The sequence below is a fragment of the Peromyscus californicus genome, unplaced genomic scaffold (assembly GCF_007827085.1).
Source record: "Peromyscus californicus insignis strain IS unplaced genomic scaffold, ASM782708v3 Scaffold_6__1_contigs__length_162567912, whole genome shotgun sequence".
NCBI classification, from domain to species: domain Eukaryota; kingdom Metazoa; phylum Chordata; class Mammalia; order Rodentia; family Cricetidae; genus Peromyscus; species Peromyscus californicus.
Window position 1 is genome coordinate 55,089,471 of NW_026294584.1, and position 102,718 is coordinate 55,192,188.

At 47.7% G+C, this 102,718-nt stretch overlaps 4 protein-coding genes, 1 long non-coding RNA gene, 1 other non-coding gene and 1 pseudogene across 16 annotated transcripts; 3 read left to right on the plus strand and 4 right to left on the minus strand.

Annotated features, from left to right (window-relative positions):
* Positions 1-4,549: 4,549 nt before the first annotated feature.
* Clcn1 (chloride voltage-gated channel 1) lies at positions 4,550-34,818 on the plus strand. Its single transcript, XM_052722100.1, has 23 exons — positions 4,550-4,750; positions 7,900-8,020; positions 8,469-8,600; positions 9,209-9,337; positions 9,524-9,657; positions 10,886-10,963; positions 12,013-12,091; positions 17,444-17,569; positions 17,884-17,968; positions 18,169-18,270; positions 18,741-18,825; positions 19,059-19,208; positions 23,931-24,000; positions 24,178-24,288; positions 26,276-26,489; positions 26,720-26,853; positions 29,403-29,635; positions 30,006-30,138; positions 30,393-30,472; positions 30,669-30,707; positions 32,575-32,679; positions 32,756-32,842; positions 33,346-34,818. The coding sequence occupies exons 1-23, from the start codon at positions 4,565-4,567 to the stop codon at positions 33,715-33,717; spliced, it is 2,985 nt and encodes a 994-aa protein (XP_052578060.1). The 5' UTR covers positions 4,550-4,564; the 3' UTR covers positions 33,718-34,818.
* A 110-nt stretch (positions 34,819-34,928) lies between these two features.
* On the minus strand, positions 34,929-44,395 carry Fam131b (family with sequence similarity 131 member B). 4 transcript variants are annotated; one of them, XM_052722097.1, is made up of 7 exons: positions 44,291-44,395; positions 41,694-41,803; positions 41,362-41,397; positions 40,973-41,066; positions 40,509-40,706; positions 38,481-38,624; positions 34,929-38,256 (listed from the first exon to the last, which is right to left on the minus strand). In XM_052722097.1, exons 2-7 carry the CDS (start codon positions 41,745-41,747, stop codon positions 37,784-37,786), a joined length of 999 nt encoding a protein of 332 aa, XP_052578057.1. In that variant the 5' UTR covers positions 41,748-41,803; positions 44,291-44,395; the 3' UTR covers positions 34,929-37,783. The 4 variants fall into 4 exon arrangements, with proteins under 4 accessions (XP_052578057.1, XP_052578055.1, XP_052578058.1 ...); XM_052722095.1 differs by having other exon boundaries at positions 44,231-44,379; XM_052722098.1 differs by lacking the exon at positions 44,291-44,395 and adding an exon at positions 42,601-42,957.
* A 2,383-nt stretch (positions 44,396-46,778) lies between these two features.
* LOC128100058 (uncharacterized) lies at positions 46,779-72,089 on the minus strand. 2 transcript variants are annotated; one of them, XR_008214650.1, is made up of 3 exons: positions 71,776-72,089; positions 55,903-55,994; positions 46,779-50,082 (listed from the first exon to the last, which is right to left on the minus strand). It is a non-coding gene; the product is annotated as an uncharacterized LOC128100058 (long non-coding RNA). The 2 variants fall into 2 exon arrangements; XR_008214649.1 differs by lacking the exon at positions 71,776-72,089 and adding an exon at positions 70,719-70,833.
* Positions 57,935-69,669, minus strand: LOC128100056 (60S ribosomal protein L15-like; annotated as a pseudogene).
* On the plus strand, positions 70,742-80,072 carry Zyx (zyxin). Of its 7 annotated transcripts, none has more exons than XM_052722093.1 (10): positions 70,742-70,859; positions 71,413-71,635; positions 72,099-72,289; positions 72,433-72,525; positions 72,639-73,142; positions 77,252-77,372; positions 77,497-77,666; positions 77,773-77,951; positions 78,741-78,861; positions 79,475-80,072. In XM_052722093.1, exons 2-10 carry the CDS (start codon positions 71,428-71,430, stop codon positions 79,577-79,579), a joined length of 1,692 nt encoding a protein of 563 aa, XP_052578053.1. In that variant the 5' UTR covers positions 70,742-70,859; positions 71,413-71,427; the 3' UTR covers positions 79,580-80,072. The 7 variants fall into 7 exon arrangements, with proteins under 7 accessions (XP_052578053.1, XP_052578048.1, XP_052578049.1 ...); XM_052722088.1 differs by having other exon boundaries at positions 70,751-70,859; positions 71,416-71,635; XM_052722089.1 differs by lacking the exon at positions 70,742-70,859 and adding an exon at positions 70,976-71,280.
* Positions 80,073-80,269: 197 nt separating this feature from the next.
* On the minus strand, positions 80,270-95,208 carry Epha1 (EPH receptor A1). Its single transcript, XM_052720579.1, has 18 exons — positions 95,088-95,208; positions 94,056-94,123; positions 89,418-89,699; positions 87,857-88,259; positions 87,487-87,642; positions 86,855-87,199; positions 86,605-86,732; positions 86,223-86,373; positions 85,693-85,789; positions 85,417-85,478; positions 84,552-84,677; positions 83,591-83,776; positions 83,395-83,456; positions 83,085-83,291; positions 82,810-82,959; positions 82,359-82,552; positions 80,635-80,790; positions 80,270-80,544 (listed from the first exon to the last, which is right to left on the minus strand). The coding sequence occupies exons 1-18, from the start codon at positions 95,185-95,187 to the stop codon at positions 80,466-80,468; spliced, it is 2,952 nt and encodes a 983-aa protein (XP_052576539.1). The 5' UTR covers positions 95,188-95,208; the 3' UTR covers positions 80,270-80,465.
* LOC128100179 (U6 spliceosomal RNA) lies at positions 92,130-92,236 on the plus strand. Its single transcript, XR_008214698.1, has one exon. It is a non-coding gene; the product is annotated as a U6 spliceosomal RNA (small nuclear RNA).
* Positions 95,209-102,718: the final 7,510 nt, after the last annotated feature.

Consider the following 102,718-nt stretch of genomic DNA (forward strand, 5'->3'; position numbering starts at 1 on the left):
AGTACCATAGAACAGCAACAAGTAGTTCAAGTGAGGGAGGATACAAAATTCTAGAAGTTAAGTAGACATAGGTACCCATTTTCAAGATAGCAAAGACAGGAGGTATGGTTTGTTGGAGAATTACAGAGCGGTGCCCGCCTGAGCTGGAGTCCATGTCCTTCCCACCCGCCCTTGAATAAGGGTGTCAGGTTGAATTTCACAGCTCTCCTCCCTTCCCCCACTTACCTCTGCCAGGGGATTCTCTTCTAAAATTATCCCCCTCCCTGAGGTGGGGGCCGCCCTCTGCTGCCCTTCCCCATCCTGTTTTCTCAAACAGGAAAGGAAAACAGGAAGAAATGAAACTGTTCACCAGAGCAAAGCTGTAAGAAGGGGAGGGGAGTGTCTAAAGAGGAAGACACAGGGCTAGAGCTGGTGGAGTGTTGCAGCCACCTACCTGGGAGCCTGCTTCCCTGGAGTCGCATAAGGGAGTCACTTCCCCTGTTTTTCCCCAGGAGAGACTTTGAGCTATCAAAAAAAGAAAGGTAGGTAGGTTTGAGGACATGTCCTCTAAAATCACATACCTCTGATTTTATGATAGTACTGCCTTTAATGATGCTGAGACACTGGCTTAGGTAGCTAACAGTCTCTGTTTGCCCTTACCCAAAAAGAAGGAAAAGGTTTATGTCTTAAATCACTGTAAGGGTTAAAAATGAGGATGCCAAGAAAATACTGTGTTCAACAAGACAGGAACAGATGAAAAAATGGATATACTACACCAGAAGGCCTAATCTGCAGAGCATGGGAAAAGATCAAGGATTCTTTTTTTTTTTTTAATTCATTTTACATACCAACCACAGATCCGCCCTCCCTTCCCTTCTTCCGCCCCCCACCCCCAGCCTTGTTCCCCAACCCACCCCCCATTCCCTCCAACAAGGTAAGGCTTCCTTGTTGGGGAAGTCAACAAAGCCTGTTACACCAAGGATTCTTAAAAGGATAGAGAGTATTATGGAGTGAGGCCTGCTGCAAGCCAAGTGCCTTGGAGAAAGTGCTTGCTGAAATGACAGGAAGTAGGTGGATATGGATTCCATGCTGCCTGGATACACACAGGAAAAGAGATGGATAAAAACATCCTTAAAGAGTGATGCTTCAGGGTATGACCCCTTTGCATGACACCCTTCGTCAAACCCCTTGTCTAATCTGCCCTCGGGCATGCTTCACTTGGCTGTAATGAACCTGCCTGTTTCACACATAGACACAGTGATGTTTGGGTGAGAGTACCGCTCAGTGATAGGATGCTTGACTAGCCTGGCCTCACTTTAGTCCCCAGTACTGCAAAGTTTCAGTCATATTTATTGCCCTGGGCAGTGGGGAGGTCAAACTAGCAGATCACGAGCATAACTTGGGAAGAAAATCAATCAGTTCTTAAAATTTGAGGGTAGAGATGCTAAAAGACAAATCTCATACACAGCTACTTACATCCCCATCTTCTTGTATAATTTAAATCTTAGTATCATGGACCATAGGAGATGGTTTAAAACTTTAGGAGAGTACACATACATGCTTACTTATGAATTTGTTTCCAAATTTAGGACCTTTGCAGGACTACCCACAGCCCACTGGGACCTTCTAAGTCAGAGCCTAAGCACCAAGCCCAACAAGAATTTGGAGTAGTGGGTGGGCATAGTTTACATTTAGTTCTCCTGTAAAATGTTAGCTCATGGGATTTAAACTACTCTTCATTTTGAACACAAGCTATTTAACTCTTAAATCTTTGCAGTCCAACACTAGTAGCCTATATATGTTGATGCTCCTGCCTTGAGAGTCCGGGTCTTATAATTGCAGTTGGTACTTTTCCTGTGGACTGAATGCCTCCCCACTCAGCTTGGCAAGGTGTGGGCTCCTTGCAGTCCCTGCTCATCTGTGATTTCGGATCTCAGTCCATGACCACACAGCTCTGCTTTAGTTTCCTGCAGAAAGTGGTCACCTCCGAGAGCCAGGCTCCACACATGTGTAAAGACGTCTGAAGGCCTCCAAGAATACACAGTCTCCGTTCTTTATTAGGAATCCCTGTTGTCTTCATCTGACCTGTTACTCCCTCTCCCATCCCATGTTTGTAACTTAGTGGGTGGATCGTAAGCCTTGCAATCTCAGGACTGATTCTAGAAATGATGTTTTTATTATTTTCAGCTTGACTATTAGAAATGGTATTCATAGTGAAGGCACACAACGTGATAAACTAGCATATATGCATTGTGAAATGATCATCCCTAGGATCCAGGTTCTTAACCGTCACCTCACATTGCCTATATGTATATGTATGCACCCTTAGCAGATTTCAGGTACACAGTACAGTATTGCTAACTGTAGCCACCATGTTTATTAGTTCTCTAAAACTCAGAGCTGAATAACTCAAGTGTGCCCATGACCGGCATCTTCCCAAGATTCCCAAAGCCCACTCCATCTCAGCCCATGGCCTTCAACTCTGTATGTGTTACGATTCTGCATATAAATGGCCAGCACAGTATTTGAATATGTCTGACATCTTAGCCTTGTCTAAAAGAAAGTGTCTTTTTTGCCGCTGAGTCATGTGTGTACGTGTCCTTTATGCATTCACCTGTTGACAAACTTGGAGGTAGTTTTTGTATCTTGGCTGTTGTGAATATGCCACAGTGAACAAAAGAACAGATATCTGATAGATGGTGGTTTGTTTTCCTCTCTCTATAAACATAAGTAGGATCTGAGTCATACAGTAGCTCTGCTTCTAACTTACTGTTTACCGTAAGGACCATGACAGTTTCTCCCACTATTCGTACCCAGTAGTTCCCTTTTCCCTGCATCCTCACCAGTGCTAGCCACACTTGTCCTTGGTGTCAGCTGCCCTAACAGGTGTGATGTGATGTCTCACTGGTTTTCATGTATATCTCTCTTTGATAAATGTTATTCAACATCTAGAAAAGGTATTGTTGAGCCAGCAAGACTACTCTTGTAAGGGCACTTGCAGGCTGATGACCTGAGTTCAAGCCCAGGAATCCACATGGAAGGAGAGAATCAATTCCCAAAAGTTGTCCTCTGAGACACACACACACACACACACACACACACACACACACACACACACACACACACACTGATTTTTTTTTTTTTAAGGCCAGAGAGATGGCTCAATGGTTAAAAGACTTACTGTCTTTGTAGAGGATCCACCAGCATCATGTTGGGCCCCTCACAGTTGCTATAACTCCAACTGCAGGGGAATCTGACACCTGGGCTCACGGGTACCTGTATTCATGAGTACATTCACACAGACACATAATAAAAATAATGACAGTAAAAATTAATTTTTTTAATTGCAAAAGAAACGGTACTTTTAACGGTGTCTAGCTTCCCACTTTGAGCAATTCCATTTGGCTTAGGTCAGAATCATACTGCAGACCAGAGATTCAGTGTCCATACCCTTCAGTTCCTGACCACTCTTGATGGTGGATCCTGAAGTTCAGTTTGCCTTAGTTTCTTCTATAATGAGTTCATCGGGAAAGAATGTCTTAGAAAAATTGATGGGAAAAACGCAATGCCTTATGAAGTACTTTGTCCTTCGTCAAATTTAATTTATTGACTAGGAAAGAGCAGGTTACCACTCCATCTTCTTTGGTTTACTGGGTTCCCACTCTCACCTTCCCTATGACTCTAGCCTACTTCCTCTTCTTACCTGTTATCTTACCTACTGCGGTAGAGCTGTCATGGACATCACATTCCAGATGGAAGCTCAGTCCCTCCCTCTTGATCTGAGCTGCTGATGGGGCTAACACGTGTGTCTGGGAACTGAGAGATGCTGCAGAACCCAAGGCTACTACCCCTGCTTCCCACACCATTCCACACCCAGTGGCTGATAAGGGTGGGGTCAAGGGGGAGGCACTCCAGTGTTTTTAGCCGCCTCTGCCAGACTCAAGGGCAGCAAGCTGGGAATGGGATGTATGTGGAGAGCTGGCCACAGAAAAATTCAGGGTCCAGATGAGGACTGAACCCTTAAGAGATACCGAGCTGAAGACAGCCCGACAGGGAGAGGTGGCAGAGAGGCGTCAGCTACTCTTGCAGGTGAGTTGCCTGTCTAATGTTACCAGAATTCTGAGTGGCTTCATTCGACTCTCTCTCTCTCCCCTCACCTCCCATGAGGTATTCAAGGAAGTTCTACACTCAGTTCTACACACAGCCTAGAAATTGCACTAGGAAATTTTTCATTGCAGTCCTAATGATATTTATAGAGGGACTAGTGACCTGGAGCTGTGAGCCTCCTAGGGAAGGGACAATACTGCTGGCTCTAGGAGGGAATTCCCTGTTGGACAGTCCCACAGGTTTTCATCCGAACCCCACCCCCCACACTGCACTCACACCTGCTTCGACCCCAGGAGGATCAGATGTGGCACTGTGAGGGGGGGCATGTCATGTGATGGAGTGATAGCTATAAATAGCTGGAGGTGGGCATGGTGCCCCAGACGCCTTGGGGACAGGCAAAAGCAGAGGCTTAAGGAGCTACTGGGGGGAAAGTGGGAGCAAGCAGGCCAAGGCCTGGCTGGGGGTTGGGGGAGGACACATGGAGAGGTCCCAGTCCTACTCCCAGCAGCATGGGGGTGAACAAAGCTGGTGGGGCAGTGCCCCCCAGTACCAGTACATGCCCTTTGAACATTGTACCAGCTATGGACTGCCCTCAGAGAATGGGGGCCTTCAGCACCGGCCCCGAAAGGACATGGGTCCCAGGCACAATGCCCACCCAACACAGGTAAAGTCTGGGTGGGAGGGAAACAGCAGGCAGGTGTCAGCAGGGCCAAGGATTGGTGGGACCTGGGAGTTAGGTGAGAAGGGGGAACGGTGTTCATTTTGAAAATTAAATGGTAAATACGTTCAAAATATGAAAGCCTTTTAAAGATCTGAGCTTAGTGTATTTACTTAAGAATTGCGTGCACTTTCAAATAGCCTTTACTAGCAGAATATTTGAACCGTGTGGGAACCCAGCAGAGCCACGCTAACATGAAGAATGCATGCTTACATGCTTACGTAACCAGAGTGGTTCTTGTAGGAACTGTAAATGCTATGAGGATCTCCTCTACCCTCACCTACATGCAGACAGACTGGGGTTTCTTAACTCAGTGAATGCCCTGTAGAATGCATGCATGCACACACACACACACACACACACACACACACACACTTGCACAAAAGTCAGAAGAAAGGCATTGGGACAAGCGGGGGAAACAAATGATTTATCAATGATCAATGACCAGTATTAAAATGGGCACAGAAATGGTGTCCAATTTTTAAGGGCTTAGAGGTAGAATTCTGGTGGAACATTTACCTAGCTTGTGTGAGTTTCTGGGGTCTTGTTTTTTGGAGTATTGTTATAATTGTGAAAAGGCCAGCAAAATGATTCAGTAAGTAAAAGGTGCTTGCCTCCGAGCCTGACAAACTGAGTTCAATTCCTGGGACCCACATGGTGGAAAGAAAAAACCCACTGCTACAGGTTGTGTTCTCTCTCTCTCTCTCTCTCTCTCTCTCTCTCTCTCTCTCTCTCTCTCTCTCTCTCTCTCTCTCGTGTGCACGCGTGCGCACAAACACACACACACACACATTAATTATAAAACAATTTAAGATTCCTATGAAATGTAAGATACTTAGGAAAGTGCAGAGCTGTGTCCAGAGGCAATTGCCATCCAGGGCTTGGGGATCAGTGGTATATGGACAACTAAGAGAAGAGAAATGGGGATGGGCACAAGACAGGAAAGGTGAAATTGCTTTGGAAGATTTACAAGTCACTATTAATGTAAATAAGTGTGCCTCTTACCTACAAGCATACAGAATGGGACAGAATGGAAAGAGTCTTGAGGGAAAGAGAGCAGACTGCAGAAGGGTGTTGCTGACAGAGTCAGGCTGGGAACCTGGAGGTGGCCTGTGTGGATGGTGTCAGCACAGGGTCGTGAGGATCCGTTCTCTGAGCAGTTGCTAAGGGTAGGTCCCAGAGGTGTGTTGAAGATCAGGACATAAATGTCAAAGCCAGCTCATTCTCACCCTAGTGCCACATTTCTGGAGAAGGCAGGCTGACCACTTGAGCAAAGGTGCAGTTAGGGCATTTTTTTTTTTTTATAAGATTGGGGTTTTTCTGTGTAGCCCTGGCTGTCCTGGAACTCACTCTGTAGACCAGGCTGGCCTTGAACTCACAGAGATCCACCTGCCTCTGCCAACCAAGTGCTGGGATTAAAGGTGTGCACCACCACCATCTGGCTAGTTAGAGCCCTTTCTGGTGACAAGACACTTGGTTAAAAGAACTGATGCTTCGTGTAGGAAAAAAAGGCAAGTTAGTTTGGGAGCAGGGTTTATCCGGATTCCAACCTACTTTGAAAGCAAGCAGGAATGTAATGTTTTCTTTGTCTAATGCTTGTGAGGGAAAAATACAGACTTATACAAAGACTAGGATGGCGTAATGAGCTCCCAGGATTCAACAATCATCAGCATTTTGTCAAGATGGTTCTGTCCCCCATTGCCACCCTCAGCCCTGCACACACTAGAGGACTCTCTACACTTTGCAGACATTCCATCACTTGTACATTTGGGTTTTGATTTCTCGCTCCCCTCTAAACCTGCCATAGTGTGGTGGTTACTGCTGGACCAGCAGAATACATCTGGCTCTTACAGTGTTTCCCCAGCCTGAGTGTTGGAAGAGAGCACGCTGTTTCCTCATTTCTCCCAGTCCACAATTCAGAGTGCTTAGGCAGCCCCAGTAGTTGATCTTCAATGGAAATATTTTCTGGTTTGTTGTGTGTGTTTGTTTTTGAGATGAGATCATACTATGTATCCCTGATTGGCCTGGAACTTTCTATGTAGATCAGACTGGCTTCAAACTCACAAAGTCTCTGCCTCCTGAGTGCTGGGACTGAAAGTGTGCACCACCATGCCCAGCTGGAAGTATTTTTTATCTCTGGGTCATGGGCAGAGTTTGAAGAGAAATGCTGCTTTCCTTGGTCACTAGACTCATGAGCAGGATAATTAGTATGTGCTTGCTCAGGACCAAAACATCAAACTGCTGCTCATATTGTGAAATAAGATCTCTTCTACCCAGGCTCTTCCAGAATGAGCCACATGGCCTGGCCTGACCCTGGCCCCAGAGGATGAGTTGGTATAGGGTGTGTGGGACCAGCATGAAATGATTAGCACTCTTACATCCTTCACAGCACAAATGCTAACAGGGGGGTGGGTCTGCTCCCTTTCACTTGTTGGTAGAACCCAGTTAGGGTACTTTGGGAAGTAGATTAAGTTGCCTCTCTGAGCCCAGTTCCTGTTTGTGTCTACAAGCTCTGGAATGTGAGCAGGATGGACTTTGTACAACTTCAGTAAGGAAGCTGAGTGTCTCCAGGCAGACAAGCATACCAAGGCAAAATGCAAGCGGCCACCATCTGGCCCCGTAAAAACAGAGTCCATTGCTAACTAGGTTAGTACAGCCTCTCTGTGTCTAATTTGGGATCCTGAGGTGGGAAGTCAAATGCAGAGGTACCAGGAAAATATAGAGACATGAGGAACACAGGGTGACACATGAAATGCCTATGTGATATGGATGTATGATTTCTGCACAATCCTTAGTACCTTCACTTCTAAGAATAAGTTAACTTCCTTGATAAAGCTACTGTGGATCAAGATGTGCCTGGTTTGGGGGAAAATGGTGGAACAGAAGCAGGGTTGAACAAAAAATGGAAAACAGACATGTGTGAACAGACAGTAAAGATGTGAGATGGGATGACCTTAAAGTACCCTACAGCAGCCTTCAGTGTCCAGATTCAAAACCTGTTCCCTCTTCTCTGCAAATCTAAGTCTACATGATGTCTTCTGTATTCTTTCTGACTCTTCAACGAGATAGACACTGACCATTCTTCACCCATACAGATATATGGCCATCACAAAGAGAAATATTCATGTAAGGAACAAGACAGGGGAATGCCCAAGAAGACGGGCTCCAGTTCTACCGTGGACACCTTGGATGAGGACCACTATTCTAAATGTCAAGGTGATGGGGACTGAGAATTAAAGGAATCTGGAGTAGGAGGTACAGGGTTGAGAGAGTAACTTGGATGTCTCATCACACATCTCCCAACACACACACACACACACACACACACACACACACACACACACACACACACACACACAACAAACCTGTCACACACCAAAGCCCTCTTCTGAGTAAGCAAAAGACATCTCCCCTCCACCTCCTTAGTACTTTGCCTTGTTTCTTCTTTCCCAATGGAAAGAAGTGAGTTTTGCATAGAAATTCATGTATTCGCAGAGAGTATGGTTGTAGTACTTCCCGGCAGGATGGGCACACCAACTGGCAGAGGTGTGAAGAGATGCCCAGTGACTCATACACAGGCGCTCCCATCTCCACTCCTCAGCCTGCCCCTCAAGAAATGACTAGAGAGCTGTTTTCCCCCTTGTTGACCCTTCCCTCTTCCTAGATTGTGTCCACCGCCTGGGACGCGTGGTCAGAAGGAAGCTGGGGGAAGACTGGATCTTTCTTGTGCTCCTGGGCCTACTGATGGCTCTAGTCAGCTGGTGCATGGACTATGTTAGTGCCAAGAGCCTTCAGGGTAGGTTCTCCCTGGACTGCTGCCCTCTACCTTCTCCACACTGAAACTGTTTCTGAGCTCTTGTCTCGGGTAGCCCAGGTGTGTTTGGGCTGAGCATGTTGCATGGGTGGTCAGGTATGACTCTGACTCCAGATAAAACTAAACTAATTGGAAACCAGATCACCACCTAGGCCTTTCCTGCCAGCTGCCACCCAAACTATAAGTGCCCCTTAGACAGGCTGACTGACTTGGGCAGCTTTCCCAGGGTCCCTCCTAGTTTCATCACTGAAATTTCCAAGTCCCAGGAGTCCCTTTCAGTTGTCAGTGGTCACCCTCTGGCCTATAGCCAGGTGCTACAGCCTCTTACTCAACAGTGGCATGCACCACAGCCACCACATAGATACCTCTGCCAGAGGGAACTTTGGACAGATAGCCACCTCCCTCAACTCAGAGTTCCTACTGTACAGTGAAAGGAATGCCCTGGGGCCAGGCATATAAGATGCCCAGGGCATGAGAGCAAGCTGGCATGCTATCTGGTGGTGTGAGTGTGAGGGTGGTGGTGAGATGGTCCCGCTGTCAACCTTTCCTAGACCCTGACTGTCCCAGGCTTTGTGCTCATGTCCCTGCAGCCTACAAGTGGACCTATGCCCAGATGCAGCCCAGCCTTCCTCTGCAGTACCTGGCCTGGGTCACCTTCCCACTTATCCTCATCCTCTTCAGTGCCCTCTTTTGCCAACTCATCTCTCCCCAGGCTGTGGGTGAGTGCTTTCTATAAGATGATGCAGTCTGGTTTCTTACAGACTTCCCACTCTGAACTCCCTCCACCCTCCAGACTCCTTTGAGGCCTCACCACAGTTATCTCCTTCTCCAGTTCTGCTTTCCTCTCCCATTTAAACTCTAGCTCAAACCTGTACATTATCCTTTTTTTTTTTAAACACTTTTAGGTTCTGGAATCCCTGAGATGAAGACAATTCTTCGTGGTGTTGTCTTGAAGGAGTACCTCACACTCAAGGCCTTTGTAGCCAAGGTGGTGGCCTTGACAGCTGGGCTGGGCAGTGGCATCCCTGTGGGGAAGGAGGTAGGTCTGCATAGCTGAGCGAAGGGCTGACAGAGCTGACTGGACTCAGCCAGGGCCAAAAGGCAGTAACAAAGGGGAAGCCTTGGACGTTCCTCACCCTCATTCCTTACCCTGTCGTTGGTGACAGACTGTTAAAGTTGGGGAGACCTTACAGCAGCCCCTCAGTCTGGACATAAGTATGGGTTGGGACTGGAAAACTCTGCTGGGAAAAGGGATGTTGCTCTGTGCCTTGTGGGATGCTAGCATTATCCCTGGCTTCTAACTATAGATGCTGGTAGCAGGTCCCAATTATGACAACCAGAACGTCTCTACAAAATGTCTGTCCTCTACATAATCTGAACCAATCTCCTTGTCCAATTTATTTTTCATTTATTTATTGCCTATTTTTGTTTGGTGTTTAGTTGTTTGCTTGTTTGAAATAGTCTCATCCTGTAGCTCAGGCTCACTGGAAACTTAAATGTATTCCAGGCTAGCCTCATCAGCACAGTCTTTGGTTTCCCCTTATTTTGACATGAGAAAACTGAGACCTAGAATGAGACTTCTTTCTTCAAGGTGACAGCTAGGCTTCTTAAACTCCAGCCTTGTGTGCACACTTGCCCTCTAGCATCAAATTCCGCACAGCAGCCAAAGCATCTTTCAAAACGGAACAGAACTGGACACCTCTGCCCTCTACTCAATATTGTCTCATGAGCCTTCCATATCACTTAATATAAGTTCTGCACTCCTCCCAACAGCTGACTAGCCCCAGGCTGATCCACCTCTTCCTGTCTGTCTGGGTCTTCAGCCTCACCACCTGCCTGCTTCCCTGTGCTTGGATGACAAGGCTTTTCCCATATGTCCACCATGTCACGCTTGTCCCAGTCAGGACCCCTGCGTTTGCTGTTCCCTTTGCCAAGAACACTCGCCCTCTGACGCCCATGAGACTCCCTCATGTAATTATCACTCAAGGCGCTAACCCAGGTGGTGACTGGCCAGGGGAGGACACCTTCTTCTCCCCACCCTACCTCTTTTGCCTTACTCCTCTTGGTTGGCTTCCTAGCCCTAGCATTATCTGAAAACACACTGATTCATCATCTCTTCCTCTCTGGGATGAGGCTCCTTGAGGGCAGAGCTCTTATCTGGCTTCTCTCTTTCACCTAGCCCAGGGCCTGGAGCAGGAAATTCAACGGAGGGAGTCTCCGTGCTTCTCCTCCATCCCTGATCCCTGGTTCCCCCCGTTCTCTTCCAGGGTCCCTTTGTTCACATTGCCAGCATCTGCGCTGCTGTCCTGAGCAAGTTTATGTCCGTGTTCTGTGGTGTCTACGAGGTGAGGGTGAGGCGGGGTACCGCACAGCAGGGCCTGGTTGGTAGAAGGAGGCCCTCAAATGTGTGCGGAGAGCAGGGGAGGGTTGCCTGCTCTGGGCTGGCCTTGGCGGCATCTCACTAACCCACGCTCCAGTTCTCCATGTCCGTGCCTGCTGATCCTAGCCATAGCATCCCCTCCGTCCAGCTTCTGTCTGTCTTCCTAGTGTCTAGCCCTTCCTGACCTGTGCCCTCTATGGCGACCTGAGCCAGGCCCGCCCCGTGTCACCCTCGTCCCCACATGGACTGGGTCAGTCCCTCTCCACGTTCCCTCCTGTGCCGCCCCGCCCGTCTATAGTTCCTGACACGCGCCCACGCTGGTTTACATACTGCCCGTCTGTCCCACCTGCCTTGCCCGTCGTGCTTCTCTGTTGCAGACCGTGCCTGGGCAGCTTGATCTCCTGGTGCCAGCCTGTGCAGTGGGCGTGGGATGCTGCTTTGCAGCCCCTGTTGGAGGCAAGTTTCACTTCCTCCCTCCCTGGGTTGCCTGAGCCAGACTCGGAGGGGCGGGTGGGTGTCGGCTGTAGCTTTTGGGTAGAGGGGCCAGTGAAGGGACTGATGGGTGGGCATCCAGGGAGTGACTGGATCGTTGCCTGTGGTCTTTAGGGACCCACGCCTTTCTGCTACAGAGCCGAGTGTTCTTTTGACACCGCTGCTCTCTCCTGCAGGCGTTTCTACTACCTTTCTATCGGAGTGAAGTCCTGGCCTGCCTCTTGCTGCTTATCCGCGGCCCCTCTTTGTTCGGCCATTATCTGTTCCTTTGCCTGCCTGATGTCTATTTACTTAACATTTTCCTTAGTTTGTTTTCAGTTGTTGGCCTTGAGTGTAGGAGGTCACTTCTTGGTTGCCAAACTCATTGAGTTTCTCCTGGCCTGGGAACCACAGGGATGATGGGACCATGTTCATTCCTGTGATGTAGGCCTCTCATTCTTCTTTGTTTCCCATCTCTCTGCCCTGCCCTTCCCCCTCCTACCTGTCTGTCTGTCTGTCCATCTGTCTGTCTCTCCCTAGTAGCAGCCATACTATTACACTGACATCCTGACAGTGGGCTGTGCCGTGGGGGTCGGCTGCTGTTTTGGAACACCACTTGGAGGCAAGTCTGTCCCATCCCCAGTGCATGGGCCCATTTGCCTTGTCTTGCTCAACAGCTAGTTCTCGTCAGCTTCACCAAGAGCTTGGACTAACTGTTTCCACTATAAAAAGAACAGCTACTCTTAGGTAGCATGTGCCTCGAGCCTCTAATTATTTTACATAGATTCCCACCTAACACTGTGAGTGCGGGTTGATAGAACTGCATTACAGAAAGACCAGTGACTGGAGGAGACATGTTGGTAGCACCTACAGAGCCAGAGATTAGACCCCCAGCAGCTCCCCTGGCCCCACTTACGCTAAAGCCTTTTTGTGTTGCCAGTACCTTTGCCTGACACAGGCTGTTCTGTAGCAGGAGATTTTCTGTACTTCCTTCTCCAGGGGAAAACTTACCTCTTGTTGTGTTTTATTAACGACACTAGGGTTTTGGTAGACTGTGATAGATTAATGGTGAACTTCAGAATGAGAAGTACTTACGGGAGCTTTAAAGAAAGTTGTTTCTTGATATGCCAGCAATTTACAAGTGGGTGTAGCTCTTTCTATCCATTTAAGGAGAATAGTGATGTTATCATGGGTTGTGTGTGTGTGTGTGTGTGTGTGTGTGTGTGTGTGTGTGTAAGTTAATTCTTTATCCTGCCGCATGGCTCAATTTTTTTTATTATTATTAAGACATTTTCTATTCATTTTACATACCAATCACAGATCCTCCTCTCCTCGCTCCTCCCACCCCCAGTCTTCCCCCCCTACCCCCCCTGCAACCTACCCTGAGTTCCCACTTCCTTTTATCATGGGTTATTAATGACAGGACTTAGTCACAAAAGGAAAACCTGTTATTTCCTTGTCAGAAATAGCTGTGGCTATGTTAACAGGGCAGGGATTATATGGCTCTTTCACTGAAATCACTGATGATGAAATTCCATGTTGATAACTGAAGAAATACGGTTATAGGAAGGGTGTATGCTTTTTAAACAACCAGCTGCTAGAAGGCTCTTTTCAATGATGAAATGGCAATTAGTCTTTTTTTCATAGATGAGTTTTCCAGGTATCTGAAATGGCTTGCCTCAGAAATGGTGTATGGGTGAGAGTTCAGAAATGGTGCTTTACTGAAAGCACATCCCATATCCCTGTTCTCACACGGTGGAAGCATGCAGCATAAGGAGATCCAGGACGAGTGTGCATCCCTGGCATCCCATTTGCACTTCCATTGTCAGCTCTGGTCATTAAAGTCATTAGCCTCTGCCAGTGAATGGTAGTGTGTTTGCGTTTCTGCACATCAGACGTTCGCGCCTGTGTTTACACACACACTGCCTTTATTTACCCTCTAGCCTTCCAAATCAAAGAAGAATTTGTGGTTGTTTTGGTTTTGTTAGAAACATTTTAAAGTGAAGAGAACCTGCCTTCTCTTCCGGAGACTACAGCTTATATGAGGAGTCAAAAGGTTCTTTCTGGCCTTGTGACAAGGATGGGAATCTCACCTTAGGAAAGGTACAGTAATGCATTGTTCTTGACGCAAGAAATTGTTAAGCACTTGCAAGTAAAGGGGCTATCCTTGGGCTGTTTGCATTATGCTGCAAATGACAAACCTGTCTGCAGGTGGCAGTGCTTGATTCTTTTTTATGAATATAGAATAACTGAAAGAAAAAAAATGTAGTTTTGAGATCTTTTACTCACAACACAGGCAACTCCTAATTCCTTATACTGATAGAAGGAATATAATTTGGCATCCTGTCGAAACAACCAAAGCCCTTTTGCTTCCATTGTGTGCCAGGTAGTGGGATTGGTGCTGCACTCTCAAGGGGCTCAGGGAGGCAGACCCTGAGATCATCACAGGCAATTAATGACCCTGTGGCATTCCTAGGCAAAGTGCAATGAACCGTCAAGGCAGCCTGGGGAGACTGTGAAGCTTTATGAAAGAGACAGTGTTTGTCATGGGCGTAATTAGTAAGTAGGAGCCTGCAAGGAGGAAAGGAAATTCCAAACAGAATGGACAGGATCCAAAGTCAATATCTGCCCTTACAGTAATGAGTAGTACTAGGGAGAATGGGAAAGTATAATAGGAAGTGACTCAGAACAGATAAGTGGGGCTGAATCATGAAGGTCTGCAGAAGTCATGCAGAATAATACAGGTTTTACCCTCTAGGGTAGTATTTGCCCAAATATGTTTTACAGAGCACAATTCTTCTTGGTGAAAAACCATTGCAAGTTCCAATTGGTTAGAAAATGTATGATTAAAGGGGAATAAATAAGTAGTTAAAAACTATTGAACTGGAAAGGTGATGAAAACATCTGAGATATTGGGATGCATTGGGAACACCCACGGTAGCTGCAAACAGCCCTTCCCACCAAGCCCCCTTCGCAGAGAACATGTCATGGGACTTGTGTCATCTCATGGAACTGACTTTGTGTGGTATTGTCGTGGGTGAAGTGAAACCATGGAAGGATTTAAAACAAGGAAGTGACATGGTTAGCTCGGCCTGCCCATCCAATCCCCTTGGCACATGTGTGCAGGATAGAACTGGTTGTGGATTAACAGGATTGATCTAAGATTAACAAGAAGACTATTGTCATCGTCCTGATGCTGGATGATGACAGACAGAACTGGGCAGCAAAGGAGGTAGAGGAGGGGCCGAGAAACTCAAGTGATATCAAGTCAAATTGATGCTGCTTGGTGGCTTATTTTATGTGAAGATAGGAGACAGAGTTCGGTGCCAACACCCGTGCTCACAACACTGAAAATGCAGCAGATAGTGGCATTAGTGACTATGGAAGAGGGCACAGGAAGCAAACTCGGTCTGGAGGGGAGTGAACCAATTTTACTTAGAGGATATTGAGTTTAAAGTTCCTATGGCATGGCCAAATAGTATAAAGCAGGCAGCTAGGTTGATGAGTCTACAATCCAGGAACTGAGCTGAATCTAATCAGTAGCCTGTGTCCATGGTTGATGCTACAGGCATAAGTGAAATTGAGAAGGAAATTATGTCAGGAAGTAGCAGGAGAGGGAGACCAAGAGCAATGCCTTCACTGGACAGAGGCATGGGAACCAGAAGAGAAATTAGAGAAGGAACGCAGAATGGAAGAAGAGAACAACATGCCAGACCTAAGACACCAGAGTTTCTAGCAGCTGTTCATGTTTTTAAAGCTCTCTTTTCTTTTAGCAGCACATCTTATGCTTGTCTCAGGTAATATGAAAGTTGGTTCTCACTCCTGATCACACTGTGACAAACTGTTAGAGAAAAGCCTCCCAGGTCTGTATTATGGGGAGGAAATGCTTGTAACATATAAGTTGGATAATTGCTCCCAGGCAAAGTAAAGCTGGTTTTACTTTTATTATGGCAAGGCAAAGAAGAGAGACCCACCTGATTCCCACTACGGACTTCTCCCCCTTAGGATTTGAAGAGCAAGGCAGAAAGAGTGGCTGGCATAGCTCTGCATCACTTGGCTCCGTTCTTTCTGTTTGTTTGTTTATTTATTTATTTAGGTTTTTTGAGACAGGGTTTCTCTGTGTGATGCTGGATGTGCTAGAACCTGCTTTATAGACCAGACTGGCCTTGAACTCACAAAGATCCTCCTGCTTCTGCCTCCCAAGTGCTGGAATTAAAGGTGTGTGCCACCACTGTCTGGCATGATTTACTCATTTTTTTTATGTGACTTGGTGCTTTTCCTGCATGTATATCTGTGTGAGGGTGTCAGATCCCCTGGAACTAGAGTTATAGACAGTTGTGAGCTGCCATGGGTCCTGGGAATTGAACCTGGGTCCTCTGAAAGAAGAGCCAGTGCTCTTAACTGCTGAGCAATCTCTCCAGCACCCTTGGCTCCATTCTTCGAAATTCTCTTGCTGTGTTCTTTCTTTCTCCATATCCTCTCCTCTCCTGCCCATCCCAGTATAGGCATTGAGCCCCAAGTGGGTGCTCACCACTGTGCCAGGGCTTAGTTTCCAAGGAACCTCCAATCCCAGGAAAACTCAGCAATGTGGACAAACAGCTAGATCTAAAAGTGGAAAATAGAATAACCCAAAATACCAAGATGAGACATACCAGGATGAGAAATGGATGGTTTCTACTTGACAAGGAAGTTTGGGGATGGCTTTTCAAGGAGACATTGGGAAAATCTTCTGCCAAAACACAGCTTTGGCTCCAGGAGACAGTAGCACCCAGCAACCATCTCCTTGGTACATAGACTCAATGTGACTTAATCATGTTCCCCTGCAAAAAGGATAGTGGAGGTCATGAGGGATTTGAGAGATGTGGCTTTTGAATACAGGATGGGAAGAAGAGAATTCCTATTATGTGAACTGCTGTCTGAAGAGGGAGGGAATGGCCAGCCTTGAACAGACCAACAATTTACACCGTGGAAAAAAGAAAAAGACAAAGTTTGCCTCGTTCATTTTTTTTTTTTTTACCTCTTAGGCTGGTCCTCATCCCCCTCTATCTCAGTTCTCTGTCCTCCTGTTTGCTATGGATGAGGCTTAGTCAAGCTTTAGTCATGTTATTGATGACCTAATCAAAGATCAACTCCCTTGCCCTAAAGCTTACAGATTCTCTTCTTTGTTGTTTCCAATGGTGCGTTCTTGGCTTCATAGGCATTGCTTCCTTTGGCTCAGTACTCCTCATGTGTATGCTCCATTCCCTCCTCCTCCCTCTCCTCTGAGCATCTCCTCTCAGAACAAGAACTAGTGACCGATAGCCAGCTCTCATTTTATCTCCCTCACCTTTCTAAGCATTGTAGTTTACCTTCTTCTCACCTTGGCTGTCCTCCTGGCTTAGATCCTTGGGGGTCACATTTCGTAAGTATCATCATCATTATCAGGGTGGCTCTGCTTTCTCTTCCTGGAGTATTGAATCCTGTAGGCTTTCATAAGGCCCTATCCTATTTTTCTTATTTCTCATAAACTAGGCCTAAAATATAGGAAGCCGTGGGGAGATAAGGGGGTGTTGAGGAATATGCAAATCCTGAGCTCCCTTTGGCAATGGCACTGACCACCGCCTGCTCTGGAACCTTCTTCCGTTTTTAATATTTCTACAGAACTGTCCATAAATCTCCATGGATATTTGATAGTTGCGAAGCCCATTTAGTCCTTTACTTTAAGTGCACAAATACTTGAGCCTGAAGTTCAGGGAGTTAAGAGCCTATCCGTTTCCTATCGGCTCTGTATCTCATTGGTCCACATTCCTGGTCTGGGCTGGGGGTGGGGATGGGGGGCTTCCATAGGTATGTATGTGGTTTATTACAAAGAACAAGAAGAAAGCATCACTTCCCACCGGCCCTTCCCAGACTCGCAGTTAAGGTGAAGCGCCTGGGATCCCAGCAGTGGGAGGTGTGGGAGTGTCTGCACCTGACCTGCTTCCCTGCCCCACAGGAGTGCTGTTCAGCATCGAGGTCACCTCCACCTACTTTGCTGTTCGGAATTACTGGCGAGGATTCTTTGCAGCCACATTCAGTGCCTTTGTGTTCCGTGTCTTGGCGGTGTGGAACAAGGATGCTGGTAACCGGAGGTCCCGGGGGAGGTGGTGTGGAATAGGGATGGTGGTGAAGTGGCAGGAGGTATGACTGGAGCGCATCAGAAAAGGAATGGGTGGTGTCCTTTGGGAAGCCAGACCAAGGCTCGGGGTATAGGGGAGGATTAGATCATGGCGTAGAAAGTGTAACCACGGAGAGATGCTAGTAGGGAAAAGGAAATTAAATGAAAGAGAAGAGGCTGGGATTGAAGGAAGGGAAGACACTTGAACATGACTTCTCTCGCCCTACCTGTGGCTTTCTGTGAGTTCCCACCATAACGCTTGCCTTTTCATTCTCCAGTCACCATTACCGCTCTGTTCAGAACTAATTTTCGAATGGATTTCCCTTTTGACCTGAAGGAACTTCCAGCATTTGCTGTCATTGGGTCAGTGGGACCACTCTTTCTGGGTGTGGGGAGCAGGGACTGGGGTGCGGTTGGAAGGACCGGAGCCGGAGCCGGGATAAGCTGTGGAGGGCATGAGTAAAGGCAGGAACTGCGAGGCCGCTGGTAGAAAGGGGAGGGGCTTGTCTGCTCCTCTGCAGTGTCTGGGTCAGAGCGTCAAGCCCTGTATCTTGCACCGGCAGGATCTGCTGCGGGTTCTTGGGAGCTGTTTTCGTTTATCTGCATCGCCAAGTCATGCTCGGTGTCCGAAAGCACAAGGCTCTCAGCCAGTTTCTTGCCAAGCAGTGAGTCACTGTCCTTCCCCTTGTCCTGCCCACTTACCTCTGATTTCCTCCAGCAGTCCCTTCTTTAGGTGGAACTTTAGGTCCTTTCCGTCAACGGTTCTCAACCTCTGGGTCAAGTCCTGCCTATCAGATATTTGCATTACAATTCATAACTATAGCAAAATTACAGTTATGAAGTAGCAACTAAATGATTTTATGGTTGGGAGGGTCACCACAACATGAGGAACTGTATTAAAGGGTTGATAACCACTGCTTTCAGTGGAGCTGCTGTGCACAGCTATGGGAAGCTCTGATACTGTCGGTAGAGGCTAGCCATGCTGGCTCTTCCCAAGAGATCGCTTTCTTGGCAAAGAGAATACGTTCGCTTTACTGAAAGAATAGACTATGGGAAACAACAGCTTGGAAGCTGTGTGTGAATGCATTGTGGGCTGGCTGAGTGGGGGGTATGGTTAACTCTCTTTTTTTTTCAGCCGCCTGCTGTATCCTGGAATTGTTACCCTTGTCATCGCCTCACTCACCTTTCCACCAGGAATGGGTCAATTCATGGCTGGAGAGGTCAGCTCTAGGGGTGTCTGAGAGCAGAGGGTTAGGTCGCATCTGTGACTGGGTCTCTAAGCCAAGGGTGGGGCTGCCGCTCAGACTTGGAGCTTATGGAGTTTTGCCCAAGGATAGACTTTCTCCAGGAGAAAAGAACGAAAAGTCCTGGACTAGTGAGGCTGGGGGTGAGTTCTGTAACACAGGAGGTACAGTACATTGCTGGAAAACCTCCTCTGCTTCTTCCTTCACAGCTGATGCCCCGTGAAGCCATCAGTACCTTGTTTGACAATAATACCTGGGTAAAGCACATAGGTGACCCCCAAAGCCTGGGCCAGTCAGCTGTGTGGATTCACCCCCAGGTCAACGTGGTCATCATCATCCTTCTCTTCTTCATCATGAAGGTACTCTGCCCCATGAGAGCCCCTCCATGTTTCTGTTTTCAGTAGAGGAACCCAGGCCTTGCACAGGAAGGGTAGAACTTCATCTGGTCTGTGTCCGACCTAGACAGAAACCGGGAGGAAACCTCAGCATAAACAGCCTGTCTATCAAAATGAACCAGGATGTAGCTTAATTGCTCTGCTCATGTCAACTTCGCGATGTTTGCCGTAACTCTAATAACCCTTCTAATAGTTCCACTTGTTATCTTTCTAAGGCATCAAAGCAGTCAAGTAAATTCAAACAAGACAGAGTTTAGCAATATAGATAACTGTAAAAACCCCAGACCAATTAACCAAATTCCTCTCACATGTTAGATAATTAGATCCTTAATCTCCGTGGATCTCTTATTCACTTTTAGGTGATTTGCACTCAACTCTCTCATTTCTTTCTAGATATTTGAAGGTAAAGGAATACCAAATCAACATTATTAATGACTATAAATAATTTTTACAAATGTAATTATTCTCCACTTAGGCAGTGAGAGTACAAGGATTTTTCTAGACGAGAACAGTTTTTTCTAACATTTCCTAATTAGGAAATAAGTGTAAATTCCTTTTACTTCCTTTCTTTTTCAGATCTGCCCATCACAAATTATAAATATAGAAGCTTCATATTACTACCTTGTATAAAGATTTTTTAAAAATTTCCGAACCTGATTGTGACACCTATTTTAGCCGAGGATTGTCTGTTTTTTTTCCTTTTTGATGATTTCTCATTTACTAACAGCATGCCTTATGTATAGGTATCCCTGTCCAGCCCAAACTCTCATGCTTTTCAATATCTTGCTCTTATTTATGATACATTTGTGATTCTATATTGTACAAGAATATGCATCACTGTTATATTGATATTGTTCTTATAATACAGTGAATTCATTTATCCAATAAATGTTATGAAACAGCATGTGCCAAATACATAGCTCTTGGTCATTGGCCTTTGGCTAATTTTACATTTCCTTGTTTTCTGCTGCTGCTTGTTAATGTATTTTTCAATGATATTATTATAAAAATGCCAACTGCTTTACACACCAGGTCTCAGATCTCAGGCTTAGGCTCTCAGGGGTTGTTGTGGATTTCTACTTCCCTACCTCACCAAAGGTGGACTAACTGAATCTATAGCATCCATATTTTGGACACTCTGTTTGTTTTACCCTTTGTGTTTCTTCCTTTAATATACGTGATAATTTTTCATAAAGATATTCTAAGAATCTTGGTAGGGATTTGATGTCTAGATTTTTATTTATAAGTCTCATCTTCTTTAATTTGTAAGTTCTGGCTTTCTATACTGGTTAAGCTTCGGGGAAACATGGGGAGTAAAGAAATCCAGGCTAGTCTTGAACTTATCCTCTCCTGAAAGCTGAGATTTACAGCATGAGCCCAGCACATGGACTGCAACTTGCCTGTCAAGTCTCTAATCCCATCTGCAGTAACCCAGTCCATGTTTTCACGGCATTTCAGGATCTATGATCCAGTAATGATACAGCTTGGTCTAAGCTATATGTTACCTTTGCGGTCTTGTAGACTGTTAAAATGTCAAGATTTTTTAAAGTTTTCTAAAAATAAAATAGATGTTTTTCAACACTTACTCTTTACCTTATCCACATCCCCAGATTTTCTGTTAAGTATCTTCATGAAGTCAAGCTTATTTTCAGAACCCTACTCGGATGATATAGAAGGACTCATCTGTATGTCACTATAATTAACTTCTCACTGAATTATAGCCTAGAGAACATTCATATTGTAAGTGTATAAGAAAAAGAAACACATTCTGGGCTATATTTCAAGCCCAACAGTTTACAGAAGGTCTCCAATATTCTTTAATATTTCTAATTACAAAAGTATTCCTTGCTGCAAATTCAGTTTTACCAGCCACTGCTCCCCAGCATTTTCTTTGCCTAATCATTGGACTCATAACAGTACTCTTATTTTTTAAAATGTGCAAATAGAACATGTAGCCAAATTAAAATATAAAAGTACTTATATCCATCTATTTTTGTTGTAATTAAATATCTGAGACAGGCTCTACCTTATAAGAAAAAGGGTATTTTTGGCTCACAGTTATGAACATCCAAGATCACAGTGATGACATCACACCAGTGATGGCACTCTTGCTAGCAGAGTCCTAAGCTGTGCAGAACATCACACAGTAAGCAGCAAGGAGCTCCCATGTCTGTGTGCATCTCCTCTGTTCTTGTCCTCAGAAAGCTGCCAGGAAGCCAGCACTGATGTTTCACCCTAGTGTCTTGCCTAATCCTATAGGATTTTGAAAGCCTCCACTTCACAGCACCACAGCTGGATTAGGTCCTAACCCTCTTGGTATCTCACAACAGAGATGACATTTCCAAATGGAATCCTGTGAGACATCCAAATTGTGTTCAGTCCAAAGCAGGGACTAGAACTACTTTTCTGCAACTGGGTCTGAAATCTAGTCCATGTAGCCTTCCAACAGTGTCAGTGGGGTAGGTTCTAGGCTTGGTTCAGCTGTTTCTTAATATTGGGAAAGGAACATCCTATTTCCCCAGTTTTCCCAATTTCAGGGTGTACAGGGTATCATCATGTTGTAAATCAAGAGATTTCCCATGAACATGAATATAATCCCAACATCTTGCTCCCTTTTAATAAGGCTAGCAGCATTGCCTAGTGTTGTTGAGTTTCAGCATAGCCTGAAGCTCTGTGGAAGCCTTTTTGCCTGCTTTTCACATTATTCCTTCTTGTGATGGGTCTAAATATAATGAAGTCAGTGGTAACAGGTTTCTAGTTTCTCAGTTCTTCAGAAGGAGCTTTAAAATCTTAGAAGTTACTTGTGTGCCACATCACTCTTGTTTTTTTTTCCTTCATGTGCCAATAGCTAAAAAAGTTTGCTAATCTCAATCACCCCACTTTGTACCATGGGAGTTGTGACTTCAGTACCCCCTGGTCTTGATCTAGGTGTTCCACTTATCTGTGAAGATAATCTACTTTACCCTCTGAAATTAGACCTATCCATCACCCATCATCTGTATCATTGGAGCTTTCATATAACCCAACCCTACAGAATCCCTTATGATTCCCATGTGCTTATTCTAAAGAGATGGTACGTGAGAGCATAAGGCTTCTTGGTGTGTTAAATGTCATCACTTAACAAGCTAAAGCAACAGGTGCATGGATCCTGCCTCTAGATTGTCTGGTAGAATAGTCTTCAGAGGCCTCTGCTCATCTGCATTTTCAACAAGGTCTCTGCATGAACGTTATTATTTTGGAGTGTTCATTTGAGGATCTTTTACTGTTTTGCATGACTATTGTTCCGTTGACATATTGTCTTTCTTTACTTCCTTCCTACCTACATTTATGGAGCATTGGTCCTCTGAAGAGAAGGCAGAAATAACAAGGTTAACCCTCTCTCCCCAAGAAATCATCATTCTGTGTTCTTTTCATTTTACACATTTAACTTGCAGTTCCCAAATATCTCAATGATCATGTTCTGACATGAAGTAGATGTTCTGTTTTGTCTCACACTTCTAGAGTAAAATTTTCTTGGGGTCTTCATCACAGCCTCTTGGGTTCAGCTTAGGCTTAAAAGAATGCTTTCTAAAGTTCATAAAATTAAGAAATTTATTTCTCATTAGTGTATCATACACATGATTCAAGGACTTGCAAATACTTTAATCGTAACAGCCTGTTAGACATCTAGCTGTTTTCATCTTGTACCTAATTAGTTTGGAATCCTTTTCTAAGATTGATTAACTTACATTGGACTTACTTTCAAAACTATATCTCACACTTTCATTTTTTCTTTAGATATTTAATGTTCAGCCACTATTCCTGTTCTGCTCTATTTCTCAATTCCTCTGCATTCTTTGCCTCAGAGTGTACTTACTGCTTTTACTATAATTGTCCCAATTTCTGTTGGAATAATGCCTTGCAAAGTTGACCTTGGATATCTTTTCTGTTATATTGAAAGACTAATCAGGTTCTCAGTTTGCCCCTGTGGTACAGCCAAGACAGATTTTTTTTCTCAGTACTGGGGATTTAACACAGGGCTTCACAGATTCTAAGAATACACTCTATCACTATGTCCCCAGGATCCAGATAAAATTTTGATCCTTGTTTAAGGTGGTTTGATATCAAAGACAAAGGCTCAAGCAGAGCAGTCTTCTCTTCAGGTTTCTGTGAGGCTTACCTCTTCCATGACTTTGTAAATGATCAAATCAAAGTTAAATTAACCCTACAAAATTTCAGTAGACTTTAAAGTGTCTGCCACATTGATCTGGGCTCTGTTATAGAAACATCAGCTGAGCAGGAAAAAGCATCCTCCAGCTTAGTGTCTCGGACTACTGCACAAAGGTGGAGTGGGCTGACTCAGTTCACTGGGTGAGGGTCTTTTGGGAACAGTGAAAGAGGAATCCTCTGGGACTTCCTTGTTCTAGATTGCCAAGAGGAAAATATAGTCACTCAAAGTTGGAAGGATTTGTGTTAGCCATCTGGAGGAACTTTCTTATCCTGATGTCTTTGTTGATCTCTCAGCCTGAAAGTGCCAAGTTTTTCAGGTTCTGGAGGATGGTGATAGACGAGATTTCCAAAAGGGTTATATATCCCAGGACATTTCTGTTATGACCTTTGAAGCAGGTAGGAGGAGGGCAGTGAGGAGAGAGGGGCATGGAGATACTTTTGGGAAGGGTATTCTAATGTTTCTTTTTTTAATCCTAGTTTTGGATGTCCATTGTGGCCACCACTATGCCCATACCCTGCGGAGGCTTTATGCCTGTTTTTGTGCTAGGTAAGGGTTGATGGCATCGTGTTGATAGCTATAATCTGGGTGGATGGTGAGAAAACAAGGAAGAACCTAGATAGCATCCTGGGAGTTTGTGGTCTTAGTGCCTAAACACAGATTATGCTGGAAACATAGAGACAAAGAAAATTTGTCTTAATACTTGCCTTTTTTATCTTCCTCTAGGAGCTGCATTTGGAAGGCTGGTAGGAGAGATCATGGCCATGTTGTTCCCTGAGGGTATCTTATTTGATGACTTCCTCTACAAGATCTTACCTGGGGGCTATGCAGTAATTGGTGAGACATATTTCTAACCTCTATAACCAGACATTGAGTACCCCAAATCCCTACAATCAAAGTCTTCTAATACATCTTCTTTCAAGATACAGGATTTAGTTTAAATACAACACTATTTAATTCAAGTTTTGTTCAAACAACCAGCTCTTGGCTCTGCCTTTTTTTTAAATAAGCCTTAGTTTCTGCCTGTGGGAAATGGATCATAGGAATCAAATAAGAAAATAAGGATGGTTCAGTGTCAGCCAGGTCTACAAAGTGAGTTCCAGGATAGCCAAGACTACGCAGAGAAACTCTGTCTCAAAAAAACAAAACAAAACAAAACAAAACAAACAAACAAACAAAAACAAAAAAAGAAAAGAGAAGAAGGATAGGGTACCTTGCATTATCTTTGCATGTTTAGTAGGCTCTTTCTTTCCTAAGAATCAAGGAACCAATACTGTAGGTGATGGGCCCGGTCCATCCAAACTGGACTGTGTTCATGTAATAGGGACTAATAACACAGGAGTAAGAGCTGAGAAACATGAGCCCTGGACTTCTAAAATGACTTCTGAGGTAGACTTATGTATGGCACTCTACTGCCTGATCCTAGTTCATTTATAAAAGCATCATTTATCAATAGGAATCTTCTGTTCTCTTCATGCCTTGTCAAGTATCTCTCATCTTCCATAATGCACATTTCCCAGTATACACATACTATGTGGTTTATGTTCTGAATAATGCTCTGTGCATTACCAACTAAGGTCATATCTCCCAATACTAGACTTCTGTGACCTTTTATTGTTATATTTTCATATAAGCCTTCTCCTGTATTCTCCCAATGGATATTTCCATCATTTTATTTTACTAGTTTTAGCTTTGGGGATTTTTTAAAGACAAGATGTCTTAGTTAGGGTTTCTATTACTGTGAAGAGACACCATGACCATGGCAACTCTTATAAAGGAAAACATTTAATTGGGGTGGCTTACAGTTTCAGAGGCTTAGTCCATGTTCATCATGGGAGGACATGGCAGCATGCAAGCAGACATGGTGCTGGAGAAGGAGCTGAGAGTTCTACTTCTTGATCCACAGGCAACAGGAAGTGAACTGAGTGCCACACTGTGTGTAGCTTGAGCATAGGAGACCCTCAAAGCCCACCTCCACAGTGACACACTTCCTCCAACAAGGCCACACCTACTCCAACAAAGCCATACTTCCTAATAGTGCCACTCCCTATGGGGGCCATTTTCTTTCAAACCATCATACATGGTCTCTTTACATAGCCCTGGCTGTCCTAGGGGTCATTGTGTAGACCAAGCTGGCCTTTCCTTCATATTTGAATAAGAAGTACAATTAAAATATGAGTAACTATTGAGTTGATAAGAATACAACTTAAAAATACATTAGATTGCTTATACTTTTGGTGAGCTTATAGAATCATAATGATTTAAATTCATAAGAATTTTAGAAGTTATTTAGTGACATTTTCACTCTGTGAATGAGAACATGATATCTCATGGAAGTAAACATCGTTCATATGGTAGAAACAGAGTCAGGATCTATGGATCCTGATCAATGGAGGCCTCATTGCTGTATGTCCACAACAAGGTTCTTGAATTTTCATGCTATTCATTCATGAACTGTTGGCATCAGCACCTGAGGCTCAAAATAAGATTCCATTATTGGATTTTTAAATGTTCAGTTGAGAGTGAGCCAAACTTTGAAAAGCAAAGAATGGATAAGATATCACTCTCTTCACATTATAAATGAAAAGTTCTGCGTGTACATAGACTTTTTGACTTACTGAAGGTTATATATAAATTAGATCATATGGATAATTTTCAAAAAGACCAGCATTCTCAGCCCTACTCTTAAAAAGTAGTAATCCTGGGATTGTTGGCACTAACCGAGGTCCTGTCTCCTATTCTGTGTCATTCTTGTCGTACCCTCATGTATTCTTCATGTCAGAAAAGACACTTCTAACCCATCAATGCATTCCTCTCATTCCAGGAGCAGCAGCTCTGACAGGGGCTGTCTCTCACACAGTCTCCACAGCTGTGATTTGCTTCGAATTAACTGGTCAGATTGCTCACATCCTGCCCATGATGGTGGCTGTTATCTTGGCCAACATGGTGGCTCAGAGTCTGCAGCCCTCTCTCTATGACAGCATCATCCAGGTCAAGAAGCTTCCCTATTTGCCAGACCTTGGTTGGAACCAGCTCAGGTCAGGGCCACTAGCCAGAATTAGTTTAGATATGATGGGATGTGGGAGGTCCTGAAGTAAGGACAAGGCTAGCATCGGGAAGCATGCTTTTTTTTTAAATTACTGTTTTCATGTTTCCACATACTTAATAAACACTGTGAGTGAAAGAATGCATGGCAGACCTTGTGGGAAAAAGGAAGGGCAGCATAGGCCGATAGTGGGCTAACCCAGGATGCTTTCTCCCTCCTTAGCAAATTTACAATCTTTGTTGAGGACATCATGGTACGTGATGTGAAGTTTGTTTCAGCTTCTTGCACATATGGGGAACTGAGAAACCTACTCCAGACCACCACAGTCAAGACTTTACCATTGGTTGATTCCAAAGGTAAGTAGGAAGGAAGGAAGCTGACTGACTACCCAGCTGGTGACCGAAGCAGAGTTGTCCAGAAGCAGAGATCACCAGTGTCACCTTAGCTACTTTCTAACACTGATATTAAAACACTTAATATAGGGCTGGAGATACCGCTCAGCAGTTAAGGGCACTGGCTGCTCTTCCAAAAGTCCTGAGTTTCATTTCTAGCAACCACATGGTGGCTCACAGCCATCTGTAATGAGATTTGGCACCCTCTTCTGGCCAGCAGGCAAACATGCAGACAGAACACTGTATGCATAATGAATAAATAAATCTAAAAAAGAAAAACAAACAAAAAACACCTAATATAAACAGATTAAGGGAGAAATGCTTATCTCAGCTCATGGTTTCAGAGGTCAGTCCACTGTGGTAGAGAGAGAATCGTGGGACAGAGCAGCACACATCGTGGCAGGCCAAGATGCCTAGGAGAAGAAGCTGGTGCTCAGTTGGCTTCATTCTTTTTTTTTTTTTCCTTCTATTTTTCTGGGAGGCAAAGCCATGAGATTGTGCTACCTATATTCAGAGTGGATCTTCCTGCTCCCATTTGATCTCTAGAAATGCCCTTGTAGACACACCCAGAGGTGTGCCTCACCAGTCTCCTGGGTGATTCAGAATCTAGGTAAGCTGACAGTAGGATTCACCATCACAGGGATGGACTTGAACTTAGAGCTTTCTAGCTACTAAGGGAAGCTCAGCTTATACTAATGAGGAGCATGCTCTTCCTTTAGGATGTGATAAACACAGCCATGACACAGGCACACAAAGGCAGTTAAAATCCAATTAAGAAAATACAGGCAATTCTGACTCTTCATGGCAGCCATGAATTTTAAAGTCTCTATGAGCCTGGAATTAGTGAACAGTTTGCAGAAAAATACTCCAAGAGGAAATACAGAGCTAAGTCCCTTGATTCTGGTCATGGAATTTTTCCCAAGCAATCAATACATAACCATGTTTTCTGTTTTAAGATAACTTATTTAATAGACATTTCTTCATTTATTAACCCTGAACTCATGGCCAACAGCACTACAATCCTACCTAAGTGGAACTCACCTAACGTATTTTCTCAACAAGGCAAAGCACAGCCTCCCCTTCCCCTGCTTAGGATCAGTAGACAGCACTTCAGCAGTACATCTGGGGGACACTTTCACAGCAGAGTCACCACACAAAGTGCAAAGAGTCCAAAAACAATGTGGCATTAGATAGACTGCTAACCGAGCACTGTTTACTCGGGCCGAAATGAGAAGGCTGGGTGAGTGTTTGTTCAGCCTCAGCTGGGAGCATAAGATTCAGGCAGCTCACTTTGTTGTTGTTCTGTGCACGTCTGTGATTTACGGCGGAAGCATCTCTAGCATCAGAATGAGAGGTATGTTCATGGCCGGTAAGCGATTTCAGAAGCAGAGACTTCATAATCAATGTGGGTCAACTGAAAATCTTGGGCCCTCTCCTACTTGACTAGATCCTGTCATTTCTTTAATGGCCAACCAAAGGAAGAGTGCAAACTGTTCCTCATGGAGAAGTAAATGGCTTTCATAAATGTTGATTTCCCTTTCCCTTTCGTCCACCATTCTTCCTGCCCGCCATTGACGTTTCGCTCTGCTGTGTGTCGCTTCTCACTGTAGTCTGTCTTTCTCATTAGATTGGGTAGTCCTTGAATGTAGAGACTGTAATCTCTGCATCTTAGAGTTCTAAGTGTTTCCTGGACATTCAGTACTTGCTTCTCTAGTCTGTGAATTAATGCATTAGAAAATAGACATGAGGAGCTATTTGGAGCCAGGAGTAATGTTAGTTTTGACTTCAGACATTCTGAGCATCCAAATTTCTCGAACTACATTAGTTCAGACATTGCCTCTAAGCTCAGAGTCCTTCTAAGTAGCTTCTGAAGCCACGGCTCTTCCTTAGAGCAAGGGTGCAGTCATTGGGGTGCCAAGTTTTCGTGATGATGACGAAGATGTAACCGTGAGGCCTGTCTTAGTGCCCTTGATGCAGTGATATGGCAGTTAACTTAAAGAAAATGTTCAGCATTGTAGCGAAATTTCTACAAACACATACAAGGCCTCCTGGAAAGGGAGCATTTTGTTCACGTCCTATCAGGGCCTAGGTGCTTTAGGGGATGAAACTTCTTCCAGGATGGAGGACCCGATGTTAGTGTTGCTTGTAGACTTCTTTCAGAGTGTGTTTGAGTTTCAGACTGTTACAACTGCCTCTCAAGTTTCTTTACTTTTGGATAGGGTTGATCAGCATATTTTAATAGCGAGCTTACATATCTGCAAATACTATATTAGGGCATCATACAGATAAGTACAGATTAGCACCAATTAGTGTGCTGCCAGTTGGGTCCGTACGTGCTAAATGTGTGAAATTAAAGGGATCAAGGGAGGCCACCCTGGAGGACTTTTAAGATGAAGTTTTTGGTAAGATAAGGTAAGAACTGGAACAAGAAAAGGCCCTGAGCTCCTGCCGCATGACTTGATAGACATGCAGGTGTGGAGCAGGCCCTCAGGGAAGCATTTGTCGACCCCCAGATTCAATGATCTTGCTGGGCTCCGTGGAACGCTCAGAACTGCAGTCCCTCCTACAGCGCCACCTGTGTGCAGAGCGAAGGTTGAGGGCTGCCCAGGATATGGCTCGCAAGTTATCGGAGCTGCCCTTTGATGGCAAAGCACGGCTGGCTGGAGAGTGGTACCCTGGCGGTCGACCCGAGTCCTTCGCCTTTGTGGATGAGGATGAAGACGAGGACCTCTCCAGGAAGACGGAGGTAACCAAGACAGAAGGGAAAGGGAGGCTGACAGAAGGGAAAACGCCAGTAGGGGTCGCTAGTGATATCTCTCCTGCGATAGCTGGGCTTGGATGGACTGTGCTGGGCGGGGCTGGACTGGGCTTTGCTGTGACAGGTGCTAGAAAAAGGAAAGAGGAAGGGAAACACTGACAAGTGAGAAAGTGACCAAACTGGATCCAGTGCAAAAGAGACCAGTGCCTGAGTGGTGTTTTGAGAGGGAAAAGGGAATTCGGGGGGCCGGGGTGGGGGCAGTATAGAGTTAGATCTCCCAGGGCCCCTGCTAGTAAAGGCAGCAAGGTATCATGTGGCCTCTTTTCTGAGACTGAGAATGTTTTTATTTTATTTTCAGCTTCCACTGTCTCCTCCTCCTCCTCCTCCTCCTCCTCCACCTCCTCTCTTTCCTACTGTTCCATCATACCCTGAAGAACCTAATGGGCCACTGCCCAACCACAAACAGCCACCTGAAGCCCCAGACCCTGCAGGTAAAGACCTCAGCATGTCTTGAGAGTTATGTTTGGACTCACCTTTACTAAGAGCTACTCTTGTAAGATGTGAGGCTAGGTGATTTCAAGAGATGACTCTAATGGATAAATCCCATGATGCTGTCCTAGGGAGTTGGAAGAGGAATCCACTGAGGCACAGCACAGAGGAAGCACAGCTCTTGGGTGGTGCAGTGCCAGGGGCCATTGGAAGCACCTGGTCACCCCACCCCCAATCTTCTCACTCTTCCTTTCAGGTCAAAGATCATCCATCTTCCGGTGCCTGCTGCGCTGCTTGCTGGGCAGAGCTCACTCTACAAAGAAGAAAATAGCCCAGGTAAGAGAAGATGTGTCGAGAGGAAGAAGGAAGCTCAGGTCCTCAGAAGGGCAGAGGTCCTACCAAGGGTGATGGTTTGAAAAGGTGACTTCTTGGACTCACCTGCCCAGGGAGACATGGTTTCTGCTCCATTGAAAACTATAACTAGCCTGAGAAGGAAACGTAATGAACTTGGCCCTGTGTCTTTCTCCCCTAGGATTCAACGGATTTAGTGGATAACATGTCACCTGAAGAGGTAAGAAAATCCACAGCCTGGAATGGATTGTTTCATCCAGTGAAGGTATTGCTTTTTTTTGTTGTGTTTTTGAAACAGGGTCTTACTGTGCAGTTCCTGGCTGGCCTGGAACTCACTGTGATGGCTTCAAACTCACAGAGATCTGTCTGCCTCTACCTCCCAAGTGCTGGGATTAAAGGTGTACGCCGCCATTTCTTATTGTACCAAGAAGACTGGAAACCAGCCAGTTGATGAATATGTCCCTTTAATGCCTGTTAGAAATGACGTGCATCTAGGTACAAAAAGAAGACTGATTATATATTTCTAGTGTATACCTTCCAAAACCAGATATTGAAGAGACATTTCTGAGGAACAAAGTCCAGTAAAAGTAAAAATTTCATATATTTTGAGAGATGACAACCTTGACAATATCAGGATATAGATTTTGACAAAAATCATATTGAGTCAATATAGAAGTTAGAGAAAGAATTCAAAGTGAAAAGAATTCATCCGCTGTCCCTGTTGTGATTTAAGCCTCACATAGTGAGAGCTTTGGTTTTTAACTGGTGTTGAACTTTTCATAAGATCCAGCAGCAACATCCTCCTCCCTTTGGACAAAAACTGGAGATGTATCTGGTATGTGGTCAGCACACAAATGCCAGAGTCCTCCAATCACTGCCTATGGAGCCCCTGGTACTGTGTGTCCCCACTCCTTCGTCTGCAGTGGAGTTGTTAGGAGGATTCGATGAGTAAGACATGGACAGCAATTAGAATTTTGCCCAATACAGATGAAGTGCTTGACAAATATTCTCTGAAAATGTTGCTGCTGTTGTTACTGGGAAAAAGAGGGGTGGGGGTAGCTGAGAAGGCCTGGTGTGATCTCAGAAGGACCAAGAAAACGAGTCCTATCTAAGTCCTCTAACCCCATCCTCTTTGCAACATTTCAGACAAACATACTCTTATACTAAGAGCCAGTTAGGCTCCATGTAAAACTTTAGTCAGGACCATGGGAGTTTAGAGGACCCATAGCTGTGTCCAGAAATGTCAACAGAACATGACACATGGAGGGAGCCTCCATGTGGACTCACAGCTCAATCCTAGGACAAGGAGCAAGCTAGCCTTTGCTGGTAATCTCTGAAGGTTAGAGTGCAGATTTGGACAAATAAGAGAGTTGAAGTGTGACATCATCTGGGGTAGGACCAAAGAACATCTTAGATTAATTTATGAGTCCTGGAGAGAGTGGCTTATCTGGCATCTTGGGTTGTAGGTATGTAATTCAAGATAATAGCTAGCTTTGAGCCTTAATGATTTGGTTAATAGACAAAAAAAAAAAAAAAGACAAGCAAAACATAGACAGTCCAAGTCAACTAAATACCAAGTGGTACAGGGAGTCTACTCAGATTCAGCAACTATTCACTGTGCTCTACTCATAAGGGGTAGCTTCCTCGTTCTCCAACTGTTGATATCACTTAGCCCTACCAATGAGTGTACATCTAGTCAGCAGAGGAAAGGCAAGTGCCATCAGAAGGCTGAGTATAAACAATGCCATTTCTGAAAAGCAAAGGCTCCCAAAATGTCAAGGTATGATAGGAATTACTAGATAGCAAAACATACATCTGAATGGGAGTGTCAGTATGGCACACAATGAAGGTTGGAGTTTAATAAGTGTTTGGAGACCAGGAGGACACAGAAGACTACAAGAAGGACCCATATTCTGGTTACCTGAGGGTGAAAGGTGGCCTTTGAGGCCAGATAATGGAGGAGAAGGATGCTGTGACCCTCTGAGAAGAAAAGGTGTACCTGTTGATCAAGAATGTCTGTGGTGGTTCCTGTGGGCCAAAGCTGAGCTCCTGAAGTTCAAGGGGTCTCTGTGATACTCTGTCAACAGATTGAGGCCTGGGAGCAGGAGCAGCTGCGCCAGCCTGTATGCTTTGATTGCTGCTGTATCGACCAGTCTCCCTTCCAGCTGGTGGAGCAGACCACGCTGCACAAGGCAAGCCCTTGCTGACTGCCCAGGGCTTTAGGGAGGGCAGAAGTGGGGACGTGCTGACCTGTGCTTTCCCCATCAGACTCATACACTCTTCTCACTTCTTGGCCTCCATCTTGCCTATGTGACCAGCATGGGGAAGCTCAGAGGTGTCTTGGCACTAGAAGAGGTAAGGATGACTAGGCCCCACTTGACCAGAGAGAGAGGGAGGAATGGACCCAGGACAAGGGGACATGGGTGGGGAACGTGTAGAGCAGATGTCCCTCCAGAAGGGAGAGCCTGTAAGGCATGTTGTAGTCACAGTCCTCTAGGTGACATAGTTCTCCAGCCCAGAAGGGACCCCATGTGGTTTCTCCCAGTGGCCTGGTTTGGGGAGTGGGGTTTAGGTGAGCTATGGGGAAGGGTGTGGGAATATGTGGGAGGTGTGAAGCGGTCACTAGGAGGGAAGTGTCTCCTGGGCGGTGCTTTCTCAGGGAGGATGGCGAGTAGGTGATGTGAAGGAATAGTTCCGTCTTTCCCTCTGACCGTTCGCTGTCTGTCTCTGCTTCTCTCCTTACCACTCTTTCCACTTCGGTTTCCCCGTTTTGTCCATTCCTGCGGTCTCTCCCATTGTCCCCCATTTTCTTTCTCCTTCTCATCGTCTATCTCTTTACCTCTCCTCTTCCTCCCCAGCTACAGAAAGCTATCGAGGGCCACACCAAATCTGGCGTGCAGCTCCGCCCTCCTCTTGCCAGCTTCCGGAATACAACTTCAACTCGGAAGAGTCCGGGGGGGCCGCCCCCTCCTGCAGAGGGCTGGAGTCTGCCTGAGGGTGGAAATGGGGCTCCTGGAGCAGAAGGCATGGTTCCTCCCATGCCAGAGACTCCTGTACCACCACCATCTCCTGAGGTCCCTCACTGTGTGGCCCCAGCCAGAGCAGAGGGTGAGCTGGAGGAGCTAGAGATGGTGGGAAGCCCAGGACCTGAGGAGGACCTGGCTGACATTTTGCATGGCCCCAGCCTTCGGTCCACTGATGAGGAAGATGAAGATGAGCTGATCCTGTGAATAACCCCCTCCAAGCTTTCTTCATAAAAACCATGGGGCCCATGCCAGGAAGTGGGCTTGTGTGTCATAGGGGTGCCTTGAAGTTGAGGAGGCTCCCACTTCATGTTGTTTCTACCCCTACTGTGAAGGTGATGGTGATGGTCTTGAGGAGAACTTGGCCTTGAGCAGGGAAGAATTTGGGTCCATCAGACCCCTTCCCCCATTTCCAGGCAGGGTTCAAGGCCCCAAGCTTGGAAGATCTCTGTGTTTTCCTGCTGTGCAGGTTCAGTCCCCATCAGTCTTTAACCTCCCACAGTTCCCAGTGTTGTTCAGCTGCCATCCTGGCCTGCCTGTCTAGATTTCGGTTTCCACATGGAATAGGTAAGCGGAGGCTCAGATTGATTGACTCTGCAAGTGCCACATTGGAAGGGATGTGGGACCACAATATTGCCCTGCAGACTGACCACCTGACAATGTGCACCTCAACCTGCCAGCCCTACCATCTTCTTATTTGCTCCCCGCAATCTGTTTCCAGACCTAGTCATTGCTGCCACTGCCTGTCCCCGGCCAGGCTGATTTTCAGGGCTGAAAAAGCCAACCCTTGCTTCCAGGAAACCAAGTGCAGTTCCTTGGAAGAGGTTGGCAGGGGCTCTGTGTGGAGAGGCAGGTGTCATGGCCCAGTGCATGTGTCTGACCCTGCAGCAAAAAGCCTTCCTATATCACAGTCTCCCTGCCTAGTTCCATGTTACCCCTGGAACATGCATATTCCCTCTCGTCCGCCGCAATGGCTGGCTTAGCTGCCAAGAGTCATCTCTGCCTGGGAGTCACTCTTCCTGGGGCTCCTCCCCAAGCACCAGAAAGGCTCTCATCCAGCAGGGTCATGCAGATTCCAGTCCTTTATAATAGCTCCTCGGGATCTTCTGGCATAGACTTGGGGGTGCCCTGAGGGTAGCAAGCTTTAGTTTGCTCCATCCTTAGAGGACTCCCATCTTTTTCCTTCCAAACCAGCCAGGAGGTTGACAGTTGTCCTGCACAGCATTAGCTTGCTTCACCTAGAAAGAGAGGCCACATATTCTGAGCAGCCAGATGCCCAGCTCCATTCATGGGCTCTTTTCCTTCCCTCTCTGTGTGCCTTTAGTTCGGCAGTTGAGCCTTCAGATATTCTCCTCCTGCCCCTCCCCCTTGCCCAGGTCTGTTCTGTCCCCCCAAATAAGACACTCATAGTCAGAGGATGCCACCACATTCTGTTTAGTGTCATTGAACACAGCCTCTGGCCTTCTCCAACATGGGTTCCCTCCACCTTCCCAGGCCAAGAAAGACACTGAGGCCTAGGTAGGAGAATTAGCAAGGGGCATCCAAGCCCATGCCCATGTGTATATAATCTATAATACTTATATATATTTATATAGAATTCTCTCTGTAATATATGTCATAGAATCCTTCCTGGGCTTGGGGTGAGTTTCACATTAAGAAAACATGCTAAGACTGACCATAAAAATGGATATGTCTCAGACCTGGAAGACAGAGTATGGGATATAAAGGGTTAAGAACTCATCCTTCAAGATTCCCTCCTTAACACAAGGAAAAGAAGGGAGGTGTGTGAACTGGGGGAGGGCAATGGAAGGGAAGGAATGGAAGGTTTGGATTTTCATTTAATAAAGTCAATTGAAAATTAAAGTGTACCCCCCCTAAAAAAATCATTCCGCAAGAGCAGTTCCATTCACAAGAATATAAAAAACAGCCCTGCTCCCCAGCTGCTGTAAAACGTGCTGCACAGCTTTTAACCCCAAAGGAAAAGCAACCCTTCCCACCCACCCCTAACAGCCTCTTCCTGCACATGCCCCACCCCTCCCCTTAAAGTAGGCCAGAAGCAAACCCCCATGCACCCTGCCCCCAGCACCAGAGAGGTGGTCCCTCCCTCCAAAAAAGTTCAAAATGGTCCTGGGCCAGCTCCTTGAGTCTTCTCTCTTCAGAGTGGGGTGGGGCTCACCTGCCTTTGTGGCAGTCTGCCAGCAGCCTGGGGAAACCAAGCCCTGCTCAGGTACAAACCCTACTAAGTTCCTTCAGGTCCTTTGTAGTCTTTCATAGGGGACCATTTGGCTTCCTTGAGGAATGGGAGGAGGAAGGAAAGCTGTTTTAGTTTAGTCTTCCTAACTCTCCAGGGCCCTGAGCAAAAGGGGATCCACGTGAATAAACCTGCTCACTGGACTCAATGTCCACCGTCACCTCGGGGAAGACTGCGGGGGCACTGAGATGAGACAAACATGTTGATAGAGCAGGCTAGACAAGGCAGAGAGACCCTGGGAGTAGTTTAGCTTGAACATGCAAATTCCCAGGGAGCTAGGACAGAAGACCAGGGGTTAGGGGCAGTTGCCAGGGTTGGCAGGCTAGCCCTTCCTAGTCCTAGAAATGAGGTCCTGATAGGCTAAACCACAACACACTGGCACACAGGAGGTATCCTCTCCCATTCAGGCAGCGTTAGATGAGCTACGTGACTGTTCACCTCTCTTGGCTCTCCAGGTCTACTCCTATGTTTCCTACATGAACAGACCCCAGGATCCTATGCTTCCCCCTCCCCTGGAGGATGTGAGACACCGACTCTGGTTACACGTCAGTGTATGAATGTGGTGCAGGACAGAGTCACGGATGAACAGAATCACTCCAGCTCTGAGCCTCATCGTTCCTGTGGGTGAGGGAGTAGTTTAGGACCCCTGACAGTTAGAGTGGGACACAAAGCCTTGGAACTGGAGCCAGGGACAGACAGGAGGAAGAAGAAAAACGGAGTGACAAGCTTGGGCATCTCCTATTGAAACTGTTTAAGCCAAGGGCCGGATTGAGGCTACGGCTGCTCCAGCACCCTCATAGCAATACTGCACTGACTTGCTGCTGTTCCCTGTCCTCATGGTCCGCTCCAAATGGCAGGGGAGGTGTGGGAGGGCAAGCTTATGTCTCACCACAACCAGTCCTGTAAGGAACAATGGGCGGAGGAGCACTGGGAACAGCTGACAGGAACGCAGAAGCAGCCAGTGTCCACCCTGGCCCTCAGCCATCAGCCCAGCCCAGCCAAGGCAGTGACAGCACCAGACTCCCCACTCCACTCTGCTCAACCCTGAGTCCCCAAGAAGTTATAAAAATGTAGAAAAGGCAAAGAGAAAAGTGTAAACAGCTCCAGAGAATTAGGGGAAGGTAGAGGGAGGCCCAGCCCTCACGGTACCCTCACTGACGGGGACAATGCATCCTAGGTCAACAATCTGAGACTGGTGCCCGCTCACCCTCCTTGGGTCTGGGCTCTAAGTGGAAGAAGGTATAAAGGGAAGCCAGAATTGGAGTAACCAACCCTACTGAGCCTTCTTCCGTATCCTAAAGGTCCTCCTTCCAGCCACAGGACATTCAAGTGGCTGTGTTTATTCTTTGTCTCATTGGTGACCCTCCTGTTTCTGAGTGGACTTTGGGATAAAGAATCATACTGTGTGACCTCTGTCAATCCCAGCTGCTATGTCCATCTCGTCCTTGGCTCCTGATCCCAGAAGCCAAAGATTGCCTGAATTGGGCACAGTGTCTATGCTAAACACAGAAGGGCCGTTCAGGCCACTCTCCTGTCACCGCCAAGCCATGTCCAACAGCCCCTGAGGCCTGCTTTCCCACAGTGGGGATGCACTGATGCCATAGCCAGAGAAAACAGAATCAGAAAAGCAGGAGTGAAATGGAGAAAGGAGGCATTCAGACAGCACAGCCAAGGCTCCTGGAAGACGGAATCAGGGGTGTAAGAACTGAGATTCAGTGTTCAACACAGCGCACCTGGGCATGGACCCCAGAACCATAGCGATGGCTCATCTCCCACCACCATGCCAGGTTCACAGCCACCTAATTGCCTGGGTCTCAGTTCCTGGAATGATGGTTTCTGGAGTACAAGCCTAGATAAAACCCCCTGCTGGTCCTTCCCTTTCCAGGGCTGCTAGCGGGCTGGTGAAGGCTGAAAGCTCCCAGTTCCTCGCTGTCTTCTGCCTGGGTTTCATCTGTGCTGCTGGAGCTTGGGAGGGTATGGGTTGCAGCCATGCCCCTCAGGTCAGAGTGGGGCGGGAAGAAGCTAGTTGTTGGCATCCCCCTCCTCCTCATCAAAGGACTGCACACCTGAGGACGTGACATCAGACACCTTCCGGCTAAGAGCAGTGGACATCTCCGGGTCTTCTCGTGGAGAAAGTGACTCCAGGTCCCGGCATCCTGCATCCTCTTCCTCCTCGGGGGCCAGTGGTCTCTTCTCTTCCTCTACAGATCCCCTGGCCAGGTCCACCCCACCAACCTCTGGTGCCCAGTCAGTGTCCACCCCCAAGAAAGGTGGAGGCTCCTGAGCAGAATATCCTGAAGCAGGTTGGGAAGGTCCCATGTCATGCAGGCTAGGCTGTGAGTCATCAAATGCAGGGCCAAGATAGGATCCTGTAGCTGGAGATGCAATGAGGGACTGATCACTCGCTTCCCAGGCATCTGATGACCCCAGACAGTACATTCCCTGTGACACATAGGAGTGAGGCCATCCATCCATGGGGGCTTGAGCTAGTGCATCTGTAAAGAGAATGAGCAAGGTTGGAGAAGCCACAGAACATCGCAGACAGCGAGTGAGAAGAGCGCACAGAACTCCTATCATGTGGTTACAGTGTAGGTATGGGGGTAGTGGAGAAGCTGAGGCAAACAGGAAAGTCCTAAAAGAACAGAAGAGGGCAGAGGGAGCCCAAATTGCTGAGAAGCCTCTTAGGCATTAGGGGTTGGATTCTAGAACCGCCTCTCACCTTGACTCTCAATCAGCTCCTGGTAGTTGTCACTGTAGTTGCAGTCCAGTGGCTCCTGGGTCGAATTCACACTCATGTCCTCACCATCCATGGAAGACCAGGCCATAAGTGTAGCCTCAGAAATAGCAAACTGTTCCATGACTCCTATGAGAAGAAATGAAATTAAAATTATCTTAAGAGTCCTCATGTAACCCTTAGACCCATGAAAGGGGTGTGGAGAAACCTGGTGCAGCATGGTTCAGTGAAGTAAAATATAAACCATGTATCATTTCATTTAAGAAAACAAAACAGCCAGGCAGTGGTGGCGCACGCCTTTAATCCCAGCACTCGGGAGGCAGAGCCAGGCGGATCTCTGTGAGTTCGAGGCCAGCCTGGGCTACCAAGTGAGTTCCAGGAAAGGCGCAAAGCTACACAGAGAAACCCTGTCTCAAAAAACCAAAAAAAAAAAAAAAAAAAAAAAAAAAAAAAGAAAGAAAACAAAACAGAAACAAGTGAAATTATTTTTTATAATAAATCTTATTTAAGTCTCTATATATGATTCTCTTTCAATATACAATCAACATAAACATTATTAATGAGCTATTTTACACTCTTCATATGAAGTCTTTGAAATTCACTTGGTACTTTACTTATAGCACATCTCTATTAAGACAGGTCACATTTCAAATTCTCAATACCCACATGTAGCCAATGACTACTCTATTACTCTGAAACAAGGCTAGACCACGGGGGATAGTCCAGAAGGTCACACTTAGAATTCCTAGGGGGACAAGATAGGCCCTTCTGGTGAGATAGCCAGGGAGAGTAAAGTTAGATGCTCCAGAAGTTTGTCTTTGGAGGTTTTAGAATTTGAACCTGGAGCTAGAGAGATGGCTTAGTGGTAAGACAGCCTATTGTTCTGGCAGAGGACCTGAGTTTGGTTTTGAGCCCAAGCCAGGCAACTCACAGCAGCCTGTAACTCAAGCTTCATGGTTTCCAACACTCTTGGCCTCCAAGAGTCTCTTGCATACATGTGGAGCACATAAACATATGCAGGCAAAAACACACGAACATAAATAAAGTAATAAATATTTTTTAAAGAAATAAACTGAACCTAGTTTTAGATGGTCTAGGACAAAGGAATGTAGGTAGTAGGTTTCAAGATCAATGAAGAATTCCCAAGGGAGCATCAGGTGAACATGGGTCCCCAGTCATATAAGGGGCTATATCAAGAGACTAGAAAAGGCAGGGCAGAATAGTGAGGATGAGAGCATTGCGGGTCCCTAGTCTAGTCACAGCCGTGAATAAGCCGAAGCTCCCATTGCTATTACCTTGTCCTCCCTCTCTGCCCTCCACGTCTATCACCCAGCCCCACCCAGACTTCCTCTACCACCCACCACTCATAGCAACAGCACATAGTCTTCTCTTCAGACCTACCGCTCTTCTTGGGTATCTTCCTGACCCCTGCCAGCAGGATAGTTCACCTCTGTATGTACATCCCATGTCACCAGACCTATGCCACTGTCATCAGAATTAAACCACCGTCTACAGGGTCATCCCCCTGCATCATCCACTAGCTGTCACAGTCATGAGTCCAGTAAGCCAATTCACGGAATCAAATGTGGACGAGCATGGCTAGAAGAAATTCCCGAGGCCTCTTTCATTTTTAGAAACAAATAGAAGCAGAGTCATTTGAAGTCCAAGGCCACTGAGTTTTCCAAGGCCTATACTAAGAGAGGCAAGGGGAAAGGCAGTACCATACTAGAGGAAAGAAAACATCTGGGACACATGGCCTCACAAAATCTCATCTGAATCCCATTTTCTAAGGCTATAATAAAAATATATGTTGGGCACTTATCAGAATTAACCAGTCCAAAAAAAAAAAGAAAAGGAAAACACTTGAAATCAAGGCTGTTAGAAAATATGAGCCTGTGGTCAACATGCAGGGAGACCATTTTGCCATAAGGGAGCAGATTGGAGGGTCAGCCTCTGACCATCCAAAAAAAAAAAAAAAAACCCATATCATTTGAGAGTTTAGGATACAAGTACCTGCTAGGAAACGCGCCTCCTTCTCGCCATCGCTGAGGTCGGAGTAAGCATCTGTATCCCTGCGCACAGCCTCATGGCTGTGCTGTGGTTGAATTGTCGGTGCTTTCCCCCAGCCCTGCCACTCAATCATGTGGGCCACCCGGCCTTGCCCCATGGCCGTAGGCTTTGTCACGTGGTCCTTCATGCTTCTAGAGATCCCTGTGGAATCAACACGCACATCCATCAGGATATCGTACAACACTCATAGCAGATCCTCCCATCATTCCCCACCCAGGTTCCGTGGGATTCCATCCACTGAGGAAAGTATCCCCTTGGCATCTTGAGGGGCAGCCTCAGGACAAGAGATGCTTGGACAGGAAGGCAGATGTTTCAAAGTTGTGGGGATGAACTTTGAAACCTCTTGAGGAGCAGGGGCACAAGGAAGATCCTGTCAATATTCCCATCTCCCAAGTTTGGAGTCTCACCTGAGAAGGATGACTTGGCCAGGGCTCCAATGCCATAGGCATTCGAGTTTCGCTTAAGCTTCGGAAGGATGGAAGTGGTGTCCTCCATGGAGAGCTAGGACAGGGAAGGTAAGAAAGTGGGCAGAGGAATAAGAAGGTATGGGGTGACTTACATGTAGAATAGAGTTTTTGGCTCCCAGGAAGGTAGATACCCAAGGAAGCAAGTAATAAAGAAAACCAAGGAAGTATAAACCTGGCACACCCCTGAGAACTGGGAGGTCAGCAGAACGGGGGGGGGGGGGGGGGGGGGGAGGGGGGCGCTCGTGCAGCCTCTCTATAGAGGGTCCCAATGAACATAAGAAAAGAAGGGTCAGGGTAGATTGAGGAGGGCTAGAGGTGGCTACACTCACATTGATGCCGTCCCAGGAGAAATCTGTTCGTGTTTGCTGTAGGAGAGAGGAGAGGGGATGGTATCCGGCACCTCTAGAAGTGCAATCCTGACTTCCACTGAGGGACTTCCAGATATGCACAGAGAGGTAGCCCTTCCTGAGGCTGAGAAAGATCTCAGGGTGGAGCATTTGGTGTGTGTTTCGGGGAAGCAGGAAGATGTGGTCTGTTCAGTCTACAGGAGTGTATGGGATGTTGCTGTAGAATTTATGATGAGAATTCCCCCTTGGGACTTTATGGGATGATGAGGGTGAGGTTGTTGTAGTTGGTGGGTCTCTGAAGCACCCAGCCTTACCTCTGTAGAAGGCCGGTGGAGGCTGCTGCCATGCAGTGAGCTGGTGCTGTCCATGTTGATCTGATCGACATCCTTGAGGCCTTTCCAATCCACTGCAATCACCTCGTTCCCTGAAGCAGCCAAAGGTTAGTTGCTCACCCTCATTCCCATGGATCTCTGCTTGCTCTCTTCCCATAAAAGGCAGAGGCCACACCCTAAGGTCCAGCCCTTCCACCCCTGACCCCCATGGTCATGACTTCTGACTACCCATTTCCTTCTATGTCTTTACCATCCCCAAATTTCTGGTGAGAGAAATAATATGTGAAGCAAAACACTCATTTTCAGCTCAATGGGGAATAGCACACTTAGAAAAAATGCTTCCTGGCCCTGTCTGATGCTGTTTACACAGAGAGGGAGGGGTCAGAGATTGGGTTGTATCAGAAAAACCATTTTCCATTCTGTGCCGAGGAATCTTTGAGATTGTCTTTATTGGATCCAGACTTCTCACCAGTTAACTGCCCTACAAACAAGGACACAGCTTTCTAGGGGAAGCTCTGCAGCTGGCTTTGATATTTGAGGGATGAGAGGAATGTGGCTTCCCCCTCCGGCCTTCCTACTAGTCAGGGAACTTGGTTGATAGGAAAAGATATGGTGGGGATAGAGGCAGGTGGTAGGTGAGGACTTGAGACTATTTCCCCTGGAGCCAGAGAACTCGAAGATGAGATGGAGACTTTGAGCCCAATTCTCTCAGGGGACAGGAAATGGATTCAAGAGGAGAGACAGAGATGGGAATAGGTAACAAGAGGACTTCCTAATTTCAGAGCTAAAAGAACAGAAATTCAAGGTGAGATGAAAGAAGATGATGGGGGAGGTGGACAGGACACTTTGAGAACTCGTGAAAAAGTGAGGAACCAAGGAGACTCCTGACCTGAGTTCAGAGTATCCTCTGGAAGCCTTGGGGAAGAATTTCTTGAGTATTTACAGAGAGATTCAAGAATCAAGGGGCAGCCTGAGCCATCTGCCCTAAAGCCATTGCATACATGAACTTCTGCCTTTGGGGTTTAGGATTATAGATCCTTTCTCTGAAGCAGTGTACTGGCTGGGTCTTGGGCATGAAGAAGCATCCAGCATACAGCAACAGAACTGGTGAAAAACAAAGAGGATGGAGGTCTCAGGAACTGAAAGGTGGGGCTCTCCATACACCCCAAGTTGTCTTGCTCTCTCTTGGAATCTTGTGAGATGATGAGATTCTTGAGACTCTAAGACCTGTGGCTAGGTCAGAGAGGAAAGACAGCTGGACCTAACAGTGATGGGGCAGGCAGAGAAAGCTCTAAAAGGAGAGTGGGAGCAAGGGGAGGGAGGGGAGGTGGCCTTTGAGGAAGAGGGGGAGCTGAGTCAGAGCCTGGGGGGGGGGGGGCAGAGAGATGGAGGGAAGGAGAATCAGGAAAGAGGTGAAAGCAGAGGAGGGTCTCCATGGAAATAAACTGGATCTCAGAAATCAGGCTTCTGGAGTGTGAGTTTGTTTGTAATAATAATACGAATTATTCTCTCAGCCTGAGGTCACTAGGGTGTGTAGGCGGGAGAAATTGGGAGTTAGGAAGGGGAAAATTGGGGGGTTTCGGAGAGGACTGTATTAATGTGTTCAGCCCTAAAGTGGAGTGGATGCGTGGGGTGGGGGTAAGGGGGCGGTAGTAAGGCAGGCAGAGGCTGGAGGAAGAGCGCCTTTCTTCCCTCCCCCTGTCAAAGGTAAATAAAGAGCGGGCCCTGCCCCGCCTGCCCCCGCTGACAGGTGCAGGCGGGTCCCAGGGTTCCTAGGCGGACCCCACCCTTCTGGGAAGCGGGCTCCCGACCCCTCTCGGGGCGGTAAACCTCCACCTCCTCCCCGAGTCCACAGCTCTTCCCAAGCACCCTGGCCCAAGCCCATTCCCTCCGGGCGTGGAACCCGTTCCCTCCCGGTGGCACACGCTCTTCCCGCCCCCGCCCCAGAGGGAAAATGCACGTGAACAAAGCAAATCGGGGGAGGCAGGAGCGACGGAAAAAGGCTACCAAGAGGGAAATGGTTGGGGGCAAAACACACAAGCCATACGGAGGGGAGGGTGGAGGGTGAGGATGGGAGGGGGCGTGCGGAAGAAAGTCAGGGCTCAGGCTGGAGAGGAGGTTCTGAGAAGAGGGGCTGCTCCAGAAAGAGGGGCGCCGGGAGGCTCTGGCCACGGCGGAGTAGACGCGGATGGCCTGGGGATGGAGGGATGCGGCCACCGGGAGTGGGGAACAGCGACGGAGCGAAGAAGGAAGCTGGTGGAGAGGTGATCGGGGAAGGACCGCGCCTGCGGGAGGGCGATGGAGAGAAGGCAACCAGCCGAGAGGGATGGAAGCCCTGGAGGCGCGAGGGCAGAGGGATGGAGGGACCACAGCGGATGGAGGGAAAGTGAAGGCGCGAGGCAGGGCCAGGCGAGACCTGAGGGAGGTCCCCAGGGGCGAGGATGGGGATGGGGGAGGGGGCCGGAGGAGAGCCCCGGGGCAAGCTTGCCCCCTGACCCGCGCCTGGCCGCCGTACCCACCCACAGTCCGCGAGCCGATGCAGCCCATGACTCCGGGGGCCGCCGGGGCCCGGCCCTCACCGACTCGGGGCGCGCGCCGGGGGGAGCACCGGGAGCCGCGCCGCCGCCCCAGCCGCTCTGCAGCGCCGCGGCTGTCTCCGCTCGGCTCCGCTCCCCCCTCCCCTCTCCATCCCTCCCCACGGCAGCCTCCGTCGCCGCCGCCGCCGCCGCCGCCACCGCCTGGCTCCCCCGCCCCGCTCCGCTCTCGGCGGCCGGGGAGGGGGCTGCTTGGGGATTGGCTGCGCGCGGCGTCTCCCCGCCCTGCCCCCGACCGGCAGCCGTGCTCCCAGCGCCCCTCGCCGCGTCCCTCCGCCTGTCCTTCGCAGCCCCCACCCCTGCGCTCCTCGCCCATCCCCGCTGGTGCTCCCAGGAGATGCTGATGGAGAGTGGATAATAACCGGCTTGGGTCTCAGGAGCCGGGTCAGGAACCCAGGGCCCACCCCTAGGATCTGCTTGATGGACTTTGAGGGCTGCGGGGTGAGAAGGCCGTGAGAGAAAGTGGGGCGGAGATGAGAGGACGCCCTGCTGAATAGCCTTGGGTACCAAATTCCGCAAACACTTGTTTTCTTCCTGCGGCTGCATCTGGGACGCACGAATCGGGATTGGATGCTGTTCTGGTTGCCTTGCGTTTCACGTGCGTTGCTTTGCCCACCCAAACAGATCGTAAAGTCTTTGCCAGTGGATGTTGCGAGATGCTTCCCTGTCCTCTAGCTGTTCTGGGATGGGTGTGGGGCTGGAGCAGGTAATCTAGCTCTAGGCCTGGGTGGGGATGGGAGGAGAATGGGAATAATTCTATTGCAGCTATAGAGAAGTGAAAATATCAGGACCCGAAACCGGCAACAAGACATGGTTTTAAATCAGATTTAACTTTTCTGAGCCTTACGTGGATGTCCGGAAGCAGCAAAGGGAGAATACTGCCCCCTGCCGAGAGGGGTCAGCACGGCACCACGGGCCCTATGGGAAAGGCGAGTCAAAGGGGCATATTATCACAACTGGCAGGAAGACTCTAGAAGACACACTAGAAAGGACAAGGAGACCCTTTCGTCTTAGCAAAACCAGTAACCGCAAACTGTGAGCACGCGGGTCTGGGTGGTACCACTGAAGAGAAGCCAACACTAATTCAGGATACAAATCTATAGGTTTTTGTAACCTTTCCTGGGTCTAGAGATGGGAGAGGACAATGGGGCAGGTGCCTTTGTGGGTTTGAAGCAGAGAGAAAGGGCAAGTCTTACAGATGTAAGTTTGTGACATTTAGATTATGATTGAGAAGTTACATCCTGTGAAACCCCAGATGAATACGTGGGAGAGGATACTTTTTTTCATTTTCTGGTGCCATAACAAAATGCCTGGGACCAGGAAGTTTATAAAGAGTAGAAGTTTGTTTGGAGGCTGGGAGGCCCAGAGCCCGGTTTAGCAACTACTGCAAGTGAGGGCCTTGATGCATTGTACCATTCAGAGGACATTCTACGGTGAGACAGGATGATTGTGTTAGCACGGGCCTCTTTCTCTCATAAAGCCACTAGTGCCAACCCCTGTGACCTCATCTAATCCTTATTATTGCTCTAAGACCCTGACTCTAAATACCATTAACATATGAATTCAGGGATTAAGTCCAAGTCATGGGTTTGAAGGGCCACTTGTAAATTCTACCAGGCACTGACACTAACTGCAGATCTGGAAGGTGGACTTGGAACAGAAGAACACCGGGAGCTTGGTTCTGGCCAGCTGCCTTCTGATCTCTGCAAAGACAGTGACTTCTCACCACTTAGAGGCATTCTCTGAATCTTTTGAGCTGGGGCTTAAATGTTCCAGTTCTCATAACTGAAACAAGCTTCCTGGAAGCCAATTTGACAGTACTACTAATATATATATATATATATATATATATATATATATATATATATATATATATATATATATATATAAAAATATTTAAAATCTGCTTTTACACATTATACCTTAACACAAGCTATTCTGAAGACCTAGTGGAAAGTCTGAGAATCCAGAAGGGCTGTGTGAGCACTTGCCTAGAAAATGCAAGGTCCCAGGTTCAATTCCCGGGAACACACCCTGTCCTAATCAGCTTTCTATGGCTGTGATTGTAGTAGGAAGATTTCCTGTGTCCCGGCCTGCCACTTGCCAAATCTCTCCCACTCGCGTCCCCCAAGTAAACACACAGAGGCTTATATTAATTATAACTGCATGGCCATGGCTCACACCTTTTGCTAGCTAGCTCTTACATCTTAAATTAGCCCATAACTATTAATCTATGTATCTCCACATGTTCCATGGCTTTACCTGCGTCCCATTACATGTTGCTCTTTGGGCAGCTCGCTGGTGTCTCTCCCGCCTTCCTCTTGTTTCTCTCTTTGAATTTCCTACCTGCCTCTAAGCTGCCTTGCCATAGGCCAGATGGCTTTATTTATCAACCAATCAGAGCAACACATATATGCAACCTACAGAAAGACATTTCCCCCATCATGTGATAAACACAATGACTGAAAGCAACTTGAAAAGGAAAGAGTTTATTTCATCTTACAGCTTATAGTCCATCATCCAGGGAAGTCAGAGCAGGCGCAAGGCAAGAACATCAAGGCAGGAACTGAAGCAGAGGCCATGGAGGAATGCTGCTCACTGGCTTGCTCCCATGACTTGCTCTGCCTGCTTTCTTAGATAACCCAAGGCCCCATACCTGCCCAGAGGGGGTCCCACCCACAGTGGGCTGGGTACCTGAGACTTGCCTACAGGCCAATCTGAGGGAGGCATCTTCTCAATTGAGGGTGCCTGTTCCCAGATGACTCTAGTTTATGCCAAGTTGACAAGAAACAACAACAACAACAACAAAAAAAACAACAACAACCTAACTAGCACACACACACACACTCCTTAAATCCTTAACAGTGCATAATCCATATGCACTGTTCTTGTTGTAAATTATACATTTATTCTTTTTATACAAATATTCTAAGGAAAAAAAACATACAATATGGACAAAAATTTAACCTGCATCTCTTACAGCACAACTTACGTTATGCCTGGAACGAACTAGGTAAATTGTACATATCTGTAACAAAATAGTATGTGACCCATAATAATGTTTCATAACTACATTAGTTGGCATGGAAAATCATTCATAACAGATTTTAGTACTATTAAAATCAGGCTATAATGCAAAATTATAGTTTTTAGTTTTTGTTTAAAATACATACATATCCTTCCTGCCTTCCTGATATCAGTCTTTCTGTCCAAATAACTGATGGAATTTCCTGAGCAATGGAGTTTTACACAACTCCAACCTAACCAAAGATTACAGTTTGATCCTCAACAAAACCCTTATATTAATTGGTTCATTTCCAAAATCTTCCAATACAAGGCTTTGGCAGAATGCCCCTGTGTGACACATCCTACCTGGTTCCCTTTGGGACACAATCCCAAGGTGAAACCATGTCTTCCCTTCTCTTGTTACTAGTGCATGCCTGTGTCTCCTTGGACCAGCTCTTGGACAGAAGGACACAATCAAGTTAAGGGACAATACTGTATATTATGCAGATTCTTGTCCCAGGATCCATGGACAGAATGAAAAAAATCCATAACCTTGTATGGGAAGAAACTACACTTATATTCAATAGCAGGTATTTACTTGAGCTACACATATAGGCAACAATCCACAATAGTGTTACAGGTAGTGTGTCTTCATCACCAGTCAAAATCACAAATGCTTATATTACAAAACAGTCTCTGGTAGTCTTTATATTCATCACTCCTTTGAAATTATTAAAAAATATATATTTAAAATTGCATCTGCTTTTACACCTGTTATTAATGATTTTACTGAGAAGCAATGGAGGTCTCAGGGATATAACTCATGGATAGAGCTCTTGCCTATCATGCATGAAGCCCTGAGTTCTGTTTTGTTTTAGTTAAGCCAATGATAATTATTTATTTTTTGAGAGTTTTACATACATACACAATGTGTTATGATTACATTTAGCTCCTACTACTCTTTATTATCCCTTTTCCTGTGAACTCCATCTTCTCCCTAGAACCCCAGTGGTTATACCATTGAAGAAAATGACACCCTCCTCCCCTATTCTGGCAACCATTAACAATCAACAGCTCCAGAGGAAGGGCCTTGCAGGAACCTTCCCTATCTGTAATGGAATGCTGAAGAGCCAGTCTTTTCTAGGTATCCATAACTGTTGTGTGTCCATGATACCAGCAGCCATGGAAGGCAGCATTTCATGGAATGCCTCATCTCCAGCTCTTGAAGTCTTCATGGCCACTCTTTCACAATATTTGATCCTGGATATGATGATAAAGACCTCTAATAGCATTTTACTGTAAAGTGAGGACAAGAGGATCAGGAATTCAAGATCAGCCTTGGCTGTAGAACAAGTTCAAGGTTATCTGGGCTATATGAAACCCTATCTAAAAATAAACAAATAAATATAAAAAGCATCTATGTTACTATATTAGGGATCCAGGGCATTGAAAAATACTTCAAGCCTCCTGAACTCTAAATATATACACAGTGGCGGATTCTCTTATTCTTTGGGGGTTTAATCTGATTAAAAGTCACAAATGGAATGACCAAGTAATACACTGGGATTTTCTGGAGATTGGTGGTGTGTGCTTCCTTTCATTGGGAGGACTCTAAGAGGGCACTTCAGCTCAGAGGATAAACAGTTCTCACCACACACAGTCCACACACAAACCTCTTTTGCCCCACTGCCCAACCCTGTGGTGTTCCTCAGCAACAGAGAGTGCCAAAGCCCTGCAGCTTCATGGCCTGTGTCTTTGTTTTAATGGGAGACATCAGATTAAGATAAAGAACTAAGAGAAGTTCCAGCTGAGTTCAAAGTTCAAGAACAGGCAAGATTAGTTCCCTGGGCAGGCAAAGAGGTGGGCGGGGGCTCACACACAGGGAATCTGCACTGCTCCTCCACTCCAGCAGAGGGGATATGGGCCAAAGCTAGCAGGTCACATGGCTTTAGCATTAGGAAGATGAGGGATTCCCATCTGATGGCATCTCTTTCTGGAAAGCAGAACACAAGCTTATATATTGAGAGTCGGGGCATGGGAGTGGCAGAGGGGAAAAGATAATATGCAAATATCATGTTGCAGCTGGAGAAGACTTTTCTGCCTATACTTACTGAAGCCCAAATAGGAAGACATATCAGCCTTGCATTTGAGACCCTTGTGTGTGTGTGTGTGTGTGTGTGTGTGTGTGTGTGTGTGTGTGTGTGTGTGATATGTGTATCCATATTAGCGTGTGTCTGTGTGCACGTATACAGAGGACAGGAGTCAATGTGGGCGTCTTTCACTGTTGCTCTCCACTTTATCTTTCTTTAATGTTTGTTTTGTTTTTATGGGTATGAGTGTTTTAGCTGTGTGTACTTTGATTGCCTGCAGGGGCAAGAAGAGGGTGTCAGATCCCCTGGAACGGGAGTTACACTCAGTCAGGAGATACCATGTGGATACTTGGAATTGAACCAAGGTCTTCTGAAGGAGCAGCCGGTGCTCTTCACCACTGAGCCATCTCCCCTGCTCCTCAACCCTATCTTTTGAGGCAAGGCCTCTCAACGAAGTAGGTGCTCACTGATTGGGCCAGAGAGTTCAGGGGATCTGCCTCGATCCCCCTCCCAGTCTTCCCCACCAATGCTAGGGTTACAGATGCACACCACCACACCCAGCTTCTCTGTGGGAGCTGGGGCTCTGAACTCAGGTCCTCACGTTGGCACAGCAGGTACGTTACTCCTTGAACTATCTTTTCAAGTCCTTCAATTGTCTTTCTTGTCTCCAAGATTATGCAGCTAGAAGAAAAGAAGCTAGAGGTTACACACTCCTCCTCAGATGGAAGTTATCTGGGTTATATGAAACCATATCTAAACCCTTCCTCCATCCCACTGTTGTTGGTTATGTGTTTCTTCATTTGCTTTTAAATGGTTAGCAGAAATGAATAAATAAACATTTATTCTCATAACATTATGCAGACTGAGCAGGTTATATTTAGGACTATACATGTATATACTTATACATATGTGCATGTAACAACAATTAATGAAAAAAGAGGTCTTGCATTTGAAAGAGAGCAAGGATGGGTATATGAGAGGGTTGGAGGGGGGAAAGGGAAAAGGGAAATGGTGTAATTATATCATGATCCCAAAAATAAAAGAAAAGGATTTAAATAAAAAGAATACAAAGTTGGGTGGGTAGGGAGTGGGGAGGATCTGGGGGGAATTAGAGGAAAGGAAAATATGAAAAAAATATTGAATGAGACTTTTTATTTTTCAATTAAAATAAATAAAAAGTGTTATTCAGTTAAGAGAATTTTAGTTGATAAACATTCTATCACACCGGGCGGTGGTGACACACGCCTTTAATCCCAGCACTTGGGAGGCAGAGGCAGGTGGATCTGTGAGTTCGAGGCCAGCCTGGTCTACAGGGCAAGATCCAGGACAGGCACCAAAACTGCACAGAGAAACCCTGTCTTGACAAAACCAAAAAACAAACAACAATAACAACAAGAACAACAAGAACAACAACAAAAAACCATTCTTTTGCTCCTGACTTTCTTTAATTAAGGTGTGTTCATGAGCTAAGAAGGGACACATCTACCTACATTCCTAATTTTTGAAACGGAAAGGTAATCACTTTTCCTCGTGGAGGTTTGTAGCAAGAAGTCTCAGGTGCTGTCATATGGGACTCGTGACTCACATCTCACTTAACATCTATGAAAAGAGTTTGTATCTTGGAGTATCAAGGAAGAGGCTCAGGAAATTCCCTTTCTGAGTCAGCTTTAGGTCAACTCATAGCTGGCTGTTCACAGGAGCCGTTTGCTTTAGGCACTGGGACTGGGAATGATGATGTGGGACAGCCTTGTCTGATGGGAAATCACGGAGTCTGACAACTAGCAATGAAGACATATGTATTTAATATATTTTGAGCTTTTTTGGAGGGGTGGGTGATACATGGTCTCTCACTACAACCCAGGATGGCCTGAAATTTACTGTGTGTTTCAGTCTGGCCTTGGGGTTATGGAAATCCTTCTCCCTCATGGTGGTGTGTGGAACTTCCTTCATCCCACTCCCCCTTGCAGCTAGGTTCTTAGAACAATCAATAGACGAGGTTCCCAGCCTCTATGCTGGCGGAGGGTCCTACACTGGGCAAGACAAGTTTGCTGAGACAAAGGATAGCACTAGAGAGTTAGCTCCATAAAATGACATGAGCCACCTTTCTGCCTTCTGTTGGCAGTAGAGACAGAAAGGCCTGAGCTAACCAATCTCTTCTCTGCTAGACAGTGAGGAAGAATGAGCCCTTCAGGCCAACACAGATTGCTAATTTTCTGCAGTCTGAAGCCTTTGCAAAGTTTGCAGCTCGAAGCTAGGTTCCTTCCCATGTATAGTCAGATAAGGAAGCTTATTGGCATGGTGCAGGGTGGCGAGTGCTCTCTTTGGTGCTGTTCCCAGCCACACATCTCCTGTGGGAAAAAGTCTCCCTCCTGGGTGTGATGGTTAACCTTCACCGTCAACTCGACTTAGATTTAGAAATGAATAGAAGACATATTTCTGGGTGTACCTCCGAGGGTGTTTCCAGAGATATTTAACAGGAGACAGAAGATACACACTGAACATGAGTGGTACCATCCCATGGCCTGAGGTACTGGACTGAATGAGAAAGAGAAAGCAAGCTGAACACCAGCATCCATCATGCTTTGCTTCCGGATGAGTGTGGAAAGCAGCCTTATATTTCTGTAGTCATGCCTCCCTGCCATGATGGACTGCATGCCCTCAAATTGTGAGCCTTCCTTTAATTGTTTCTTCAGGTATTTTGTCTCAGCTAAGAAAGTAACAGATACCATGGGCAAGCCAGCCTACCAAATCCTCCAAAGGATCCTGTGTACCTGTTCAGCAGAGGACGGTGCGCAGGCGCCTGCTTCCAGGAGCTGCTCACAGGAAGTGTGCTTCAGATCCTCAAGGAGATGGATTTAACTATTTGTGTGTTTAAGCAGATCTGTGTGAAAGCTCAGCAGAGAATTACTTTTGATTTGAAGGTTCCATCTGCTCCAGCTTGGATATAGTTCCTCCCCTAAACACTCATGTGCTGGAAGTTTCTTTCCTACTCTAACAGTACTGAGAGATGGTGGATCCTTTAAAGGGTGGAGCATAGTGGGAGGAAATTAGATCATTGAGGGAACTGTCCTCAGAAGGGATTAGTGCCCTTCTAGCAGGAGAGCTAGGGTTCTCAGGACTGGCCTCAGTGTTGTAAGTGTGGGTGATTATAAAGTCAAGCACCCACTTTAGACCTCCCCCTATCCCCCTTCATAGCTCACACATGAATTTTTGCCATGTGATGTCATGTACCAGCTGTGCTGAGCATGAGGGAGCTAGCTACTCAACATATGTACTTACGTACCTCCAAAGTCATGAGCAAAATAATATTTTCCTTGTACAGTACCCAGCATCAGGTGGGTAGAGCAGATTGGAATAGAACAGAAAGTGGACCAAGACACTAGCTACACACCCCGAGACTAAGCCCAACTCAAGCGCTCTGGCATGAATGGAGCTCAGTTTCCTCTCTCCAAGGGTCTAGTGCTTTCTTGCTGCTTCCCGTCAGATCCCAAAGTTCACGGAGATGCATGCTATCATTGTGCCCAGGTTACAAGCTGTAGCAGACCAGAAAGGATGCTAGGAAGTAGGCCCTAGAGAATCTAGGCAATCAGAAGTCAGAGGCGAGGAGTTTAGAAGTCTCAGAGAACAGGACCAGATGGGATTTTCTAAAGTCAAGGAAGCAGTCAACTGTTATAAACCCAAGAGCGGCAGAGGAGGAGAAGAAGCTGGTCTGTAGGACAGAGAGCAGCTACTTCTTCCAGTCTCAGTTACCCTCCTGACAGTTTCATGCCCCATCTTCCACGGAGTACAAATAGATCTTAGCACTGAAAATCTGGCTTCTCACCACAGCACATGCAGTTCTCATGCAGTTGGAAAAGGGAGCAACAAATAGCCTTTTATTCTCTGGAGTCTTGCCACCTCCTCTGGGGGACCCCTGAGCGCTCATCTTTATGTGGGCTCCTCTAGGGTATCCCAGAGCCTTCATCTTTGTGTGGGCTCCTCTGGGGGAGATACCCATGCCTTGTGCAGCCTGCTGGATAGAATTCTTTACTATCTGTCTGTCTTCCCTCTCACAGGTAACCAATGCCAGTTTCCCTCTTTTGAGGTATATTAAAATCTGAGGTCAGATCCCTCTTTAAATGCTTATTTGGGTGAGGATCTGCTGCAAAATCCACCTGCCTGAATCTCTGGCTTATGTGGTGGATGCATGTGTCTCTTGCCCATCACATCCTACTTTACGCAAGCCTGCTGCACCCAGGGAAGGGGTACACAGGCAAAAAACAGTGAAAGCTGAGTATGGTGGTACAGGCCTGTCATCCTAGTATTTAGGAGGCTGAGTTAGAAGGATTGCTGTGAATCTGAGACCAGCTTGGACCATTTGGTAAGTTCCAGGCCAGGCTGAGATCCTCAGAAAGGTCTTGTTTTTTTTTTTTTTTAATCAAAGCACCTATACTGTATTCTTTTAATTTAAACAGTGATGTCTTAAATTATTTATTTGTATTTTATGTACATTGGTGTTTTGCCTGAATGTATGTCTGTGTGAGGGTGTCGGATCCCCTAGAACAAGAGTTATAGACAGTTGTGAGCTGCCATGTGGGTGCTGGGAATTGAAACCAGGTCCTCTGGAAGGGCAGCCAGTGCTCTTAACCACTGAGCCATCTCTCCAGCCCCCAAGGTCTTATTTTGATTAAAAAAACAAAAAACAAGGCCAAACAAGGGCTGGGGAGATGGCTCAGCAGTTAATAGCATTGGTTGCTCTTCCAGAGGACCCAGGTTTGATTCCCAGCACCCACATGGTGGTTCACAACCATCTGCAACTCTAGTTACAGAGGATCTTTGGGTCATCAGGCATTGCATTCAAATGACGCACAGACATATATGTAGGCGAAATACCCCCACACATAAAAACAAACAAAAGGGGGAGCGAGGGCGGGGTGTAGTGGTGCTCACCTGTAATCCCAGCCCTTGGGAAATGAGACTGGAGAACCGTGAGTTCAAGGTCAGCCTGGGCTACACAGTGCATTTGAGACCATCCTGGGCTACATAGAAAGGCTACCCTGTTCCCGACAAACAGAAGCTCGGGCAACAATGAGAAAACCAAGCAACAAAAGTGCAACAAACACACACGGTGTCAGCTGCACACTGCCGAACGTGAGAAGTGGAAAGCAACTTCCTCGCTATCTTCTAAAGACAAAGAAAGTCCACCTCCTACTTCTACAGCTACCCAGCTAGAAAGCGCCGGAACCAAAATGCAGGTCCTCTCATTCTCAGGCTGCTGTTCTTTTCCCTGTCTATGTCTCCCCAGTGGTTCTGTCAGACTGTTTTTCCATGATTTTTTCACTGTAACATTAAACACTACTGAAACAAACCCAGGTCTCATCTTCTTTTGCTCATTAGTTTAAAAGACTGTTTTAAGAGAGCAGATCCCATGGTGTGTGCTTTACTACAGTGTGTGTGTGTGTGTGTGTGTGTGTGTGTGTGTGTGTGTGTGTGAAGACTTCCTGCGAACATCTGTTCTGTGTGTTTAAGAATGGGTGTGTAGTGTTGGAGTGGTGTTCAGGTCACTGTTTAGCTAAGGTTTTGCAATGATAAGAAGATGGGATAGCCTTTGCTCTCTGGGGTGGGGGGACCACTTGTAGCTTGTTCACTAGGTGAGTCAATAGTTCTGCCTGCTAGCCGCTCCCCCCAGATGAGAAAATTCAAAGGAGGCTGCAAACTTAATTTCAGGTAATGTGTGCTTTTCTTTAACTTAATGAAAAGTTATGAAAAATATGCATTCATTGTAGAAAAAAATTTAAACACAGACTAGTAAAACAAAAATCCATCATTACTCTCTGTATCTTGTATTATTAACATTTTGATATATTTGTGTGTGTGTGTGTGTGTGTGTGTGTGTGTGTGTGTGTGTGTGTGTTTGTGCGCGCGCGCGCGCGCGCTAGCGGTAGGAAAGGTTGACTTTTTAAAGATTATTTTTATTTTTAATTATGTGTATGCCTGTGTGTCTGTATGTATGTGCACCTGAGTGTAGGTTTCTTTCCTAGGCCAGAAGAGGGTGTCAGATTCCTTGGAACTGTTAAGTTAAGGGTGATTGTAAGCTGCCCTTCACGGGTGCTGGGAACAGATTTCAGGTCCTGTTCCAGAGCAATATTCACTCTCAACCACTGAGCCACCTCTCCAGCGCCACCGTAGAATTTTCTTTTCATTTATCTATTTTGTGTGATGTGGGCATATGACGGTGTACACGGGGAGGTCAGAGCACAACGTTCAGGAGTAGGTTCTCTCCTCCGCCATGTGAGACCTGGAGTCAGACTCAGGTCAAGAGGTTTGCATGAGTGCCTTTCGACAAGCGCCTCTACCTGCTGACCATCTCGTCAGCCAAGGCCGACTTCCTTTACTGAAACTGTTAGGAGACCGAAGGCGCCTTCTTGTTCTAAGGTGGGAGCTGGACTGTGTCAGGCTTCCTCCCTGCAACTCTCTAGTTTCCTTCACAGACATGTTGTTGCAAAAGCCACCAACACTTACCCTGTCTTCTCCTCTTCCTCTCTTCCATTCAGTCCTCAGCCCGACTTGTCTGCATCTCCACTCTCCTGAAGCAACTCACATGCAATCTGTATCTGCACGTGGGTAGATTTTGGTCATCTCAACCTTGCTTTGTGCATGCACCAGGAACATTTCATGCAGTTGACTACTTCCGAACATTTCCCCATATTTTTATTTCTCATGGCTTCCCCTTTTCCTTTTCTACTAGTCATTAATGCCAAGCTACACGTATTTATGGAGCACCTACCATGTAACAGTACTGCTCCAGTGGCTAGAGGCCCAAACACACGCTATCTTGGGGCTTACAGTCAAATCAAAAGTAGTGGGGAGGAGGCCACAATAAGCTAACTGGGACAAAATAACTAGGCAAGATGCAGTGGCACATGCCTTTTATCCTAGCATGGGGGAGGCAGAGGCAGGCAGATTTCTGTGAGCCTGTGGCTATCATGGCCTACGCAGTGAATTCCAGGCCAGTCAAGACTACATTACACAGTGAGATCATGCCTCTAAAATAAAACTATGTTTATATTTGTAATTTATATATATTTGTATATAAATATATGTAATTTTTATATATTTATATTTGTGAATATTTTAGATTTACACTAAATTGTATGTTTGTATATATTAATGTTAAAGCAAAAGGCTGAGTGATATATTTAAGATGGCTAGCGCTTTGAAGTAAAATAAAGGTGAGGAGGAAAATAAATAGACTTGGTAAATATAGTTCTGCACAGTATGGTCATGTAGTAGTTCACTGGAAAGACAGCATTTGAGAAAGGAAATAAAAAAGATGATACTGTAAGCCATATAGATATCTGTGGTTCCAATATAAATGTTCCCTATAACAGTGGTTCTCAGCCTGTAGGTTGTGACCCCTTTGGGGGTCAAATGATCCCTTCACAGGGGCCACCTAAGACCACTGGAAACACATATATTTGCATTACAATTCATAGCAGTAGCAAAATTAGTTATGAAGTAGCAACGGAAATAATTTAATGGTTAGGTGGTCACCACAGCATGAAGAACTGTATTAGAGGGTTGCAGCATTAGGAAGGTTGAGAACCACTGCCCTACAGGCTTATGTATTTGAACATTTATTCCTTAGATGGTGGTATGTTTGGGAGGTTGTGGAACACGTAGGAGGTGGGACATACCTAGAGGAAATGGATCACTGTAGGAAGAGCCTTAAAGGTTATATTCTAGCCTTCATGTCGTCCAAATTTTCTCTGCTTTCTGGATCAACAAACAGTTCTTGAACACTTAGCTACTCCAGACAGATCACTCTGCCATGCCTTCCCAACCATGATGAACCTTAAGTCCCTTGACAATGGGTCAAAATAAATTCTCCCCCATTAAGTGGCTTCTGTCAGGTATTTGTTCATAGTAAAGTAAAAGTAACTAAGGCAGAAAATTTGTACCAAGAGAGGATCCATTGCTGCGATGAGCCTAGCCATGTGGTTCATTTGGAACTGGTTTGCAGGTGGAATGGGGAGAGTTTGGGGCATCCGGTTGCAGAAGCCCTAGGATGCTGTATGCAGAGCTTAGTAGGCCATTCTGGTGGGAATTCAGAAGACCAGAATGCTGATAGAAATGTGGCTAATAAACACTATGCCCCGAGGCTGCAGAGAGAAACAAGGACTATATCAGGAGATGGGCTAGAGGTCATTCTTATATTCTGGAAAAGAATCTGGTTACACTGTGCATGTGACCCCCAAGATTTTAGTGAGGTTTTGTGAGAGCCAAAGTTATGTTTTCAGTTATAATTATTGTGCCTACAAAATCCATAAAATGAAAATGTCTCTAACCTGTAAGGCCCTTGTCCAAGGACAGATACTTCCTGAAATGCTGGAGGCTACTGTTTATAGGAGATAACAAGCAACATGTTTTCACTCCCCTAAGCAAGTTTGCTTACCCAGTTTCACCGGATGTGCTTGATCACATGTGGGCGGGGGGGGGGGGGGGGGGGGGGCGAGATACAGTAGGCAGGAAATACATCAGGATGTACGCCTGCCCCTGATTGGACCTGATGGGAAATCCAGTGGCCTTATGGGGTTGCCTTTTTAAGCCTCTGCAAAATGTGACTCATGTCCATTTTCTGGGATCCCACAAATGGACCTGGCTGGAGTCCATCATACTGGCCAGTATTAAATTAAAGTTTGCTTCAAATTTGACTCAAAATTTATTGTAGTGGCCTTATTCTACCCAGCAGGATTAACAGTTTAATTAAAAAGTAATGAACTAATTAATTCAGTGCAAGAAATTGGAAGACAGCATACTACCCAGGCTGTGATATGGTTATTGCTCACAGCTCTTACGCAGATTTTCAGTGACAAGGAACAGAAAGTAGAGCAGAAATATGAGAAAAATTTGTAGTTTGGTATGCAGAGGAGCATGAGGAAGTTTCAAGTTTCAGACAAGATTGGTGAGGGAAAGCCAGCTACGGTTGTTAAGGAGATTGATGCGATTAAAGAGAAACCAGACACTTTGCAATATGGAAGAACCACCCATCCCATAGAAGGCTCCAGGGCATCAAACTGAAAACTCACTTAAAAAACATGCACTAAAGAAAAAAAAAAAAAGTGCCTGCAAAGATAGAGACTCCAGTGTAAGCTATCTAGGAAAATGTCTCCCCAGGGTCAGCCATAAGCACTTGAAGCCATTGTCAGAAGAGGACATCTTGAGCTGGCAAGAGAGGTGGTACCATCTAATTGGTGCTGATTTTGAAGACATGCAGGATGCAAGAATAACAGGGATAAGGAGGCTTGAGTCAAGGTTTCAGAAAGAAAAAACAAAAACAAAAAAATCCAATCAACAAAGCTAGATAGTGTGCAGCAGAATCAGACTACCTTCTAGAAGGCCCCAAGAGGCCAATGTGCAAAACTCATAAGATGACGCTTAAGCTACAGTAGAGACCCTAAGATGATGGAGATGCCAGGAATATAGAACATGTGCTGAGGAAAGCTGCATGTACCAGGTGTAGCCAGTCCAAGAGAAAGGTTACAAAATGTTGCAGATGAAAGGGCTGTAGGATGGGACTATCCAAGCCTATGGGAGCCCACATGATGCCACCACAAACCCTGAATGCCTCATAGCAACCCAAGGTTTAATGTTTGCCCTATAGGATTTCAGTCTTGCCTTGGTCCAACCCTTTCTTGCTATTTCTCAATTCCTTCCTCCTGTTTGGAATGGGGATGTTCACTATTTGTCATTATATATTGAAAGTATCTAATTCCCCTTTTCATTATGTTAAATTTAAGTCTCAAAAGTGCTTTGAACTTTTGCTTTTCTTTTGATTGCCCTAAATTGTTCAGTGGGTATGAACTTTACAAACATTATGTGTATTAGATGGTAGAGCTGGAGAGTATTGAACCTTCTCCAGTCTGCACAATGAGAGCCACTAATAATGTGGTGGAGTTTGTGGCCCTTTCTAAAGTCCAGGCTCCTGCATCCTGCAGATGACAGCCCACACATCTCCCTGTGCTTGTGGACTGGTTTGGTGATCCACTGCATGTCAGCCTTTCTTCTGATAGCTTTACAAAATGGATCAATGAAGATCATTTCAAAGAATTCATAAGTTGTATCCTTAGGAACTGGGCATTTATAGCCACCACAGAGGACATGAATCCTACACATGGCACATGACATAACCTTGCTAGGCCTTGAATCCCAGCCTGCCTGCTTTATCGGGCTGTGTGGCATGGGGAGCCCTGTGCAGTGCAGAAGCTGCTAGCTGCAGACCCTCAGAAAAAAGTACATCACATCTGACTACTTCTTCTGCTGCAGCTCTTTGATGTATTTGTATTCACCCATCTTCGCTCACTTGATGGCTGCCACCAGACCTGGACTTTCAACTTTTGAATGATGCTGAAACTCTTAATACCATGGGGAATTTTGAGGTCGAACTGGAGATGATCTGCATTTTGAGATGGCCATGAACCTGTGGGGACAGGAGTAGATGTTATGGTTTGAATATAAAATGTTCCCACAGGCTCATATGTTTAAATATTTGGTCCCTAGCTGGAGGAACTATGTGGGGTAGCTGGAACTTGTCAAGGTACTGGGGCACACCCGGAGGACATGGGTCAACAGGGGTGGGCTTTAAGCATTATAGCTCAAGCCCCATTTCTGGATGTAGCCCCGGTTGGTACCATGAACTTTTTTTTTTTTTAAAGATTTATTTATTTATTGTATATATAATGCTCTGTTTGCATGTATACCTGCAGGCCAGAAGAGGGCGTCAGATCTCATTACAGATGGTTGTGAGCCACCATGTGGTTGCTGGGAATTGAACTCAGGACCTCTGGAAGAGCAGCCAGTGCTCTTAACCTCTGAGCCATCTCTCCAGCCCCCCCCCCCTTTTTTTTAATATAATCTTTTTTTTTTTAAGAATTATTTATTTATTTATTACATATACAGCATGTATGACTGCAGGCCAGAAGAGGGCACCAGATCTCGTTACAGATGGTTGTGAGCCACCATGTGGTTGCTGGGAATCGAACTCAGGACCTCTGGAAGAACAGTCAGTGCTCTTAACCTCTGAGCCATCTCTCCAGCCCACCATGAACATTTCTGTGGCTCCAGACTAAGCCCTATACACACCTTCCCCACCAAGATGGGCTCTAATTCACTGAGCCAAAATAAATCCTTCCTCTCCTTCTTCTGTCAGGTAATATGGTGCAGTGATATAAAAATAACACAGCTGAAGAACACTGTGCTTTTGTTTTGTTCTAATTTGGCTTATTTTTGAGGGGGAGTCTTTGCTAGCTAGGGTGTTGTAATAGAGCTATGTCCTGTGGGTATGGCATGACTGTCAGCTATCATGAAGTAGATGATAATAGCTTACAGGATACAAGTATGGCCACGAGATAAACAGAACGACACACTGACAGCTAGGTCTATGTTGATGGTAAGAAGGATGTTAACACCCCCTCACAGAAAGAATGGGGTGAGAGCAGTCACAAAGGCCCTTCTGAGACACGGGTCACCATTCACTCCTGCTCTCTAGATGTGGTCTTAGAGGATGAGTGCTAGAGGTTGACTGGAGGTTGGGACTCAGGGGAACAACTCTTTGTGAGATATTACCAATGCTGGGATTGGACTTTTAGGTGATACAAGCTAGCTTCACCCATGTTCTTGTAAGCAATCCCTCACCCATGCTCCTGTGTAACCCCTTACAAACTCATTGACTCACCAAGATGCACTTGGATGGATTTTTTTTCTTTATCAGTGCCTATTTGGGGTGATAGTTATGTGTACCTAGGAGAGGTTGTGTGATATGAGATTACAGTCATGTTCTACCATGCCTAGCTTTGTGGAAGAACAAACTAGGCACAAGAAATGTCAAGTGCAATGCTCCAAGGTAGGAGCATGTCTTAGGGTTTCTATTGCTGTGAAGAGACACCATGGCCACAGCAACTCTTATAAAGGAAAACATTTAATTGAGTGGCTTATATTTCAGAGGTTCAGTTCATTATCATCATGGTGGGACGTGGCAGTGTGCAGGCAGATATGGTGCTGGAGAGGTAGCTGAAAGTCCTACATCTTGATTGGAAGGCAACAGGAAGTGAACTGAGACACTGGGAGTGGCTTGAGCATATATGAGACCTCAAAGACTGCCTTCCCAGTGACACACTTTCTCCAACAAGGCCATACCTACTCTAACAAAACCACACCTTCTAGTGCCATTCCCTATGAGCTTATGGGGGCCAATTACATTCAAACTATCACAGAGTGTATCTTGCATATGTTGTTGGAGCAGAATGAATAGATGAGGCCAAGGAATAATTTTGGCAGAAATGTAGGAGAGAGTGTGGCTAGGGAAGATCTTTCAATTAGTTTGATTTCTTCAGTGAAACCAGAAGCAAGGCTATCAGCTGTGCATGAAGCTGAAGAAGAATAAGTAAATTAAGGATGAGGTCTACAAGTCTTCCTAGAGACTGGGAAAGTAAATGGACATGAAAGTTGGGATACTTATCAGGAAGCAGAATTAATTGCTGAGGGCCACTTGAAGTTCATTGTCATGAATTTTCGAATGAGACTGGCCAGAAGGTCTGAGTATTTCCCCAATGCTGTGGATATCGCTCTATATAAATAAAACACTGATTGGCCAGTAGCCAGACAGGAAGAATAGGCAGGACTAACAGAGAGGAGAATTGAGGGAACAGGAAGGCAGAGGGAGAGACTTCTGGAGCCACCACCAGGACAAGGAAGATGTAAGGTACCAATAAGCCACGAGCCACGTGGTAAAGTATAGATTAATAGAAATGGGCTAAATATAAGAGTAAGAGCTAGGCAATGATAGGCCTGAGCTAATGGCCAAGCAGTTTAAATAATATAAGCATCTGTATGTTTATTTTATAAGTGGGCTAAGGGACTGCTGGGGCTTGGTGGGACCTGGAGAGAAAACTCCAGGTACACCCCAACCCTGCTGAAATATATAGGTGCAGGCATGGTAGTGGAGTGGAGCCTAACCCAGGATTGGGTTTTGCAAGAATCAAAGAGGAAGGGAGAGGCATAAGGGAACTGAGAGCAGGTTCAGGAGCGTGGCGTTATCAATTGTTTGTCCAAGGAACGTAAACTGATATGGAAGCATTGTAATGGAAAGCGGAATTACTGGTCTTGGGATCCAAGAATTATCTGAATTAAAGTAAAAGAAGAGAGGGGGCTAGAAGACAAAAGAAGCTGGGGGAGGGAGGGGAGCTTAGACTTTCAGAGTGAAGCAGTGGCACTATGTCTATTTGTACCATGTGATGCGGTGGCCACTAGAAATATGTCAAAAATAAACACACACACAAACGAGACTTGTCTTCCTTGATGTGCTCTCAGGGGGAGAATCACACGGCCCTATTCCTAACTGAGGAGTTTTTGGCAGATGACGGCTGCTGAGAGGAGACTCAGTTCTCTTTAGCAATGTGGCCTGTGGTAGGTTCCCTGTGAGCCAGGGAATGGTGATAAACTCTTTCATATATGGGCAGCACTGACTATACTCCGTGGGTTATAAAATAGAGGGGGAAGGGGAAGAGGAAAAAGAGATCCATGGCTTGAGACTGTGTGTGGGCATCCAGAGAGAGTTACAAAGGAGATGTGAGAAGTGGATATGATCTAAACACACTGCATTCACATATGCAATTACCAAGGAACATATAATAATATTTTTAAAAGATGTGCTGCCGGGCAGTGGTGGCCCACGCCTTTAATCCCAGCACTTGGGAGGCAGAGCCAGGCAGATCTCTGTGAGTTTGAGACCAGCCTGGTCTACAGAGTGAGATCCAGGACAGGCACCAAAACTACACAGAGAAACCCTGTCTCAAAAAACAAAACAACAACAACAAAAATGTGCTACAGTGTAAAATACACAGTGAATTCTCATGAGTTAGCACCAAGAAGAAATAGTTCACTAATAATTTTTAAATTGCCAGTTACACATTGAAATGGTAGGATCTTAAAAATACCAGTTTAAGAAGGTATATTGTGGGGCAGGGGAGATGACTCAGCTGATAAGAGCATTGGCTGCTCTTCCAGAGGATCTTGGTTTGGTTCCTAGTACACAGAGGCAGTTCATAACATCCACAAGTCCAGTTCCATGGACTCTGACACCCTATTCTGGCCCCCTCAGGTACCAGGCACGTAAGTGGTACACAAACGTACACGAAGATGAGATACCCCCAAACTACGACCAAACTAAAAAAAAAAGTCTTAAAAGTATATTATTAAAACTAGTGCCTCTCATTTTAATGTTAAAAGAAGCTATGGGTGTGGTTCATATTTTATTTCTATTATGTTTTGTGAGGGAAGTGGTGGTGATGGATAAAGCCAGGAAAGGAAACATGCTGGGGAAGAGTCATCTACAAGGATATTAAAACGACTGAAAACTCTTGGTAGAGTCATTTTGGAATGACTGACAATAAACCAGAACATAGCAATCCTCTAGAAATGAGGGTGGATGGTCCTGGATGATAAAGGATTATACAAGTACATGCAGTAGTTCACAGTTTGATGACATGATGTTCAAAGCTGGCAGTCATTATGGAAGAACAAAGGGGAATTGTCTAGGCATGGGAGTGAGGATCCAAAGAGACATTTGTTCCATGGTCAGTACTAGTAGCACAAAGGCTGTGGTGGAAAGACATTGCTGCCACTTGATAGGGCTACAGAGGAGGTGTGTCCTTGGCAGTTTAGAGCAGGAAGGGAGAGGATATGTTTTGCTTAAGCATGGCTTGTGAGCTCCAGATCCACCTGGAAGGTTCAGGAGCTGAGCAAGAGAGTAAGATGAAAGGTGAATTGAAGATCTAGGGCTTCTTAAGGGACTGGCATACATGGTGTTAGGGAACTTGATGAGATGCACTCCGGTGGTTTCCAGGCAGAGAACAGAGGGGAGGTTGTGCGTGCAGGAAGGTAGAGAGGCGAGAGCATCCTTTATTCTCTTCTGCTAGAGGACATGGGAGACTGGGGAAATGGGGGTCATACTTGAGTTTGAGGAAGGGACACACTGGCTTTTCCACCTAGCCACCAAATGACGGGGCCCCTCAAAGCCCACCATCCTAAGTGCTGGCCAATTCTCAAACAATACTTGCAGTATTGTTTGCATGGTCTCAACAAATGTCAACAAAAGGCCCATATGCTAAATGCTAGGCTGCCGGCCGCTGGCACTATCATGGTGCCTTGGTGGGACCTTTAGGAGGTAAGGGCTGGTGGAAGAAAGTTATTCACAGGGGGTCTGTCCTCAAGGGGACTACTGGCACCTTGGCCCCTCCTTTCTTCTCAGCTGCTATGAGATAAGCCTTTCTATCACTATCACCTCACAGGCACAAGGGCCACAGGGTCTGGTGACTATGGCTTGGAACCCTTTAAGTATAGGTGATTGATAAGTGACTTCCTTAGCCAAGAATGTCTTCAAATTACTGTTCAGAGGTAGATGACTTATAAATTTGAAACCTTAACAAAATTCTACGCTCTGGATGACGGTTGAGCACTGCCCCCTGTGCACTGACCCCCCTGGGCATGTCTAGACCGAAACAGCTCGTATTTCTAGAGCTGTGACCCTTAAGGGAAAACCATACCTGCAAAAGCCATGAGGCCAGAAGCTGAGCCAGGTCCATGATGTCTCCCTCACTCCCTCGTCATACTCAATCCATCACTAGTTTCAGCCCACAATTTAAGGTACCTAAACTCTAATCTGTCTCTTTGGTTCATCTGCAAAATCTCTCTTGCCCCTCCTGTTCTACAACAGCCTTTTGACTATTTGACATGTTCTTGCTATTTCCACATTGTCCTACTGTGGCATTTACAACATTCCAAGCTCTTGTCATGCCCTTCTTTGTAATCTAAATCTCTGCAGTGGCTCCACATTGTTCTCAGGATAAAGCCACAGCTCTGCCTCAAGCTCTGTATCCTGCCCACCCCCAGCCAGCCTTTCTTCAATTTGCACTGCCCCTCACCCTCAGATGCCCTGTGGGCTTGCCTCTCTGGGGTCCTGGCATGGGCTATGTCCCCAGCTGTCACAGAGTCTTGCAGGAGTGGCTGCTCCGAGTTAATGTTCATGCTTATCTTCCCGATTTTGTATTGGACATCCTTTTCTTGAGCTCTGGGGCCCAGGTAATACATGCCTCCCAGTTCTATGTTCTTTCCAGTCTCCAGAACAGCTGCAGATTGCTATTATTTGATGGACATTTACCCTAGCAGATCCCCTAAGGGTGTGGACTGTCTCTGAGGGCTCAATATAAGCTTTATGTTATTATGTAATTATACTATGCTTTGTGTTAAACGAAAGGCTGAGAAGCAACTTTGTTTATACTATATCTCACCACAGAATGTACTGGATGTCATCAAAATTCTGAAGTTTTTTTACAATAGAGGGTTGGGTATCTACAATGGGATTCTAGTGGCCTTAAAATTCAGTGTCGGTCAGTAAGTGTATGTAAGGCCTGAGATTTGTGCCAGGCTCTGTGTTGGGTCACTACTAAGCCAACTGCAGCAACAACTAGGCTGGAACTGGGAGATTTTTGGGTGGCACAAGTATCATAACTCATGCTTAGGACAAGACCTGTAGTAGTTTGCCTGAGCAAGCTGATGATCTTGGCATCAGCTGTTCTGAGCAAATTCCTTTCCTTTTTCTGACACAGCAGCCGTTCCGCACCTAATGCCCACCCCTGGGTGTTGAGGCAAATAGCAACCTACTAGGCAGCATAACCAAACTCCGCTGGTTAACCCATGAGCAGCCACTTCCTGTGTCAAATCTGCCCCTTGGGTGGGTTTCCGATGCTCAGCCCACCTTATTACAGGGGAGTGGGAGTGGGAGGCAGTTCCATGTAAGTCCTTTTCATCTCAGTCATACAGGTTAGCTAGCTATCCATACTCATCACCACCAACTCTCTGAAATGTTTACTCCCTGTAATGACATAGCTATTTTCAGTGACAAATGCTGCAGCTTCTAGGCCAGGCTCGCTCTGGTTCTGGCTTCCTCTGGGTGCAGGAAGACGGAAGCAGCAGATGTCCCACTACCGGTAGCCTCTGTGCCAGCAATCTGCCTGGGTTGCTGGGGGTGCCCTGGGCCTCTTTTCCTGTCTGCCCTTCACAGCTCCTGTGGCTGCTGACTCTTTGCCATTTGACCATCTGCCTTGCCTGGCCCCCACGTTGGTGAGCTGATGCTGGCAATGCTTTGGGGTGCCCATCTGGCCCAGCATTAAGGGTGGAGGTCTCTGCCTGTCAGGGCTCCTCTGACCCCTGCAGACTTGGCTCCTTAGGCCCTGTTCTCCTCTCACTGCTACTTCAGATCCGATGGGATCATAACAGAGGTGATACCTGAGAAGGCCAACCGGCTATCGCTCTGTCTCCTCCCTAAGAAAGCACTATGGAGTAGAAGATTGAAAAAAACAAAACAACAACATAGCTTTATTTTATTTTTTTTCCTCTGTGAGCAAGGACTAGGCTATCTAGAACGTGGAAGCTTTTTTGAAAATGTGGGTTGACCTGAGATTGGGAAAGAGGAAGAGAAAGTGCATAGAGGAGGAAGCTATGGCATCAGCCACTTGGGCTGACCTGAAAGAACCGAGGTCCAGTGACATTGTAGTTGTCTGTCCTGCCCTTCCACTGGGGGGAGTGGCAGCTGGGCATAGCAGGAAGCTGCTCACTGGGGCCTTGGCCACAAAGCTCCACCTTCATCTAGTCTCCATTCTCAAGTCCCAGAGTCTTTTGTACTGGCCAGCACGTGCCCCTGGGACCAGGGGAACAACACATTGGGCTGCAAGTGGGAAACCGTAGGCCACGTGTGTGCAGCACTCAGTGTAAGGAGCACACTCTGCAAAAGCAAAGAGATGTGATAGAGTTCACTCCTCTCCTCTCTTATATTTCTTAGATTACAGAAGCGATTCATATTCGTGGGGAAATACAACCGTATAAAAGTCTTTTGCTATCCCTGATTCTAGTCCCCAAAGCTAACAACTAATGTTAACAATCCTGAGAAACCTCTTGGCAACATGACGGTATGTAACGGGATTATACAGTGTACAAATACAGAATACATGTGTGTGTGTTCTGGCACATAGTTGGGCAGACAGAATCTGATGGTGTGGCATGACAGAAAGTGAGTAGTGGGGTCCAGTGGAGGCAGAATTTAAAAGTCTGTGGGGGCGCCAAGCTGGACTGCAAGAGAAGTTATGGAACACAATGGTATAAGTAAGACTGGAGGGGGTAATAAGAAGTAGGCAGGAATATTTAAAATAGTAAAGAACATGTGTATCTTGGTTTGCTTTCTGTTGCTGTGATAAACACCATGACCAAAAGCAACCTGGGGACAAAAGGGTTTATTTGGCTTTTACATCCCAGGTCACAGTTTGTCATTGAGGGGAGCCAGGACAAAAGTTCAAGACATGGAGGGAAGAACTGGAGCAGAGACCATAGAATAACACTGCTTCTTGGCTTGCTCCTCATGGCCAGCTCCTCATGGCTAGCTCAGCTTGCTCTTACATATACCCCAGGACCACCTGTCCAGGGATGACACAGCCCCCATTGAGCCAGGCTCTCCCACATCAATCATAAATCCAGAAAATATCTCAAATTTGCCTAGAGGCAATCTGATGGAGGCATTTTCTTATTTGAGATTCCTCTTCCCAGATGACCTTAGCCGTGGACAAAAAAACTAACCAACACACTGTATTACCAAAAAAAGTATGTAGCTTGGGAAAAAAAAATCCAACATCCAGTTAGCTTTAGTTTCCTTAACTGCCAAATGAGGTAATAATAGTAATAATAATAATACATCCTCATGGATTTCTTGTTAATACTAAGTGGGAGTAATATATTCCTACAGCTTAGAAATGTGTAACAACCAACAATGACAATGTATTCTCTCTCTCTCTCTCTCTCTCTCTCTCTCTCTCTCTCTCTCTCTCTCTCTCTGTGCATAGTCAGGCATGCTAGGCAGGCACTGTACCATTGAGGTGTACCTGTCCTGAGTGTGAGCAATTATGGCAGTCATTGCTACTGTTTCAGCAGTATGCTGCTGCTTAAGGTAGTGTGTCACGTCATTCCTCTTTTGCCTGCCTGCAGCCAGCATATAGAAGAAATGGCCGATAATATCTCTGGCTCTGCTTTGGAATTTTTTCTTTAGTCATTATGCTGCTTCTTCCATAAAGAATGCTTTGAATGCCATACTTTGTACTGTACACCTTTGCGGGGAAAATACTTACCCATATCTGGTGCATATAAAGCCTTGGAAGTGTGTAGGGATATTTTAGTAGCCAAAGTCAGTGACCATTTTCTGGCTTTCTTTTCCTGATCTAGTACGTGCTTGAAGTGGAGACATTGACTGATTTCCTACACATTACTCATACTATCCAAGAACACCAAATAGAATTGCTTGCTTAAGAAACACACCCAAGAATCATTAGGGTAATTTCTGCTTGCTGTCTGTACATTAAAAGCATTGACTATACCCTCGATCTGAGACATCCTGGGCCAGTCATTCTGACCCTTTGGGGAATTCTATTTTATTTCTCATTAGTATTTAGAATGGCTGCCTTAAAACTCTTAGCTCTAATATTCTGCATCCTGAATGCTCTTAGTTGTCTGTGAAATTGAGTCTGCCTACACACTCTCCTATTCTTGATTTATAAATAGGCTCAGCTGCCAACAATTACACATACTCTATTTTTCGATGTTCCTTAAGGAGGCTTTGGGAGGGTAGGTCGTTTTTTACTCTTATAAAGTTATCTGGAAACTATCTCCATTTCCCCACATGGGCATATTTGGAAGGATGGTGACGAGTCTTGGACTCAAAAGCCCAAGAAACAATCTCCAACATGTAGAGTAAATCCAGTATCAAGTTTCCAACAGACCGTCATAGGGACAGGCCTGGAACCAGCTTATGCATGTTAGTGTGAGCACCTGCGCACTCTGTGTCATACATGGCCACCCATGGTATGCAAACTATTGTTGATGGAAACATTAAGATCACAGAGAAAAGAGACTAGCGGGGCCTAGAAAGATGATGAATGTATAGTCACAGATATGACTAAAGACTTAAGGTTGAAGGAAGGAAAGAGCATTGAATGTACCAAGACGCATTAGACCTGCCCGGCCAGCTAGAAGGGAGCTTGTGAGGGAAAGCTGCCTAGGTTCACTGGCTGGGAATTTCCGTTCTTGGCCAGCCTAGGACTTGCATGGTAGGTAATACTGAGAACGATATAAAAATTTCAGGCATGGCATGTTATTTATTTCTTCACATAAACCAGCAGGTAAATGAATTAAAAAAACATCCCTTTTACAGATGGAGGCAATGAAACCGAATGAATGAGGAAACTTGTCCGTGGACTACAAAATTGGGCTCCCTGGCTTCACTCTTTGCCAAGGGAGCTAATTAACTCTGACCTGAATTAGCCCCTGGGGCCATCTCTTCAGGTAATGCCCCCGTTTTTTCATCCCAAATTCATGGTATTAGTTTGCATTCCCCCCAAAACCATAGCCCAGGGCAGTAGGGAGCAGCAGATGGGGAGCGCCAAGAGTTAGGAACTCACAAGGGTTGAGTGTTAGGAGTGTCTCAGACACCAGTCGGGATTACAGGGTAAAACTAAAGGGAGCACCCTGGCGGTGGTGCGCGGGACGGGGGGGCGGGGGTGGGGTGGGGTGGGGTGGTGGGGTGGTGGTGGTGGTGGTGAGTGGGTGAATGTTGGACTAGAGGCCTGAACGCATGACTCTTTAATTAGGACGTAGGGAATGTGCGAGAAGTTTCCGTGTGTAATTTTACCTAAAGAAAGAAGAGGAGGAAGGTAGGAAGGAAGGAGAGTAAGTAAGATAGGCAGACACTAGCTGTGTCAGATCTCTTTCATGTAGCCTGCGGCGCAGTCTCAGGCTGAGGAATCCGGTTGGACCAGTGGGGGGCTCCACCGAGCTTTATCCCCCGTGAGCCGCTGACACCCCACTGGGGAAGGTTTGCCGAAGGACCCTCAAGGACTAGTCTCCGGAGGCTACTTGGGTCTACCTAGGTTGTAAGTCCCAGAGCGGCCTCACCCAGACTGAGCCCTCGCGCCTCCATTTCCTTGACTCGCGGCTCTGGACTATTTCCCTGGGGCAGTAGATTGCAGGCAGGGTCTGTGGCTATGCGAGTTCCTAGAAGCCTTAAGAGGCTGCCTAGTTTTGGAAGTTAGCATCCCCCAAGAGCGCTTAGGCTCTAGCTCACACACTGGTAGGTTACACAAGGCCCAGCTGGGAGCCGGGTGCCAGCAGGGCTAACGCCCCCCTCACCATCCCCGCCCACCCAGGAGCAGAGTCCCATCCCAGCCCTGCGATCCCCGACTGACCACAGGACACGTGGGACGCGGAGCTGGAGCTGCAGGGGGTGGCGGGGGTCAGTCAATGGCAGGCAGGCCAGGGGGAGCGGGACTGAGCTGTTTCGGGACCTCTGGGATACTCGCCGGCCCGCTCAGCCTGGAGTGGGGACGGTGAGTCAGATCTCCTGCACCCGCGGGTCGGGAGGGGGGTTGGGGGGGGTAGGTGGCAGGTCAGGAAATGACATCAGAGGCCTGTGCTGGGGAAGGGTGGTCTATGCCCGGCGGGGGCGGTGGTGAGTGGGGAGGCCACAGGCGGACTTTCGAAGAGCCTGGAGCCCGGGGCAGGACCCGGGCCCCTTCCTGGGGGAGTTTCCTGCCCAGTCCGCCCTCCCCGGCCTCTCCCCGCCCCCTCTCCGGGCCGCTCCTTGTATGGTCTGGGCGCCGCTCTCTCCCCGCCCCCTCCCTCCCTTCCCTTGCACGTCGTCCCTCCCCGCCTGGCTAGAGGCTGCTCCGGACCGGGACGCAGAGTCCGCGGACTCGGCGCCGACGCGGTCACCCGAGACGCGGCGCTCAAGCTCCTGGCCGCGGTGAGGTGCGGGGAGCCGCTCCGCCGCCCCAGGAAGGGGACTCAGGGGGGGCGCGGGTGGGGTCACCGAGGGGAGCTTGGACCGAGAGGTGTCAGCCCGGCACGGCGCTGCGTAACCTGACGACCCCACCCCCCTAGCAGCCCGGCCTGGCCATGGCGGCCCCCCGCCCGCCTCCCGCGATCTCCGTCTCCGTCTCGGCCCCGGCGTTTTACGCCCCGCAGAAGAAGTTCGCCCCGGTTGTGGCACCGAAGCCCAAAGTGAATCCTTTCCGGCCTGGGGACAGCGAACCTTCTGTGGCAGCTGGGGCCCAGCGAGCACAAATGGGCCGGGTGGGCGAGATCCCCCCGCCGCCCCCGGAAGGTATGTGGCTGTGCTTGGGGGGCCCGATCCCTCTCCGGCGCCAGGTGGGGGTCGGAGGTTTGGGGAATTTGGGGGTGTCTGGAAAGGCTGTTGGGAAGGGGGCTGGGCGCAGCCACCCTGTCCTGAGCAGATGTTCTTACCTCATCTTGGAGCTCCTGGCTGGGAGCCAGGACCCTTGGGACTGTTCCAAGTCTCCCGCCTGGGGGTGGGAGGCGGGAATGTGGGCCAGGAATCTTCCCCTTTGGATCCGTTCTCTGAAGTGTAACGGGAGCTGCATGGTTCCTCAGCCGATCCCCGGCCTTTCTCGACCTGCTTCTCTCAGGGCGTCCTGAGCCCCTGGTTATGGTCCGCACACACTCTGGGATGCAGAAAAGAGTTCTTGGATTAGGGGGTTAGAACTGTTGGCTGAGGAGAGGAGGAAAGAGGGCCAGTACTGATAGCCTTCTCTCTCCTTCCTACCTAGACTTTCCTTTGCCCCCTCCTCCCCTTATTGGCGAGGGCGACGACTCCGAGGGTGCCTTCCCACCTCCGCCTCCCCCGATGATCGAGGAACCATTCCCCCCAGCTCCTCTGGAGGAGGAAATCTTCCCCTCTCCACCACCTCCCCTGGAGGAGGAGGGAGGGCCTGAGGCCCCCACCCAGCTCCCACCGCAGGTAGGAAGGCCTTGGAGGGCAGTTTTATGTGAGGTGGGGTGGGGGACACCTCCGTTGAGTGGAGAGGAGTCTTTACTCTCCCCCGATGGGATTGGGATGTCAAGGGAAGACTGGGATGGGTGCTCTGACCCCTGACCCTCCAGCCCAGGGAGAAAGTGAGCAGTATTGACCTGGAGATCGACTCTCTGTCCTCACTGCTGGATGACATGACCAAGAACGATCCCTTCAAAGCCCGGGTAAGGGGCAGGCTAGTAGGAAAGGCTGGGGCCCAGAAGGAGAGGAGGGAATGTAAGGAGGGGGTGACAGCCTTCTCTAAATGCATTTCTCCCTCTTCTGTTTCCCTTTGTAGGTGTCATCTGGCTATGTACCCCCACCAGTTGCCACTCCGTTTATTCCCAAGCCTAGTACCAAGCCTGTCTCTGGGGGCACAGCACCCTTGCCTCCTTGGAAGACCCCTTCTAGCTCCCAGCCACCACCTCAGCCGCAGGCCAAGCCTCAGGTCCAGCTCCATGTCCAGCCTCAGGCCAAGCCCCAGGTCCAGCCCCAGCCGATGTCTTCCACTAATGCACAAGCCCGAGGTCCCCTTTCTCAGGCTCCAACTCCAGCACCCAAGTTTGCTCCAGTGGCTCCCAAGTTTACTCCCGTGGCTCCCAAGTTCAGCCCTGGTGCCCCCAGTGGACCTGGGTCACAGCCCAATCAAAAAGCAGCGGTGCCTCTGGAAGCTCCCTCTTCTGTGGGCACAGGGTCCCCTCAGCCCCCAAGCTTCACCTATGCTCAGCAGAAAGAGAAGCCCTTAGTGCAAGAGAAGCAGCACCCAGTGCCTCCACCAGCTCAGAACCAAAACCAAACCCAGGTGAGGAAGCCACAGGCTGAGGCCAGGGGCTGGAGTGGGACTACAGATGAAAGGGCAAGTGGGGTAAGGGTGGGGTAGAGCAGGGGAGGAGCCAGAGTGGGTGTGGCAGTGGGGGAAGTGTGAGGTTATCTGGTGGGGCAGAGAGAAAGTTCTTGGGTGGGGGGCACCTAGTACTAGCTGGGGCCTGGGTCAGCAGGCAGAGAACAGCAGGGGCTTAGAATTAAAAGGATACAGTGTTCTCTTGTATCTCTGCTCCAGAATGTTAAAGGTGAGAATGAGATCACTAGCCCAACCTTACTTTTTCCCCGTTCTTGGGCCTTGACTTAATCCCAAGGCTCCTGGCTTTGCTGAGCACTTTCAGCACCCGAGGGCACAGCTAAAGATAAAAGTGTAGTCAGCACCAGTACACACCTGCTGGGCCAGCCTCAGCTGAGTGCCAGGGACTGTGTGCTCTGTGCTCTGGAGGCTGGGGCAGGGGGCAGGAGAGATCTCTCAAACAGGTTCAGCCTTCTGAAGTCATGGGTCTGGGGTAGAATTTCTAGCTTGTTTCTCACAAACTGTTAGACCTTAGTCAAGTTGGGTGAACTTTGAGACCCCCCTTTTTTCTCTTTGAAATAACCACCCACCCCAAACAGTGATGGCGAAGAGCAAGTGGGCTTATCTTCTTAGTCTTGCACATAAATGCTCAGACTAGAAATAGACAGCACAGGTGTCTGTTAGTTCAGGAGCAGAGATCTTCTGAGTTGAAGGGACCTGGTGGTCTTCTGGCCGGTCACTGTAAATGCCTGTGCGTACTCAGACACGGTGTAGGAAGAAGCGTTGCCGAGTTCCTACAGCTCAGAATCTGAGTTACAGGGATTTGAAAGTAGGAGCCAACATGGGCACTGGCAAGTTCAGAACAGCTTCATGAGGTGGGTCTGCCTTCAAGTATTTGAGGGCTTGAGAATCGAGAAAGGATCAGGAATAGCACTCAGGTAGAAATAGCCTGTGCAGAATTCAAGGTTATGAACACGCGGGGGCTGCTTGGAGGACTGGAAGCACAAGGTTCCTATGGGAAGAGCTTTGAGCTGTACTTAAGATTGGTGGGGGTAGAGGGCAGAAGTCCTAGGTAAAGAAATCTCCAACAGCGAGCTTGTACATACTACAGAATCACTGATGGTTTCTCAGTAGTGTGTGGTTTGTCCAGAGGGACTGGACAAGTAATACTTTTGGAAGTTTTCTATAGTATTTCCAGCCGAGATGCATATGAGAGGTAAAGAGGTCTGTGAAGCAGGCAAGTTCACTCCTGGGCCACAGTAGTATTAGCTGCAGTGAGAAATAAGACCCACGGATGAGAGCTGTTCCAAAGGAAGAACCTCCAGAAGGAGGCGACGGATAAGCAGCTGGGGTAGGAGAACACAAATGCCAGGAGGGCTCAGAGCCTGGGCGTGCTGGAGAATGACAGTATGACAGACCAAATAGAGAAGTGCAGAAGGGGAAATGGTTGGACGGGAAGAGGAGGGGTCCAGCTGTCAGCGTGTTGAGCAACAGGCTTCAGGCGCACTCTCTTTCAGCTGCATCTGTCATTCAACTACTGTAGGACTGTAATTCAGGGGCAGCCCTCGAGCCAGAGACGTGCACGTAGCCATACATACCACGAGATAGCTGACAAGTCTTTCAAGAACTCCGTAGCGGAAGTTAAAGGCCTCAGGAACCTTGGGTCATGTAAAGAGAATGGAGGAAAATCCCAGGATGGGATCCTTGGAAGTGGATGAGGCGACCTTGGGGCTCTTCAGTGTGGGCTTAGGGAACAAGGACTCAGATAAGCAGAGATGTGACTTAGGACCCCGTCGATGGCCTTGGGACTGTTGGTGCCCTATGGTGGTGACAAAGTTGAGTGAACAACTGACGAAAACATGGAAGTTGTTAGTGTAGCCCGCTCTCAAAGTTTGGCGGTGAAGCTGAGTATAGTGGCCTGTAAGTCACAGCACATGGGAAGTTGAGGCAGGAGGATTGTTAGGAGTTCAAATCAGACTACAGAGTGAGTCTCGCTCTGTGTCTCTCTTTCTCTCTTTCTCGTGTGTGTGTGTGTGTGTGTGTGTGTGTGTGTGTGTGTGTGTGTGTGTTAGGTGCTTCAAGTTAGGGGAAGAGAATCCAGGTATGCATTTCAACCAGGAGGTAGAAGCCAGCAGAGACTAGGCCAGAGATCCCTGAGAGCAGCAGTTGACCTCAGAGGCCCCGGAGGGAGCAAGGACAGGGTGACACACAGTGTTTGGTTGGAAAGAAAGAAGGATGAGGGAAGTTAAACTGGCTAGCTGCCAGGCATTTAAGCGGTGAGGTCATCGGTGAGTGGGAGGGAGGGGGCCAAGCTGTGGGGGGCTCCAGGAGATAGAAAAGGTTTGGAACAGCTGCTGTCGGGAAGGCAACTGGGAATCTGGCAGAGCCAACTACCAGACAGAGAAGCTGGGGCTGGAGGGTGTGGCAGGTGCTGCAGTGTTTGGGGAGCTCTGCAGTGTTCAGCGTCTCCACCTACTTTCTGCAGCGTGGAGGAGGCAGAAACAGGAAACAGGCGCTGCTGTGGCCCAGGGTTAGAGATTGGGTCAGATAGCCTAGGGTGGTAGAAGAGGCCTTTGTAGAAAGAGCTAGTAAAGAAGCCAGTCTAGGGACTTGATTGACAAGGCACACGGGCAGGTTAAAGCCTGGGACACTCAAGCCCTCCTGCTAGGCTGTTAGTTGTATGGGTGGTGAAAGGAGAGGTGGGGATAGTTGGAAAGGATCTTGGGAGCAAAGTGCTAATAAATCATAGGTCCAAGCTATCCTGAGGTGGAAGATGCTGCAGCAGAGAATTTTGAGGCCGTGGCAGTTGAGCAGTGACATTGCTGCTGGCAGGCAGAGGAGGAAGCAGCTGAGAGTGTCCCGCAGGAAGGACACGGGCATCCACAGGGAGGAGTGTGGTTGAATATCCTTCCCAAGATGGGGACAGCCATTTATAGTAGCATTTACTAGAGAGCAAGGATGAGCTGAGTCCATTCCCCTGTCCTCAAAGTGCCCGGAAGGGACTCTTAGAAGAGGGCAAAGGTGAAGCTTGCATTCAGGGACCCCCCCCCATTAGTTAAGAGTAGGGGACTGAAGGAGTCAGTCTTACGGAGAGTGGCTAAGATCACGGGGAGTGTGACTTTTATTCTTTCCTTGGGAAGGTACAGTATGGCAGGTAGAGCTCTGAGTACAGTTCTGGGGGTGGAGAAGGAGATAGTGGGGTGCTTCGGGGACTGGAGGGGTGAAGGCATCAGCAGGTGATGGGGTGATAGTGTCCTTAACCCTGCAATAGACTAGAACCATCCAGAGTTCGTGAAGGAGTGTCTCAGGGACACACTGGCGCAAGTCAGATAGCCCCTGCTCAAAACCCCAGGATTCTGAAGTGCCTTGTCCCTACACAAGGACATCCTTCCCCTCTCCAGTCTGTAGCCCTCAAGGTCCTCTACATAGGAGGAATGGGCTAGCCTAGGAACTGACCTCTGGCTCTCCCTGGAGACTTGCTGGGGAAGGACTGGGATCAGGTAGACTACAAAACCTTCACTTAGGATGGAACCCAGGGTGTCTGAAGAGCTGAGGGTGGGCTCCTGCAGACAGTTTAACCTATACTTCCAGCCTCATTGCATCCTCATGCTGACAGGGGCTACTCAGCAGCAGGTGGGATGAGTAGGTGTATGTGTGCATGTAGATGTGTGCATGTGTGGTGTGGCACTTGTCTGGGACGTGGAAGACACTGCCTGAGCTTGCTCTGTGAAGTTGGGGTGTGGCCTGGTGTGTTCGAGGCTGCAGTGACCTGAGCTGCTGTATGCGTAGTTTCTATTGCTTAGTTGTTCTGGTCTGTCTGGATGCCTCGGGGTGCAAGGGTTTGAGCTAGACTGGTGAAGATGTCCCACTGTGGGAGATAGAGGCTAAGGTCAGCTCTGCCCCTATGTTTATATGTGTGGTACTAGGGGTCAGGATAGGGAGCAGCAGAGAAGAGCTTGAAGGGTCCTAGCATTAAGGAAAGGAGACGGAAGCTTAATTCTCAATGTAAGAAAGGGGTCAGCTGGTCCATCTGGGAGGAGTTAGAGAATATGACAAAAGCGTTGGGGTTTTAGGTGCGCTCTCCTGGCTGCCCGGGACCCTTGACCCTCAAGGAGGTGGAGGAGTTGGAACAGCTGACCCAGCAGCTGATGCAGGACATGGAGCATCCTCAGAGGCAGAGTGTGTCAGTGAATGGTGAGTCCACTGCCCACTCTTGGGGAACACCTTCCCTGTTGGTACGTTGGCTGGGCATGAACTTCCGAGAAGAGCCCTTGGGACCTTCTGTTCTTACCGAGGTGAAATTCTTTGATCTCCCCAGAGTCCTGTGGCCGATGCAACCAGCCACTGCCCCGTGCACAGCCTGCAGTCCGTGCGCTGGGACAGCTGTTCCACATCAGCTGCTTCACTTGCCAACAGTGTCAGCAGCAGCTGCAGGGAGGGCAGTTCTACAGCCTGGAAGGGACGCCATATTGTGAGGGCTGCTATACCGTAAGTCTGGGTTGGGGCTTTCTGGCTGTGGTGGGGCTGGATGAGTCTTGGAAGATACGCCTTGGGTTCTCTGGTTCCCTCACAACCTGCTCTGATTGTCTCCCAGGAGACCCTGGAGAAGTGTAACACCTGCGGGCAGCCCATCACTGACCGGATGCTGAGGGCCACAGGCAAAGCCTACCATCCACAGTGTTTCACCTGTGTGGTCTGTGCCTGTCCCCTGGAGGGCACCTCTTTCATTATGGACCAGAGAAACCAACCCCACTGTGTCTCTGATTATCACAAGTGAGAACCTGTCATGTCTTTTTTTTTTTTTTTTCTTTCTGTTCATCCATGTTTTGTCTGGTAACCAGGCTGCCACCTGGCTCCAGGTCAGCGGCAGACCACAGATCTTGCTTGCTAGCCACAGTGGTGGCCCTTGGCTGCTTCCACGTCAGCCTTGGCTCCCTTGGGCTTCTTGGGGTGTGTCTTTGTTCAGCAGTTGGTCCTAGAATGGCTATGTTCGCATGTAGGCTGGGTTCTCAAAGTTCCTTTGGAGTTCAGCTGCTTGGAGTATTGACTTCTCCCAAGGCCTGTAATAGTCCTAGGCTGGTAGGCCAAGAAAGTACCGACATGTAACTATAGGATGGGAAAATTGAAGTCTGTCCCCACCTTGGACAATATGTCTGGGGGATACATTTGCAGGATTTTGTGTGGGTGACTAGGATTCCTGGTCCCTCCGTTTTCTCTGGGGCCAGGCTGGAGGGAGGTGTCTTCTGTCCTGCTCTGGAGTTCCTGCAGAACTGTAGTTTGGGTGGGGCCAGGGTGTGGGAGTGAGCACCTGGGAGCAAGGTGTGGGAGATGGAGCATTGTGTGAGCGGAGAGGCAGGAAGTTTCTCTTGATGAGGGCCTGTGGTGTGTGCCACTTGGTCCTTTGGCCTTTCTCATGAACTTGCTCCACCCAGATATGTGGAATACGAGGGTGTGCCCTTGGCCACACAACCTATGCCTCCTTAGCCTGTGCCCTCCCAGGGGTTGAACGCCCGAGGTATCTGGATCCACTGAACCCTCTGGACCTGCTTTCTGACCCTTTAGGCAATATGCTCCAAGGTGCTCCGTCTGCTCGGAGCCCATCATGCCTGAGCCTGGCCGTGACGAAACTGTCCGAGTGGTCGCTCTGGACAAGAACTTTCATATGAAGTGTTACAAGTGTGAGGTCAGTTGTCCCTCCTGTCATTCAGAGGTCACTTGGAGCCTTGGAAAAACCAAGGGACTTCCCAGTGGGAGGGGAGAGCGGTGCGTTGGCCTGTTTGTGTGCGCATGTGTGTGTGTGGGGGGGGGGCTGGGTTGGGGGTGTCGGAGGTTCTAGCAGTTGAGAAGCAGTCAGAATGGAGTTGGGATAGGATGGGACAGGCTCCAAACCTGTAGTGGGGTGGCAGGGGGTAGGTTCCCTGGGAACTATCTATTCTTGCCTTTCTTTTTTTTTTTTTTTTTTTTTTTGGTTTTTCGAGACAGGGTTTCTCTGTGTAGCTTTGCGCCTTTCCTGGAACTCACTTGGTAGCCCAGGCTGGCCTCGAACTCACAGAGATCCGCCTGGCTCTGCCTCCCGAGTGCTGGGATTAAAGGCGTGCGCCACCACCGCCCGGCTTATTCTTGCCTTTCTTGCAGGAGAGGCCTGGTAAGGCGCAGGGGAGGTAGTTTGGTCAGGAAGGAAGGTATGCAAGGCCTATGAAACGCTTGGTCTTCCTGCTTCAGATGGAGTTGCAGTACAGTAGGGTGGGGCAGCAACCTTCTTGGCCAGTGTCCCTCTTACCTCTCCTCCTTTCCAGGACTGTGGGAAGCCCCTGTCCATTGAGGCAGATGACAACGGCTGTTTCCCTCTGGATGGCCACGTCCTTTGTCGGAAGTGCCACACTGCTAGAGCCCAGACCTGAGTTGAGAATGGGCCTCCTTCCGGAGCACAGGTCCATTCCCCACCATGGACCACCCACACTGAGACCAGTCCTTGCCTCTACCCTCCCTGCATTCCGAACTCCTCCCCAGTATCTCAAGTGCCCTGACCCAGGGCCTCCGCATGGCCTCGCATGGCCTCGAGGTGCTGAGGCCCCGCCCCGCCCCGCCCCGCCCCGCCCCGTCCCGTCCGTCCTGGTGCTGAGGCGCAGCCCGGGGCTCCACCCCTTGCCTCTCCTGCAGGGATCGCCGGTCCTCCTGAGGTCCCCAACCCAAGGGTCACGTTTAGTGCCGCCGCCGCTTTCACTGCTGCACCGATGCCCTTGGCTGGCCCGAGCAGCCCATGCAGTGTGCTTGCTGAGGGTGGGAGAAGCCCTCACCCTCCAGGAGCCTGGCTCCAGCAGCCCGGACACCCACCTTGCCCTGTGCTGCTAGGTTGTGGCCACAGCTAACATGATAAAACCTCATTTTCCAGAATTGCTAGTACTTGCTTCTTTGATAACACCTCAACTCCAGGGGTTGAAATCGAGGGAGTCAATGGGGGAAAAAAGATCACGGGTGAGGATGAAAACTCAACTCCTGTTTATTTACAAAAATAGATAATGCATATATAAGTATACATATATATATATATATATATATTAAACCCTCCCCCAGTACCCACCCACCCACAATCCCCTTCACTTGTACCGCCCACCTCCCTTTTATAAACAAAGGCTCCTTGGTCCAAAGGCAGAGTCCTGATTGAATGGGCAGGAGCAGCACCAATAGCCTACATCTTGTAGGCTGAGGAAAGGCCCAGGGAGTGACCACAGTCCTGTCCTTGCTCATAGAGGGGGCAGAGGGATGAAGTGTCTTTTCAGTGGCCACTCAATCCTTAAATCCTTGAATACTGCAGAGAATGCGTTTCTGGTGGCCCGGCAATGTGATTCCCATCTGCGTCAGATCCCTATGGAAGAGGGAAAGGAGGCCTTGAGTCTAGAGGCTCAGACCTCAGCCACCCTCCCATGCCCAGGCTGCCTGGCCCCAGAGTCCTTACTCAGCTGTCAGCTCCAGCACACACTCCATGGTGTCCAGCCCAGCCGAACGGAAGTGCAGGATGTAGCGTTTCATGCGAATGGATTCGAGCCACTCAGAGACGCTTCGGTAAGGGATCCCATCAGAGCCACTCAGGCTGGGCAGCCGGAGGGTCACCCTGTGGGATTTGATGCCATGTTTGTTCCCTTGGAGTACAGGAGCTGGTTGGCCTGGGCCACCACCTTTCAGCCAGCACCGCATCTGATGCTTGCACATAGCTCATCTAGGCTCTCTGTACCTCCACTGGCTGTTATCTGAGCCTGCTCCCTGACCTGTTTCCTGCTATGCTCCAAGCAGCAGGTGGGCAGCTGATTGACTTGTTCCAGGGGTAGATCCAGGGAATGTGGATGCTATGGGCATCCCTGGTGAAGAATCCCCAGCCCTTCAGACACGAGTGCATCCTGACTAAGATAAATCAAAAGACAGGGGTAGGGGCCTGCTTGCCTTTTCCAAAGATGGCCACCTAGGAGCGGCCCTCACTTGCCACATTCAACCCCCCAACTGCTATTCTTACACTTTGATGGCCACAATACAATGAGTGTTCCTGTAGAAAAGCCAGCCAGAGCCAAAAACCATTAGCAAAGTAAATCTGCTGGGAGAAAAAATATCCAGCATTCCAGAGAGATTAGCACACACAGTCTCCAGCGTCCGAGGGAGCTGTGCTCCAAAAGATAGTCTCAAAAGTTGGAACATGGAAAACAATCCCAGAAACAAGGTTATATATGGTGGGTTTGATACAGAGGCCAGTACACCAGGCTGTCTTACCCGATAAAGCAGTTGAAGTCCACCCTTGCCTGGCTCCCTGACCTGACCCCCTCCTTCCACGTCATTCTCTACATTCTGGCCATGTTTTTGATAAAATACAATTTTGGGAAACGGGACAACATTTCTTGTTCTCACAGTCCTACCTCCGCAGCAGGGCTGGTCCTCTGCACTGATCGCTGCTGCTTTCCCCGTTCACAGGGCTGCTGCCCTCGTTCTGTGCTGTCTGTGAACTGTCTGTCATTCCTCAGCTCCTTCTAGCCGGGCCATGCAGTCAGAGGTGGACTCAGCCTCCCTCCTGTCCCTACCCCAACCTAGCTGCCCAAGCTCTCAGGAGCAGGTACCAGGCTGCAGCAAGGAGCTTGTACCAGGAGGTCCTCCAAGATTTGTCGAATCTGTGAATCTTTCCTCCACATGCAAGAATATATGTATATAGTATGTGTATGGGGAAAAGAAATTACCCCAAGTCTCAGATGGCCACAGGAACACCAGAGGTGGGGTCCCAGTCACAATGCAACATAGTGGGAGTGACAAAAGTGACTGGAAAGGCTCCAGGGGAAACAGTGAGGTGGGTAATCTAGAGCTAACTCATGATAAGGTGACGCACGCCTTTAATCCCAGCACCTAGGGAGGCAGAGCCGAGCGAATCTCTGTGAGTTCCAGGAAAGGCGCAAAGCTACACAGAGAAACCCTGTCTCAAAAAACAAAAAACAAACAAACAAAAAAAAAACACTCATGATAGATGGGATCCTACCTCTGTTAGCCTGGGCATTCCCAAAGGGCATGGACTGGGTGCTATCTCATATGCCAGATTCTGTCCAGAGCTCCCCACGGCCCAGCATTCAGTGGGTAGGCTCGACTGTCCATTTTTTATTCTTCCAGATTTGACCTCCACAAACTCCCATCCTTTCTGAACATACTTACCTGGGGTCGAAGTTGGCAATGGTCCTTAGGGAATGGGGGTCAGTAAGCAACTGCTCCAGGTGTGCCTGCAGCTGGAGGAAGTGAGGCCGACGGGTCCTGTCATAAGCCCAGCAGTTCTTCATGAGTTCATAGAGAGGGGCGGGGCAGTCCACAGGAGGGGGCAACCGGTAACCGTCTTCGATGCTTTTCATTACCTGTGGCAGGAGACAGGGAGGGATGCCTAGGCAAGGAGCTATATCTGCTAGGACATCACACGGAATTATGGAGCTCTAAGCAACCCTGACCAGGGTAGATGGAGTCATGGACAAAGAAGTAACAGAGAAGAGACCACAGGAAATAGTCCCCCAAACTGGAGTTGGAAAGAAAGAGTTATAGGGAAGGACCATGTTAGGGGGTGCAGAAGAGACAGGAGGTGTGTCAAGGACGTCATGGGGAAATAGTCCAGGTTTACCTCTTGATTGCTCATCTCCCCATAAGGCTTGTCACCAAAACTCAGCACCTCCCACATTACAATCCCAAAGCTCCACACATCGCTGGCTGTGGTGAAGATGCGATGGGCAATAGCTTCTGGGGCTGTCCAGCGGATGGGGATCTTTCCTCCCTAAGAAGGCATGGCATCGGAGAGTGATGTTTCAGGGCATGGATGAGAACAACACGGTGTGGGAAGGGAATCGGGTCTCCTGCTTGTGCATGGGTCATCAATGTGAGTGTGGATGGGGCTCTCACCTGGGTTTCGTAGGTGCCATCGAAGTCATCCAGGAGGCGGGTTAAGCCAAAGTCAGATACCTTGCAGCACAAGTTCTGATTCACCAGGATATTCCTGGCAGCCAGGTCTCTATGGACGTAATTGTGGCCACTGAGGTAGTTCATGCCCGATGCTATGCCCAGCAGCATAGCCACTAGCTGACCAGGAGCTAGCTGGTCCTCTCGTTCCTGTAGTGGGATGGATGTATACATCAGAGGATGAACAGTCTCCCCACGAGGCATGGGGCTCCATGGTGTGACCCCTCCTGAGCTGGCTCTCTGCCCATCTCACCTTTAGAAAGGCATCCAGGGCTCCATTCTCCATAAATTCTGTGACGATCATGATGGGCTTTCCTGAGACACAGCACATGCATCACACCCAGGCCCAGGTTTCCTCCCTTTGGCATCCTGCTCCCCTCGTCCATTGCTCCCACCCTACTCCCCCCTTCCCACACTTTCTACTCCTGTTCCTGGGGATGACTGCATACTTTTTGTGACAACACCTTCTAGGCGGAGAATGTGTGGGTGATTGAACTGGCCCATGATAGTTGCCTCTCGAAGGAAATTCCACCACTGGCCATCTGGGGATGTGTCTTTCAAGGTCTTAATGGCCACAGTCTTGCAGTCTTGGCTGGGGAGTCTCAGGGCTCCCCGATACACTTCCCCAAACTCTCCTAGGTGGGATGAAAATAAGGTTGTGGTCTGATGCAGTCAGGCTACCTCATGATCAGGCAGTGACACCTCTCGTACCAGTTTCTCCTCGCTGGAAATCTGAGGAAGGACAGAGCTTAGGTTGCCTATAGTGATATTTTATTTGTTGCCCTTCTGGAGAAGCAACAGTCTGGAACCAACCTGAAGCTGGGCAACCTAACCACCACTGTCTTCCATGGTGCTTGGCTTATGTTAAGTAAGTACTCCCTAAATGCAGAGGGACTGAGCTGTGTTGATGAAGGACAAGCTGGTCCAGGGATAGTAACAGGAGGCCTGCCTGTTTCCTGTGAATGAGCTCCCTGGTCACAGTGCTGGCTTGGCTGCATCATTGACAAGGACACTGCCAAGCTTTGTTCTCTGTTGAGATCTATTTTCCCTGGTGACCCAGGGGATTGGGGCAGCGCGAGGACACTGGGCCCCTGATGGGATGGAAGGCTCACTTAGGAAGGCTCTGAATCTCTCCTCCTTTGGGAACCATCTGAGAACAACCTGCAGCTTGGCATGGTGACACCTCTATGGGAAGAGATGAGGTGCTTAACATTCTTTATCAGAAAGCCCATAACCACAGAGCAAAGTGTGTAGGAGGCAGAGGCTGCTCCAGGGCAGGAGCAGTTCAAGGAGGGTACAGGATACAGCAGGCACGGGCTCATCTGGGAACTCAGGCTTGAAGAAAGGAACCTGCGGGCAGCCACGTGCTGCCACACAAAGGGGACCAGCTAGGGTCACAGCAGGACTTACCTTCCCCTATGACAGTGTCTACAATCAGCCAGCCTGGGTCCAGTTCCTGGGCAAAGTCCAAGGCTCCCTGTGCAGGGTCTTCATAGGCCTGGAGGTCCACGTAGGGTTTTAGCCACAGCTTGTCCTCTAGGGAAGGCAAGAGGGCTCAGCCACTGCAGTATACACTTCAGGGATCAGAGCATGGAAGACTAGGGAGAAGGGCAGACAGTTGAGCCCCTTCTCAATCCTTCTCTGCTCTCTGAGGTGAGCCTGGCTCTTTTCTTAGCAATGAAGCCTCCACATCCCAGCCTTTTTCTTGTCTGTGCTCCAAGCTTCTCTGTCCTGCTGTTCAGGGTCCATAGTGGTGGCCAGAACTCAGCCCCTGGAGCAAATTCCTTGTCCTGAGTTACCCAATCTTCCTATGACTTGTGTCCCCAGCTTCTGACCCCATGCTGTCCAAGTCACTTACACCTCATTCAGCTCCCAGATGAAGCCTCCCTTCAATGCCAGCTACTCAGACAGACAGCAGATTTTCCCTCTTGCAGAGCCACCTAATGAGGTGACCAGCAAGAAGCCCACATGCCTCAGAGGACTTTAACCCCTTCCTGCCTGGCCTCGGCTCACGGACCTGGCCACCGAGGTGGAGAACACTGCTCAGAGCCCAGGGTGGCTGTGCACTAGGACCAGAAGCTAGTAGACAACTGCAGAGGAGCTGCTGACAGCTAGCTGTCACAGCAAAGTTAATTAACCAAAATTAATTAGGTGGCAAAATACGAGAGCCCTAGGGACAATATACCCCACCCACACTCCCAGAGTTGACCTAGGCATCACACACACACACACACACACACACACACACACACACACACACACACACACACCTCACCTCGATCGACATTGGTGGTGGCACGTTCACGCTGCCTCTGCTGTCTCTGCCGCTGGCCTCTCCTGCGGAGGAGGTAGGACAACTTCTTCAGGGACCCAGGGAAATCTCAGTGGTCCAGTGGGCTCTGGCTGAGTTTGTCACAGACATGAGAGCTGGGTGTGGGGCACATCTGAGCTTTGGTTTTAGGGGACAGGAGGATCATCTGGGGGTATAGGCAGGGCTCCTAACAAGGCAGAGGGACCCCAGATAAATGGGTGTGGAGGACAGAGCCAGCACCTTGAACGGAAGACATAAATCCCGATCAGCAGAGCTATTCCAAGCAGCAACCCAAAGATGATGGCCACAATCTCTCCTCCGGTCAGGCTCCTGGAAACTGAGCATACGGGTCAGAAGTCTGGGGGTTCATTCGTCTTTAGGGGTGATAGAGGCTAAAAAAAGGTAGGATCCTAAGTGTGTACCCAGAGTCAGTTTTTAAGTGGGCATTGGGTCTGTGTCTCTCTTTATAGAGATTATTGAGGAGACACATGTGCATATATACAGAGAAGAGCAAGGGTCATTAAAAAAAATAGGAACTGAGCCGGGCGATGGTGGCGCACGCCTTTAATCCCAGCACTTGGGAGGCAGAGGCAGGCGGATCTTTGTGAGTTCAAGGCCAGCCTGGTCTATAGAGTGAGATCTAGGAAAGGCGCAAAGCTACTCAGAGAAACCCTGTCTCAAAAAACCAAAAAAAAAAAAAAGGAACTGAAGTGCCTCTGTGAGATGATAATTGCGTATGCTTGGGGTGGGACAAGAGGTAGATAACCTACCTGGTGGGCTTGTCCGAAACTCATGGTCAGGGGAGAAAGGGCCAGGGCCCAGTGGGGTCAATGTTCGCACTCTCACAATGTATGTGGTGTCTGGCTGTAGTTTTGTCAACAAGACCCTGGGTTCCGGAACCATCTGGTGCCATTCTTCATCCTGTGGGTGGGGCTTGCATGAATGAGGCTGTGCTGAGCCACCCTTGGGAAAGCCAGGCAGGTATGGAAGGGCCTGGACAGGGTGGACTGCCACAGTAAGGTCAGAGACCTTTGCAGACATTTATCCCGAAAAAGCCTGTTAGTTTTGGATGTTTTCCCCAATGCTATACCCTTAGTTGGGAATGTTAGGGTATACTAAACACTAAAGGGTGTGTCCAAGTAACTTTCTGACCTGGTTCAGCACATGCAGCTCATAACTCAGATTCCCTCCAGGATTTCGGGGTCGGGACCCTGCCCACGTCAGCTCCAGCTGCCTTGGTTCTTTCTTCACCAGCCTCAGGGACAGGCCAGAGAGTGACTCTGGACACGCAGAATGGCAGGGTTGAATGTGGAAGGAAAGCAGCAATAATTGAAGTTGCATCTCCACTGCATGCTGCCCACCACTCATCCCTGTGGTCTTGGGCTTGCTCCAGGCTCCTCACCTGCATGCCCCATGTTGATGCTGAGGGAAGCGCTGCTGGGGCTGGAACTGTCCAGTCCTGACACTCTGTTTTGGGATTTGATGGTGAATGTGTAGTTGGCATAAGGCTCGAGGCCTTCCACCTGCACAGTAGATGCGGTGAGCCCCGAGGCCCCTGGGGCGAAGCGCACGCCTTTTCCGCAGGGTTGGCACGGACCCCCATCCTGTGCGATGCCTCGACACTGCAAGCACTCCACGCTGTATCTGATATCATGGCGTCCCCCTGTATCTTTGGGGGGCTCCCAACGCAGGGAGAGCTGAGTCCCTGATACAGAGAAGCTCAGATTTTGGGGAGCCGACGGGGGACCTGTGGGAGAAGAGGAGTCATCAAATAGGCACCCATTTTGCTCTCCCCTTGGCTACTGACCCCTGCTTCTGTCCACCATCCCAATAACTGACATTCTCCAAAGTGCTCATGAGAGGAAGTAGTGTAACCACACCTCTGCATTCTAGAGAGATCAGGGGGCAGGCAGGAGCTGTGATCAGTGCCTGACTCCCTGGGTCTCCACTACTTGGCAAGCTCTGGGAAGTCCTAGCCTTAAGGAGGGCCCAGTAACTGCTGCCAGATTGCCAGGCCCTGGCTGCAAGACTTACGTGTGCATGCTACCTGGGGGCCTTCTCCAGGGGCTCGGTAATGTCCATTCTCACAGGTACAGATGGTGGCCCCCTCAGACACTGCTGTGCTATGTTGGGGGCACTTGAGACAATGGAGTGTTTCTGTGTCCCTTCGGTAGGAGCCAACAGGGCAGGCTGGAGAGAGAAGGCAGGCAGAACCATGTTTTTTGTTGTTTTGTTTTCACACGGAAAAACCAACTCTCCACACTCTTTGTCCCACTCCCTGGAACTGGAACACCCCTGCAGACATGTCACTTAGGTTAAAAATCATGGAAATGAAGCCCTGTTTTGGCACCTGGAAGACCCACCCAGGTGGGTCCCTGGGGCTTCCTACTCCCCCATTTCTTACCGGTGCATCCCACGCTGCCACCGCGTTCCTCGTAGCCAGGCTTGCAGTGGCACTGGCCCACAGGCACCAGCCACTCGCCATCAGGGCTGCAGTGCATCCGTGGTGTACCTGCGGATCCCGGGCTGACCTGTGCATGGGAGACGCAGGTTCCAGCCACTTCGACCAGCCCTCCAGGTCCAGGGAGAGTGTCCGGGAAGTGGGCCAAGCCATGCACAGTCTCTGCACAGTGCTGGTAGAACACTCTTACGGACACCAGGGCCACGCAGGAACCCGGGTTGTGGAAAGCTAGGTAGAGGCCACGGTGGGTCAGACGGCCCAAGGAGCAGCGTTCTATGTTCAGTTTCACAGAGCCAGACTCCAGGTCTCTAATGGTGAAGCTCTGGTCTGCAGCCACGGTGGTTACCTAGGGGGGACAAAGGAATGATGGCGAGCCCATGCTTCAGCCCTGCATCACACACAATTTTTGGTGTCTTATAGGCTGACTACCTCTAATCCACAATTCTAAAACCTGAAGTGCTCCCAAGCCTGACAATGCCCATAGCATGCCACAAATGGAAATTTCTATATATTACCTCATGTGATGGATCACAACAATAATGCAATCATTTACTTTGTATAAAATTACTTCAAGCTACATGTATAAGACAAATGAAATTCATAATTCGAATTGGGTCCCATCCCCAAGATATGTCTATATAAATACTCGAAAGTCTGAAATCTGAAACACTTCAGACTCAAAGCATTATATGGATAAAGAACGCCCAATTTACATAGCCATGATGGAAGAGCGTGATGTACAAGGTCCCACGGTAAGCATTTTGTAGACATGCTGTACAGCTCATGTCTTACCATCTTACTTAACAGAAGAAATTAAGGCTACGGCAAATTAGTCCTTCTAAAAGACAGTACAGCTATGACACGATGGAGCTAGGATTGGAACCCAGGCAGTGGACTGCTGCAGACCATAAATTTTTCCACTACTGGGAGGTGTTCCCAAGCTTGGTGCCAATGAGGTGATCAGTTACAGAGTGTGTCATAACTAATTTATTACCAATAACAAACTTTACAACCTTCGCTCTTTGGAAAGAAATGAGAGTACATCCTATAATAAGCTCAGACCGTTTTGCTTTCTAGCAGGTTTCTATGTTATGAAAGAATGTCATGGTACTAGTGATTGGCAGCCAGGAACTACCCTGTGTAGTTCCAACAATACTCTTGGGGTCATGTCACATATGAACATGATGGGCACTGAGGTGAAAAGTCTGAAAACCTCCACAATATACTCCCCTTTCAACCATAGCACCACGCTATTTCAATGGATGCAAGTAATAAGGCTATTACATGATGTGGTAACCAATGTTCAGAGAGGTTAAATGATTCCCTTAAAGTCAGAGCACAGCCAGTGGTACTCAGTTCAGCCTTTCTGGCCTTCTGTCCTGAATTCTTTCCCTTATTCTACATTGACACTTGCCCTGTTCCTTCTTGGCTGAGCTGAGTCATGACTGAGGATCGAGGTAAGTGTCTATATCAGGGATGGGATGGCATGAAGGGGCAGCAGCACCTTTTGGAACAAAGGCCGTCGGAGCTGAATGCCCACATCCTGGTCACTCTCCATGTAGAGAAGGTTGAAGGTCTCCTTGCATCCCAGAGGCCCAGCTCCCCCTGGGAAACTCTTACAATCCCGCACAGTGAACTGCAGCTCTACATGGACATGCGAAGCTTCCTCCCCTCGGTAGATCCAATTGGAGCGAAGCCAGTGGTTAGTGTCTCCACTTTCCTGTACTGGGCAGTCCTGATACATGTACAGGGGTGTCCCATTCAGCATTTGTTGCCCTTCACTCCACTGCAAGAAAAGAATCAGACTCAGTGACCAGAGCTGATGAAGAGGGAGTTGGAGCCAGAGTTCCCAGGTTAATGTGACTTGTCCTGCCTCACTGTCCTGCCTCCCAGCCCCAGGAGAGTAGGTTAAGTATTTCAAGCTGGGGGGTTATTTGGGCTTGGGGCAGATAAGGTAACAATCCTTTTACATCCTAGCCAACTCTGGTTGGTCCCTTAATTTCATCTACTTCAATAAAAGAGTATGGACAGAAATTTCGACCTATTTAATCAGCAAAACTGTCAGATATCCCCAAGGGCAAAGCCCATTCAAAATCCATCTGCCTGTTTGTTCAAAGCCTTATTTTTCAAATAGCAAAGCCCCTCTGCCCTTGGAGGACAGGGACAAGCACAGAACTCTCTACATGGGGATCTCACCCTCTCCAATATTCCTTCTAGTTAGAGCCATCACCGAAATCTCAACAGTGAACTGGACTCCCAGGAACCATCCAGTCTGTCCCTTGACTTTTTTCTTTAACATTGAAAGGATTTTTAAACCTAGTAATCATGATGGCTGGCACTACTATAACTCTCCACAGGCCACTGATACAGGGCCAGTATAGAGGGACTTACTTGGGTATTAAGAGGCAGGGTTGGAATATGGAGCCAGGCACTTCAGGTCCAGAACCTATGTTCTTAATCTTCACATCTCTGCGTATTCTAGCAGGTTAGGGACTGATGTACGAAGGTGAGGTCTCCCCAGTCCTTCCACCTTTATTCTGAGAGGTAGCCATTCTTAAGGGTTTAAAACAAAGCTTTCTAGATCACTTTCAAAACCTCCTGAGGAACTGTCTAAATGGTTCTGTGTTTTTAGAATAAATGTCATACAAGGGTTGTTCTGTGACTTCCTTTGTTGCAAGAAATAACGCTGTGAAATTATGCCTATAGAATATGCATACAGACCTGTCTCTTGTTGCAATATATAAACAGCACCCCATCATATAGATGTACCATAATCGTCTAATCATTCACCTATTGTTGGGTAATTATTTAGTTCCTATTTATTTATTTATTTATTTATTTATTACTTTAGGGAAGTAGACTGAAGAATGTAAGATTTCTATTGAATTGAGTGAATCAATAGATAGACCACAAATTTTATAAGATGTTGCTAAATTGGCCTCCAAAGACTTTATCAGTTTACATTTCTACAAAAAGTGCAAGAGAATTCATTTTCTAAAAAGTTCCTCAGAAGGGATACTAATGTTCTTTTTATCTTTTGCCAATCCTATGGCCAAAGCAGCTTAGCCTTTCCAGTCTCATTTCTTTGAAGGGGGAGAGCGCATGTTTCTCTTTTGTTCATTGGCTATTTATATTTTTATTAAACTCTGCTATTATTCACTTGTGGGAGCTTTTTAAAAAATGCAGTATAGACACTAATTATTTGCTTGGTATATATGTTTCAAATATTCTCAGCCATATCACATTTTTTGCTAATGGCACTATTTATGTGAAAACCAATTTTCCATCTTCCCATAATAACATAATAAGTTTGGGGCTGTGTATTATGCCTGAGATCATATATTTCTTTTTGTCTTTTGTCTTGAAAATTTTGTATGTTTGGTTTTTTTGGTTTAAACTTTGATCTCACCAGACTTGATTTTTTTTTTTTTTATATCTGTTCAGAGAAGATGGAGAGATGTTTTCCCTTGCATTCTGTCATAAAAATTACAGATATTCAGTTGTCAGTATGGTGACAAATCAATATTTTTGGGGATCAGTGTACACCCCAAAATATATTTACTTGGTTATTGAGATGATTCCATGAAAAAACAACTATAAATACAGGGTTAACTCATACAAGCTGCCCTTCGGTAAAAGACATTTACGTCTTTGGAGGGGATTGACACTGTGAGCTATCAGGAAGTACCAGGAAGAAGGCTGCTCAGAGAACACTTCTTTTACCCCAGAGACTTTCAAATGGACACAGCAGGGCAGCCTTTGTTGGCTTCACACTTGGGCCAGTCACCACCTCCCCACCCCCACTCCTTTCCAAAACTCAGGATGACACACAAGCTTCAACCCTCTGAACTTTGCTGGAACTTCATCCTGTGTGAATGAAGGTAATTAAAATAGTGCTTCTCCTGTTAATCCATCATCCTTTGTCACCTTCACAGGCTCACTTAGGGAGAGGGTAGGAAGTTTTTCTGTCGCCAGCAATACTTTGCACATTGACTTAAAATTCCATGGTCATCCACGTGAAAATAACGTACATGTGGATATGTGCTTGGACTTTCTATTCTATTGCATTGGCCTGGGTGTTCTTGTCATTATTCCAGGTTTTAATTACTGTTGAGGTTCTGATTATCTGTTGGTGGGACAGATATCGTACTTCATCAGCAAAATTCTTTCTCTTAAATATTTGCTCGGCCAGATATAGTTAAGAAAGAAGCACGCGGTGCTCACTTTGGCAGCACATATACTAAAACTGGAAGGACACAGAGAAGATTAGCATGGTCCCTGTGCAAGAAAGAAAGAAGCATACAAATTTCACAAACCATTTCACTGATATTTTGGATGCCATCCCATTATTTGATGGAGAAGAGACTGAAGCCCTAAGAACGATCATCCTGAGATTTTTATTCCACTCCAGTGAGCAAGCCCTCATGACCAAAAAAAAAAAAAAAACTAATTAAGAATTGGTAGGCTGGGGCCATCTTGAAGCACACAATTCTGCATTATGTCATAGAGTTCAAAGATCAAGAGGGTTGTCCAAAGGCCACAAACCTGGGAAGAAAGGGTACCTGGAGTTACTGTGGGGAAGCTCTGCTGAGGAGTCAAAGAAAAAGGCACAGGGCACAGGCAGGTGGACAGGGTGGTCATGGTAATGTGCGGCAAACAGTAGCCAGACTGCCAAAGCCGCAGCTGGAGCCTAGGGAAACAGATGTTCCCAGCTGTAACTGCCTCTTCCAATTCCAGCAGTGACAGATGGGGGACAACTATCATCCAGGGCCAGCGCTGAGGATCCTTTCATTTGACACTCAGGAGTTGCTGGTTGTTACATGTGTGTATTCTGGGAGCTCGGCTCTATGGACTTAACTGGTTTTAGAAAGAGGGGAGGGGACAAGTAAGAGAGCCGGATGGGAGCACAGCTGCTGCCGGTGTACTGCCCTTCTAGCACTGGACTGTGAAAGGGGCCTCGCTTCCACTGGCGCTCAATTAGGGAAGACTTATTTGGGTGGGGCTGGTGGAGCCATGAGGAAAGGCCAGTGGGAGCCAGCAGATGGTCCTGCTGCCTTCCTTGTGGGTGATTAGCTGGTTTATGAGATGAGGCACCTATTAGAGTTGGCCTAATCCAGGATTTTCCAAACGGCCCCTCCTGGAGGATACATTATGGTTTAGTCTATTAACTCTAATTATAGGCCACTCTGTGGAAGAGCTCAAAGGGGAGCCTCGACCCTCCAGTCCAAGGGAGAAAGAAAGCAATAACTCATCCCAGAAACAGCTGCAGCACATGCCTTAGGTACTGGAGAAAGGAAAGGAAATCCAGAGAATAGGCCCAGGACCAGTAAGTAAGTCTCCAACCCCAGAGGTATTGCCATGTGGCACTAAGTAATAATAGTCTCCAACCCCAGAGATTGTCACGTGGCTCTAAGGCCAGCTCTCCTGGGCTCCAGCAAGGGTATCTCTGGACTTTAGGCTTGAATACATTTTTTTGTGACGCATTAATAATCCACCTCTGCTCACTGGTCTCAGGGACACCTAAGGTGGGAAGGGACCTGGAGATGGTTTTTTCTTTCTCAAACAGCTGGAACACCTGGTGTTTGTGGAGCCTGCCTGGGAGGGAGAGAGAACAAGCCGAGTGTTCAGGGGCCTTGGAGGGGAGCAGCTTTTAAGTTTGAGGGAGTCAAAAGACCTTTAAAGACTTTGATGAAAGTTTTGGCTCTCCTCTTCAAAAAAAAAAAAAATCCATACATCATTTACACTTTGATGGAGCTCTCTAATGTTCTGAAACCCATCCATATAACTCCACTGCAGTGAATAGAGCTGAGACTTCGATGCATTCCAGGTCTCTCTCTCCTCTCCTTCAGCTGATAGCCTTCCTTAGCATAGGCATGCTCTCCCTAGGGGATGTGAACTCAATCCCCGCCCCCCTCCCCACTATGGTAGGAGGGTGAGGCATTGGAGATAGTCCCAGTGGAGTGAAGTTTGACACCCCCCAACCCCCAAGTACTATTCAGGAGGCTCTGACTCAGCTTTCCCTCCCCCACCAGAGGAGACACTTCCAGTTTTTCCTGCTCTTTTCTGTTCCTCCACCCACCTCTCCACCCCATTTCCCACTGGCCTTCGGACTTGAACTTTCCCAGGTCCTTCAGACACTTACCCCGTCCTCCGGGGGATCCAGAAGCCAGCCCAGCTCTCCTTGTGCTTTGCTTGTGTCCATCAAAGTGACTGAATGGGGAGAAAACAACCAGGGTGTGACCTAAGGGGGAGGGGGTGCCCTACTACCCACATTGGGTATTCTGGGACTCCCGGGCCGAGGCTGCCACATTTTCTAATGGTGTGACATCCTGAGGCAGCGGGAGCAAAGGGGTCCAGGATTGAGGAATGAAGCGCTCCAAGGATTACAGTGAATTGCTTCGGAGTGTGATGGGAGCAAGGAAGAGTGAGGCGAGGGTTGGGGGCTGTCCTGAACCAGAGTCAGGACAGCAAGGGTTGGAAGAGCAACCTCAGACACTGCACCAGCGGGGTCCGGGAGGACTGGAGTACCCATCCGCTGCAGGGATGCCATGGGTGAACATCAGGAAGATAAGCCTTTGCAGTTCTGAGTGGGACCCTGGCAGGGGACTCCTGGTGGAGTTTGACTTTTGCTGTCAAAGGCCAGCTCTGGTAGGTGAGGGTATAGGAGGAGGGGCGCTAGGCGCAGCTCCGATTTGGGGAAGTGGGAGGGGCACAGTCAGAGAGGGTTTGCAAACCTTTATGGGTAAGGTTGTACCCCTACGCCTGGGAGCCCCCGAGTCCTAACCCTTCCACCAGTGGCGGTCTGTCTGTGGTCTGGTTAGGCTGGCAGAAGGAGGCTTTCCAACTCGGACTTCCGAGTGCTGGCGAACTCAGGGGTGGGCCCATGGAGGGTCCCTTGATGCTGCAGTGGGGAGTACAGCTTCCTGGCTGTGGTCAGGAACTCCCTCTCCACCCACAAAACAGGACTGGTCAGCAGAGGGTAGGGGTGACTGAGCCCGTGGGCAGGAGTCTGGGGTTAAAGGCCAAAGACTGCCCTGGCCAATCGATCTCCCCGCTACTGGGGCGAAGCCAGGGAGAAGGAGTGGGGCGCGGAGAGGAGGGCCTCCTCAGGAATGCCGGCTCTTGCAGGCTGCTGCCCGCCGGCCCGGAAAGGGAGAGGGAGGGGGGTCGGTACCTTCCTCGGCGCGCGCCCCCGGGGGCAGCGGGGCGCAGAGCAGCCCCAGCAGCAGCAGCAGCAGCAGCAGCGCGAGCCCCAGGGGCCAGCGCCGCTCCATGGCGCCGGCCGGGACCTGGGACCTCGGCCCCGACGGCTGGGCCAGGTCGCAAGGGACTGGGCGAGCCAAGCCGGCCAGGCGGGGGCGGGGGGCGGGGCCAGATCGGGGGCGGGGCCTCGACCTCACCTGGTTCACCTTCTTAAAGGGACAGGAGGGCAGGAAGGAAACTTGTTAGACAGGTAATAAACTTTTAAGACCTGGAGGCGTCTTGGTCGGAATGAGACTGAGGGCGCCGCCTAGTGGGCGTTGCCAGGAATTGACTAGACATTTCTTAAGTGTATCCTTAACCCAACCCAGTTTTCATCCCGCCTTCAACCTAATTCGGCTTGACTTGAAGGAGATCTCCCTATTTACTCTTTTTGTTTTCGGCAGACTCTAGACTTGTCACAGTCACTGGGAAAGTCAGGAGTGGGAAACACTCCTTCATTCTTTTCGGCTTAGATGACGACCATGCAAATTGGTACAATACTTAGCAAAGGCATGAGGAGTCTTCAGAGGGAAGCTGGCGTGACCAGGGTGTTAAGTGGCAGAGATTGAGAAAGGCTTGCAGGCAGGGAGCCTCAAGGTGCGCTCGGGGAGTGGCACACGGACCAGTTTGACTACTGGGGTACGACACTTGTCTTGGGAGCCAGAGCAGAAAGACAGGTGTGGAGCAGAGCCAGGAAGGTCTTGGTAAACACGCGGAGGCGTTTGAACCTTACCATGCACCCGCAGAGGGGACAGGGGGACCTGGGGGAGCATTCCCAGTATAGTTTTGGAGAAGAAAGGAGCTTGCTGCTTATCTTAGCCTTAGTGGTGGCAGCTCTGGACTCTCCTGTTCTTTTGGGACTGCCTCCCATCCTACTTAATAGATGTCTGTTCCGCCTTCATTATGTATGTGCTTTAAGCTCAGAGACAGTAACCCAGTCCTTTTGCTAAACAAACTACTTGTCTGAAGAGAAATAGGGGTAGGGAGAGCGGAAGTCAGCCCACACCTGACTAAAAGGAAAGCAGAACTGAACCCCACAGAAGAGAGAACAGGCTGACAGAGTGAGCTCTGAAGATCGCCCCACTCTTCTTCGTTCCTTCCTGTCTTCATCCCATTAGCGTGACTCACACATCATTTTTCTATCATTTAAATTGTTGCATATTTTGGTCAATGTACAGGAGGGGAAGTGGTAGATTATAGATAATCTATTTAACTTTTAGAGTTAATGCTTCTCATTGTTTCCCATTTTTTAAAAAATACAAGTATTGCTAGTTAAATATGGTCCCTCATCTCTTGGCTTACCCTATAGTCATTAGAAAAATAACGTTCAACAGAAAGAAATGAAATGTGGAATAGAACTTTCTTTCCCCCTCTCTGCAAAGCCCCAAGCTAACTGCTGTCTACTATCTCTTGTGGTTCCTCTCAGAATTCTCTCCCTATCTCCATGCCATTTTGTACTTTCCTCCTGCCTTTCCCTCCATGCCTCCACACAGACTTGCTTTTAAATTGTGGGCAGGGGGTGAGGGACGGACAGAGGACACACACTGCCTTTGCACCAGGGATCTCTTTCCTGATGTTTGGCATCTGGGAAGGAGGAGGCTCATGCCTGCTCTTTCCAGGCAGAGGGTTGTGATTTCAGCAGGGAGGAATGGGTGAAGGGTGCGAAGCCAGCAGGAGTGGGGATGGAGCAGCATTGGACAGTCACTGCTAGGAAACAAGCCAGACGGGTGAGGTAATGCATGTGCTGCTTCATGGAGTTTGTTCAAATTAGAGGACCCTCGGGACTCAGGGGGATGAGGGAACTGTGTGGGGCAATGAAATACGGAGTGCTGAGCTCTGGAAAGGAACCTTGCTTTTGCTTTAGGGTAAATTTTCTGTCCCGGCATGCTATTTGCTTGCTGTTGTTTTTTGTTTGTTTGTTTGTTTGCTTGCTTTGTTTTTGTCAGTATGACACAAGCTGCAGTTATCTGGGAACAGGGAAACTCAGTTGAAGGATTGCTTCCATCAGATTGGCCTGTGGCAATCTGTGGAGGCATTGCCTTGATTCATGATTGACATGGGAGAGATCAGTCCACTGTGGGCGGTGCCATCCCTGGGCAGGTGGTCCTGGGGTGTGTAGGTAAGCCAACTGAGAAAACCTTGGGATGCAAGCCAGTAAGCAATGTTCCTGTATGGCCTCTGCTTCAGTTCCCACCCCAGGTTCCTGGCGGATGATGTCCCTTTATGATGGACTATAAACTGTAAGCTGAAATAAACCCTTTCCTCCCCAAGCTCCTTGCATATGGCACCTGTGTCCTCTACCTTCATTCAAGGTGATCTCAATGCGACATCTCTTTCTGATGTTTGTTCAGACGAGAGGCACTTTCAATTTTGGACTCTGTCTTTGGCTAGCAGTACAACTGTATCAAGACGTTTACACTCTCTTGGCTTCAGCTTTGCTGAAACAGCATCATATCTGAGGCCATCAGGACTCCGAGTTAGAAAACTTAAGTCCGTTTCCTTAGCTGTTCTGTGCGTTGGTTTCCTTGCCTGTAAAATGGGATTAATCATGCCCATCTCACAGATCAGGAGTGACAATCAGAAGGGAGAAAGTCCTTCCTTATCTGCTTGCTACATTCTGAGCAAATGCTAATTTGCTAGGACAACGGTGGAGTCTGGGGCTTGTGATGCTCTCTCACGGGCCCCTCACCTCACTCCTGAGCTCAATAACCTCTGTGACTAAGATATCATTCTTTTTTTCCTTTTTTTTTGGTTTTTCGAGACAGGGTTTCTCTGTGTAGCTTTGCGCCTTTCCTGGGACTCACTTGGTAGCCCAGGCTGGCCTCGAACTCACAGAGATCCGCCTGGTTCTGCCTCCCGAGTGCTGGGATTAAAGGCGTGCACCACCATCGCCCGGCTCTTTTTTTCCTTTTAAAGCTAACTTTATTGAGGCACGACAGACATGAAATAAGTTGCACCCATTCTGGGAGTACAGTTCAATGGGCTCTGACAAACGCACAGGCCCTCATTCCGGCCACCTCAACCCAGACACAAACTGCTCCCATCACTTAGAAGTAGTTCCTCGTGCCTCTTTGAACAACAGTCCCACTTCGGGCCCCAGGCGTATGTCATCACAGATAAGCATGGCCTTTTCCAGGATTTCATTCGTCCCTGGGGTCTGGCGCTTCCCCTTCAGCAGGATGTTGCAGGATGTCCCTCCCTGTCGCCCATGTGTCAACTGTTGGCACTTGTTGCTAAGCATCACCCCCGGTGTGGATGTCCTAAGACACCCGCTTAACAATTCCAAGTGAAAACTGAGAACGCTCCCTCTGCTCTGATTCCCTAGCGGCTTGGGCCTCTGATCCTGGGGCCTCCCACACGGAGGACTCTGCTCCTCCCTAGTTAGAAAGAACTGTGTGTCAGCTTCATCCTTACCCAGCAGTTAGGAAAGAGAGCTGCAGTCTTTGTAGCCGGGACTTCCCCCGGACTCTTGCTTGTTCCTGTAGCCTTGAACTTCACACTGCTTTGCTTATATTATCCCTGACTTCTCTCCCTGACGGGTGCCTTTCTGACCCAGGACACTGTGAAATTACACTCAGCTAAGGTCAAGGCCTTCTGCGTCCTTAAAGCTCTGGTTAAAAAGCAACTTAGATCTTTAGAAGGGTAGCCCATAAGGCTGCTAGTAACCACTGGGAGACCATTGGTACAGATTAGCGTATCCGATCTGGTCCCATGTAGATGGGACCGGAACAACTTTGCTAGTCACGTGGGGCCGGCCCACACTCGCAGGAGTGAGATTTAGGAGACTGTGTGGGCTGTGGGAGGGAAATCTAGCTCATAGCTGTGTGGCGTTGGGGTGGACTCCGCACATCTTTGATCATAGCCTGGTTTGGTCCTTCCCTTCTCTTCTCAGCTGTGTGCTTACCTATCTCCCCTCTGATCCTGGTTTACTATCAGGCACAGGGGCGGGGATAATAATAGTTACCGTTTATTATAGCACCTACGCATGCTGCTGGGCACTTTACATATATTATGTCTCTTCTCACACCAACCCTTTGAGCAGTGTATTATTAGTCCATTTTATAGATGGAAAAATCCAAGACACAGGCAGTGGAAGTCACTTAAAGTCACTCAGCTGTAGAACCAGGATTGAACTCAGTTTTGTAGGATCCTTTGGTTAGTGCCCTCTAACTCACGGTTTTCAGAAGCAAAGATGTCACGGTCATCTCATTTTGGCCTCACCCCTCCCACCCCTACATACCCAAACTAACATGTATCGTGATGTAAAGTACCATCAAATAGAATTTTCTATTTTTGAATTTTATAAAACAGAGTCACCTGAAATGCATTCTTTGGCCTTTGAGATCTTTGGTTTACATTACAGATGTGAGCTTTAGTCACGTGGTTGTGGGTTGATTTGTTTTCCAAGTGTGTGATTCGCTCTCATTCATCACATGAAGAGCACCTTATTTTAAAGGACCTCTTGATCTATGGTTAATCGTTCTACCCTTGAATTGCTACAGTGGCTGACTCCCATGGTTTATCCTGCTATTCCATGTGCCTTCTAGACAGGCTTAATCCTACTGAAACATACTTCCATTAAGGTTTTGCTAACCTTAACAATCATTGATTGATTAATATATACCGAGGCAGCCTGTGGCCATAGTCTTCACCCCAAATTGTTCTTCTCTTGATCTACACCCCTTTGCTAGGAGGCAGACACTCAAATTGTCCAGGTACTTGAGTCTTCATAGCAAAAACAAGTCTGTTCTGAGATAGTGACAGGTTGAAGTTTCTCTAAGATCTCTTGGGAGGTTTAATACTTTTAATAGCTTAACATGCTTCTTTAGCCTTATCGTCCCCATGTACAAAACGAGGGAATGGAGATGCTATGGTTTGGATGCCCTCTTCCCCACCCCCACCCCGCCCCAAGCTTCATGCATAGAGAATTTCATCTCCAAATTTGTTTGCAATAATACTTAGAGATGAGGCATTTGGGAGGCGACTGGGATTAGATGCAGTCAGGAGAGTGGGTGGGTCTTCTTGAAGGCTGTAATGGCTCTTCATGAGGAAAAAGCTCAAGTTGTCACCCTGGCTGTGTCTTGTCATGTTGTGATGCAATCAAAAGGCCCGTACCTGATGCCCCTTGGCAAGCTGCTCACGCCATACATGTGGCTTCTCCAGCTCCAGACCCTAAACCAACTTCTCTTCTTCATAAATCACCCAATCTCAGCTATTTTGTTGCTGCAACAGCAAAAAGAAGCTACGAAGGGTGGCAATGATATCGGTCACAGAAAAGGCAAAGCAAGTGTGATGAAATGTGGGATGGAAGTTCCTGTAGTTACCATGTGACTTAACGATGCAGGCATTTCGTGTTTCTGTCCAGGTTTATTTGTGGAGGAGGTTTGAGAGAATCGATGGTGAAGTCTGCTGAAAGAAAGGAGGACACTGATTAAAATTAGTCTCTAAATAGGAGGTTTGGCTGGAGCTCAGCTCTCAAGAAGAGACCAGAGAAAGCTAAAAATAAAAGATCAGCTAAGAGAAATCATTCCATCCACCTCCATTAAGAAGCATTAGGGGACTCAGCACCCTGTTGGCACTTCCGGGATATACTGTGTTTCTCTCTGTTTACGTACTCCTTAAGCTCCCTCGATACCTCTGCAGTATCAAAGCTCTCTAAAGCGTTCTGCTTTTTCCTAGGGGCAAAAAAGGCATGGAGAATCTGTGAGCCAGTGTTGCTTGTCTAGCTTGGGTTATGTGGAAGAGGAATCTCAGCTTGAAAAATGGATAGAAGAAGCCACACAAGGGAGGTGAGCTGATTCCAAGGGTGATGGAAGAGAAAAGGGTAGGTTGTGTGGGAATTAGCTTGGAGTTATGCATCACACCCAAGTGTGTATTTAGAGATGAGCCTTTACCTAAATACCTTCTTACCTCCGTTCTTATCAGATCTCACAGCAAAGCTAAAAAAAAAAAAAGCATCGATTCACATCCACTCTAACACCCCAATTCATTTCTGCATCAGTGGACTGTAAAAGCGTACACGTCAGTCATGTGGAGGAGCTGTGATTCAGATTTCTCATGGTCGTGTTTGTGGGTCTCGTGAGAACTCTTGCCTCCCTACTGTGCCTTGTTTGCATGGCTGCCTGAGAACACAGCAATGCAGAGCCGAGCTGAGGAATTACTGTGTGGTGTTATTAACACCCAGGCAGGTAGGCGGGTGGGAGGAAAAGGAAGAGAGTACACTGTCTTAGTGAACCGAGGCATGTCAAAAATTTAACAAGGGCAGGCCGAGGCAAGTGCCAAACGCAGTCCCCCGGGAACATGGTGAGATCTTGGTCATTGTCAAGAGTTTACTGGTTAGATCTTGGGAGGGGAAAGGAAAACGGCAAACTGATAGTGGTTTAAAGTTGATTTTCAGTTTAGCAGGCATGGGCGGGGAGAGGACTAAAGTAGACTGCCAGCTATGTGTTCCAGGCTAGTATAGTTTAATTCTAGACTGTTTTGCCAGTCTAGGCTAGCGTCTCTAGGGAATTCATTTCTACAGAGAGCCAGAAAGAAGGCTGGCATAAGCCAAACTTATTTTAAAAGGTGAAAAGGTTCCTTTGGCTTTAAAATTGTATTATTATTATTTTTTTTTTATCTTGTCAAAGAAGTTCTCCCAGCACTTGAGAGGCAGAGGCAGGTGAATTCCTGAGTTCGAGGCCAGACTGGTCTACAGAACAAGTTCCAGAACAGCTGGGGCTACACAGAGAAAGCCTGAATCAAAAACAATCCCAACTCCCCCCAAAAAGGACTTGGTAGTGTGAGATCTCTTATTTGAGCATAGATTGATTTGCTTTCTAATTTTGAGCTGCAAAAGTTTTGTTAAAGAATTCTAACAGATAACTTAAAACTTCATCTTAGTTACTCTTCTATTGCTGTGATATGGCTGAGGCAACTTGTGAGAAGGAAGGGTTTATTCTGGGTTTCTGTTTCCAGAGGGTTGGAGTCTGTGATGGTGGACCAGAGGGAGCAGGGAACAGGCAGCTGGGCCAGCAGCTGGGGGCTCACATCGTGGACACCAAACAGAAAAACAGAGAGAGCAAACCCAAAATTGTGCGAATCCTTCGAACAAGCCTTCCTCCAGCAAGACTGCACTTCCTAATCCTTCCCAAGCAGCCACCTACAGAGGACCAAGTATTCAAATGCCTGAGACTTATGGGGGGATATTTCATTCAAACCACCACAGATTTCTTCTAACTTCATTAGAAAGTTGCTATTATAAGTTACTGTTATATATACTATATATTATATATACATCTTATATACTATTACAAATGCATTATATATTGTATATATTCCAAATGTGTTTTAAAGTTACTCTTCTATAGACACACTGGTACATATACATTTGCACATACAGACACTAACAGCCGCTGGTAAGAGACTAATGTACACCTCTCTAAATCTATCCCTGAGCTTGAGAGAGAGCTCCCCCACCCCCAAAACCCGGCCATACACTCTGAGAGCCACCTAGTGGTCAAGGTTGGTAACTGCATCAGCTCCTTCGAATTCCAGGTATGCCAGCCAGGGACATTTGTTGAC

What these genes read in the sequence shown, in the direction of transcription:
- Zyx (XM_052722093.1), top strand. Translation starts at nt 71,428, where the DNA reads ATGGCGGCCCCCCGCCCGCCTCCCGCGATCTCCGTCTCCGTCTCGGCC. An exon ending in ATTGTGAGGGCTGCTATACC is followed by an intron (nt 77,667 to 77,772) that starts GTAAGTCTGGGT and finishes ATTGTCTCCCAG; the next exon opens with GAGACCCTGGAGAAGTGTAA. An exon ending in TGTGTCTCTGATTATCACAA is followed by an intron (nt 77,952 to 78,740) that starts GTGAGAACCTGT and finishes CTGACCCTTTAG; the next exon opens with GCAATATGCTCCAAGGTGCT.
- Epha1 (XM_052720579.1), bottom strand. Translation starts at nt 95,187, where the DNA reads ATGGAGCGGCGCTGGCCCCTGGGGCTCGCGCTGCTGCTGCTGCTGCTG. An exon ending in GGGGGCGCGCGCCGAGGAAG is followed by an intron (nt 94,124 to 95,087) that starts GTACCGACCCCC and finishes CTCCCCATTCAG; the next exon opens with TCACTTTGATGGACACAAGC. An exon ending in ATGGCACCTACGAAACCCAG is followed by an intron (nt 82,960 to 83,084) that starts GTGAGAGCCCCA and finishes ATGCCTTCTTAG; the next exon opens with GGAGGAAAGATCCCCATCCG.
- Clcn1 (XM_052722100.1), top strand. Translation starts at nt 4,565, where the DNA reads ATGGAGAGGTCCCAGTCCTACTCCCAGCAGCATGGGGGTGAACAAAGC. An exon ending in TGTTCTGTGGTGTCTACGAG is followed by an intron (nt 10,964 to 12,012) that starts GTGAGGGTGAGG and finishes TCTCCCTAGTAG; the next exon opens with CAGCCATACTATTACACTGA. An exon ending in TATGCCTGTTTTTGTGCTAG is followed by an intron (nt 24,001 to 24,177) that starts GTAAGGGTTGAT and finishes ATCTTCCTCTAG; the next exon opens with GAGCTGCATTTGGAAGGCTG.
- Fam131b (XM_052722095.1), bottom strand. Translation starts at nt 44,258, where the DNA reads ATGGGCTGCATCGGCTCGCGGACTGTGG. An exon ending in TCCACCGGCCTTCTACAGAG is followed by an intron (nt 41,398 to 41,693) that starts GTAAGGCTGGGT and finishes TCTCTCCTACAG; the next exon opens with CAAACACGAACAGATTTCTC. An exon ending in GGAGGCGCGTTTCCTAGCAG is followed by an intron (nt 38,625 to 40,508) that starts GTACTTGTATCC and finishes TTCTTCTCATAG; the next exon opens with GAGTCATGGAACAGTTTGCT.